Source organism: Sarcophilus harrisii, chromosome 3 (genome assembly GCF_902635505.1).
Source record: "Sarcophilus harrisii chromosome 3, mSarHar1.11, whole genome shotgun sequence".
NCBI lineage: Eukaryota > Metazoa > Chordata > Mammalia > Dasyuromorphia > Dasyuridae > Sarcophilus > Sarcophilus harrisii.
In genome coordinates, this window is record NC_045428.1 from 311,991,820 (window position 1) to 312,135,998 (window position 144,179).

The 144,179-nt window shown below is 34.2% G+C and overlaps 2 protein-coding genes across 2 annotated transcripts; one reads left to right on the plus strand and one right to left on the minus strand.

Moving 5' to 3' along the window:
- Nucleotides 1–35,207: 35,207 nt before the first annotated feature.
- Nucleotides 35,208–53,255, plus strand: MRPS22 (mitochondrial ribosomal protein S22). The gene is made up of 8 exons (XM_003763733.4): nt 35,208–35,436; nt 40,542–40,705; nt 41,898–42,062; nt 46,493–46,636; nt 47,353–47,436; nt 49,149–49,294; nt 51,770–51,878; nt 53,118–53,255. Exons 1-8 carry the CDS (start codon nt 35,208–35,210, stop codon nt 53,211–53,213), a joined length of 1,137 nt encoding a protein of 378 aa, XP_003763781.3. The 3' UTR covers nt 53,214–53,255.
- Nucleotides 53,256–54,581: 1,326 nt separating this feature from the next.
- COPB2 (COPI coat complex subunit beta 2) lies at nt 54,582–94,924 on the minus strand. Its single transcript, XM_012544623.3, has 22 exons — nt 94,801–94,924; nt 87,676–87,813; nt 82,985–83,071; nt 82,625–82,751; nt 81,627–81,775; nt 77,843–77,989; nt 76,936–77,035; nt 73,851–73,993; nt 73,216–73,415; nt 71,792–71,902; nt 70,190–70,278; nt 69,985–70,091; nt 68,820–68,963; nt 67,429–67,559; nt 67,003–67,210; nt 65,235–65,345; nt 60,970–61,184; nt 59,984–60,076; nt 59,714–59,894; nt 59,432–59,497; nt 57,853–57,948; nt 54,582–56,700 (listed from the first exon to the last, which is right to left on the minus strand). The coding sequence occupies exons 1-22, from the start codon at nt 94,801–94,803 to the stop codon at nt 56,608–56,610; spliced, it is 2,739 nt and encodes a 912-aa protein (XP_012400077.1). The 5' UTR covers nt 94,804–94,924; the 3' UTR covers nt 54,582–56,607.
- Between the last annotated feature and the right edge of the window lie 49,255 nt (nt 94,925–144,179).

Here is a 144,179-nt window from a genome sequence, read left to right on the forward strand (position 1 = left end):
GCCTTTCTGAAATCATCCTGCTGATAGTTGAAGAATCAAGTCTTAATAGTTGATCATCACACAATCTTGCTGTTACTGTGTATAATATATTACTGATTCTGCTTGTTTTACTCAGCATCAGTTCATGTAATTCTTTCCAGATTTTTCTAAAATCAGGTTGTTCATCATTTTTATAGAACAATAATATTCAATTACCTTCATATACCAGAACTTATTTAGTCATTCATTCCCCAATAGACATTTTCCAATTCTTTGTCATCATAAAAAGAGCTGGTACAAACATATTTACCCACGTGTGTTCTTTTCACTCCTTTATGATTTCGTTATACAGATTCAGGAGTGACAGTACTGGGTTAAAGAGTATGCAATTTTATAGCCCTTTGGGCATAGTTCCAAATGATTGGATCATTTTACAATTCCACCAATAATGTATTAGTGTTCCAATTTTCCCATATCCCCTCCAACATTTATCATTATTTTTTTCCTGTCATCTTAGCCAATATGAGAGGTGTGGGTAAAACTTCAGAGTTGTTTTAATTTGCATTTCTCTAAACAATGGTGATTTAGAGCATTTTTTTTTTCATATGACTATAGATGGCTTTAATTTCATCATCTGAAAATTGTCTGTTCATATCCTTTGATTATTTATCAATTGAGGAATGATTTGCATTCCTGTAAATTTGACACAGTTCTTTATATATTTTAGAAATTAGATCTTTATAAGAAACACTGAATGTAAAAAAAAAAAAAATCCCAGCTTTGTGCTTTCCTTTTTTGTGTGTAAAACCTTTTTAATTTAATGTAATGAAAGCAGGGGGCAGCTAGGGGTGCAGTGGATAGAGCACCACCCTAAAGTCAAAAGGACCTGAGTTCAAATGTGATCTCAGACACTTAACACTCCCTAACTGTGTGACTCTGGGCAAGTCACTTAACTCCAATTGCCTCAGCAAAAGAAAATGAATAAATAAATAATGTAATGAAAGTTGTCCATTTGGGATTTCATAATGTTCTCTAGTTCTTCTCTGATTATAAATTCCTCCCTTCTACAAAGATCTGAGGCAAATTTTTCCTTGCTCTCTTAATTCGCTTATGGTATCACCCTTTACACTCAAATCATGTATCCATTTTGACCTTATTTTAGTATGGGGTGTGAGATATAGGTCTATGCCAAGGTTCTGACATATTATTTTTCAGTTTTCCCAGCAATTTTTGTAAAATAGTAAGTTCTTATCCCAGAAGCTGGAGTTTGGGGGTTTATCAAATACTGGATTACTATTATCATTAATTATTGTGTCATGTGTATCTAACCTGTTCCAGTGATTCACCACTCTATTTCTTAGTCAGTACCAAATATATAGCACATCTTAATAAGATCTCAAAGGAATAAAGCTCTAATAGAATTTCATGCTGGTAGTCGAGATCCTTTGAGTTGGGAGAGCACAGGAGGCATTTAATAAATAGGTGTTTATTTGAATCACACATTGTAGGCAGGTACTAATTATTCTTACTTATCAGGACAATGAACCCTAAAAGCAGCAATGGACAGCTACTCATCTATTATCATTATTTGTTTTCTGATCAGAGATGGTAATCATTTTCCCTAAAGAAATCTTTCCCTCTACAGCATTCAAAGGTCATATCATATATTTGTTCCACTTCTCTTCTAACAAAATATTTTCTTTGCTAGGAATTTAGACATAACCCTTTTCAGTCCAAAATGTAGAGTAAGAGAAGCTGAATTGAAATCCTGCATCATGTGCAAGAGTGTGATGGAGCCAGCTCTAATTAGCTCAAAAGACCTATTTTAAAGTTTTCAGTGTGAGCATTTATACTTCACAAGTCAGAAAACAATACAAGTCAGGACTTGAATGTGTTAGGGAATAAGCAGGTTTTCACAACTGATATTTCACAGTTGACCACATCATTACCATTATGTAACTTACTAAGCTAGTCAGAAAATACAAGATCCTATACTGTTCCATATATTGGACTATAACAAACAGCATTTGGTTCAGAACAAAATGAAAATTTTAAAGGTTATCTTTCAATGACTTTACTCCTATGTACACATCAAAGTTATGCAAGATCTTTTGAAAGCTATAATAAGAGAGAATATCATTTTCAATGGCCCCCTCACTTTACATCAGCTGAATCATAAAACAGAGAGGTTTATGTTCACCAAAGGTGTTTACAACTGTCATGGAGGAGATCCAGTACATAATTTAAGTGGAAGACAGATTCTCTAGAAATGATTAGTTTATTCTCTTTGTGGATGATATTAGGAATGTTGCATTAAGCCCTAGAATACTGCAAATACTTTTAGACAAGATTCCTAACAACTCAAAAGAATTTGATATACCAATCCCCCAAAACAAACCAACTAATAAAGAATGCCTATTGTTTATATTGGTGATGTACTAGATAGAGTACTGGGTCTGGAGTCAGGAAGAGAAGTTCAAACAAGACCTTGGGGATTTAGGAGCTGTATGATCCTAGGCAAAACACTTAATCCTTGTTGCCTCAGTTTCTCCATCTATTAAAAATGAACCAGAAAGAGATGGTCAACTACTATAGTGTCTTTGCCAAGAAAACCCCAAATAAAGTCACTAAGAGTCAGACAGGACTGAAATGACTCAAAAACAAAAATTACTCAATTGTATTTTAATCTAGTTCAGGTGGAATTCAGAAGGATTGTAGAATGCATGCAGCCCACAGGGTGATGTATTTGATATCTCTAGATAAGCACTAGACTTTGAATCAGAACACCTGAATTCACTGCTTAGTAGCTGCTTAACATGGGCAAGCCATTTAACCCCGCTGAGCCTTGATTTTCCTGTATAGAAAATAGGGGTGAATTTTCTTGTGCAGCATGATGAATATGGAAATATGATTAGAAGAATTACACATGTTTAACCTATGCTCTATTGCTAGCTCTCTTGGGGTGGTGGTGGGGAGATGGAGAAAACTTTGCAATACAAGGTTTTGCAAACATGATTGCTGAAAACTATCTTTGCATGTATTTGAAAAAATAAAACACTATTAAAATGTGAGAAAATAAAATAATTTTTTCTGTGAGAATTCCTAGAAAAAAAAAGAAAAGAAAAGAAAATGGGAGTGATTATACTTATACTACCTACCTCACAGGTTTTCCATGAGAGCAGTGCTTTGAAACCCTTTAAAGTATTATACAGAATTGCATTTATTTAACTTATATCAGATTACTTGCTGTCTTGGGGAGGGGGGAGGCAAGGGAGAAAAGGAGGGAGAAAAATTTGGAACAGAAAGTGTTACAAAAATGAATGCTGAAAACTATTTTTATATGTATTTGGAAAAAATACTATTGAAATTTAAAAAAAATTTATAGAAACATGAGTTGTTATTATTAAGTGCTAGATGATGTGATTCAGATCCTAAGTGTAGCAGAAACTCAGAAGAAGGAAATTAATGAAAGGTGGACAGGAAAGTTCAACCAATCAATAAACATTACCTAGTGTGTGCCAAGCATTATGCTAAGCAATAGAAATATAAAAATAGACAAAAGACAGTTTCTACCCTCAAGGAGATTAATCTAATGGGAGAGACAACATGTAAGATGAATACATACAAAGCAAACGATATATAGTATAAAAGCAAATAACTGACAGAGGTTTTATATATATATATATACTTTTTTTTTGGTAAATTGCATTTTATTTTGTTCAATTACATGTAAAGATAAGTTTTCAACATTCATTTTTTATTAAAACTCTTTTATTTTTCAAAACATATGCATGGATACTTCTTTGACATTAATCCTTGCAAAACCCTGAATTATAATTTTTTCCCCTTTTGCCCCATCTCCTCCCCTAGATGGCAAATAGTCCAATATATGTTAAACATGTTTAAAAAATGTGTTAAATCCAATATATGCATACATATTTATGGAATTATCTTGCTGAACAGGAAAAATCAATCAAATCAGAAACAAATAAGAAAATAAAATGCAAACAAACAACAACAAAAAGAGTGAAGATGCTGTGTTGTGAATCACACACAGTTCCCACAGTCCTCTCTCTGGGTGTAGATGGTTCTCTTCATCACAAGATCATTGGAACTGGTCTGATAGAAGTTAGGTAGAGTCCTAGAATTAATAAAGGTTGGAGAAGGCTTCCAGGAGTAGAAGAGAGAGAGAATTCCAGAGGGGAAGGACAGTGAAACAAAATGACAAGAGCCAAGAGAAGGAGTGTTTTGGAACAGACAAGAAGGCAGTGTCACTGGATTGAAGAATATATGTTAAAGAAAAAAGTTTTAAGAAGATTAGACAGACAGGAGGGGACTAGGTCATAAAAGGCTTTGAATGCAAAGCATAGCATTTTGTATTTGATCTTGGAGGCAATAGGGAGTCACTGGAGTTTACTGAGAATGATAATAACATGACTGGATCTTCACTTCAGGAAAATCACTTTGATATGAAAAGTTGGTTTGAATGAAAAATGGTTTGGCAAGGAGAGAGACTTGAATTAGGCAGACCCACCAGTAGGTTATTGCAGTAATAAGGTGTGAGATGGTAAGATGCAACACCAGAATACTGGCAGCTTCTGGAAAGAGAAAAGAACATATTCAAGAGATGTTGCAGGGATAAAATCAACAGACCTTGGCAACAGATTGGATGTGGGATTTGAGATAGTAAGAGCATTTCACTAGATAATCTCTGAAGACCTTTTCAGCTTTAGATCTCATGAATCATACCTCTTCCATATTTCCTTAATGTACCACCATTCACCTGCTTCCATACTTCTTTCTTGCTAAGTGGTAGCCATTTTATTTCAGTTTCAACACCACTGGAGATATTAGTGCCATGAGATTGCCAAATGGACAGGTAACAGAAAAAGACAAAGAAATAGATAACAGGGAGCACCTTTAATATGAAAATTTTTAAAATGTTTTAAGATATAAAGAGGTGTTTCTCCACCAGGACACAATATTGGAAAACTAACCCTTACATGCTGAAACAGATTGGACAAAATGTAAGGCTCGGCTAAAATGACAAGGAAAAGAATAGGTTTCAACAATTTTCTATTTGCAGTCAACAGCACCAAAGTGAGCAGGTGTGGACAGCTTCACATTTGGAAATACTTCCCATTGAAAGATTTCTACTGGCTACTGGACTATAGAGTGGCAGGTTTTATTAGTACAGCAGAGGGAACTCTTACAAATCATGTAAATAAGACTATTTCTATATTGGATGACAAATTGGTGAGGGCATAACCAAAATCTGACCTGTCATTTTCTCCATTTCAAAAATATGACTTTAGACATATAGCTACATAAAGTCTTAAAGCACAGATGTCAAATAAAAGCCTGCAGACTTTCAGAGTATATTCCAAACCAGATTAAAATATAATTGGGAAATATTTAACAAATAACTAAAAATATAATAGAAACTAGATCATGCTAATAAAAGATTTTCTCAATTCATATGCAACCCCAACAGATCCTTAGGCATGGTTTAATGGCCCCCACTTCAATTTTAGTTTGACAGAACTGTTATAATACCCTTACAATGTATTCATTTCCAATCTCAATTTTTCTTTGTACTCTTCCCACTCATTGCCAGATATTCAAATACTATCCATCTTTCAAGATCCTATTGAAGTCTTGTATCCTCATGGAAATCTTCCATTAATTATTACAAATCACATTAAAGTCTCCTTTCTCTCAAATTCTGTGATATGTATCCATGCCATTCTGTACTTTGGCACTTAATTATATGTCAACTTGTACTTCCAGAACTTATGATGTTCTTGGAATGGAATATCCTCTGTTCTATAAAACAGAATCACTTTGTGAGATAGTGGAGGGCCTTTAAGAATTACTACAGATAAAAAATCACCACCTTTGGCCAACCTGATGAATCTCACTGATCTTAACTATGCTTGTCCTTATATTTCAGATTACAGTAGATATCATCCATCTCTGGGTCACACTCAAAACTTCTCTAGGTATAGTAGGATCTGTGAGAATTTGTGGTCTATTGGCATCTTCTTTGAGAACCAAGATCACCAATAGAAGCATCAAAGAAATCATTTAATGGAGACTGATTATCAATCTTCTATTGCTAATTAATTCAAGGGAATATATCTCATCTCTTCACTGAGGACAGAAATTGGGTTTTTCTCATTTTTGTTCATAGTATCCTTTTTACCTGAAATGTACCCCCTATCCTCCCCAAACCAAATCTGTTTATCCAATATCTACCCATTTTCTGAGACTAAGTGAAATGTCACTATAAAATCTTCCCTGATTCCCTTTGTACCACTCCCTGGGCTAGAAGTTATTCTCTTCTGGATAAAGGTAGCTCATGTTTATAAAAAGCTTTAAAGTATACAAAGCGTTTTTGTGTCTCACAGCAACTCAAAGAAAGCACAATGTGTAATTATTCTCCTTTATAGATAAAGAATCTGAGGCACAGACAGATCAATTGACTTACCAAACGTCACCATCAGGAAATGCTAGAGATAGGATTTGAACTCATCTCCTTAACTCTAAGCTCAAAATTTTAATCACTATACTATTTTTCTCTTCTTGTATTTTTGTATTCTACTATGAAATATAGTTGAGGGTTTGGACATCTCATCTCCCCTTGGAGACAATCTCCAGAGGAAGAAATAGATAAGGGAAAAAGAGAAAGAGAGAGACAGACAGACACAGAGAGATAGAGACATAGACAGAAATAGAGAGATATACAGAGAGAGAGACAGAGAGACAACAAAAGGCAGACACAAAAAGAAACAGACACACATTGAGACAGAGAGTCAGAGACAAATAGAGAGAGAGACGGAGAAAGAGACAGACAGAAACAGAAAGAGATAGAAAGAGACAGAAAGAGAGACACAAGCATAGATAAGAGATAGGGACAGAGACAGAGAAAGAGAGAACAAGTGTCTTTACAAAAGCCATATAAACAAGTAACAGAAGCAGACATCAGACTTCATAAATCAATATTAAACTATATTATTTTTTACATCAAAGTATCTAAGCAACCAACTGTCAACTGGAGTGTAAACGTATCCACTTTTCTAAAGTGACTTGGGTCAAACATTTCATATTGAAAGGGAGAATATAAAAAGAACATCTTTATCCCATGGATACTGTGGGTTTCTCTCCCCACCCTCTTACAATACAATCCTTGCACATGAAGTCCCTAAACTGTACTTGGAAGAAATCCTGTGTCTCATTAGCAGGAGACTGTCAGATGATTTCAACATTAGGAAAGATTTCACTCCAATGAGATTTGACAGGTAGTAGGCGCATGTGCTGGTGGGTGACCTAGTGTTCAGACTACATCTCCTGCTCCCCAGCCAGTCACAGGGCAGTACCCTCTAGATACTCTACAGAGCTTGATTCAGAAATACATGAAACATGAGGAAATCCCTCCTAATCAGAGCTGACTTATAGGAAAATTAAATGCAGAAGGACATGCCAACCCCATGGAAGGCTCCATCTCTGCCTTCCCTGGAGGCCCTGGCCCAGCTCCGAGCCCAGTTCAGGGTGAGGTGCTGACCTCCGCCATCTGCTGCAGAGATGTGACCTGGAGTGTGGCAGCTATAGTTAGGAGATGATATGCTTATATCAATTGTAACAGGATAAGTAATGAAAAAATAAAAGGAATGAGTAAAATCTTTTCATTTTGAATCTTCTGAACATGCCCCAAGTCTGGTAGCTGTTAATCATTTATTTTTCAAAGGTACTGAGTTCAAATTCCATTAACTTTTCCCCATCAATGAAATTACAAATTACCTAACTCCTTCTGAAGGAAAGAGAAACAAAAGTCTTACTCAAAACATTTCACATCTGAAAGTCAAAGTAGAAGAGTTCAACAGTACCACGAGGAGGTCACTGGGGTATTTTTTTTTTAAATGCACATATGATCCATGGAAAGAGATTTCAACAAATTGAACTGTATGGATACGAAGTTAAACCAGGCACATTCTCAATTTCAAGTTCACCTCCCTTTGTACAAGGAGAGCCAGAAGGCATTCTTTATTGTATCTTATTAATTTTATCTGGTGAACAGGGACTTAAAGATGAAAATGTGAACATTTCTCAACATAGTTAGGGAAGCTTTCTCGTTTGTCTCAAGAGCCCCTTTGAAGAATGCATTGATATAACATTCTCTGGAGTATTTAAAGCATATGCTCTATTGAGGCTGTCAAAATGCATCATGGAGATCATTCTAAACTAATTGGTGAGCATTCTCCCTGATTCTGATCAAAGAAGAGAACATTCAAACCGTGCTGCCTATTACAGTAGGTTGTTCCTACAACCTAAGCAGAAGGAATGTCAGACTATGTGAAGGTCAGTGCTATAGGCAGCCAAAACCCACCAACTGTTGTACAGCTGGACCAGATGATCTTCAAAGTTCTAGTCCAGTTCTAGAATTCAATGATTCTGTGGTACGTAGGGTCATAGACAGAACTGGAGTTAGAAGGGATCTTATAGATCATTTAATTCTACTCCCTCAAATAGGAAAATAGAGTCCATTTTAGTGCTCCATCAAAGATAAAGCACAAAGGAATCCATTATCTCAAAAGGATATGAGAATAAGGTGTAGTACAGCAAGTTCTCTGACTCCAAAAGGGTATGAAGTTGCTAAGTATTTACATCAACTCCATTTCTGCCTACACTAGAAACTTGTAGAACTTCTTTGTCATCCATACCTGGGACTAAAACACCAGGCGTTACTTCATGGGATCATATATTCAGAGTTGGAAGTGATCCCAAAGACCATTTAGTTCAATTCTCTCATTTTTTTAGAGGAAGACACCAAGGATTGCAGAGCTTAAATGTCTTGTCCAAAATTACCAGATAGAAATCATGGTAGGAAAGACAAATTAGACAAAAATATTATTTTCTAATGATATATGACATAAATACTGGTGTTTTTCTATCTATCTAAAGAGAGATGTGGAGCAGGAGGTAGGAGGACTGGAATGAAAGAAAAACGAATTCTCATTATCCAACTAAATGCTAGTTTAATGATTAAAATTTACTTTATTCAGGCCACAAATGCCTCACATGATCACTCAATTTAAAGAAAAAAAAAAACTTATTTGCATTCTTCTCTTGAGAAAATTCTACCTTGCCCATAATGCAGGATCCCACTCCCAGGACTCTACCTGAAAAATATTCATTGAAGTCATCAGAGGAAAAGCAGTGAAAAAAATGATAAAGAGAACTGTATGACTGCAAAAAGAATATTGTAGCAAAAGCAAAGAAAAACCATAGATTTCACTGGGAGTCATGAAACATCAGATGTCCAGAAAGAGGGTTTCCTTCACTCCCATCTCACCCTTTCGATGAACCCCTTGTCTATGGAAATTTATAGGATGATACGGACATGAGTCACAAGAAATAAGAAGTAATCTCATCCTGCCTGCCTTGCCTTCCCCCTAGCCTAAGCTTCTTGACAGCTTACAGGATACAAATGAAATGGAAGTCGATATCACCATTTCTTTCCATCAGACCTTACTACCTATCTTTCTTATAATCACTTCTAAAGATACTCCAAGCCTAAGTATCTATTCTTTCTCTATACCTTTACCCCCTCTAACTCTAGTACTATTATCTTAATTAATTAAGTAATTCAAGGACTTTTGAGCTTTACCATCTCCCCATCACTAAATCCTCAGGATTTTGGCACATTTGACCTTCAACTGAGTTTTCTTTTATTCATTGTCTCACCCAACTAGGGCACATACTCTGTGAAAGCATTATGAAATGCCTGCCTTGGGCCTACCTACTGCTTTTTGGGTGATTTGTCACCTTTAGTCTTCAGAGATCATAACATTTTATCATTAGAAACTACAGAACACTAACAGGAGAATAAATGACAATAATAATGACATGAAATTAGAGAGATCAACTTTGACTCCAAGGAAAGATATGGAAAACTCCTCCCTTGAGTCAGAACACTGTAGAGAATATCAGATTTGTTAATTTTTGCTGAATCTAATTTTTTTCCTTTTAATAGTTATTCTTAAAGTCTTTTCTAAGTACAACTCTCAGAACATGATAAGTGCTTCAAAAATGCTTTTCATTTAGTTTACTGGCAGAAAAATCCCGCATTGATAAGAACACAGATCCATATAAGTGTCTATATGTATACACGTATGCATATGTACATGTGTGTATATACCCCTATGATACTGTTTTTGTTTAGATTCAGATGTGAATTTCCTGAATGAAGACTGATTCTAAGATTACCACTATAGGGGATTAAAAAGAGTGATTCTACTAAAAGAAATAAAGAAGTTTTTTTTTACTAAAGCTTTTTATTTTCAAAACATATGTATGGATAATTTTTCAACATTGACCCTTACAAAACCTTGTATTCCAAATTTTCCCCTCCCCTAGCTGGAAAGTAGTCCAATATATCTTAAACATGGTAAAATATATGTTAAATTCAATATATGCATACATATTCACACAATTATCTTGCTGCACAAGAAAAATCATATCAAAAAGAGACAAAATGAGAAAGAAAACCAAATGCAAGCAAATAACAACCAAAAGAGTGAAAATGTTATGTTGTGATCCACACTCAGTTCCCATAGTCCTCTCTTTGGGTTTAATGGCTCTTCATCACAAGATCATGTCGTTGTTGAAAAGAGCCACATCCATCAGAAATGATCATCACATAATCTTGTTGCCATGTACAATGATCTCATTGGCTCATTTCACTTAGCATCAGCTCATGTAAGTCTCTCTAGGCCACTCCAAAATCATCCTGAAATGGAGAAATTTCAAAGAGGGGTAGATTATGAGGAAAATATATGGAGTTTCATTTTGGAAATGGGAGCTGTCATTTTTTCTGGGACAATCAAATGGAGCTTCCCAGTTATTATCCAGTGGTAATATGGGACTGAAACTCAGAAGAGAGATTCTGGTTGGATTATAGGAAGAAAGGATGGTTAACAGTGTCAAATACTAGAAGAGTGAAGAAAGATAAGGACTAAAAAGAGACAATTGGGTTTTTTTGGGAGGGGGGAGAAAATCAAGAAAATCTTCCTTTCCAGCTATGTCCAGAAAAGGTTAAGGTCCTGTTCAGCATGGACAAAATGAATTTACTTCCCTCTATTCCCCACTTTTAAGCTCTGTGACCCCTCAAAAATTAACTTGAGGTTTTGTTCTGGTTTGTTTCTTTTATCCTTTTCATTTCTAAGCAAAGGTGGTGGAATCTCCACTAGAATTGGATTTAAGCCATGGTGACCTTGGAGTCAAGATTCCAAACAACATCAATAAAAGGAAGCTTGTAGAAGCCAGTGCTTTTAGGACCCAAGCCCAGGACAGGATTTGGACTTATAATTTGGTGGGAACTGAGTAAACCTGAGAACCTGAACTCTTTTCCAAAGACCCAAGTGATATAGGACAAGATTATGCCCTTACATATTTGTGGGAGGGATGACTGTATATTTGTTCTTATTATCTCTAAAAATTAATCTGACTTAAGTATTTAAAATGGAACAGGGGTACATGGACTCCTGAAATTACAGACACACCATCAGTAGTGTCTTGAGCTAATGGCTAAGAAACTGAGTACTACTTAAACCCTCTTAAGAATACTGAAGAACCCTGAGGAAGGAGATGAAATGCCTGGCCTTCAGATGGTGGGGGCAAGGGTGGTCACTGTTACAGTAATTACAGTTTCTGTATCACTTTGTTACTTTTCAAAGCCCATTTACAACTAAATTCTCATTTGTCCCGTTCACCCATCTCGTATGACTTTGTGAAATAAGTTTGATATATTATCCCAACTTTACAGTTGAGGAAACTGAGACATAGAATTCAGTGACCCTTTCAATTTTCAATAATTAGCTTGAGAGGACGAATTAGAATTCAGTGCTCAGCACTCTCTATACCTCCCCAGCTGCTTCTATTACTGGAACAAGAACAGAGTTCCAGAATAATCTCTGGAGCATATGTTAGACCACAATAGACTTACCCTCCCTTTCAGCAAGTACCCAACTGTGGGAGACTGACACTAATATGTTTAATATATGCAGAGAAGAAACTTAAACTTCAAAGTGCCTTATTCAGAGAAAATTTTGGCTCATAATAGTATAGGTTTGGCTTTGGTTAGATTCCCCTAAGTCTTAAAGTAATGTGCTGTTGTGGGTGGTGGTGGTGGTGGGAACTATACTGGGTGGGAGTAAATAGACTATTTTACTGGAAAAAATAATGTATTCTATGGGTATGATAACTCATCCTTCTTTTCAAAGTGATTTCACAGAAAGCATCTCATTTCCTCCTCATGACAGCCCTGGGGATTGGTTTTATATTGAATGGATATTATCCAACCCATTTTACAAAGGAAGAAAGTAGACTTTGAGAAATGTATTCAAAGTGAAATAACTAGGAAGAAAAGTAGATCATAAACCAAAATAATTAGCAATTAGCAAAAGGAAAGAGATAACAAACCAAATAAACCTGCAATACTATAATTCCGATTCTGCCCAAATAAGATTCTTTTACAAATACCTACTTCTTGACTATGCCACAGTTTTTCTATATAAATACTCTTCATCTCAAAAGAGATTCTCTCTGTGACAGAGTTTCAAGCCTTCTGGATACAAATTCTTGATTAATTGGAAAACGCCAAATCAGAACCTTTCTTCTTTCAGGAGAAAGAGGGACAATTTAAGAAATCACAATTAATATTTATGTAGTGTTTTAAAGTTTGTAAAGCAATCTATGTATATCAGCTTATTTAACATTCACAATAACCCTTATGAGGTGGATAATACAGATATTATTGCCCCTGATTTACAGATGAGAAAACTAAGAGTCAGCAAGATTAAGGGACTTGCCTACAGTCACAACATTCATTAAGTAGGAATTTTTGAACCTGGGTTTTCTGGACGTATCTAGTATTTTACTCATTATGCCATGCAATTGAGGAAAAATAGAAAAAACTTTTTGAAGCTATATCTATACCATAAATCAGATATAGGAGGTATTCCCATAGAAGGGACTTTAGAGGTCATCTAACCCTCTCATTTTTAAAATGAGAAACTAAGGCCCAGTGAAGTTAAGTGTCTTGTTCAAAAAAAAATATTAAGTAGCAGTCACAATTTGAACCCAGACCAACTATATCCAACTTCTTTCTATTCTATCAGTCCTGATCTGTCTACATTTAGCTCATACCTATTCATATTAAATTTCATCGTCTTAAATTTGGTTTAACATCCCAGACTGCTGAGATGTTTTAGGATCCTGATTTCATTATCTAGTGTCTTATCCATCCTTCCCAGTTTCATGTCATCTGTGAATTTGATAAGTATGCTATCTGTGATGTCACCCAAGTCATTGATAAATATATCAAATAATTCAATCTGGACACTGAGTTCATAGTAACTGTGGATGGTAGGTGGGCCAGGTATTCCAGAATCATCATTAAAGATTGGATGTTAACTTGAAAGAAAATTGGAAAAGAAGACTCTAAGGATCTGTTCTTGCCTCTGAGCTGTTTGATATCCTTTTAGGATATATTTACAACTAGTAGAGCTTTTATGGGGACAGCTAGGTGGTACAGTGGAGAAAACACCAGATCTCAAGTCAGAAAGACCTAAATTCATGTATGACCTTAGACACTTACTAGCAAATCTTAGGCAAATCATTTAACCTTCAACTCCATTTTCCAAATGCTTCCCCAAGGTTTGCTGATGCCTGAAATTCCCTAAACTCCTAAATAGACTTTTTATTCTTCCATCAGAGATTAAAGATTAAATGAGACATCATATGTGAAAGCATTTTCCAAATATAAAAAGTAGTCATCATCTTTTTCAATATCATTATTAGAGAGAGAGAGAAAAGAAGAAAAAGAAGAAAAAAGGAGAAAGAAGAAAAAGAAAGAAGAAAGAAGGGGAAGAAGAAAGAAGGAAAAGAAGAAAGAAGAAGAAAAAGAAAAAAAAAGAAGAAAGGAAAACCAAGTTATGTGAAGGCAACCACACTGACTGCACCATTTCCTCTATTCTCCTTAGCACCTCTTTAAAGGAATTTGGCACCTAGTCTTCCAAGCAACTTAGCTCTGGAAACTTCATCTGGGTAAACATGAATAAAACGTGCTGAGGCTAATAAAGTAGTTTCGCAGAGATACTGTGAGGACTAGAAAATAAGAAACAGAAGCAATGAAATCACAAATGCCCAGGTGTTCTGTAAGGGCAAGAAGATCTGATTTTGAATTTACATTCTTTTATTTGTTATTTATGGTGCTATTGGAAAGTCACTTATTTGAAAAGCCTCTGAGCCTTGGCTTTTTTATTTGTACAATGAGGGGGCTTACACTGGATAGGAGTTTATGAACTGAGTTTATGAACTTCTTTAAAATATTTTGATAGTTATATTCCAAAATGATTGTAATTTGTAATACAACATAACTTATTTCATGCATTTAAAAACATTATTGTGAGGAGTCCAAAAGCTTCACCAGACTGCCCAAAGGGTTTATCACACTCACACAGATACACAAACACAATCTTAAGAACCCAGGATTAAATATCCTCCAAGATCTCTTTTGTTGTTGTTGAGTCATTTCAGCCATGTCCGACTCTTTGTGATCTCATTTAGAGATTTCCTGAGAAAGATACAGAAATGATTTTCCGTTTCTTTCTTCAGATCATTTTGCCAATGAGAAACTAAGGCAAACAAGGATAAATAATTTGCCTAGGGTCACACAGTTACTAAGTGTTTAAGGTCATATATGAATTTAGGATTTTTTGACTTGAGATGTAGCATTTTCTCCACTGCATCACCTACCTGCCCCTATAACAGCTCTACTAGCTTTGAAACCTATGAACTTATGAATTGTGGAGGAAATGTCAAAAATAATGAACAAGCATCACATAACAGCTCATATTTATAAAGTGCCACAACTCATTAAGATAATACATGTATTTTTATCTTTATATGATAAATGAGGAAATTGAGACTCAAGAGGTGCCTACTGACTTTGCTCAGAAAGTACCATAAGCTCAGGTCTGATTATCTTCTCATTCCTAAGTCCAACATTACTTCTCTGATGCCATGCTCACTCAGAAGGAGCTAAGCACTAAATAGTACATCTTAGTCGCAAAAAGTTCTCCTCCCTCCCATAAAAAGTTTTATGGTTTTTCATAACTGTACCCTTTCTACAAATAAAGTTATTTTGAATATATTTTGCAGCTCTTTATCACCAGTGTCTCCATTTCTACATAACAAGTGTTTTGTTATAACCACATAACCAGATGTTTGCTTGTTTGTTTTACTTTAGCAGAAGACAGGGAGGGCTTTAGTAGTGAAATAAAAAATGTTGCTGGCGGGGGACCCTCATTCTTTCTTTCGTTCTTTCCGAACTAGTTCCATATTCCCAGTCCCTCCTTCCCACAAGGTCCCAGGTTCAGATCCTGGAAAATGTCCCCTCATTGACATGCCGTAGCTATCTTTTGAAGCTCCAGAAACAGATTAAATATGAAAGGAACAGGGGACCTTGGGTTTGGCTTTTTACCCCTTTTTGCTCTGCTTCAAATGAGATGTTCATTGGCGCCCATAAGCTGGAAAAAAAAAAAGAAGAAGAAACTGGCTCTTTCAGCAGAATTGTCAGTAAAAATGACTTGGATCAGAAAAATATGAAAAAAGCATGCTTTGCACTTGTCAGTCAATGATGCTTAGAATCACTCAGAAGGAAAAGAATGTTTGAAATGCAGCAGTCTTTCTAGAAAAGGAAATGCTGAACATGTTAAAAAAAAAAACACAATCCTTGTTTCAGAAAATGCTGTGTGTATTTTTTTGGAGGATATGCATAAGTGGAAAGAAATGTAGATTTGGAGATGGAACACCAAGTTTGAAGATAGAACACTAGTGTTTCAAAGCCTACTTAGCCATTTAAGTAGCTGTGTGATCTTGGACAAGTCAATTCATGTCTTGGATTTCAGTTCTCTCTTTATGAAAGAGGAATATTGGACTGGATCAGTGGTTCTCAAAGTGTGATCTGGGGATCCCTGGTTGTTCCTGAGACACTTTCCAGGAGGTGGTGAGGTCAAAATTATTTTATAATTATACTAAGATATTTTAATTTTTAATATTATAAACATAGATATAATTCCCCCACATAAATGTTGTTGGGGTGAAATATTTTTAAGAATTTAAAAATATCCTGAGATCAAAAAGTTTGATTGGATTGGATAATTGTTAAGGTCCCTTTCACTTCTAAGGACCTATAGCTAGTTTTAGAGGAAAATTAGTGAAGGCAAAGATTTCTTCATAGAAGTCAAACAGTGCCATCTAGTGTTATAATTGATCACCGAGCTACTTTGTGGGTAAGCATTATTTTTTCCTTATATTATGGATAGATGAGGAGCAGGAAAAAGAAGTAGACAATGGCCTGTGCCACCAAGAACAGTCTTCTTACCCTCTCTTTTTCACCACCAACACTTCCTCTTTTGCTTGTTTGCTGATTGTTCTAAATGCTTTTATAGGGGTTTATTGTTATTTAGTCATTTCAGCAGTATCAGACTCTATGATCCTATTTTGAAGTTTTCTTGCAAAAGATACTGAAGTGATTTTACCATTTCTTTCTCCAGCTCATTTTATAGATGAGAAAACTGAGACAAACAGGGCAAAATGACTTGCCCAGGGCTACAGAGTTAGTAATGTCTGAGGCCAGATTTAAACTCAGGAAAACGATTTTCCTAATTTCATTTTACGTGTATGAATAAAACTTCATTTATGTTATAATATAAATTATATATACTTTATCATAAATTATATATAATAATATAATAACTGTATTCCACAATTAGAGATATAGCTTAATCTACAAATTTGCCCAAGCAGCAATTAACAGTGATAAATTTACATCTGGGTGCAAATGATTAATATTAAATTCTTTATTAGGAGTTAAGTTTTGGAGAGAAGTCATTGAACACCTAATAGGCATAATTTTTCAAAAAGAATAAACTGAAATGGCTTAAGACAAACTTATAGCATGTCATAATTATATTGAGGAAGGTCCTTAATGAAAATGTCCTCTAAATACATATTATTGTTTACTTCCTTAATTTGCATATCATGCAATATGTTATAATATTGCAAAGATAAATACTCATAAGGGTTCTTCCTGATGATTACTTTTTTCCTCTTTGAAGTCAATGCAGAGGGCCATGTTTCCAAGGATTTCACCTTACAGGCTTCTCTGATCACTTCTCTGTATACACCCAACCATTTATATTCCATTTCCTTGTCATCCATCCTTTTTTATTTACTTTTTTACTTTTCTCCTTCTGGAAGAATAAGGGATAGAAACTAGACTCATGATTTCTTGGCATAAGGAATTCCCAAACAAGGGAGTTCTCTCTATCGATGCAAGTCAACACCTCTGAAACTTGCAGTCTTAAAAGTTGTTCAGAACAGGGCTTCTTAAACTTTTTCCACTTGTGACCCTTTTTTTGCCTGAGAAATTTTTACATGACCCTAGGCATGTAGGTATATAAAATATGCAAAATCAAATCAAACATTTATTGATAATAAATCATAATTTCATGATCACCACATTCAGTTACAATATTATGTGGGGTCATGAACCACAGTTTAAAAAAACTGGAGTCTAGAGCATTTAGAGATTAAATTGTACAGGTCACACAGTCACACTGCTCACACAGAGGCAGGATTCCAGATCTCTTTTGCTCTAAGGCCTGCTCCGTATCCATTATACCATGTTGTCTCTTAATCTCCGAGCTATATGAAAAAAAGAGTTTTTGAAATATAGAGACTTAAGGAGAATAAATTAATATCTAGTGATAATAAGATATTCATCATCTTTGTCATCCTAGAAAGGATGTGGTCATGTTCCCAAGATGTTTTCAATGAGCCTAGAGATGAATTTAAATTCTAATACTTTTTATTCAATTACAAAAAATTAATTCCTCTATCCACTTATAAAGATGAATTTAAATGTCAATAACTTTAATTCAATTTTTAGAAAATCAGTTATTTTAATCACCTGTTTAATAGTCCACAGCATATTAATTTTTAAAAAATATATAACAAGATAATCCCAAGACTATTTCCTTTTAAACTCTTTTGGAAAAATGAAAGCAAGATCATAATAACATAAGTTTTTACCTTAGTATTTTTATGTAACTATAAGAAACATTAGGTAGGATTATCATCTTATTCCAAGATCATTTCTATTTTCATTCCATGGAACAAGAAAGGAAGCATGATTTAGTAGCTAAATGGCACAGTGGATAGACTGCTAGGCCTGGAGTAAGATCTGAATTCAAATGTGACTTCAAAAACTTATTAGCTTATGTGACCTTGGCAAATCATTTAACCTTGTTTGCCTCAGTTTCCTCATCTATAAAATGAGCTGGAGAAGGAAATGGCAAACACCTCCAATTTTTTTTGCCAAAAAACTTTAAATGATATCACAAAGAGTTGGGCATTGACTAAAATGACTTAACAATCTCAAAAAGATGATAATGATGTCATTTAAATTCCTATAGCGTTTGACAGTTTTTAAAGTGCTTTAATATCATTTTCTTATTTAATCCTCATGACAACATTGTGTGTTAAGTAGTCAAGATACTGTTACAGATAGAAAACCAAGAGTTTAAGTTACTTATCCAAGGTCATCTAAGTGACTAGATCTGGGAATAGAATCCTGGCAAGGAAGGAAATTCTGCTAAGTGACAGCTGGAAGTAGAATTCTAGTTTTTTACTCAGATCACAATGTTTTCTTGGCATAATCTTCAACATCTATCAGATTTCTCTGTCAGGGATTTTTTTTTTTCTAATAAAATACAACCTCCAACTACTTGACCTACTCTGTAAGAATGACTTCCTGCCATGAAGCACAATTCCAAAGCTACTTCCCAACCACCAATACTGGGCTAACAACCAGAAATCTCTCCTGTAAAAACACTATAGAACAAGTGTAATTTAAGAAAGAAAAATGGAAATGAAAAGAAAGAAGGAAAAGAAGGAAAGAAAAAGGAAAGTAAGGAAAAAAAGAAAAGAAGAAAAAAGGAAAGGGAAGGAAGGAAGGAAAGAAGGAAGGAAGAAAAGAAGGAAGGAAGGAAGGAAGGAAGGAAGGAAGGAAGGAAGGAAGGAAGGAAGGAAAGAAGGAAGGAGGAAAGGAAAGAGAAAAGAAAGGAAAGAATAATAAACACAAACAGGCAAAATGTGCCTCAGTTTCTTCATTCACAAAATGAAAGGATTGAATTAAATAATATTTAAGATCTTTTCCAGCACCAATAATCCTATGGTCCTATTATTAAAAGAAATGTATTGATTGCTTAATTGAATACAACTCAAAAATACAATACTGCTGTCCACTTGTCATAGAAACTAAATTTTATTGCTGTCTCCCTCCAGTCAAGGAAGGGGTATTAGGCAATCACTATATTTAAATAATAAATATTTATAAATAAATATTAAAAATTTTAAAGTAAATTAAATTTCAAAAAAAATGAATATTTGAATAATAAATTAAAATTATATTATTTCCACAAAGTCACAACAGATCTATTTGGTGGATCACACATTTATACAGTATGTGGGCTAAACATTATTTGGCACAATTATAACCCTAGAAAGGGCTTATATGCCTTTTAAAGGTTTCTAACATAAACACAAAATGCAGTATCACATGTATAATGCTGGATTGTGGCTCAGTTATAGCTATGGGACTGAAATATTTAAGGAAGACTTTATAAAATAAGAGGTAAGGCTGATATCTTAAAAGTCATTGCACCCTAATGCTACCACACAGTCATTACATAATGAATGTTTATTATGTTCCAATCAAGGGTAACCTCTTTTTAGGGGAGGGGTGGTGGGGGAAAATGCTATGGGTGGAATTTTTTATTTTATTTTTAAAATCTTATATATGTATGTATATATATATACACTGACACACACACACACATATATATATATATATATATATATATATATATATATATTGCCTAAATGCCTTCTTCCTCTCCACCATCTCATGTCATCCTTTATGCATAATATTTTTTAAAAGAAGAGAAAAAAATCACTAAAAGTAATCAATATATTAAAAACAAACAAAAACAAAAAACAAAAAAGCCCTGAACATACATATAATATTCCTTGATCTCCACTTCAGCAAAGAAGTGAGAGAAAGTGTCACCCCATTCCTCTTCTTTAAGGTCAAGCTTGTTCTTTGTGATTTTTTAACTTTCATTTTTGGGAGTGGCTGTTCTTTCTGTATTTTAAAATAAATTTTTATTGATATCCTTTGGTTTTACATCAACTAAATTTCTTCCAGTAGCTCTCCTCATCCCCTCCCAAAGATCCATTCCATATAACTAAGGTTATTTTTAAGGGAGGAAAAATAACAAAGAGAAAGAAAAAAGAAAAATTGGTAAAAAAAAAAATCCAATCATTATATTGAAAAAGAAGGATGAAAATATACACAAGATTTCCAATTAAGGACCTCCCACTTCTTCAAATGAGAGAGAAGGTAACTTCTCATATCTCTTCTTTGGGGTAAACTAGGTCATAATTTAAGAGCATGCAGACTTGTTACTTTTGTTGCTGTTGTTCTTTCCATCTACATTATTTTTATTGTGTATTATTTTTACTGGTTCTGCCTTCTACACTTTGTATCAATTTCCACATGTTTCTTTGTATTTATCATATTTATAATTTCTTATGCTACAGTAATATTCCATTACATTGATATCCACAATTTATATAGTCTTTACAGAAATAAATAGGCATTTACTTTGTTTCTTAGCTTTTTGCTACCACACAAAGTACTGCTATAAATATTTTATTATATGTAAAGTCTTACTTTTCATCAATATATATCCTAAACCTTGAGATTTTTGTCTACTAGTGGAATCTCTAAGTCAGAGGGTATGGATATTTTGGTCATTTTATTTTTATAATTCTAAATTCCTTTCCAAAGTGGTTATACTAATACACAACTCTACTAGCAATGAATTGATGTACCTATCCTTCTACAAATTAGCATAGAATTATTGCATATATCATCAGATATGGTAGATTTATTGTTTGGTTTTGTTGAGCTTTTTTTCTTTAATTTTATATATATATATATATATATAATCAAGTCATCTCTTGTATGTATATATATATATATATACATACAAGAGATGACTTGATGTAGAGAAGAGAGTGAGGGATATATAGATATAAATACATACATATATATCCATATGTATATGCAAATATACCTACATATATAAATAAAGGTAAATGTGGAAACAAAAGATATCAATAAACATTTCTTAAAGAAATGTAAGAAATAAAAGAAATTTAAAAGAAATGAACAGACAAAAATCCTTGTTAAGATCCAACCATTCTGAAGAACAATTTGAAACCATGCCCAAAGGTCTATAAAACTGTGTATATCCTTTGATCCAGAAGTGCCACTACTGCATCTACATCCCAAAGAAATCATAAAAGAGGGAAAAGGACCCACATGTGCAAAAAACACTTGTAGCAGCTCTTTTTGCAATGGCAAAGCCAAACACTTGGGGCATTGGCTAAATAAGTTATGGTATATCAAAGTAATGAAATATTATTGTTCTATTAAAATGATGAACAGGCTGAGTTTAGAAAGGCCTGGAAAGATTTACATGAACTGATGCTGAGTGAAACAAGCAGAACCAGGAAAACATTGTACATAACTACAGCAAATTTGTGAGATGATTAGCTATGACAGACTTGGTTTTTCTCAGCAGTTTAGTGAGCCAAGGCAATCCCAATGAATTTTGGATGGAAAAATGTCATCAGCATCCAGAGAGAGAACTATGGAGGCTAAATGTAAATCAACATATGCTGTGTTCACTTTTTTCCCCTGTTTTTTTTTTTTTTTCTCTCATTTTTTTTCCCTTCTGTTCTGATTTTTCTCTCCCAACACAATTCATAATGAAATATATTTAAAAAATAATAATGTAGATGTATGACCAAAATATTGATTTTTACATGTAATTGGGGAAAGTAATTTTTTTAAAATCCCAATTAAATGAAAGTTCCACTAAAGGGATCCCAGTTACCCATTACCATACTAATAATTCTAAAGTGTCCAGGCCTCTCAAAACTAAACCACAGTATTTAAAAAAAAAACACAGTATTTAAGCTACATGTAGGGACATCATTCATTAAAATATTCACTAATTCATTTATTCAACAGTCATTTATTAAGTACTTACTATGTACAAAGTACCTTGTTAAGAACTGGCCATCCTTAAAGCATATGTTCAGATTTTCCTAACTGTTCTATTCTCACACAACAGTAGTATGAATATCTGGCTACTAGTCACTAATCACATCTACCCTAGGAAACCTCTACTTAGTAAAGTTCTGTGTCTGAAATGAAATGATACTCAAAATGAGCAATCTGGGGACTGAGTAAAAGTCACTAAGTTGTACCACATTTTCTCATGAAAGAAATTTATGATGAGCTCATTAACCTTTATAAATATCATCTCTCTGAATGACTTCCTGCCTCCAGATCTAACTGAGAAATAACTTCTTAGTAGACCACCCAGTTCTAAGCTGATGGGAATTACTTTCAACTTAGGCCAGCATTTGCCTCAGAGGAAAAAAAATATTGTACAGTTTTCCAAAGCTAACAGATCCTTTTTCTCTGGAGCAAAGGAACCAAATGTCAATTATTTTGTAGATAGTATCACCTTTTGGATCATAGTAATAGGACATTTGGTTTTAATTAATATTTCTAAACATCCCAGCCAAAGTCCTCACAGGTCAGAGGATAATAGATTTAGAATTGGAAATGACCTCAGAAGTTATTGAGTCCAGGCTCCCTCCTTTTATAGCTGAGGAAACTGAGGTCCAGAGAAATAAAGTTACTTGCCTAAGGTCACATAAGTAAGAAAGGGCAGATCTAGGAGGCAAACTTAGCTTCTCTAACTTCAAATCTAGCATTCTTCCCACAATTCTTCATGTGTTTCATTTTATTCAGCCTACCATCATCAGAGGCAGATACTCTTATTAGCTGATAATTTCTAAAGATCAAGGTCAAGTCATTTAAATTATCTGTGCCTCTATTTCCTCATCTTTAAAATGAGCGGGTTGGAGCAGAAGAGTTCTTTGAAAGTGACTTCCAACTCTATAATCCTATAATAATTTCAAGAGTTTTTACTTTTATATAATTGAAATTAAAGCAATATTGTTATACTGTGTTAGTATCATGTTGAAAAACTGAAAAGTATTAATATTAGGCTCTGCCTCTCTGTGTCTGTCTCTATGTCTCTCTGTTTCTGTCTGTCTCTCTGACTCTGTCTCTTTGTCTCTGTCTTGCTCTCTCTCACATACACACAAACAAACACATACATACACACAAGCACACATACAAAAACACAGTCCTCTACTCTCATGATGATAAAGGTCTGGCCTATTGTTTTAAAAAGATTCTCTATTTTTCTTGCAGTAAACACATCTATAAAGGAGCTTCTCCAACCCAAAAGATTCAATGCAGCAAACATTTATTGAGAACTTCCTGGCTGACCAAATGGTGGGCAGGTCACTAGCTCTTAGATCCAGCAAAAATTATTAAAGTTTACATTAGATTGAATAGTGACTGAAAAATACAACGTGAAACTAAAGTGACATCTTCTATCTCAGAACCATACAAAAATTCACTCAGAAGGCCATGGGCAATAGGACAGAAAGCCTCTCAAGCAAAGAGAGTGCAAGTTTAGAGACAATCCCTGTATATCTTGGAGACAGCAAAAATAGAGGGCTTTTCTGAAAAAGCCCCAGGAGAGTTAGAAAGACAAAGAGTAGGAACACCGTAAGTCCCAGGAGAATAGCATCAAGCATGAAACCTCAGGGCCCAAGGCTTTAAATTCCTTAAGGCTGTTCTGAAATACCAGAGAACACTTTGTAGATATTATATTGTAGATTATATATACATATACACACATACATATATACTCAATGATGCTGATTGGGAGGAGGCCTCCAGAATATAGAGGTCAGAACAAAATATCCAGGGGACCCAAAGCAAGACCAAGCAGGGTCAACTACCTCCCAAGAAGCACTATAGGATATGGAACCAGACTTTGACCTAAAGTCCTAGTTCAGGAACAAAAGCTGAGGAAATAAGTAATAAAACAAACAAACAAACAAAATCTCAGAGAAGTATGAGAAATTATTATAAATTTAACTCTACAATAACTGCAGACACTTAAAGGACTCAAAGGAAAATTTGAACTTTTCACAAGTACTGCATGAATGCCTAGAAGAAATGAATGAAGCAAAAGATTAAAACTGAAATCAAAGATCTGGGGGGGGGGGGGAAGAATTGGAAGGATTATAAGCAATTGTGATAGGACCAATATATTTACTAGTCTTTTCCACAACAAAGAATAGGTTTGCCTTCCTCTTTTCCTTCTGTAATAAAGATTAGTTTCCCCTAAAAGCAGAAACAAAAAACAGTCCCAGGACCCAATTGGTCCTTATTTCTCAGATTCAATTTCCTAGTCACTTTAGGATATAGTTTGTCAGACCTCTTTGGAATTAATGGATTTCTGAAGAATATGTTAGTTGCTATGTCCTTACCTACATCCTGCTCTTACCAGCAAAAATATTTCCCATAATCACTTCCATTTCCAAAGTGGGAAGTAACATCCAGAAATCCTAAGCATCCCTATGTACTTGATGCATATCTTCACTGTTAGAACAAAGTAAACTTCTTTTTAGTTAGCTGTTGAATGATGTGAACATGCTTCATTTCATCCAAATATTGAGCCTCAGTTAAAAGAATGCTGGCTTTAGTGCTGCCTCCAATAGCAACTTAGACAAGAAAATAATAAATCTTAACAAAGAAATGGGATCTTTCCATACTGGAATAGGCTAAATAAATCAATAACTCCCTGAAATACCAATAAATATTAGAACAAAAATCAAAAAAATGAAAAAAAAAGAAAATGTAAAATATCTGATATCGAAAGTATTAGCTCTAGAAAATGGGTCAATTGAATCACTAGATTTCCTAAAAATTTTGATTAACCAAAAAATCTTTGGGCCTATATTTCAAGAAATCATAAATGAAATTGACCAGTTTTAGAAATATATAAACTGTTCAGATATATAAATGTATCATTAATTGTTCAGGGCAAAGTAGAGACAGAAAGAATCTACTGATCATTTATTGAAAGGAATCTGATAGAAAAGTCGTGCCATGACCAAAATCCAGAGTTCCTACATGAAAAGAGGTGGGATATTTGGGTGAGAAAGACTACAAGCATCCAGAAAGAAGCCAAGGAACTATAGTCAGAATCACATAAAACCTGACAGCTCCTACAAAAAAAATTTTTAAAAACAAACAAACAAAAGAAACCTTAGAATATGTCATTCCAAAAGGCACAAAACAAAGAACAATTTACCAAGAAAGTTGAATATAATCTTAGAGAAGAAAAAAATGGATCTTTTGTAGATTGTAGAGATTATTATAGTATTTCTGATTAAAAGACCAGGAATTTTGCAATACAAACATGAAACTCAAAAGGAACTTAGAAAGTTTCTGAAAACTTTAAATTCATTTAAGCTTCTAGAAGATGTATGATAATACAGTGTAACATTCTATTAGGATGAGAAGAAGCAAATGTCCATTCAGAACCTTGATGTTTTCAATTAGGAGAAATAAATTAGAAAAATAAATAAACAGATCCTGGGAAGTGTTTGGTTTTGTTGTGAGATTCTTAAGAAGGTAAAGAAAAAGGGAAGATAAAAGGAATGTATTAATACAGAAAGAAGGAAGAAAGGGATGGAACTTACTATCTCACAACTGGCAAACATGATAAGATGAATATACAAAAAGGAAAGGATAGGTATGGGGTATAGAAATATACTAAACTTAATAGGGAAATAAGTGATGGTAGGGGAATCATTAAGAGGAAAGAGTTTACCAAGGAAGTAATAATTTCAAAAAAAAATCTGCCTTTTCTTGAAGGAGGTCCAGGTCCAAAGGGAGGCTCTGGCCTCTCACCCACTCTAACCCCAGAACCCCTCCTACAAAAACTTCCATTGTCTGGTAAGGAAACACAGCCCCATGTGATAGAGCCCCCAGGGGATAGATGGAGATAGTGGACACGCAGATGAATACAGACCCAGGACCGGGAGCAGCCAGACACAGTTAAAATAAATTAAAAATTAATTTAATTAATTAAAAAAGAGGGGGGAAAGGAAAAAAGTGAAGGGAAAAAAAGGAAAGGACCAGAACCTAAGGGGTTTTGCCTCAGAGAATTGGGGAATAGATAAATTGTGTTTTATGAATGTAATAAAATATTATTGTACAATGAAAAATAACAAAAGAAATCATATCAAAGAATCCTAGTACAAACTGATGCAGTGAAATGAGCAGATTAAAGAAAGTAATTTATACAGGGGCAACAACAGTGAAAAACTACTTTGAAATACATGATCAGATCAAAGCAATGATCAGCTATGATTCCAGAGGGCCTATAATTTATCTCCTCTCCCATCAAAGAATTAATGATCACAAGGTACAAAGATGTTGATTTTTGAACCTGATCACTGCCAAATACACACACATGGACATATATATGCATATGTGTGCATGTATACATTTGTATGTGTGTATATACATAAACATACATATACATTCTCAAAATACTTTACCACAGGTTAGGCACAAATAATCCATGTGAACATCTGGGATAGAGTCTCTAAATGTGTACATCTCATGTTTCTTTTGTGCTATTTCAATTCTGCTGTGCTCATGGAGCATAACCTTCTCTGATGAGGGCCATGCTATGTGTTCTTGTGCCAGTGTCTCCTGTGTCACACAATCAATTTAAAAATTTCTCAAGAGAGACTTTGAGAGTGTCCTTGTAGATCAAAAGTGTAAATTAACTCTTCATATTCTTTATTTCTTGAACTATATATCCAGCAAAATATAGAGCTCTTGCAAAAACAACACATAATAATAATCTGTCTAGGCCCCAGCTTCATAAACTATGGGTTATGATCCCATATGAGTTCTAATAACATTGTGGGGAGACGTCATAAAATTATGAAAATGTTTGATTTTTATACCTATTTTATATGCCTATGTACCCAGGTCATAAAATTTCTTAGGCAAAAAGGGGTCACAAGTAGAAAAAGTTTAAGCCCTGATCTAAGTCAATCTTCAAGTAACCCCTATCTGCTAAGATACAATCTGATCCAAGAATTGAGCATATGATTCTTGAAAAGAGGACCTGTGTAGATTTATCTTTATATTCTTACTATTTAGAACAACACCTTACACAGATTAGGTAGTCATTTATGGAACACTTACTGAATTGAAATGAACTTAATTATACTAAATTGATTTGACCAAGACCTCTGAAACACTGAAAAGTTTGTCCAAAACTCACTGAACTTTTTAGAAGGAGCCATCAACTTAAAACTTCAATGCCTCTTATTTAATAAGCCATCTTTAACATGCTAGGTGACCTGGTTTCCCAGAAAGATATCATAGGGAGGAAACTAGTAAGCTAATGAATCATGTATAATAAAGGTAAAAGTAGCAGCCTAAAAGTTCAAGGAGATGAAAACTTAAAAGCAGACAGATCTTACCTAGTACAACAATGGATATTCATATGATGAACTAGTGTCATTGAGGAAAGATAAAATTATATTTATCTTACTCGGAAATTAAGGGAAGTATATGGTACATTTTAGAAGGATTTCCACTAATTATTTCCATCCAACCATAGTATTCCTTCCTTTTTCAAATTACCATTCATTTATTTGTCTGTCTTCTCATGAGATTGTCAATACAATGTAAGTATCCTGAAAAAGGAATTGTTAAATTATTTTTTTTTTTTTTGGTCTTTGTATCCCCAGCACCCAATAAAGTTTCTTTCACATATTAAGCACCTGATATGTGCTTGTTAAATTAAATAGAATTTTTTTAAAAAAAGAAATTTTTTAAAGCTTTGTAAACTTTAGTTACTTAAAAAATTAATTCAAGGGAATAGCAGATTACTCAATGATACTGAATAAATGGCAGGATGCTTTGTTTTCTAAAATTTTAAAAGCAACTCCAATCCCATTAGCTTGTCCTTTTTTCTATCTAGCCAAGAGGCCAATGATCCAGCAGCTGTTACTGCTCAAATGCCCAATGAAGCCTCTCAAAGACACAGTCTAATAAGTCTTGTTGTCAGTAGGAGTCCGCCTGTCAGTGAGGGATTACATAGGCTTGTCATCCAAATGCAGGAATAGATCCAGAGTGGTCTACAGGCAGCCAGCCAAATGTCTTTCCAATCCCCTTCACAGGGTATCTCTTTTTCTCTCTGTGTCTGTCTTTTTGTTTCTCTGTCTCTGTCTCTCTGTTTCTCTCTATCTGTCTCTGTGTGTTTCTCTGTCTCTCTACCTATCTCTCTTTCTGTCTGTGTGTGTCTCTTTGTCTCAGGGTATCTGTGTCTCTGTCACTTTGTCTCTGGGTATATGTCTGTTTCTCCCTCTCTCCCTCTTTTCCTCCTTCCTTCCTTATCTTTTTCCTTCCCCCTTCTTCCACTCTCTCCCTCACTTACTCTTTCTTCCTCTCCCTCTTTCCCTCTTTCCTTCTGTCTGTCTGTTTCTCTCTCTCTCTCTCTTTCTCTCTCTCTCTCTCTCTCTCTCTCTCTCTCTCTCTCTCTCTCTCTTTTTCTCTCTTTCTCTCTTTCTCTCTCTCCCTAATTTGGGGTCAGGCTTTTCTGTGAATGTAATAGGTATGAGAAGATGAGAGCAAGTGTGGGGAGAAGATGAGACTAAAAGACAAATTCTAAAGTAAGTCAACAAATGCTTAGTAAGGACCCACAGAGTATTCTCTCAGATTTCTGCTAGGTCCTATGAGAAATAAAAGAGAAAATAATGTTTCCTGTCCTCAGGGAGAATATGTTCATGCTCTAGGTGAGGGAAAAAAACCCCACATATATAAAAGAATTAGTGACACTAGTTGGAAGCAATCAATATCTATTGAGCATATATTATGCAGCCTATTCTGCTTTAATTGTTGTAAAGGATACAGAAAGACAAGATAGTTCTTAGCTATCTGCATATATTGAAAAGAAAAGACTAATATATGTGAATAGTAGAATTTCGGTGATATGCTATGAAGTCAAAGTGCTATAGGAGTAGGAATTGAGTGAGGTGGGGTTTGAATTGGGCCTTGAATGATGAGTTTGGTTGGACTAGTTAAGCAGATCAAAGTCTAGCATATCAAGCCTGAAGGAAGGCATAGATTTGGTTTTCATATGATGTGGCAGAGGAGGAAACTAGTCTGACTAAAGAAGATGATATAGATTGGAGCAGAGTGGGGAATAGATGAAAAAAGTCTAAAAATGGGGTGTTTTTCTTATAAAAAATTTCCAAATTGTTTTTAAAATGCTCTATTCTGGTACATAAAATCACAGAAATTTAGCAGTGGTAGGAACCTCTGGTCCAGTTACCTCAAATTTTAGATGAAGAAATTGAAGTCCATTATGATCAAGTGATTTATTTGCCCAAGATCATGGAAGTGGTTTGTGCCAAAACCAAGACTAAAACCTAGGCCCTGTAACTTCTAGGTCACTGTACTCTTTTTCACAATTCATACATCTTTTCTACCTTCACTTTCTGTGAGAATCTATGTTTTGTTATAAATCTTCCATACATGGTCTCCCAAAAGTACTGGAGACCTCCTTCAGGTTCTTTTACTATCTTGGGCATATTGATGAAGCACTCTCCTTTTACCTAGTCGTTCACATTTTTGATGATTTTTTATGCCACTTACATAAGTCATCATTGTAGCTTATATCCATCATTCACCTTTCTATTGCCCTTTGAACTTTTTAAACTAATTTTGAATTTCTAAGATTCTTGTTTCATCATTGACAAATATCATCTCTGGGTGAATTTTAAAGAGATGTACTTTTGCATAAGCAATTAGTTAGGAATCATTCAAAGTCCTGTCCAGCTGGATGTAATACAATTCTATTTCTTATGGCTCCAGTTTGCTCTCTATCTGCAATGACTATGATATTCTCTCTCCCTCCCTCTCTGTCTCTTTCTCTTTCTCTGTCTCTCTCTGTCTGTCTCTATCTCTCTGTCTGTCTCTCTATGTCTGTCTCTGTCTCTCTGTCTCTCTGTCTCTCTCTCTCTTTGTGTGTATGTGTGTGTCTCTTTGTTTCTCTCTGTGTCTCTGGGTCGGTTTCTGTGTGTGTCTCTCTGTCTCTGACTCTCTTTTTCCTTTGTATGTGTTTATGTGTATGTCTCTCTGTCTCTAAGTTATCTCTGTGTTTCTTTCTGTCTCTGTTTCTCCCCACCCCTTCCACATCTGTGAATCTGACAGACTGGTCCTCTTGTTGAGTATCACAATTTGGATATTTCTTTTTCAAAAAATCATCTTCATTTGATCGTTTAGAAAAACTCTTGCATATTTCTACAGAATTCACAAAGGAGAATTTGTAATGTTCTGGGTTTCAATGCAACTATAACAGTAATTTACAAAGCAAGAATTTAGAAGTAATCTTGTAATCAATACTAAATCTCTCAGACTTTGTGCATAATTATAAAAATAAGTTTTATGGATGCTTTATGTTTTAAAGTCCATTGCTCACTGTCCCCAATAACTTAGCACCTTAGAACTCTTAATTGTAACAAAGAAAAAAATCAGGTGACTCAAGATTGAAAATTATCGGAATGTGAACATCAAGACTAGGGAGAAATGGATTCAAGATAGGAAAAGACAGAGTACCTTGTCATGCCTGTTAATTAAAGAATTAACTATGTGGGGAGGAAAAACCATCATGGGTATGATGGACTAAGAGAATAGAGGAGTTAAGGGAATAGAAGTAACAATGAAAAAGAACAAAAAGGAGAAGCAGTAAAGAAACTAGGATAGAACTCTGTAATCAGATTGCTTAATCTAGGAGGTAGAACAGTTTTAATCGTGACAGCATAAATTTCTTTGGTCAGGTCTCATCATTCTTCCTGACTCTTCTGGGTGCCAATGACACTTGCATAGGGCACAGTTGGTAAAATATAAATGTTTCACTGTTATCAATAATGAAAATACATTACTATAAATATGCCAGCAGATATATTTATAGGTATATTCTTTGCCTTCCAGTTATAACTACAAATGTTATAGAGATGACATAGCTTAATTGGGATTCACATCAAACTCTCTGAAGACTTTTCTCATTCTTTTCCCTCTATACCACAAGAGTTATGGAATAAACCCTAATGTTTTTCTCCTTCTAATAAATGTTTTTTTTATCTCAACTTCCCCAATATAAACAGAATAAAGATTAGCAAAGTACAGGGCTAATTGCATGTCATTTGAAGTACTTTGTAAAGGTCCCTGTCTCTAAATCTCTCTCCCACTAGCCTGCCAAGATTCTGAAATTAAAGACTTTTATATAAAAATGCAACTGTCCCTACAGAAGTTATCAGCTGCTAAGCTATTTCAGTCTAGAGTATTACATATTTTCTGCTTTAACAGATTGCTGAGAACTCACCACATAAGACACACAGTGGGTCAGTTCTTAATTTGGAGAAAGTTGAAAAAGTAATCTCCAGTTAGAGCTGTGCCTTCAGAGGGAAACATCAAGAATTTAATTAAGCAACTGCTAAGCATCAGGTACTTTGTTAAATGCTGAAGGTACAAAGAAAGGGAAAACACACACACACACACACACAGATACACACACACATACATATACACACACATACACAGAATCCCTGTTCTCAAAAAGCTCATAGGCTAATGGGAGAGACAATATACAAACAACTGTGTCCTAATGAAATACATACTGGGAAAAATGGAGGTAATCTCAAAGGGCACTAAGATGAAGAAAACTGGCAACTACTTTTTGAAGAAGATGATGATGAAGTTAAGAGTTGAAGAGAGATAAGATACAGAGCTGTGGGGGAAGAGTGTTTCAAAAATGGGAATAAGATATGGGGTGACCCTTTTTATTTAATAGCATTTTATTTTTTCTAATTACATGTAAAAATAGTTTTCAGCATTAAATTTTGTAAGACTTTTAATTCCATTTTTTTCTTCTTTCCTCCCTTCTCTCTTCAAGATAGTGAACAGTTTGATATACACTCATTTTAAACATATTTTCATGTTAGTAATGATGGGAAAGAAAAATCAGAACAAAAGGGAAAAATGAGAAAGAAAAAACAACAACAAAAAGAGAATAGTATGCTTTGATTTGCGTTTAATCTCCTTAGTTCTTTCTTTGTATGTGGATGGCATTTTCCATTACAAGTCTATTGGAATTGTCTTGGATCACTGATTGTTGAGAAAAGTTAAATCTATCATAGTTGATTATCATACAGTGTTGCTGTCACTATGTACAATGTTCTCATTAGTGAATAGTATTCTATTACATTCATATACCACAACTTGTTCAGCCATTCCCCAATTGATGAATGTTCACTCAATTTCCACCACAAAAAGAGCTGGTACAAACATATTTTTTGCACATGTAGATCCTTTTCCTTTTTTTTTTTTTTTTAATGATTTCTTTGGCATACAGACCCAGTAGAGACACTACTGGATCCAAAGATATGCAGTTTGAGAGTCCTTTGGGCATGGCTCCATATTGCTCTCCAGAATGGTTGGATCAGTTCACAACTCCACCAACAAAGCATTAGTGTTCCTGCTTTTCCTATTTCCCCTCCAACATTTATCATTTTGTTTTCTTGTAATCTTAGGCAATTGGATAGGTATAAGGTTTCACAATTGTTTTAAATTACATCTCTAATCAATAGTGGTTTAGAGCATTGTTTTTATATGAGTACAAAGAGCTTTGATTTCTTCATTTGAAAATTGTTCAAATCCTTTAATTTAATAACTTGGGGAATGACTTGTGTTTTTATAAATTTGATTCAGTTCTCTATATATTTTAGAAATCAGGACTTTATGTTTGTGGCAGCAATTTTTGTAGTGGCAAAAAACTGGAAATTGAGTGGATACCCATCAGTTGGAGAATGGCTGAATAAATTATGACATATGAATGTTATGGAATATTATTGGCCTGTAGGAAATGACCAGTAGGATGAATACAGAGAGGCCTGGAGAGACTTACATGAACTGATGCTAAGTGAAATAAGCAGAACCAGGAGATCATTGCACATGGTAACAATAAGATTAGACGATGATCAATTCTGATGGAGTGGCTCTTTTAAACAATAAGATGATTCAGGCCAATTCCAATGATCTTGTGATGATGAAAGCCATCTATACCCAGAGAGAGGACTATGGAAACTGAGGGTGGATCACAACATAGCATCTTCACTCTTTTTGTTGTGGTTTGTTTGCATCTTATTTTCTTTCTCATTTTTTTCTTTTTTGATCTGATTTTCTTGTGCAGCAAGATAATTATATAAATATGTATGCCTATATTAGATTTAACATATATTTTTACCATATTTAACAGATATTGGATTACTTATCATCTAGGGGAGAGGGTATGGGGAAGGTGGGGAAAATTGGAACACAAGGTTTTTCGAGGGTCAGTGTTGAAAAGTTATCCTTGCATATGTTTTGAAAATAAAAATGTTAAAAAAAGAAATAAGATCTTCACCAGAAACACTGGCTATAATAAATTGTTTCCCAGCTTTCTGTTTCCTTTCTAATTATGATTGCATTGATTTTGTTTGTGCAAAAATTTTTCAATTTAATGTCATTAAAATTATTATTTTGCAATTCATAATGTTCTCTATATCTTGTTTGGTCATAAATTCCTTTCTTCTCCAAAAGTCTGACATGTAAACTATCCCTTGTTCTCCTAATTTGCTTAATAGTACCCTTTATATCTAAATCATGAACCCATTTTCATGATGAAGTGACTTTCTGAAAGAACAGCAAAAATCATATAGTACCTCTGTTCTAACTATGACACTTATCACACAGGACTGAACACAGCAAAACTTGTGTTACCTGAATGGTGGAGTGCAAAATACACACACACACACACACACACACACACACACACATGATTGAGTAGTTAATCTTAAATTTTCCAGTCTCAGATCTCTCCAGTCCTCTGTCATTCTCTCTGATGACCTTGATTTCTACTTTTCTGAGATTAAGACCAGAAGGTCATCCAATTTGCTGACCTGTTGGAATCTTTACAAAGTGTTAAGACATTGGAGTTGATAGAGACAATAGTTATCTGGTTTGGCATGGTTCAGTGTGATTGATTTGATCTTAGAAAGAGATATTTTGGGCCAGAACTTGAAACAAGGTACTAAGTGGAACTGATAGAACAATGCTTGTGTTCACACCTTTGGAGAGCTCATAAGTATCTAAGTACTCAATGGAGTTCACACGTTTGGGAGATTTCAGGGTTTAGAAAGAAACAACTGAATTCACACCTCCCTTAGGGCCAGAGAGCACTCTGGGAGATAACCCAGAATCCCTCTCCCTCCAGAAGGCGGAGTTAACCTTTGGGAGATCACATATATAGAGGGAACTCTTGGAGCTTGGGGACTGACTGGAGTTAGTTACTTGAGGAGTTACTAGAAACTCTGGGAGCTCTGGAGAGTTTTACTTGGAATCGGAGAGAGCTCTTGGAGCCCACAAGCCCTATCTTCCAGGCAAGAGATTCATTGCATCTTCCAACGTGGTGCTGGCTGGAGGCTGAAGAAAGCAGAGGCAGAAGCCAAGGACAAAGCTGCAAGAGCTCAAGCAGAGTTAGGTCTCAGCTAACCCGGCTGTTTTGGAAGGAGAAATAAACGTTTGCATTTTTACCAGCTGGCTGCATTTTGGAGTAATTATTGATTGTAACTGAGACTAAGGCTGCCCCCAGAAAACCTTCACACTGACCCTTTTACCTCTTCCCCTTAGCACACCCTCCAATTTGAGTTTTCTTCAGACCTATTTTGCGACGTTCTCTTTACTCAGGAATTGTTTTGTATTATAGCTACCTATCTGGGTAGCTGTTAGAATGTAAACTCCAAGATAATAGGATCCCTCGTGTCAAAGTATTTATTGAATTGAAAATCCCAATCTTTAGTCCTTCGTTTTCCCCTGATCACCAGTCCCTATTTTCCAAAAGCCTGCAGGGCATTTTCCAATACATTTTGTATAACAAATCGCACTCCTCCAGTGAACTCCAGTCCCTTTTCCCTCGGCTCTTATGCCCGCCCCTTCACTCCCGACTACATTTCCCAGCATGCCTCAAGACTTTTTTTTGCGTGACTTAGGAAGTCGAAGCCTTTCGCAGCCGGGGCAGGCAGCCGGCGGCGTGATGGCGGCGTTCCGAGTGCCGGCTTCCTTTCGGCTCTGCCGAGCGGCAGCTCGGGGCACAGGACTCGTAGGGGCCGGACCCCGGCTCCCGTTTTCGCCTTCGCCGGGGGCTTGCGGGACAGGACCGTCTTGTCGTCGGGCGGGCTCCGAGGCTAGTAAGTGTTTCCTTCCTGTCCTCGCTGCCCTGTCTGTGCTCGGCGCTGCCGCGGGAGGCTCCGCGCGCTGTGGGGAGCTCGCGCTCAGTTTCCGAGCCGGTTACGTAATGGGGGGCGGTTCCGAGATGGTTACGTAACGTGGGGCGGTTCGCTTCTCCCCGAGCCCTACTCTCCCATCTATAAGTGAGGTCGGAGCGGAGCACAAGCCCTTGGCTGCTTTTTGCACAGCCTTTGAATGATCTTTCAGAATAATGTTTTTAATCCGTAAACTACTTAGGGCGGCCAAAGAAACCAATTATATGGGATACAATGCGTCCTAAAAATCAACCAATTACGTGGGATACAATGTGTCCTAAAACTCAACCAATTATATGGGATACAATGCGTCCTAAAACTCAACCAATTATGTGGGATACAGTGCGTCCTAAAAATCAACCAATTAGATGGGATACAATGTGTCCTGAAAATCAACTAATTAGATGGGATACAATGTGTCCTAAAAATCAACCAATTATGTGGGATACAATGTGTCCTAAAAATCAACCAATTATGTGGGATACAATGAGTCCTAAAAATCAACCAATTAGATGGGATACAATGTGTCCTAAAAATCAACCAATTATGTGGGATACAATGTGTCCTAAAAATCAACCAATTATGTGGGATACAATGTGTCCTAAAAATCAACCAATTATGTGGGATACAATGTGTCCTAAAAATCAACCAATTATGTGGGGTACAATGTGTCCTAAAAATCAACCAATTATATGGGATACAATGTGTCCTAAAAAATCAACCAATTATGTGGGATACAATGTGTCCTAAAAATCAACCAATTATGTGGGATACAATGTGTCCTAAAAATCAACCAATTATGTGGGATACAATGTGTCCTAAAAATCAACCAATTATGTGGGATACAATGTGTCCTAAAAATCAACCAATTATGTGGGATACAATGTGTCCTAAAAATCAACCAATTATGTGGGATACAATGTGTCCTAAAAATCAACCAATTATGTGGGATACAATGTGTCCTAAAAATCAACCAATTATGTGGGATACAATGTGTCCTAAAAATCAACCAATTATATGGGATACAATGTGTCCTAAAAATCAACCAATTATGTGGGATACAATGTGTCCTAAAAATCAACCAATTATGTGGGATACAATGTGTCCTAAAAATCAACCAATTATGTGGGATACAATGTGTCCTAAAAATCAACCAATTATGTGGGATACAATGTGTCCTAAAAATCAACCAATTATGTGGGATACAATGTGTCCTAAAAATCAACCAATTATGTGGGATACAATGTGTCCTAAAAATCAACCAATTATGTGGGATACAATGTGTCCTAAAAATCAACCAATTATGTGGGATACAATGTGTCCTAAAAATCAACCAATTATGTGGGATACAATGTGTCCTAAAAATCAACCAATTATGTGGGATACAATGTGTCCTAAAAATCAACCAATTATGTGGGATACAATGTGTCCTAAAAATCAACCAATTATGTGGGATACAATGTGTCCTAAAAATCAACCAATTATGTGGGATACAATGTGTCCTAAAAATCAACCAATTATATGGGGTACAATGTGTCCTAAAAATCAACCAATTATATGGGATACAATGTGTCCTAAAAATCAACCAATTAGATGGGATACAATGTGTCCTAAAAATCAACCAATTATGTGGGATACAATGTGTCCTAAAAATCAACCAATTATATGGGATACAATGTGTCCTAAAAATCTTAGGGCATCGATAAGCTTCAGTTGCTTAAAGTGAATATAACAGTATCAAACTGCACTGATTTGGGTGTTGAACAGGAGAAAGAAAGGAGGGAGGGAGGGAGTTTACAGAGATCAGGTTAGAGACCCCCGGGTTCTGAGATTGCTCCTTAGTGGTCTGTTCTCCATTGAGGATCAGGAACGTTTACTAAATGTATATGCCTTGGTGTGGGAGACGAGAAAGATGAAACCAGACATAAACATTCTCTGCTGGAAGGAAAGGGGGGGAAATGTTAATGCATCCCAAGTTATGTACAGTCAGAATCAACTTCATTTTATGGTTGAGGAAATATGAACTGAGGCAGGTATAATTGTCACAGCATTGCACAAGCAGTTAAATAAGGGAGATAAGATTTGATCGTCCATCTCCAAATCTATTTTTATTAAATTTAATTTTCATTAAATCATAACATACTAATTTTAGAGTATTTCTTTTTCTCCATTCTATGAGCACATAGGATTGGTCGCTTATGAAAAGCTTTCTTTGTAGTGACCTCATGGACCTTAACACGCTAGGCCTTTCTATTTTCCACTATTTCTTGAAATCTGTCTCAGTTTCTGTTAGCTTCCATATCACTATCCATCTCATCCTCTGCCATCTCCTTTTTCTTTTGCCTTCAATCTTTCCCTACTTCAGCATTTTTTCCAATGAAACCTGCCTTCTCATTATCTGACCAAAGTATTTAAGCTCTTGCCTAATTGAGTCCATTTCTTCTCAGTATTGACTGATTTGACCTACTTGCTGTCCAAGGTACTCTTAAAAATCTTCTCCAGCACCACTTTTTTTTTTTTTATTTAATAGCCTTTTATTTACAGGTTATATGCATGGGTAACTTTACAGCATTGACAGTTGCCAAACCTCTTGTTCCAATTTTTCCCCTCTTACCCCCCACCCCCAGATGGCAGGATGACCAGTAGATGTTAAATATATTAAAATATAAATTAGATACATGATAAGTATTCATGACCAAACGAAAAGAATCAGACTCTGAAATATTGTACAATTAGCTTGTGAAGGAAATCAAAAATGCAAGTGGGCAAAAATATAGGGATTGGGAATTCAATGTAATGGTTTTTAGTCATCTCTCAGAGTTCTTTCTCTGGGCGTAGCTGGTTCAGTTCATTACTGCTCCATTGGAAATGATTTGGTTGATCTCCTTGCTGAGGATGGCTGGCCAGGTCCATCAGAACTGGTCATCATATAGTATCGTTGTTGAAGTATATAATGATCTCCTGGCCCCGCTCGTTTCACTCAGCATCAGTTCGTGTAAGTCTCTCTAGGCCTTTCTGAAATCATCCTGTTGGTCATATTCCATAATATTCATATACCACAATTTATTCAACCATTCTTCAACTGATGGGCATCCACTCAGTTTCCAGTTTCTAGCCACTACAAAGAGGTCCAGCAGCACTTTGAAAAGGCTGATTCTGGGGCAGCTAGGTGGTGCAGTGGATAAAACACCAACCCTAAAGTCAGAAGGACCTGAGTTTAAATCCGGTCTCAGACACTTAACACTTCCTAGTTGTGTGACCCTGGACAAGTCTCAACCCCAATTGCCTCAGCAAAAAGAAAAAAAAAAAAGAAAGTGTTGATTCTACACTTAGCTTAAAATATAGTCCAATTCTCACAGCCATGTGTTGCTAGTGGAAAAATCATAGCTTGAACTATGTAGACCTTTGTTGGCAAGGTGCTGTCTCTTATTATGCTGTCCAGATTTGCCATAGCTGTTCTGAATAGACTTTTAATTTCATGTCATTGCCTGCATTGATCTTTGGATCTAAGAATATAAAATTTGACACTGCTTCTGTTTTTTTTCTCCTTTAGTTTGCCAGGAAGTTGTGGGATCAGAGGCCAACATCTTATTTTTTGGGGAGAGAAATTAAGCTTCAAGCCAGCTGTTACACTCTTCTCTTTCACCTTCATTAAGAGGCTTCTCAATTTTTCACTTTGCCATCAGCTTATCTGAGTTTGTTGACATTTCTCCTGACAATCTTAATTTCAGCTTTTAATTCCTCTAGCCTAGCACTTCTTATGATGTATTCTGCATAAATTAAATAATGTGATAATATGCAGCCTTATTGTACTTCTTTTCTAATATTAAACTCATCATTTATTCCATGTTTGGTTCTGTTGCTTCTTGGACCATCTGCAGGTTCTTCAAGAAACAAGTAAGATGATCTGGTTCTACCAGCTCTTTGAGGGCTTGCCCTGTTTTGCTGCGATCCACAAAAGTTTTAGTGCAGTCAGTGATGTAGAAATTTTTGTGGAATTCCCTTGCATTTTCCATAATCCGGAAAATATTGACAATTTGGTCTTTGGTTTCTCTGCTTCTGAAAACCAGCCTGCTTTTCTGGAAATTCTAAGTTCACATCTTACTGAAGTCTAACTTGCAGAATCTTAAGCATAACTTTTCTGGTAGGTGAAATGAGTATAGATAGTTGTTTGGTAATTTGAACATTCTTTGGCATTGTCCTTTAGGAATGGGATGTAAATTGATCCAGTGGCCATTGTTGAATTTTTCAGATTTGCTGGCATATTGGGTAAAGTACATTAACAGCATCATCCTTTATGATTTTAAATAGTTCAACTGGAATTTCAACCATTTCACAGTCTTACTGTTAATAATGCTTCCTAAGATCCACTTGATTTCAGTCCGAAAAATTCTTGGCTTTAGATCAGTGACATTGTGCTAATTGGCACTGTTAAGATCTTTCTTGTATAGTTCTTTTATGTATTCTTGTCACCACTTCTTAATCTTTTTTACTTCTGTTAAGTCTCCACAATTTTTATCTTTTAGTATGCTCATTTTTGCATGGCATGTTCCCTAGAAATCTTATTTTTTTGAAGAGAATGCTTGTTTTTCGCATTTGATTATTTTCAATTTTTTTTGCACTCCTTTTTATGAAAACCTTTTAATCTCTCCTTTCTGTTCTCTGAAATTCTACATTCATTTGGGTATATCTTTCTCTTTCCTCTTTCCTCCAGCTATTTGTAAAGCCTCATCAGACAACTATTTTCCTATCCAGTGGTACATTGAAAAATATATAGGTATAGTGGCTTACCACAAAATTATAATAATCTTGTTTTCCTTTGATACAGCTAAATAATTGACCTACATGGGTTCACAAAACAACTTTGCATACCTTTAGGTAGTAGGAATATGAAGGTAGATATTTTTGTGGGCTTTTTTGTTTCTTGAACTTCATATCATTTTTCTCTTGACATGTTTTTGTTTAGATGCCACTTGTATACTTTTGTGGAATTTTGTTAGTTTGTATTTAACTGAAGTTCATTTTGATAGGCTCATGTTGCTCCAATACAAAGAAGCCAGAATTCACAGATGACGAAGTTCAAAATATACTCACTAAAATGACTGGTTTGGATTTACAGAAGGTTTTTAAAGCAGCTAAACAACCACTCAAGCCACCAACGTATAAGCTAATGACAGAAGCACAACTGGAAGAGGTAATCAGATTTAAATAAATGTTACCAGGAAATTTGAATTGAAAATAATTTGGATTGTTTGGTGCTCTAATGATATTTTTTAAAAAGATTTTTTTGATGTATTTTGATTCTGTGTCATCCAACATATGTCATTCTCCACATATCCATAGCCCTCTTTCAAGAATGATAAAGAATTTAAAAATTCAGCAAGATTAAATAGTATACCAACTAAGTCAGACATATGTAGTACTTTGTACCATTGGTATCAAGTTCAAGAAGAAAGGAATTATTCATTTAGAAAACCACAAATGAACATTTTTTATATTGTATTGTATCTTTATAAACATTTCCCAATTGCATTTTAATCTAGTTTGCACTAATGCAAAGCAGTTTAATATTTCTCTTCATTTGTCATTTCACATCTTTGTAAAGATGCCCTTTTGGACATTCCTTCTTGGGTCCATTTATTTTTGGGGGCTAGGCTTAATTATTCTAATTTCACAATGTTCATTTTTTATTATTTTGTTCTTCTTTTCATCATGGTAATTGTATATCTTTACATAGAAGAGTTCATTTTCTATAGAAGTTTTGATTTGTGAGTGGAGAGCATATAGTAAATCTTTTTTCTGAGGGGCATAGTGTAGAAAAAACTGGAAAAACTGAAAAGGAAGTGATTGAAGATACTAAAGTTGATATATTGTTGCCATGTCTGTTGGACCATATTAGTGTTCAACTAAAAAGCAGAAGTTTCTGCATTATGTCTCCTTTTCTAGAAGTCTGTCTTATTAGCCACTTCTCAAAAAACATTGGGGTATAAGATTTCTAATTAATATTTAGTCTCACCACTGAAACTTCTGATTCTAAATTACATTTAGTGATTTACTGCTTGAAACAATGCCCTAAGGGCAAATTTGGTTCTGTTGCATCTTTTTAAATTGCCTCTTTTCTTGAACATATTCCTGCTTTTTATATTTATAGTTGATACTAAAAGCATATTCACACAAAGAAATAACAAAAACCTACTTACCACAAATTCTACTTATGCACATGAAAAGAAAGTTTTGATTTGTGACAATTGCTTTTTATAGAATTTGTTGTCATTTTCAACAATTAATTTTCACTTTTGAAGTTAATAAATCAATGTTTTTGATTGATCTTTTGGGCTACTTCATTGTTCAGTTACTAATTTTTGAAAAAAAAATTTATTTTGTAGGCCACAAGAAATGCTATCGAGGCAGCTAAAGAACGGTTAAAAATGCCTCCTGTGCTGAAAGAACGACAGCCTATAAATGATGTATTAGCAGATGATAAAATCCTTGAAGGAACTGAGACTTCTAAATATGTGTTTACTGATTTAACATATAGCATTCCACATCGTGTGAGTACATCTTTTAAGGACCATTATTTAGAGATTTAAAAGGCAGTTTGGGGCTGAGATTTGAGAATCAGTGTCACTTGATCTTACTTTTTACAATATAGCGAGACCAAAATTAGTAGAAATGTGTTAGTTCACTAGTAAAAAGAGCTTATACGGCCTTTTGGTTGCTGGATAATTAGAAAAATGTAATAGATTCAGAAAGCAAAAATTGAATCCATCTTAGAGTAACCAAATGAATCTTATTATAATGACTTAGACTACCATGTATTCTCTTAACATTAAAAATCACGGCAGTCTCAAAATTGAGAAGTAAAATGTACAGAAGCTTCAAGAAAAAGATGTTTTTTGAGATTGCAACTGTAGTTAAGATTGAGGGACTCTCATTTTATAATGAAATCTAAGGAGAGTACAAATCTTTATAAATTAAGTCTAGTCCATAACTTTTCTTCATACATGATACAAAAAGCTTGGACAACTAGTGATGTTTCTAAGAAGCAATAACCCTAATAGATAAAGTTGAGACAGAAGTTTTATAAAGGAAAAAAAATGGCAAAGGAAGGAATAATTTTCATTGTTGACTCAATCAGAAATCCACCTTGGGCAGTTGAAGCTTTTCCAGAATATAGCTTTTTTTTTTTTTAATTGAAAATTTATTTATGCTTCCTAAAAGTCCTTATATGTCCTATGTATCTTAGAAATTTCATGTTCTATAGAAAAAGTCTTTTGCTACTATTGCTTCTACTAAAAATAAAATTTTCAAAGAAATAGTGATTCTCTAAGTTGAGATGTCATTTTTTTTTTAAAAAAAATTCTGTTTAGACTATAAAATAACTTTGAAAGTAGGAAAGATTAAAATTCAACCATTATATAGTGGAGTCCTTTATAATTCTCAAGTAAGGAGAACATGACTAATATCCACTGTATACATTAAATGCGCTGAATCAGGCCTGTAGAAATTAGGTTTCAGCAATGACTTGAGCATAGTATGGGCAGTAGTAGAGTATTGTATAAATGAAAACAAAGTATCCATAGCCCTTTGAATTGGGATCTAGATTCTATAACTGGGTGATTCAAGTTAAAAGTGGTATAATTTAATACTATTATCTAGTAATATGACATTCAGAAACTGATTCCTATTTTAGGTTTTAAATTGCCCAAATATTTAGGTAAAATGACTAAAATTCTTTTTTTGAGAAGCTGTGCATCTTTGGTGTACCTTTTTTCCTATTTCATGGAAATTTGCTAGGATAGCTTTTGATTGCAAGTCTTTAAAACCCTACTTAGAATTTTTTTAAACTTTTTAGAATTTAAGAATCCATACCATCCGGTGGATTACGATAGTCGTTAAACTATCTAGAAAGAGTACAAAGAAATCCCTGTCCTTCAGTGCCAGTTGGGGAGGTAAAATAATATATAAAAAGTTAAGTACAACACAGGTGATAGAAAAAGAAAGTATGGTATGTATTGCCAAATAAGTAGTATAAACAAGATACGCTTTTAATGCCAAGGAAGAAGAAATCCCTGTTGGCTAGAATGGGACAGGGTAGTTTGGAGGTGAGAGGAGATAAAATCAGAGAGACCATTTCCTCTAAAATTTATTAATGTGTGTAGCTCAGACAATATCATAAATTATAAAAGACAAAATCCTTGGAGTTATTTATTTCATTATTTCTTGAACATAATAAGTAAATGATTTATTAATGTCTCTTTGGGTGAGACTTGAGAGGTGATTATCAAGAAACTGAACAATTTAAGACTTATGTGTAAGTAAAGATATCACCCCACCATTGGTTCTCTTTGAAAATGAAATATGAACAAGAAGAACATATTAAGAAAATAGACTAATTGAAACCTATAATCTAAAATTTTACCATGGAAATCAACTCACAAGGAATGGACAGCTTCAAAGTTTACACAACCACAAAGAATTCCTGTGAGGAAGAAAATAGAGCAATAGGGATATAAAGTGAACAGATTTGAAATTCTAAACTCTATAGTCCTTCTTCCACCATGACAATACAGGCTGTTCCTTTTGTTGGGACTTCACTCCTTCACTTATGCCTCATGTTATCCCTAGCTTCCTCAGCATTTAGTCTACATGCCACCTCCTATGGGAGGCCATTCCTGTTATTAGTAATCTCTCCACAAATTCTTATGTTTAACTTGACCTGTTTATGTGTTATCTCCCCAATAGTTTTTAAATTTTTTGAGGTTAGTGATTGCTTTTTATTTTGTTTCTGTATCATGAGTACCTAGGGTGTCATTAGAATCAAAAACAGATAACTGAAGGTAAAGAGAGTGGTGAGTTCTGTAAGAATATTGTGAAGGAATACCTAAGATGGAGAAATTGGCCACAGGCCTTGGTTTCTACTAAGGAAAGCAAAAGACTTTTTATCTATGTTAGAAACAAAGTTAAAGAAAGCATATGTCTATTGTTCAGAATCTTTAAGATGATGATATGAAGAAAATAGAATTATGTTAACTATATATATATATATATATATATATATATATATATATATATATATATATATATATATATACAGATAATATAATTATTATATTAACTATTTGCTTCAGTTTACTTAGGAGAATGATTTTCAAAGAGGAAAGCATAGTAATAATTTATCAGAAGTTGAACCCAAGGATAAGTAAGGAGATGGTAAGAAAGTACCTATATACCATCAGTGAGTTGCAGTCATTAGGCAACTATATCCTAGAATATTAAAAGAACTGACAGATATTTTTACTAAGTGGGTGAGCTTTTTAAAACCTGGGAAATAGAAAAAATATTAAAAGATTGTTGTCCTGTTGTATTCATATCTTTATGATCCTATGAGCCAACTGCCCATGGGTTTGTCTTTGAAAAGGTACTGGAGTGGTTTGCCATTTTCTTCTCCAGTTTTATGAAGATAGGATTAAGTGACTTGCAGAGGGTAATACAGCCAGTAAGTGTCTCTGGTCAAATTTGAACTCTGGTCCTTCTGACTCCAGTAACAGTGTTCTATCAATTATACCTCCCATGTCAGCCCTCCCATCCCCCATATTAAAAAGACTAAAGAAAGATACATTTGACTTGATGGCCAAGGCATTGTTGGTGATCTTTTGGAAAGTAACAACATCTGTATCACAAGAATTGGTATTGCTAGATTATCTTCATTTCCTTTTTTTTTTTTTTTTTTGGCAAGGTTCCTAGATTGATAGTAAACAGAAATATTGCAACATAATATACTTAGATTTCTGCAGAGAAATGTAATCCTTTGTAGCAAATGTTGGGTAACTCTTACAATTAGAAGATTGTTTACTGAATACCAAATACTAGGGATACAAAGGCTAAAGTCAAATAGTGTTTGGTCTCAAAGGGCTAAAATTCTAGGTGTATTCAGAACTAATTGAATGAATGCAAAGAATAGCTAATGCATTTTGTAGGGAGTTATAGAGTGAAATATCCCTGGCATTTGTTCTTGGCCTTTTGCTTTTCCATTATTAGTGATTGAAGGCATAATTGAAATGCTTATCAAATTTGAAGGTGGCATGTCATTGAGGAAGACTGATAACAAATGACAATTCAGGATACAAATAAGATCTTTATGGGCTAGAAAAATAGGCTAATTAAATGAAATTTGAAAGGAGGACCAGTATTGCATTGCATCTGGAGCCTATAGTACATGAAGTTCAGTTGAAGGATGTTAGCATGATGAAGAGAAGATTTAGGAAAATGTGATAACTGTCTTCAAATATAGGATGCTATAATATATATTCTTATTAAGATATGGATTGAGGAAGGTGATTTCTTGAGGCTCTTTTCTAGTTCATGATGTGACTCAATGAGAAAGAAAAATATGGAAACTAAATTTAATATTAAAAACATTCAAGTAAATATTAAATTGTATTCTGGTTGTATCATTGGGGCTTTATGGCAGTAATCTCAAACTTAAAGTGGATCCCTGAATGTCTTATTGATTTAGAAAACTACAAATTAACATTATCTCTCTTGTATTATATTTTTATTTACTTTGTTAAACATTTCCCAATCATTTTTTAATCTGGTTTCAGCTTCACTCAGGAATTTTGTTACCCGAGTTTGATACCTCTGTTTCACATTACCGTTATTTTTTAAGTTAAACCAATTTATTTGAGCACGTATCATACAAAGTAGGATAAATAAATATTTTATTTATTACAGTTACATTTGGAACATTACTTATAAGTTATATAAAATACAAATGCTAATTGAGGAAGAAAAATAAAATCTTGCTAAGTCTTTGTCGTTTTAAAAATAACTACATTGCTTTTTAAAATAATTATACTGATTGATCTTTTACAAAAGATGTTGTTGACTGCAAATTAGCTTAATAAAGAAATTTAATGAGAAATTGAAACCAAAAATAAATCCCTAAATCTCACCTTTGATTTGTTTTCAATTATAGGAGCGTTTCATTGTTGTTAGGGAACCAAGTGGTGTTCTACGCAAAGCTTCCTGGGAAGAACGAGACAGAATGATACAAATCTTTTTTCCAAAAGAAGGTCGTAAGATTTTTCCACCACTAATGTTCCAGGAAGAAAATCTCCAGGTAAACTGATCTCTATCTCTCTGTCTGTAGCTAGTCTCTCCATCAGCATCTGTAGATCTATGTTGTTATGTAGATCGGCAACATGAGAAACTGCAGCAAATGTGGATTATTGCTCAACTGTATGTATTCTTTTTATATAAACATTGTAGTTAGTTGATAATCATTGCAGTTATAGTCTTTATCACAGTTTTTTAAGACTTTATCAAATTTGAAAAATAGCCATCAATATTATCAATATTCACATAATCTCAGATCATTCACATAGCTTTAGGATTAGTATCCCAAAAATTTAAAAATGGGTAATTTGCATTCCTTACCCCTAGCCATTGTTGTAAGGAAATTATCTTAGTTTTAGAGAGCAATACATTTTTTTTTTGTCCAACCTATGATTGAATACTCGTGATTTCCTACTATAGTAGGAAACTCATAGTGTGAACATTTCCCACTATTGCAGATTAATAACTCATTCATAATATATTGTTTTAGGGAATTGCCTGGGACACTGATGGACAAAATTATTTCTCTGTTGTGTGTCAGTGACAGTCTTGAATCCTTGTGTAAGACTAACCCTTTATTCATGGTATCACACTGCCTTTTGAATTCTTAATATTATTTTAGTATGTATATATTTGGATGCAAATACAAGTCATTGTTAGAGCAGTTCTTGATCAGCTCTGTTCCTCTCTTAATATAACTGTTCTGTTGCATCATTCTAGACTTTGTTCAATCAGGATCGTCATGAAGATGTGCTCAATCTCTGTGTTGCACAGTTTGAGCCAGATTCAGCTGATTATATTAAAGTGAGTATGTTCAATAGTTTCAGAAATGACATGGAATCTGCTTAAAATATATGTAAACATCTGAATTCCAGCAAACAGTGCTTGGTTATAAATTTCAGCAATAAAGAAATCGTCAGTGATTTAGAGCTGGGACAAAGTTGTGATTCTTACATTTACATATAAAAATTCAAAAATATATGACATTTGTCTTTTGACTTCATAATGTTTGGCTTGGATATTTTACAATTTAGGCAACCTTGGCAGCCATTTACTCTAACTGTCCCCCACATGATCTCCACACAGCATATCCAGCAAGTGTATGCCCCCCAAAGAGGAGAACCAACCAGCTCTTGAGGCAGCCCATTTCACTTGGAAGAACTCAAGTGTTAGAAAGCTTTTTCTGATCTCAAACCTGGAAAGGGGCCAAGCAGAGCATCTTTGATGATTATTTCACAAAATAGTCCTTTGGATATTTGAATACTATCATGTTTCCCTCCTAAGTTCGTCTCTTCTCAAGTTTCATTATTCCTAGTTGAAGGTAACATGATATAAGGAAAACATACACTGACTCTGTGATCAGAAGACCTGGGTTCAAATGGTACTTTTGTAGCTTATTATGTGTCACCTTGGGCAAGTCCCTTATTCTATCTGGGGTTCAGCATCATTTGTAAAATGAGTTTAGGTGAGATGATTTCTGGGATCCCTTCAGCCCTACATCTATGATTCAGTTATCCTGTCACCTTATTGTCATTTGACATGGACTCAAGATCTTTTGATATCTTGGTTGCCTTCTAGATATTTCCTACCTTATTAGGGTCCTTCCTAAACTTTGCCACTTAGAATGGAACAGAGTGCTTTACAAATAAGACCTAGCCAGGGCACCACTGTTGTAAATTTTCCAGTTCTGATTTTGCTGTCCATTGTGTTAGCTATAGCAACCCTGTCATCTGTTCTTTTTGATTACTGTCTCTTTGTCTAGATGATAAGCAACCATCTCTTTAATTTTATTGTTTAGACAGTGGTTTTTTTTTTTTTAGAGTTTTTTAAAATATTAATATTTTTTTTTAAAGTTAAAGCTTTTTATTTCCCTTTGTGATTTAAGTTCTTAATTCTTAAGTGTTTCTCATCCCTTCTGGGCTGACCTGCTATAGAATTTTAGTCCAAAAGTGTTTCTGACTCCAGAGTGCCATCTTTTGTAGTTGTTTTTTCTTTTTGTTTTGTTTTGTTTTTGAGAAATAATTGGGGTTAAGTGATTTACCCAGGGTTACATAGCTACTAAGTATTAAATGTCTGAAGTCAGATTTGAACTCAGGTCCTCCTGAATTCAGAGCCAGTGGTCTATCCACTGCTATTAGCTGCCCCTATCTCTTCATTTTTTGAAGAGTGAAATTATAATTATAGGAAGCCAAAAAATTATTAGTTATTTAATTTTTGTCAGAAAGCTTTAGCCGATGTCAGGTAATTGAAGTCAGTTCCCAAGCACAACTTAGAGGTCAGTTAACTTGTCTATAGTTAAATGGCTAATTCTTGCAGATGCAGATTCTCATTCCAGGTGTCAGGACTGATACTAGTTTTCTGTCTCCAGTTTTCTGCTTCCTCATTTACAAAATGAGGATATTAATACTTGCATTATGAACCTCAGAGGAAAGTGCTTTGTTAATTAGTGAAGCATTGCATAAATATGAGCTTTTGTCATTATTAACATTATAAATATATTGTTTTATTATGAGTAGGTTCATCACCAGACATATGAAAACATAGAAAAGCACAGTAAATATGACGTTTTGCGTTCAACAAGACACTTTGGTGGAATGGTGTGGTATCTGGTAAATAAGAAGAATATTGATGGTTTGCTGATTGACCAGATTCAGAAAGATTTGTAAGTAAGCTCTTTTGTAAGCAAAATTGCTTAATTTCTTTTGTAAGACTTTTTCTATAGAGACATTAAAGTGAATCTTTTAAGTAGGAGGTTGTTTCCTTTCACAGGTGATTGGATTTTCTGTTTTGTTTGTTAATATGTTTATAACACTCAGAGCTAATCAAATACAAGGGACACACAATAGTATGAACATTCTTAACTTCAAACCAGTAGGTATGCTTATGGAATATTTGAACAAAGTTTAATATAAAAGATTGTGATAGCTTTTATTTCACTATTTTTTAGTTTCCTGATAGGTTCTTTGTTGAAGATCTTCAGTAAGGGCAATTATCTCCTTTTGGAGGTAGTTTCTCCCACTTTAATATAGTTCTTAAGAAAAATTTGTTATCGCATGAAGCATATCTGAGCTTTATCTTAGGCAATATGGTTGCTGGTGCTCTTTACTACAAAAACAAAGGCATATCAGATTTATTTTTGCTTTGTATAATTTAGAATGCTTAATTTCCCTCCAGATATAGTGATTTTTCAATGGAACTATTTTTAGATTCTTTGGGAAAAATCAATGAATATAAGTTCTCCTAATTTTAAACTTGAACTAGATAATAATATGGCCCTTATATTTCAGTAGCCTTTGTATGGGAACATACATTAGTCTGAAAGAGAGAAGAACTATTTCTTTTCTTTTTTTTTTTTGCTGAGGCAATTGGGGTTAAGCCCAGGGTCACATAGCTAGTGTCTGAAATCAAATTCAAACTCAGGTCCTCCTGACTTCAGGGCTTGTGCTGTATCCACTGTGCCACCCAGCTGCCCTGAAGAACTATTTCTTGACATGTCATTTGGTTTTTCTCAGAATCACCAAAATATTATAGCAGGGGAAAAAAAAATTAGAAATTTTCTTTAAAACTCTAGTTAAACAAGTTAGCAACTTCAAAGTTTTTTCATCTTTCTAGAAACTTTCTGTAGGGCAGGAAAGTTTACAATAGCCATATAATAAGTAGCCTGGTCTTATCTTAGGGGTTGGGACACTCATTTTGAAGAGCAGGAATGATATGAGTTATTACTGCTCCTAGATAGTGTGATTAGGTATAGTGGAAACCAGAGAATTTAAAATGTTGGGGAAAATTTTTGTTTACTTTTCTAAAAAAAAAAAAAAATCACTGTGTCCTTGAGTTTGCCTTGCATTAATATAAGGTTTGTGCTGTAAAGAACAGTAGCTTCTGTGCCGAGACCTATGCCCTACATTTGGATTCCACTAACTAGGGCTATAATCACCAGCATTGTTTCTTGGTGCCTTGGTTTCCTCATCTCACAGAATTAGAAAGTCAAGAGGTGAAAGGAATCATAAAGATCATCTGATCCAATTGATTGGTCCAACTCCCTTATTTTAGAGATGAGGAAATTGAGATCCTAGAAATCATTGACAGAGCTGAGGCTGAGACCTAGGCTTTTAAAAGCCCATTGCCTTTTCCATATAGAAATGCAGTGTATTTGGCAGGGGAAAAAAAAGAAAAAGAATTTAAATAGTTCAGATAATTCATGAACCATTTCATTCAATGAGTAAATGCCATTGAGTAATCAGTTAATAGAAACCTTTATCTGCTCCACTTCCCCCATAAGGATGTTGTGGGTGGGGTAGGGAGGTGGTGGGAGGAGAGAGAATCCTGACTATCACCTTGTTTGTCATCAGTCCAGCTCCCCTTCACCCTGGTGACTAACCCAGACCTTCCAACTTGCCCTTGTCTCAAGGGTACAGATTTGTTTGCCAACTTAATTTCTTGCACTTGGTACACAATTTTTAAGAGATTTTAAAGAGAAGATAATTTTTGATTAATGAACATTTGGCTTCTGTAATGACTTTAGAACTTAACCCCCTACACTGGATGCCAGTATACCAAACCACATTTTTTGCCAAACAAGATACAAGCTATTTACAAATCAAAAGCTAGGAGGAACCTGGGGAGACCATCTAGTTCGACCTTTATTTTACAGGTGAAGAAACTGAAGCCTAGAGAAATTTACTGACTTGCCCAAGGACACAAGTACTATTAGAGGCAGTTCCAAGCCATGTACATGGGCAATGAAGAGTTCACCTCTAAGACTTTGTCCATTTTGTTACCAAAGTAAAAGCAGATATGGTTGTTGTGGAAAGGTACCTGTGTTTATATTTACCTAAGAAATTAAGGGACAAGTGATATTCAGGAGCATTTACCTCCTTCCCCTCTAATATTTCTCTTCCTCTCCACCTTCCTGCCCAACTGCTAATCTCTTATGAAGTGTGTTCCTACCATCTAATGCTGGTGCTTGGTTGTCTATTTAAATAAAAACAGTATTTTAATAGGAAAACATAAAGCATGAAGTAATATTTTTTATTATTATGAATGACTAGGTGAATGTTAAATGCTGATTTGTAGAATATCCAGCTTGCATAAAAATTGTGAGAGTTGATTAAAATGTAAAACTTTAAAAAATTTTCAGAATGGATGATGCAACAAATTTGGTCATTCTGTATCACATGCTCCATCCAAATGGACACTCAGCCAAGCAAGCTAAAGAACAAGGGGCTGAGGGATTAGACTTAATTAAGGTAAGTTATATTATTTCTTGTCTTCAGCATGTTGATTATTAATCAACATTTTCAAATAGCTTGAGTATTTGAGAGACCACATTTTAAAATCACTTTAGAAAGAGGGTGGATTTTTGTTAATTTGTTGCTAAGACTTGATATTCAAAGGTACTGGTTAGTATTTAAGTGGAGAAACATCAATATCAGTTTTCATACCCTTCTTAGGGTATGATGCATGTGTGTATTCTTCAACCCAGTGGCTGAAGTTTGCTAAGCTGGAAACAAATACTTGAGTAGTACTTCTTCACTATTGTCATTGAGCAATAATCTGGGGTCATTAGGAGACTTCATGTATGGTTGGAGGAACAATGTGAAAGGAAGGAGAGAAGGAGGAGGCCTTGTGTACTAAGCATTTTCTAATTGTGCTTATACCATAATTCAACTCTGTTTGAATGCGTATTTCTTCAGGTAAAAATAGACATGAGCATTGAGAAAGAATTTTTGTATCACTCTCATGGTAGTTGTACAATTTAATAAGATGGATCCTGTTATCTGAGATAGATTAAGGGAAGAAAAATGACCACAGTGATCCTTGGTAGAAGGACAGTGTAATCTGATATAGTGGAAATAATAGATTTAAGTGCAGAAGAACCAAGTTTAATTTCTGACTTTAACAGCAGTAACTTTGGGCAAATCACTTTTAACTATCTGGGACTCAGTTGTCTCATCTGCACAATGAAAGTAATGAGATTTATACTGTTACCTTGCAGGGTAGTATGTATTTTTAGCAGTCCATTGTAACAAATTTGGTTTTTCTACTCTCCCCCTTAAAAAAGCAACAAGAGGAAATCAAAATGAATTATAGCTTCTTTTACAACTTATCTTTTGATGTGAAAGGTTAGTCCTCTATCAAATCATGATTAATAAAGTGGTGTTACTTAACATCTTCCAAATTCTTGGAGTCCATAGTTTAGAGTTTTTAATTCAGTCTGAAGGCAATGGCTTGTTGCAATGTTTGCTTTTTCTTTTCCTCTTTCATTTATGAAGACCCATCACTAGAATTTAGAACAAGTATTCCTTAATAATTTGCCTGTGGGGCTGGGAGCAGGTAACTTGCTCTGTCAGACTTAAAATAGTATACTGAGCCTTGTTCATAGAATTCTTCAAACATTCTAGAAGCCAGATAATGTGGAGAAAAAGCACGTTCTAAAATCCAAAAATAGATATCATTTTCTAACTTTTGTTTCTCCTCCCAAACAGGTCTTTGCCAAAACAGAAGCACAACAGGGAGGATACATAGAGTTGACTTTACAGGCTTACCAAGAAGCATTAAGTAGTCATTCTGCAGCTTCCTGAAGAAAGTACTTAAATAAATTTTCTTTTTATTAAGTATTGTCATGATTTGTCTTGGTTTCACATTGAAAAGAATGTTATAAAAAAGTCAAGGTTAATTGTATCAAGGTAATTCTTACTAAAAAAGTTGCAGGTATTTTCTATCAAGTTAAAAAGGAAAAGAAAATCTTACATAATCTTTTTTATGTCCTACCAGGAGAAAACTGATACTTGTATTTCAGCAGTCAAAAAATAACAAGGATAAAAAGATATATAATCAACAAAATATTGTTGATTATATAGTGATTTACAATCACTATAAAGAAAGGAGTTCATGTCAGTAGAAAAGTGATAATTCAGACAAAGGCCAGGGTAGAGGGAGTAGTAGGGTGTTTTGAATAACTCATACCTGGATCTAAAAAACCAGCAGGGTCAGGGCAAGATACAAGGATAGGTTATTAACTAATCACTCCTCTCCTCAAACCCTCAAATCCTGGTCGAGTGTCTAAGGCTTTATTAAATTCTTAAACTGAAATTACTGTTTTATAATTGGAAGATATGAGTTCTATTCTAATCCAACATTTTTTCTGTTCCATTAGTCAAGTTACGGTACACCTGTTGTTTACTAGCCATGTGATATTCAAGGGCAAAAAGTCCCTGCCGTCAAGTTTATGTAACCTTTGGGTTTGGTGTATGTATTACCAGGATATACAAGATAGATACAGGGTGATTTGGGGAGTTTAGGACTAGCAATTGAAGGAAATCAGGAAATGCTACATGTAAAAGGTGGTGGTGCATAAGCTGAACTTTAAAGAAAACTTAGGATCCTAAAAGGTGAAGAATAAGTCCGTGACAGAGATGAAAAACAAAGTGCTGAGGATGTCCCAATAAGACCAATTTGGCTGGAATGAAGTTTTCATGAAGGGATGTAAAGGTGTAATTATGGGAAGGCAGGTAGTTCTCAAGAACTATATTAAAGTGGGAGAAACTACCTCCAAAAGGAGAGCACAAGGAAGACCACATCACAAACTGTATTAAGTAACAAAAGATATTTGATAATTTGAAACTAGGGAAGGTACTTGTTTCAGGTCACACAGGACATAAAATAAAAGAGCCCCCCCAGGTTGACTAAAGTCCTATAACTCTCTTCATGTCATCCCAGGGTCAGCCCCGCAATAGTTTGCTTCCAGAAGGTTCCCTCTTAGGTCTGTATCAGATTCCAATTTGACAATGCATTATCTCACTTTTACAATACCTGTTGACTGGTTGCCATAATATTCATCTTAAAATGAACCCTTTGAAGTCTTTCTTATTTTCAGGATAAAAACAACTTTTCAGTTTTTTTTCTGGTGGCAAAAGTTACTATTGTATAATAAAAAGAAATTAAAAAAATTTTTTTTTGAATTAAGACTTTTTTTAATCCCTGGAAACATCCAGCCTCCCAAAGCTCTATAGTTCTAACTGATGCTTCCTTCCCATGGAAGGACTTATTATTAGCTTTATGTTGTTTCAAGTCCACAAATCAAGCCACAAATTAAAGCAAAACAGCTTGCAGCAAGCTAATTAGTGGTAGAATTAGAGCCAGAATTCAAAGCTTTTAACTCTCAATCCATCATACTCATGTATTTCTCCTGTTAAGTCAACACCTTGGGGTAGATGGGGGAAAGGGGTTTTATGGAAACCCATTTGCAGTCCTGTCCCCACCCTCCATACAAACATTCCCCACATTTATGTATATTTAAGTCTGTAAGTACTAAAGTCTTTCCCATTGAGCTTCACTGAGCCAGTATCACTGAAGAATCCCAATGAAATTCTCATAGAATATGCTCCGGGGTAAAGAAGGGAGTGAAGAAAGTATGTGCTCAGTCACTCTTTGTGAATTTGGACCACTGGACTATTCTTCCTTATGTATCTCCAAAAACTAATCACAAAACTAAAAGTTCTTAACTTTCTTCTTAAGGAATCTTCTTGACTTAGAAAATACAGATGTAAAAGGGACTTAAGGTTCTTGGAAGATAGATTCCATGTAGCTATAGAATTAATGGGGAGTGGGAATGCTTCTCATTTCTGATTTTTCCAACACTACTCCATTCTTGCTTAGGAGTAGCTTAAAGACATGTTAATTATTTAATCCCTAGGATGACAACAAGATTTCCTGGTTCCCAGAGAAACAATAAGGGTTTCCTCTTTAACTCTTTCATTTCATTCGTCAGAACCAGAACTTGCATAAAAGGCTACATGTCAGTGACCACCTATATGTATAGGATTTTCCTGCCCCATAACTCCTAATTTGTTTCATGGTGTCTGAATGTTTTTAATTAGTTTAACTTTAGGCATTAATCCTTGTTAAAAGGCAAATCAAAGGTGATATAATACTACATTTATCTAGCTTTGGGTTAGTCTTAAAGTCCTATATAAATGTATGTCTTTTACAACAAAATTAAAGTTCTTTTAAAGAGCAGAATATAACAAAGGAAAAGAATAAATTTCATTTAGAATCAAGCAATTTATAAATAGAAGGGTTTTTAGAAATCTTATACAATTCCCTCCTTTTACAGAACAAACACAAACTGGCATAAATTGCCTGTTCTCCCAGAGCCACTTCGTGGTAGAACTGTCACTAGAATTCATGTTAGCAATCTTCTAAGCAGCTATGCTAATCTCAAAACACTTTTTTATATTGTGAACTCAGACTTACAGCAACTTTAGAGATTATCCTGACCAATCCATTTTATGAGTTAGTAAACTGAAATCCAATACAGATTCTTAGGGAAAGGGTAAAAGTCAAATGAATGTAGATTTAGTGGCTACGGGGAAATATTCATATAGTTCAATGGGGGGAAGGGAGTTAGAGGATGAGAGTGTAATTTAAATGCATATGGAACTCAATTATGCAGACAAACTAAGAATAAATATGATATACCTAAATGATAATGTAAATGTGTACTTCTGGCATAGTAACAGAAGGCATCACCTCCTACATAATTCATTTTAAATTTTACATTAAATCAAATAGAAAAAATTTAGTCAATCTATGGAAGAACAGATCAAACGTACTCAACTGCTCTGTCACTTTTCATGTGGTTTTTATAAAAAGCTATGTAACCACAGTGTTAATTTAAACCACCAGTTCATGTTACACATAAAAAAATTTTTTGGAAGTACCTCTAATAGTTGAAGAGATTTTATATGGCCTAATAACAATATGAAAAATTAGAGCCATGGTTCATTTTCTAGTTAACAAAATTAACCAAGAACACATAATGATTTAATATTATATACTTCTGCTCCAAAGGATCCAAAGCAGATTTTAAGTATAAAATTAACCTGGTTTTTTATCGTTCAAAATAATGTGGTCCAGATTAAAAGTGAAAATTATACATATTTATGATTTGTTTGGTCAGTGAAATGAAAATGTTCAGTCATCCAAAATATCTTCATCCAGATTGATATCTGTGGTGTCAATATCCTCTAGATCCAAGTTATCCAAATCATCCAATTCAAGTAGACTCTGAGGAAAAAAAACAAAATTAAATAATTTTTTCAAATGCACATCCACCAAGTCAAAGTTTTTGGTCAATAAACTATTAATTTGTAGAGACTCGGTTACATAAGATTTCAGACAATCTAAGTCAACAACAGATTAATAGAAATCTCTAGAATCTCACTGACAAATGGTCAGTTAGTGTCTGGAGGCATGCAGTCATCACAACCTCCTGAGGCAACCCTTTTCCTCCTTGGATAGCTCTAATTGTTATCAAGTTCTTCCTTTTAGGCCACAGAGCTAAAAGAGTCCTTAGCTATATCTAAGCCATCACACTCATTTTACTCTGAGGTAACTAAAGCCTAGAAAAGTTGAGATTCATTCAAAGAATTTTTGTCCCTGGGACAAGGGAAGGTGGAATAGGAAGAGGCTAAGGTAGTAAGGATGGGAAGAGAAAAGACAAAGATAAGCATTGGGAAGTTCCCACTATAAACTGCTGAAGGAAGATGGAAGGCCTGGATTAGGAAGGAAATCTGGAGATATTGCTGTGAGCCTTCTAAAATATCCCACCCTGAAATAAAGCCCCAGTGGCCCTATTCTATTTACACTGATCTAAGATTACAAGGGTTCTAATTACAATCTTGTAATTATAAATCTAACACTCAATCAGTTAGATTATACTGCTTTTTTTTTTTTTTTAATCAAAACAAAATCAGCCACTTTGCAGTCTCTATACTTCAGCAGCAAGTGGTAGAATGGAACAAAAGACTAGGCCTGGAGTCTGGAAGTCCAGCCTTAAACACTTACTAGATGTGTGATCCTAGGCAAGTCACTTCACCTAATTGCCTCAGTTTCTTCATCTGCAAAATAAAGATCAGTAGCACCTATCTTCCAGGATTATTGTTAGGATCAGATGAAATAACTGTAAAACGCTAAAGTCAACTGCTAGCTGCATATCTCAACAATCGACTGTTCTGGCAAATAGGAACTTCATGCAGCTTCTTCCTTTTCTATAGCTCTGTAATGAATACACTGCTGCTGTTCTGGGCAGTCTAAGCTCTTATGACAGGACCACTTAACTAGGTGAGGCTTCATGTACCTAGAAAGGGCTGCAGGTTTGTTCAGAATAGACTCACTCTCAGGGCTGGGAGATTTAGGGTAGATGTAATTATAGCATACCTTCTCTTCTTTTATAGCTATAGCTGGTTCTGAACTTGCTGAAGATGCATTCACTATAACTGGAGCAGGAGAAGTTGGTTCCTCTTCATCAAATTCCTTAAAGCAAAATAAGATATATATGCTAAGAAAATTTTAACTATTTATATAGCACATTAAGCTTTGCAAAGACTAACTTTATGAAGTTAGTATAGAAAAGAAAAATGAATCTGGAATAAGAAAGTGAAAGAATTATTTTTCTCCTCCATACCAATTCTTCCAAATTTCTTTCTCTTTTGAGAAAACCAGTATCTTTCCAGTCATACAAGTATGAAACCTTACCTTGACTCCCCATTCTTTATGTATAGTTGTTGCCAACTTGTTTTTTCCTTCTTTTCTAACTCCAGAACATTTCTCAAATTTATTCTCCTTCCTCTACTCACGTGGCCACCAACCCAGTTCAGATCCTCTTCCTCTCTCACTTAAACTATTCACTTCCTAATTGGTGTCCCTTGCTTCTGTCAAAATAATTTTTCTAAGGTTAAAATCTGGCTTCCTCTGCTCAGAAAACTTCAGTTGTTCCCAAATTTCAGAATAAAACTTTTCAGCCTAGCATTTAAAGTTCTCTACAAGTTTGACTCCCATCTAACTTTTAAGACATTTTATATCACTCCCTTTAGCACTATGATCCAACCAAATTAGATTATTCTTCAGACCTGGCATGCTATATCTCCAATGTATTCACAAAGGCTGTCATGAAATACACTCTACTCACCTTACCTCCACTTTAATAAATCTTTGTTTCTTTTTCATATGCTTCCTCCTATAAAAAGCCTCATTTTCTTATCTGTTTAATTAGAGGAATTCTCTTCTTCCTAAAATTGTCTGTATTTCTCTCCTCTCCTTCTTTCAAGATAGAATTGTTTTATTTTTGATCTTTTAAGCCCCAAGATTTATGTTTGTTGAATAAAATTTAGAAACTGCAATTAAAAATTTTTTTTAAGTTTACTGACATCTTTTGGTTTTGTATCACCTTCATTTCCTATATCTTTTCTCCGTCCCAAAGACTGAGCAATCCCTTATAACAAAGATTAAAAAACAAAGAAAAAAGTGATATCCTATGCAATGTGAAACCAAACACAAAATTTTATAAAAAGTGGGGAAAATGTCCCATTAATAACTCATCTTGAACTAGAAGCAAAATATATATAACTGAAGAAAAAGTAAACAAACTGGTAGGTGGATGTAATAGATCACAATACCATAAAAAAGAATATTTAAAAAAAAATAAAAGCATGGAAAGACATAGGAATTGATGTAGAATGAAGTTGGAAAACAATATATTACAATAATATACTTGGGAAAACAACCAACAAAAAGCCAAAATTGAATATTTTATAATTATAATGACCAAACCTGGCCCTGAAGAGATAAAAAAATAAATCTCCTTTCTTCCTTGCCTCCCCCACCAAAACCCAGAGATAATATATGGAATACTGAATATATCATCAAAAACAAATAATATTCTTTAATTTTTTATACATAGTTTATGATATTAAAAATAACGTACAATGCTTTGTTCACTTCAAAATACACCACTCACCTGGGTCATAATTCCTGTTGGTTGAAAGCCTTTAGCTTCTTCCATCACATTTCTTTCTTCATTTGGCTATAAACAGAATATAAGAATAAGTATGAAATATTCAGTAATCAAAGAACTTTAAATTACAATTCCAAAAAGAAAAATATGAATCATATCACATTGGCATTCACATTTAAAAAATCCCATTTCCAAGAAATGTTTAATAAAAACCTGTCATAATTACAGAGTATAAACTTGGAATCTTACTAAATAAAACCATAAAATTATTTTTTAAACACTCACAGTGACAAGTGGATATTCTTTGGCAGGTCGCAGAGCTGTATGGGTCTCCTTCACATACTCTTCAACAATAAAAGCTTCTTTCAATCCAGGGAAAAGATTTTCATACTCTGTAGGATCAGCAAGGGATTCAGCTGCTTTCTGATTGACTTTTGAAAGATTCTCTCTCCACAGTTTGACCACCCTGTAATAAGAGGAATCAAAAACAAACTTAACAGTTTTCTTCTCTATTATCCCTTGAAACATTCCTTCCCTTCTCAAGTTAAAAGGTACCTTGAAACCTGGCTAGGTAAATATGTCCGAGCTAGGAAAGCAGCTTCAGGCAAACGTCCAGTTCGTATCAAGAGTTCCAGACAAGATTCAAGCCTAAACAAAAGGAAATCTGATTTAATGGTAGCAAGAATTAAACACGGCAATACCAATAGTTAACACAATATAAAAAAGTAGATTTGGAATTTCAATTAATTATTTGCTCACACTAACAAATGAACCAGTAACTTAATGAGGTGTTAGACCAATGTTGGACCCTTAAAATAATATGGACAAAATCTATCATGAGGTTATTTTCAAATTAAATAGCAAAACAACTCAAAACTTGTCTAGGCAACTCAACCAAAGTAACTGCCCAGGGTCACCCAATTATTATGTATCCAAAGATGGATATGAACTCAAATGTTCCAGATTACAGGCCTAGTAGTCTAACTACTGCATAACCAAATGCTTCAAGTGGCTTTAACTACTAGAGCTACTGAGTACTAAATTTTAAAAATTCTTCCTTTAAAGCAAGGGTTCTTAATTTTTTTTTTATATGTTCCATGGATACTCTGGCAGTCTAGTGAAACATGGCCTGCTTCTCATCCTTTTAAAAGCATAAAATAAAACACATAGGACTATAATGGAAACCAATCATATTGAAATGAAATTAACAAAAATTAATAAAAATAACATAAGAGCCTAGACTGTCCAGAACAGTAGCAGTGGTATGTTTAAAAAAACAACTTAAGGTCAAGAACCTCTGCTCCAAAGTCTTTATGAATACATTGTAGCTCATTAATTCACTTCAAATATATATACATCATACAGGCTGACTAAAGATACCCACCTCCTAAAGAGGGCTCTGTCCCTCCCACTTCAGTCTTTACCCCTTGAATTCCTAATTTTCACTCCCGTCATCCTTCTCAGGAAAAAACATACAGAAAATAGATTTGCATTTAACTGTTTTTAATCAATGTGACTTTGTTTTTGTGTACAATACTTACTTTCCCTGTAGAAAGTAGCTCATAAATGCCACATTGTTTTTGCCATCTCTCTCAGCACCCTCTGCTAGTTTATTCACCATGCTAGCATTTCCTGAAGCGGTGGCCAAAAGCAACAAACCCCCATAATCTTGTGCATGGTGCAGACACTCCTGGGCTAAACCAAATTGGCATTTACTAATAGCAAGTTCAGCAAGTTGTTTCCACTTCTGTTCTGACTGCAAGGAAAAGACATTGCCTTTAGAAAAAAAAATCTAACTTGCCATCATAAACACTTAACCCATTAAATCTGTTATGGGAATGAAGATGAATTTGTATATTTTCTGAATTGTTTATTAAGCCATTTACATTTATGTGAAGAATACTTAAGCTAAATTGATAATAAATAAAAATCTTTTGATTCATATACATAAAATTCATTCAAATATGTAAAACAAATTTATTGTTATATGAATAAAAAACAGCCTATTTTTATTTGCAATTATTCAGCAAAAAAGAAAAAAGAATTCAACAGAATTTTCTAAGTAATTAGAAGGCAAAGAATTTAAATGCTCAATTTAATATTATTTTTTAACTGAACTGTTTATTACAGTCTTAAATATTTACCTGCATTAAGAGGTTTCCATCATTATTTTAATCACAAAGTATCACAGGAATCAAATCCAATTTTGTATGGGAGGATATCAATGAAAATCTAAAACTTTATATCACATCTGAAACATATACTTACCCATTAACCAAATAATTTAACCAAATTTAGAAACATTCAACAACACTCAAGTCAGATACAAAGTTACATAAAAGTAACTAAGTTATCCTTCCAAATATCAGGAACTAGTATTATTTCAATGTAATATCTTTTTCTAACTTTGGAGCAGAAATGCCGAATGGTCAAAAATAACTTACATTTACACAAAAATAACTTATATTTACACAGAACTCTGAAGATTGATGAAGTGTTCACTTATCTTACAGAGTTGTGAGTAATCTAATTATTTTCACTTTAAGAAGGGAGGAGAACTGAACAATTCCCATTTTGCAGAGGAGAAAACTGAAGCTCAGAATGGTTAAATTATTTGCTCAGTAGAAATTATAGCTGGAACTCAAAACTCAGATCTCCTGACCATAAGATAAGTGTTGTTTCCACTTCATCTTCCCTTCCAAAAAACATTAACCCAGACACAGAAAAAATTTCTTGATTTAAAAACCAAAAAGACAACCTCCTCTTTCTCCCCCCCAAAACTCAAACATTCTACCACTGTTCCTATATGGCAATGAGACAGAGAATACATCAGTCTCTGAAGAATTAAAACCGATGAGGAGTAAAAGATGTCAAGAAATTACATGACAGAAATGACGGACTGGTCACATGGCAAGAGCTGACATACAGATAACCAGCCTAGTGTTACAATGGTAATCCAGAAGAAAGCAAAGGGGGTTTCTAGCCAAAATGGCTATCTGAATGAAAGCAGGCAACACAAACCAACAGAATGACTCCAGGGAAAAATGAAAAAAATTATATTTGCCTGAATAACACTTTAAAAAATCCAATGATAAACTATAGAACCTTAGAACCTTATTCCATCCAAGGACTGCACAAAAAAATCAGCCTTTAACCACAGACAATAAGTGGCCCTGTCAGTAAAGCCTACTGCCTTATGGCAAATAAACTAATAGCCTTCCAACATGACTAGTGACAGACCAGGAGATATATATATATATATATATATATATATATATATATTATATATAGCCTGTAAGGATTTGTATCTGGAGACAATGGGAGCAAAGAGCTAAAGGGTTCAGAAACCCACAGCTGAGATTCCAGAAGGGACCTGGAACTACACTTATTAATGTCTTTCCAGCAATACCTAGACAGGACACTATGGTCCCAAGGGCACTGCAGACCATCACTGTAGTCCTGTAATGCCAATGAGGGCCTTAAAGATTTAGCACACTGAATTTCAAAGATGGAAGAGCCTAACTCCAACAAATGTAGGTCAGGACAAGAAACAAAACCAATGGGACCGACCGACCTCTCCACCAAAAGGCACAGCAGGAGGCAGAGCTTGTCCTTCTCACAATGAATGACCCAATTTGGGAACTAAGACTGGAGGAACTGAGTAAACCAAAAATAATCAATACAATAAAATATGATCATAAATTACAAAGATATTCCAATCCAGAAAAGATTAGCTCTATATAAATTGTAAGCAGAGAATGAAAGGAAATGATTTTTTACATATAGACACGAATATCTAGAAGTAAAGAAATAAAATTTAAAAATGAAATAAAAATTCTGGAGGAAAGCAGTGGAAGAGAATATACAACTTAAAATAAAATGTAGTAAACCTTACCTAGTACCTAGATTGCATAAATAAAGCACCAGACCTGGAATCAGAAAAATGTGGATTCAACTATGACTTTAGACACTAGCTTGATGATCCTGGGCATGTCACTTAACCTCTCTGCCTGTCTCAAGCTTCCTCATATATAAAATGAATATGGTAACAGCACTTATCTCCCAGGATAGTTGTGATGATAAAATGGGATTAATTTCTCTAAAGCATTCTGAAGGCTTTAAAATTCTATATAAATGCTAGCTATTATTATTTCTCAAATAGTGGAATCCCTAAGAACTAGAATAGACCAAACAGAAATCAATAATTTTATGGTAAGAAGTATTAGAACAAAATCAAGCAATTGAAATAAAAATGTAAGCTATTATCAAAAACTGATCTGGACAACAGATCAAGGAAAGATAATTTAAGAATTGTCGGACTTCACCAAAAATCAATATTTTAAAAACAAAATTATAAACACTATATTTCAAGTAACCATAAATGAAAAGTGCTTAGATATAGTAGGTCAAAGAGTAGAAGGAATCCATCAATCACCTCAGAGATGAATACCACCAGAAAATATCCCAGGAATGTCATCTGACAAAAGCCAGATCTTTGAAATCAAAGGAAAAAATCCTGCAAATAGTCTGAAAGGAGTTTAAGTTTCAAGGAACCATGGTCAGGCTCAAATAAGGCCTGACAGTCTCTTCTAAAAACCAAAGATCTTGAAATAGAATATTCCAAAAGGCAAAAGATACAGGCTAATAAGCCAAAATAATTTACACTGCAAAGCTGATTATGAGTCTACTGGAGAAAAGAAAAACTCTGAAATGAAATCACAACAGTCAAGAGAAACCTAAAAAGGTGAATGTATATAGAAACTTAAGATGATACAATGCTAACATTCTAATATCTGAACTAATGAAAAAAGAGTTGAACAAACACAGTTATACACAAAAAGTTTAGTGTAGAAATGCATTAAACAACAGGGGAACAAGAATGAATAGGGAGAAATGGAATTAACGGAGACAAAACAAATTTCCTGACCTGATGGGAGATTAAAAGGGGCAGTTAGAACTACTAAGTAAATATGTACCAATCAGCTAGGGATTGGCTAAACAAATTGAATACGTATATGAATAGAATATAAATATAATGTGTCAGTATATGAATGTACTAGACTATTATTCCTTATGAGAAATGACCAAAAAAAGTTTTTTCAGAGAATCCTGGGAAGTATGACCTGATTCGAAATGGAATGAACAGAACTTGCAGAGTAAGTTATACAAGGACAATAACAATAAAGAAAAAACTCTGAAAGACTTAAGAATTTTGATCAGTATAGTGATCAATCATGTCTCCAGAGAACCTATGATACACATGTCATCCATCTCCTCAAAGAAAGGTAAAAGAGCAGAAAAAGACATACATTCCTGGTTATGCCCATTATACATATTTGTTTTTCAACTATGTTTATTTGTTACAAAGTTCTCCTCAACCCTGCCTCTATTTTCATTAAGATGGAGGTGGGATTAAGAACAGTGATACTAAAAAGAGAGCCACTGAAACATTTTTAAAATTATTCAGAAAAAAAAAAAAAGAGAAAGAAAGGCCTCTAGCACATTAGATGGACCATTTAGATTTTTGGTAGAATTTGGGTTATCACATAGGCAAGGCAGCAATCTTTATCATTGGAAGCAACTTCCAAATCAATAGGATCACAGCTTTATTAAAATATTTGGGTAAATTTTTGTTTATAAATGAGAATGCCTTAACAAACAGCAATGCACCTTCTTTTATAGAAATATGCATAAACCTATGTATATTTTTATAAAATGTTCAATTTTTGAAATGGAAATTACCATCAAAAACTATGTCAGTCTAATTTACAAAACAGAATGTAAAGCAAGAACAATTTGTATTCACCTCTGCTTCCACTGCCAACTGGTATGCAATTTTTAACTCTCCAAGCTGAAGAGCCAATTCAAATCGATGTTCAGGATCTGTGGATACTGCAAGAGCTTGCTGCTTGAAGCCCTGAACCAATGAAAGACCAAAAAAATTTTTGTAAAATATATCATTAATTTTTCCTAAAAATCCATAAACCTTAATCCTTCTAAAGACTGGATATTCTAGGAAATATAAATATCAAATCATTTTTTTGTGATAGTAGGTATTGAGGAGCATAGCCACTTTTTTTTTTTTTTTTTTTTTTACACAAATATAACACAAAATAGCAATCATCAAAATAAGGTATCATGGAAGAGTAGAATAATTTTAATAATAAGTCAAAATATAGAAATGGGTATTTTTTTAAAAAGCAAATAAAATTAACATAAAAAATGGCAAAGGTGGCACAGTATTGGAAAGGAAATCTAGACTAGTATTTTGCAAAATCTTTAAACTTAAAAAAACAACACTTCTTCTCTGCAGCTTCCTTCTTCCTAATTCCTGCATCCAACCTTTTGAATTATGCAGGTGGAGGATGTAGAGAGTATATTGGTACACATGGAGAATTTAAACATCTTAGGTGTCTATACTCTAGGCTGGACTGGGAAACACTTTAGCCAGCCAGTCAAACCCCCTTGTTTTGTACTCAATGAAATAGAGTTCTAGAAAAATTAAGTGATTAACTCAAGAACACAAAGCATCAGTGGCAGAGAAAGAAAAAACAAAAACAAAAACAAAGAAAATATGTGCAATTTCCTTTCAATTATCTGCAGTAAATTTTTAATTTCCTTACAACAATCATGGAATAATACCAACTCTGTTGCAATCTCCTGTTGACATTGACATTTCAATTTATAGCAAGTAGTCTGAAGGGTAGAGTTAATAGTAAAGTCTCCTCCTTCTATACTAGCTTCAGCTAACAGAAAAAAACTGGAAAAAAAATTTACTAGTTTCCACAGTCCACAAAACAAATATTTCTTTTCTTAAGTGTTTAGCATTGTGCTGTTTCACTAAGAAGGCTCCAAGATAGCTTATAGTAAGGCCAACTTTGCTCAGGTTGGTGTCTGATGGTATCCTAAGGATAAGCAGTTGTCTGGGTAGTCACAAAGGGGAACTTGAAATTTTCAGTATTGTTTCATTGTTTGGGATACATTATGAACTGAAAGGAAAAACACACTTGTATTCAAATTTAAGTACAAAAACATACTTAAAAGCTAAATAGAAATGAAATTGATGCTTTGGAATAGAATTTTTTTGATGAATTATCTGAGTCACTGCTTTCTTCTAATGGCACTGACTATGTAAGACATCCTAGAGGGTAAAACAGAAATCAATATTTATAAATTAGACACATTAAAAAAGGAAAACATAAGGGAGAGAAAAATCACAATAACAGAAAAGAAAAGATTATAATGTAAGATAAAGGGATGAATGAAAGATTCTGCCATTTTAATTAGAAGGCAAAGACAAAAAAGAAAAATTACCACTGCTACTGTTACCGAATGCTTTGGTTCAAGGACTACAGAAAAAATTTCCATTTTTAGAATAATTCAAATATATTTAGAAAAAAATGAAAAAAAAATTTGCATAGCCATGAATTCAACATTTTAAAAGTACTTAAATGCAAAACGATGGAGTAGATTACAAAACCAAAATCAAAACTGTCCTTGCCTACAAGTAGCTCATGTTCTACTATATTGATATCAGCATCCTTGTAGGTCATAAATAAATAAGATATCCTTGCCTGTTTTTCCAGGAAGTGGGCAACTCTGGTCCTCTGTTCTTTTGGAATGGTGGGAAGGACTTTGTCAGCCATGCTAAAGTCTCTTCTCATTACAGCCGTCTGGTATTCTAACACTGACACCAACAAGGAGTAACTAACAATGTTCAACTCCTTATCACCCAGATAAAGTCTGTTGTCCTTAGGAATATAACCAAGCAGGTACATCGTCCTAAAACAAAAATGGTTATCAATTATTTCATGTAATTAATCAAAGTCAGTTAAGACAGTAGTCAAATCACAAAATCTTTAAAAAGCTATGGCCCTCTTAATGTGTAAAAATCAAGAAAGAATTAATAGATGGCAAAGATTACATTTAAAAACCAAGCTTTAAAAACAGATTCAGACTGCTTTAGACACAAAGGCAAATAGAAACCCTAGAACAGTTACCTGTCCAAGTGAGCAATGGTGACTATTTCTCCTCCAACGTAATAGTTTAATCGGTTTACAGAACTTGTGTAAATAAAGCAATCGCCTACCCATAGCCCTGTTTTAACAATCTCTTGAATCTCACCGAGAACCTGAAGAAGAAAAAATAAATCAAATCACCACACCAAACACTAACAAAAAAAAGACACCTCAATACAATCAAAGTCAAGTTTATCATAAGCATATATAATAATGAGATGAAAATTAAATACTTCAGGAAATCAATATTTCAAATGCCATGGTATTCCCACTTTCTATTTCTTATTCCTTCATTTTCAATAACAATTTGTTCTAGTATGATTTTTAAGACTGTCTGGAGAAGGTTATGATTTAAATGAACAATTAATAAGAAATAAGGTTAGTTCTTCTATGAAAAGGTTATTAAAAAGCCTACTGTCTTTCCAAACAACAGTCTTCAATACTTCACTTAGCCCTCTTTACTTTTTTAATGAAAGGTTGGTAGGTCAAAGAGGGATTACATTTGTATAATTTGACTCCAATGGACAGAAACAAGTAGAACAAAATCAAATTTAGGCTTGATGTAAAGAAAAAGCCTCCTGGCAATTAGACCTGCCAAAAATTGCTGTCCCCTAGAAGAAGTGAGTTCTCACAGCAAAGGCTAGATAACCATTTATAGTCTAGAAAAGATTCATGTTGAGCAACAATTTAGTTCAGATGGCCTTTTGAGGCCCTCTCTGATCCTAAAACTCTGTGATTCAAGTATGTGAATGAAGTCACATACAAGAGGGATTAAACTTGTTTACTTGCTCTAGAAAGTAGAATAACAAGCAGAATATAGCAGCTATAGAAGAGTACAGAAATGATTAGCTTGACATTATTTAAAAAAAAAACAATTTATAAAAATTAGAACTGTACAAAAAATGGAAAGATCTGTCTTAAAAAACAGTGCCTCCCTAATATTGAAGTTCTCCAACCAAAGACTAGATGAGTATTTGTCAAGAATGATGTAGAAGGGATTTTTGCTCAAGTGAGGATTGGGTAAGAAGATTTTTTAGGTTCATTATAATCTTGAATCTATAATTGTTTTGCCTAAATAATTTTATATTTATTCAAGTTATACAGCAATATGTTCTTTTAAAATCAAGATTATTTCAAGTTATCTAATTGCAAAATCTAAGAATGAGTACAAAAATTCTAATCTCAAAACCTCCTGAGTCACTTTTTAGACATAGGTACTTACCTAATCCTTAAATCAAGAGTTTAGTTTACAAAGTTTATGCTAAAACTACTATAAGCACCTAAGACTGACTGTATTATAAGAATAAACATTTTTAAAATGTAACTGTATTCCTATTATTAGTTTCATCCCAATATTAACTGTAATTACCTACCTCAAAGGCATCTTCAATGCCATCTTCTGTAACACCTTCATGTGTTTCCTGTGCAGCTAAAACTTTTTCAGACAGATACTTAAGGATAAAAAATGATTCCTCAGTGGCAATGCAGACCAGTTCACCAGAGTCAGACCAAAAGATCTACAAAATAAAAAAGTTATGGAATTGTATACAAAAGCAACTGACTATACATATTAGTTAAAAAAAAAAAAAAAAACACCCTCACACTTTTTAAGATGCTGAGATTATAAATCCATTCTATTAATATTTTAAAAGCATGAGTATTTGGGGGATTAATGGTAGCAGAAGTAAAATAGTGTTTAGTCTAGGGAAAAAAAAATTAAGAGAAATAATAGCTACCTCTAAATGTAAGTCTTATGACAAAATAGGAAATATGTTTATTTTTGTATTACTTGAAAAATCAAAACTTAAGATTAATAGATACTAAAGTTCAAGGGGGCAGACTATTTCTTGATATGTCTTTTTTTTTTTTTTTTTTTTTTTTAGCAATTACAGTCGCCCAACAAAACAGCACAATTCAATGACTAGGGATTTCTGCAAGAATGCAAGTAGAGACTAAATGAATATGGATTTTGAAATGCACTGGGGAGTGGAATCACTGACGTTAAACTCAAATAGAACACAAACAGGAATCACTAATCTAAACATAAGGATCCCTGTATGTAGCATAATGACAGTTTTAAAATGTAATATCTATGCCTTACTGTATTATTATTTATCTTATTAAATATTTCCCAATTATTTTCTGGTTTGTCCTCTAGAAGTTCTGTGAATCTGTGGACTACATGTTTGATAGCTGTGGACTAGAAAACTTTCCTTCCATCTCTAAATTCTATAATTCTGTGATATCTGTGAGTATGTGACTTATTTAAAAAGAAATTCATAAAAATAAATACTGAAGACATTTCACAATGTGGATAACACCTTGCATTTTGTCATTTTATAATTTTTACAATTCTATCAAAATCCATTTTATTTTATCAACATTGTGAATATTTACTGAATCCCAGCTTACACAGCACTGTGCTATCCCCAATGGGAGAGAGACACATACATATGAAGGCATTTCTAATGTTCAAAAGGCTAATATAGTTGCTAGAGATAAAATGTTTCAAAAAGTAGCATCTGAAGTAAAACTTACATGTTTGGGCTGAATTTCAATTCTGCGTATCAGTTCGGTGTTTTCCCAGTCATAGAATGCTAAGCCATTTACAGATCTGACTCCCAATAAGAAACCTCCATAGATACCTACAAAGAACAAAATAATTATAATTAAAAAAAAAATTTAATAGGTAAATTTTCCAGAAAAATAAAAGATATATCTATAGTACACAAACAATACTTACCTTCAGCTCCAAAATCAGGTTTAAATGATTTCTTTTCTTTAAAGTTCTTAAATATCTTTACCACACTATTGCTTTCTCTTATTGCATATCTGGAAGGGGAAATAAAAAAAATAACTTAAATGTTCGGAGCTTTAAATATCAGAAGTATTTCTAAACCACATGTATTTTGTTTGCTAGAAAGAAGTCAGCTATTTATATACTTTGATAACTAGCTATACAGTAAGATGAGAATGGGTGTTATAAAACAAACAAATTATAAATTAAGATTTAGTTTTGGAGACATTTTGATCAATCTATCTGCAACCTGCTTAGCAAAATGTGCAACACAAAATAGGAGTTATACAAATGCTCACTCTGTTTTTGTTCCTTCTCCCTTTTATTCCCCCCACCTTAAGAAGCGGAACAGCTACCCTTTGACCCAGCAGTGCCATTACTGGGTCTGTATCATAAGGAAATCATAAAGGGTAGAAAAGGAGCCACATGTGCAAAAAAATGTTTATAGCGGCTTTTTTTGTGATAGTAAAGAACTGGAAAAGAAGTTGCTATCTATCCATCAATTGGGGAATAGCTGAATAAGTTGTGGTATATGAAGATAATGGAACGTTATTCTACAAAAGATGATGAACAAGCTGATTTTATAAAAGCCTGGAAAGATTTACATGAACTGATACTGAGTGAAACAAATAGGACCAGGAATACATTATTGATGCCTTACATAACTACATACACAACACACAGCATACAAACATGCAGGCACACATATAAACACATATAATACACTTTTTTGATCAAAGAATTTATTACTATGTCACTGAATTCTTGGACTGTGGAAACTTAATTTCTAGCCTTCCTAACAAAAGGAGCAAGAATGTGTGATGATCAAATATGAAAGACTTGGTTCTTCTCAGTAGTTCAGCAATTCAAAGCAATCCCAATAGACTTTGGACAGAAAATGCCATCTGCCTCCAGAAAAAGAACTAAGGAAACAATGTAAATCAACACATGCTATGTTCATTTTTTTTGTTTGTTTGTTTGTTTTTGTTTTTAATCTCTCTCATGGTTTTGCCCTTTTTCTCCCCCAACATAATTCATAAAGCAAGATGTGTTAAAATAAACAAACAAATTAATTCATTAAAAAAAAAAAAAAGTGGAACAGCTCATGAAAAAGGGAACTGTCAAGAAGAACACTCCTGAAACTAGAACTAAGCCAAGACAACATCAAAGAAATATTCAAAGACTTCAGTTCCTATTTTAGTTTCCATCAAAGAAGTAAAATAACTCTGGTAAAGCAAACAAACAAAAAACCCCAACATTATTAGGATGGCTAGAAATTAAATAGACAGTTTCCACAACCCAAGGATTCACTGACAGTAGTAAGTTCTTTGACCTAAAAAGTGTGGTATATGTATGTATTTTTGTGCCTGTATGTTGTTTGTGTGGTTGTAAGGCTTCAATAAGATAACTTCATGAAAAATTATGCAGGTCATGAGAGTGGCCTCATATAACTCTTTAGTGTAACAACCAGAACAGAAATGTGGGAATTAAACAATCAGAACAGAAATGTGGGAAGCAACTAGCCAGTGTTATAATACCAGAACTTACTCTGAAGAATCATGAGCCCAGGCAAACTCCTGGGCTGAACCAAAGCTCTTATTTCTCAGCGCCATTGCTGTATAGATGATATATTCACCATCACCACACACCACAACAAATCTAGGAATTAAAGAAGTCAGTGAGGATAATGCTCAGGTGTTATAACTCTGTAAAAAAGAAATATGCTCAAATCTACTCCTTTAACATTTAAAAGCTCCTCGCAATCTGGTTCCCTCTAGCTTTTTCAGTGTTCTTATTCCCTGGTATTCCTTCAGCAATGCAGCTATGCTGGCCTGCCAGTGGGCTGTTCCTCACCCATCATACTGCACTGTCATCCCTGCTTCTCTACACTGGTGGCTTATAATGCCTGGAGCTCTTCACCTCCATCTTTTAAAATGGCTCCTGCTGCAGGGTGCTTGTCTTTGTCTCCCTCCAATGCTAAGTCTTTCTCTCTAAGATTATCTTTTATTAGATAGTTACTTAGAGTGCACTTGTTTAATGTGTTGTTCCCTCACTCCTAACCTCCTTAGAATGTAAGCAATATGAGGGCAGAAGATTTTTTGCCTTTCTTTTAATTGAGTTAACAGTACAGTGCCGGGTACATTTTAAGCACTTAATAAATGCTTAATGATTGAATGACTTTGGTCTTCAGTTACAATTCAGTTTTATTTTTTGTCATTTTGCTAGTGAATACTAACAAACCCAAGTTTACAGGTAGGCAGCTGATGGCTATAAAATTTTATTATAATAACTCTGTTCTTTCCACCCAGGAAGAAAGAAATAGATCAAATGGAACAAAATAATTATCAATTAAATTAAACCAATATTTATTAAATATATGCAGGATGTTCAGAGTTATATTTGGTCTGGGAAACTTCTAAATTTTGCATGACTAAGAAATCAGCATTTTTTAAATTATATTTGCAAATACAAATTTTTTAAGACATTCAAAATATGGCATATTCTATCAGATTCTCAAGAAATGAGAAAACACTCTAAGAAATGACTTCAAGTTGAAAATCCCATTACTAAAAGATCATATTATAAAAATCAAATATGTATCATAGCACATGCTATAATGAAGTACTCAAAAATATTTAAATATAAATGTATACTTCAGATTGCAAAATGAAGTAGTACTGTAAATTACAGTAAGAAAAAAAATGAGAAGTTAAAATCCCAAGCTCAAAGCAGGTGAACAGTTACAAAATACTTCCTTAAGATACATGTTCTTAAGTCTAAACTTGCTTTTCTTGCAATGATAAGGATTGTGTCATACAAAGATAAAGTAGGAGGAATAAACATTGCCTTGAAGGAGATGAAAGGACAGTGAGGATTATATACAAACGATGGAAAATAATATTAGATTCAATATATACATGCAAAATCATATTGTATAATTTTATACAAATTTGGAGAAAAGACTGTTTTACCGTCCATTAGGATTATGCTGAATAGTCTGAGGATATATTTCACAGCTTCCCATGTCTTTTACTGCAAGGGGCAATCTTTCTCCATCTTTTATTTCAGTATCTCCCATTGCTTTTAGATTGGCCTGTTGGACTTCAGAGTGTTTTGCCCAAATAATCTTTCCATTGGCATCCATGGACATAGCAGGTTCCTCTCGGCCAAGCTAGAAGAAGAATAAATTAATCTTAGCAGCAAAAGGTGAAGAGAAAAAAAAAAAAAACCACCACCAAAAACATTCATTTCTTTTCTCATTTAACAGAGTGCTTCATTTCCCTTCCTCCACATTAAAATTTTAATGTTTCTATAGAAGTAATTCTATTTAAACAAAGTTAGTTTAATATATTTAACATGTATTAGTCATCCTGCCATTTAGGGGAGGGGGTGGGGGGAAGGAAGGAAAAATTGGAACAAAAGGTCTGGCAATTGTCAATGCTGTAAAATTACCCATGCATATAACCATATAACTTGTAAATAAAAAGCTATTAAAAAAATTAAAAAAAAAAAGTTTAACAAGTTGAAAAACTATTAAAAAAAATAAAAAGGACAACTGCTTTTCCTTAAGTTTAGTGACTTATATGGAATAATTACAGAAGAATACCTTAACGATGATACTGCCTTCATCATATCCCAAAGCAACATTATTGGATCCCCTAAGACTGGCCACACACCACACCCTCTCCATTCCATAGTTTAATGTACTTTCCAAACGGTAGGTGCTTGAATGCCAAATACGAACTGTTCCTGTAAACAAATGAGGTAATTAATTTTGGCTTAAATGTTTGATAAAAAACTTTCATATATAGGTCAGTAGCATCAAAAAAAAAAATCTTTCACCCCATATAAGAATTATTTCCTAGCATTTTAATAACTGGACTTTTAGGATATATTTTACAAATTGTTTTAAAAATATAGGCAATGGGGCAGGTAGATGGCACAGTGGTTAGAGTACCACTTCTGGAGTCAGGAGGACCTGAATTCAAATCTGGTATCAGATACTTTAACATTTATTACTTGTGTGACCTTGGGCAAGTCACTTAAGCCCAACTGCTTCTAAATAAATAAATATGGAGGCAAATAAAAGAAAATCATACAAGAAATTTTTACATAAAATTAGAAAATGATTGAGGCCAATATAACTATCAGTGTGAGAAAGTTTCCAAAGGCAACTCAAACAGTCAGTTTTCTCACTCTCTCTTAGCAGTTTGCTGATATCCTTTTTTTTTTCTTGAAATTCTCTTTTCTGGCCTATTGTAATCTCATAGTTCTCCTTCAATATCACTAACCATTCCTGTCTTCACTGTTGAAATTCCTTTACTTCTCACATCCTATTTAATGCTAGAATTTTCAAAGATTTAGTAAATTTGGCTTTCTTCTTTCTACATTTTCACTTGATAATCTCATCCACTCCTATATCTTCAATTACTAACATTGTGTGGACAACTCCAAATCTACATTTCCAGTTTCAATTTCTTTCCTGAGCTCCAGGTCAACACTTCTAAGTCTCTGCTAACCTTTACCTAGATGTCTCATTGGCACATTGAATTTTTTTATTCAAAATTCATCCAGATAATTATGAGAAAGACAAAAATTTCCTTAAACATGGTAAGTGATCCTCACTTTATACTCTTTACTTTGAATTTGAAGCCAAAAGAATAATTTATACCTGATATTCCATGCAGCTTAGGCAAACCGATATTCCAAAAAGCTAGAAGCTAAATAGTCTATTTAGCTAAGGTAAAGATAATTAAGAAAAGTGAGATTGGGCTAACTTCAGAATAAAGTTCTTGAGCACAAAATGTATTTATTAAATTAATGAAAAATGTTTAACAGCCAAGTTTAAATCAAAAGGAAAGGGAACATATTCAAAGAAGAGACAGAAACTAATGATAATACTATACCTGCAGGGAACAAGTTTATATAAAACAAAAAGTATAAAATTTTCTTAGAGGTTTTAAAAAACAGACTTCCCTAAGTATCCTTTTAGTATGTTAAAAATCCAAAACCTAAAACAAAAGAAGCCTTCTCCCACTACTTTCTGTGTTGGTTAAATCACATCTGGAGTTATATACAGTTCTTGACACTGAATTTTAAGACCTAGGTAAGCAGAAGAACATCCTGTAGGGCATAGGATGATGATGAGTAGAGTGCAAATCATCACATATGAGGAATAAGCTCAAAGAACAGGGAATGTTTAGTCTGGGTAAAGTGGAGGAGAGAACATAATTGCTGTATTCAAATATTTAAAGAGTTGTCATAAAGACATAATTTGCTTTACCCCAAATGGCAGATCAATGGGTAGAAAGTATAGGAAAGCAAACTTCAGTTCAATATATGGGAAAATGGCTCTGATTACAGCTGACCAAAAGCAGAATGAGCTGACTTAGCAAGAGAATAAATTCTCATCACTGAAGGTCTTCATAAAGAGATTAGCTATATATTGGTTTGAAGATCTGTGTTTCAAGTGAACTCTACTGACCCCTAAAATTCCTTTTATTTCTATGATTCTATTATTCCTCCTTTACTCCCCTCTCTCATCCTACATATTCAGTAATTCATCAAATCCTATTTTCTTGTATATGCCCTTTTCTTCATTATACAATGTTCCACCTCAGTTCAAGTTCTAATTACTTCTAACTTAAACTAATACAAGAGCTCAACTAGTTTCCTTACACCAATTCTCTCTTCTCCTAATTCACCTTAGAGCTATCAAATTCATCTTCCTATAGTTCTGAAAGTATCACATACAATCTTCATGAAAATCACAATGGTTCCTCAATTACTACCTCTCTAAATAAAGTCCAAACTCCTTTTCCAGGCAATTAAGGTCCACTATGATCTGGTTCCAAACTATCTCTTTCCTTCCTTCCATGTAATCTTTTCTCAGTCTAAGTGTACTTGCTGTTGTTCAAAATAACCCGAAGTCCCCTAACTCAATGGTACCTGCTCACACCTTTGCCTTCCTCCTAAAGGATTTCAATTCCTACTCACTCTTCAAGGTTCAGTTCAAATGCTTTCTCTTCTAATGAAATCTGCTACCCTCAATTTCAGAAGCAATCTTTCCTTTCTCTTATGTTTATACCTCCCTTACTGTATTTCCAGATTATATCTTGCATAACATTTATGTTTGACTATTTTATCTCCCCATCATTGTGTACTGGGTGTCATGTGATAAATGTGTGAATGGGAAAAAAAATTACCAATCAGGGAACAGCAATGATAGAGAACTGATAAGCAAATTATGTGTTCATGGATATCCACAGAAAATCAAGAAAACTAGAATATAGATCTACATTTGATGAAATAAAAGAATTTATTGAAATATCAGAAAGCAGGCAACATGAGAATAGAGATTTTTTTTTTTAATTCTTCATGTTACCCACAGTGCCTAGTACACAAGAGACATTTAATAAATATGCATAGAGTAAATAAATGAGATTAGGCCTCATCAATACCAGCATCCTATTTCTACTTACAATTGAATCCAAATGTATCAAAATTATAATTTAACTATAATCTAATTAAGAACTGTATAATTCAATGTGATTAAATTTTAGAAGCACATTAAGTGCTTCCTCTATGCAAAATACTGAAGCAATAATAAAATATCAAGATATCAACCACAATGCAGAAACATTTTCCTCTTATACATCCATTTAATAATTTTAAAAATAGGAAAAACTTACCATCTTCTGAACCTGTGATGATGATTGGCAACTCAGGATGAAAACTGGCACAAGACACATTTTGAGCATGCCCTTCTAGTGTTTGTACACATGTTTTATTCTGTAATGTTATGAATAGAAAGAAAACTGATTTGTCTGTAGAAAAACGTGATATAAAATCTTTTAAAACAAAATCTAACTATAGCATATCCGAATGCAAAAAGAAATAATATCTATTTAAAGAGGAGAAAAAAAAAGATTCTTGTTCCCAGCTGAATATCATTGGGCTACATTCCAATAATAATAACCTTTTTCTTTGTACATTAACATACTTTAGTGGTCTCTTAAAAATAGCATTATGTCATTTTTAATATGTAGGCTTACGGACTTATATAAATAAGTTTAAATATAAGTCCAAATATTAAGTATGTTCACAACTTGTAATCTTAAGGACACATATTAATCACTTCTGAATATCTGTCAACATGATAGTTAGAAAATGGATGTGTGATTAAGAAAATCACAGAAGCAGAAGAGAAAAGGAAATAATGTCCACAATTCAATGATTAGTGAAGTGACATGCATAAAGAAAGCATACTATCTCTGCCCACACAACAAAAGCATTCTTCTGTTTTGTTAATTCTTGTCTTGAAGAGCCCACAAGGTCAATGAAGGTGAAAAAAAAGTGTTAATCTTTTTGTTCCTCTGATTCAATGAAAATATAAAAATATATTTACCTCTTACATTTAAAAACATTTTTTGTTTTTGTCTTATTCTGTCTTGATTTTTCTAAGAGTACTTTACATACAAACTCAAAGTTATATTAAATGAGAAACTGAACAGGTCAAAGTTTCAGTAAAATATTTAAGTAAAAAATGAAAAGAAACTAATTAAATATGAAGCACTTTAAGTAATGAAAAAATTATACCTGGTAGTCCCATATTTTAACAAGGCGGTCATCTGCTCCTGAAATGAGGTATGGTTTGTCACCTCCACTATAGTAATCAATGCAGTTCACGCCTTTCTCATGTCCCTCCAAAGTAAAGTTAGGTGAGGAAGATCCAAGCTGCCATACCTTCAAAGAAAAAAAAAAATGTTTGCTTTTACTTTTCAGAATCTAGTGTTACTTATACTAAAGGATTGTAAAAGAATTGTTCTCCTAAGATTATAACAATAATAAACAAAACAAAAATTATATTATTTTATCAACAAATGCAGAAACAGCTTTTGATAAAGTAAAATATTAATTTCTATTAAAAAATACCACTTGAAAATATAGATATAAATGAATTTTTCTTTAAATTGATAAAAAGCATTTACTTAAAACCATCAGCAAGCATTATTTGTAACAGGGAGAAGCCAGAAGCCTTCCTGGTAAGATCAGACGATGCCTCTACAAGAAAAAAGGATGCCTACTATCACTAATATTATTCAAGATTTCAAGACTGTATTGGAAATTCTAGCAACAGCAATAAGAGAAAAAAAAAGAAATAGAAGGAATAAGATTAGAAAATAAGGTAATAAAACTCTCTCTTTTTGCAGATTATGTGAAATAGTTGAAAAATCCCAAAGTCTCAACTAAATACTTAGTTGAAACAATAATTTTAGCCAAGTAGCAGGACATAAAAGCAAAACCATATATATCATCAATATTCCTAGATATCACAAATGAAACTCTACAAGAAGAGAAAGTAAAAGATACCACATTTAAAACAACTCTCAACAGTATAAAATAGTTGGGAGTATATCTGCCAAAACAAACTCACATGAACAAAATTATTAAAAAAACAAAACAAAACATTTTATACAAATAGTATCAGATTTAAGTAATTAGAGAAATACTGTTTGTGGGTAGGCAGGGTCAAATTAGTAAATAAGTTTTATCTGAACTAATTTAAATATTCAATAACATCCCAATTAAAATTATCAAAAAAGTAATTTACCAAATATAAAAAAGTAACAAAAAAGATTTATTTGGAAGAACAAAAGAGGTCAATTATATCAAAGAAACTAATAAGGAAAAAATAAAAGAGAAGATTTAACAGCACCAGATCTTAAACTGTTTTATAAGGCAATAATCAGAACTATTTGCAACTGGCTAAAACAAAATAGATAAGGAATTTACATAAGCAAATGACTATAGTAACTTTGTGTTTTACAAGTATAAAAACTTATGTTTTGGGAATAATAATTCATTATTTGATAAAAAAAAAAACCATCTGGAAGGAAATTGGAAAACAATTTAGCAGAAATTGGGCAAAGACTAAAATCTTACACTATTTACCAAGATAAAGTAAAAATGTATATATGAAGAAGATATAAAGTGAAGTATTACAAGAAACTATGAAGAAAATGAAAAATTAACTATCAGACTTGTAGATACATGAATAATTTAATGAATGAAGAGAGACAGAGTAGTGTGAGGTGTTAAATTGAATAATTTTGGTTGCATTAAATTAAAAAGTTTTTATACAAATAAGACATATGTAGCCAAGACCAGAAGAAAAGCAGAAAATGGGGAGAGGGAAGAGAAATATTAAAAACAACTTCTCAGATAAAGGTTTTATATCTTAAACATATAAAGAAACTTTGTCAAATCCTTAAGAATATGAGTCATTCCCCAATGACAAATAGTCAAAAAGGATAGGAAAGGTAGTTTTCCAATGAAAAAATCAAAACAGGTCATATGAAGGAATGCAAATTAAAATAACTATCATATTGGCTAAAATGATTGAATGGAAAACGATAAATGTTGAAGGAGATGTGGAAAAATTGGAGCACTAATTCTCTGTGATCAAACTGTGAATTGATCCAACTATTTTGGAGAGCAACTGGAATTATGCCCAGAGAGTTATTAAACTATCTATACCTTTTGAGCTAGCAATAGCACTAGTAGGTCTGTTTCCAGGGAAAAAGAACAAGAACCTGTATGTTCTACAATATGTCTTTTTATGCTGGTAAAGAATGGAAATTAAGAAGATGTCCATCAATTAGGGAATGGCTGAATAAGCTATGGTATATGATTGTGATGAAATAATACTCTGTTTTAAGAGAATAAAAAGCCCAATGACTTTAGGAAAACATGGATAGACTTGAACAAAATAATAAAAAAGCTTAAGTAAAGAGAATATTGTATACAGTAATAGCAATATTGTTTTAAGATTGATCAACTAAGTGATTTTATATTATATAATTAGCATATCACAGTAATAATAAAATACTCATTTAAATTATTAGTGTAAGATAATAATAGTATAACAATAGTAACAGTCATATTATAAACACCCAAAATAATCATGAAGGAACAATAAAGGAAGACACAATCTGAATGTAGAGAAAGAATTGATAAACAAAATAATATTTAAAATTATTTACACATATAAGTATCTAATAGTCATGGGGGTGGAAGAAGAAAAGGAAAGTTATATGATACTTTTATTATATATTTAAAAGGAACAGCAAGTTATACATAATAGATTTGCATTTTCATGTGCAATCATCTTTTTTTCTATTTCACATTATGGAAATGCTTGTTTTATTTCTTAAGTTCAGGATAAAATAAAATATTTAGGAATAGATAGAGACAAGCATTTGGGTGGCGGCAGGGAGGGAGGTGATGTTTAACATTAGATTGCTTGCTACAAAAACAATGGAATTAAATTGAGCTCAGGAAAGATAATCATTTGCTCCTTTGCATATAACCTGCACATTATATTGACAAATGTAGTTGTGCTAGATGTTTAAATGAAAGGTAAGTAAGTTATCCAAGTTATTCAACATTCCTAAAGTCACAGCTGTAAGAACTAACACTAAATGAATTTAGGTAGTTACATTTAAAGAAAAGAAAAGGGAACTGAGGAAGCAAATATTAACAAAAGAGAAGAGGAAGTATTCAATCAAGTTTATACCAGAATAGAGAGATATAAATAAATCATTCATTCAGTAGATAATTGCAGAGGGCCCATAGAGGATACAAAAATATATCAACAACTTAAAATTTGTGGCCTTAGTGAATATAGTTTCTAGTAAGTCAGAATTATAAAGTCCAGAAATGAAATTTGAATATTTCATTCTTTACTACAAAGCAGGAAAAATAGAAAGAGGGTGGAAGAGAAGAAAATCAGAATGTTAGAACCTAATATTAAAATCCTCTTACTTTACAAATAATAAAACTCATTCAGTAAAGTTAAGTCACTTGACCAGTTACATGGTTACTGAACAGCTGAGATTGAACTTGATCCTATGTCTAAATGCTCTAAATCCCATATTCTTTCTACTATATTAGAGAACTTGAATGGAAGAGAGGATAAAACCCTGAGATGGGTCCTAATCATAGAAGTGGGGAATTATTCTAGGAAAGCTAAACTTTCAGTTGTGATCATTTTTTTAAGCCAAAAAGCTAGCTGACCTAGCTATAGCACTAGTAGGTCTGTTTCCAGGGAAAAAGAACAAGAACATGTATGTTCTAAAATATTTATAGTATGTCTTTTTATGCTGGTAAAGAATGGAAATTAAGAAGATGTCCATCACTTAGGGAATGACTGAATAAGTTGTGGTATATGATTGTGATTTAAAATAAAAGGATACATTTGACTTCAAAATTAGTTTTTGAGAAGAACTTTTGAAATGCTAATTAATTTAGCCTCCATGGAGACAGTGAAGCATCTAAAAGTCATTAACAAACACAATTAACACAAATATGTCTACTGTACCTTGATGGTTCTATCCAAAGAGGCACTGGCAAACTGATTATTATCCTTAGGATTTATGACAATCTGCATGACATAGTGAGTATGTCCTTCAAACACCTGTGAGCAAGACCATTTTTTATCCCAATCCCACAGTTTAATGAGCATGTCATCTAATTTAAAAAAAAAAAAGAAAAATATTTCAAATTACTAGATGGTTTACATTGTAGTCACTGTCCTTACAAAAGTCTTTTAAAAGTTTACTACTGAATGATTCTAAAATGGTAGAAAAAATGCAAACTACAGAAGAAAAATAAAAAAAAAAAAAAACTAGTTCTTTAAAGTACATATGTAAATTATATATAATAATATAAGCAAGTATAAGATTTTTCTGAGAAAATTTAAAGAAATAATCATTTGAAAGAAGTAATAATAACTAAGAGAAATAAATATGATTACAGGCTAAAGTTCAATATAATTGACTAGAGGATATCATTAGCTCTGCAGGAATCTGAAATGGCTCTTATGATGAAAAAGATATTGATATTAAAATACGAAAGAAGTAATCATTAATGCCCTTATCTTAATCTTAATTGTTAAATGTTTTAAATGTCTATAACCAGTCTTATGATATTTATTTTACATTTGGCTCCAAAAGACTTGCTGTTTTGTGCATAATGTTAATAAGCAAAGATAATCTAACTACAAAAGTAAAATTGATTGGGAAGGGGAAATCTGCCAAGACTTCACTAATCGGTATGTAAATGAGTTTTCTATTTGGCGGACATCTGAGCAACCAGACCTTCGGGTCTTACTGTTTCAACTATTACTTTTCAAATCCTAAACACAACTGATATTTCATGAAAAACACAAAAGCAGTCAGCAGATTTAAACACTCCATATGCTAGTGGATGTTAGAAATTTCCATTAGAATAGCAGTAGAAGAACAAGGTTTCTTAGTGAATGGACAACGAACAACCTAGAGAATTTTGGATGATAAAATGGGACATTATATGTCTTACCACTGCTGGTTAGAATGAAAGGCTGAGTTGGATGGACAGCAATACAACGAATATAGTCTGAGTGTGCTTCAAACATATGAACTCTCTCCAAGGTGTTATAATTGAAGACTCTAATTTGCATATCATCCTAGAGATAGAAGAAACAAAAAAATTCTAAATAAGTACTGATATCATATTTATTAAGTAAATTGAACAAAAGCCTTATTATGGGTACAAGTTACAAAGTTGAAATTTTTAAAAAATTTAACTAATTTTAAAAAAGAGAGGAAAAAAATTCTAAAAATTATTTACATATTTGTCAACAAATTTAGAAAATGATAAAAGGAAAGGAAAGTACTTTCAAAAACTTGGACTACTTACTGCTCCAGTTACCACCCAATTCTTTCTTGCAACAAACTTTGCTGCTCGAACAGGAAGATCACATACTTCAAATGTCTTTACCAGAGTCTTAAAAATAAAAAGAAATACAATGAAGTTGTGATAAATTGAAAAGTAACCTCTGCTAGTTTAGAAACAATGAACACTGTTAATTCCATATTACAATAGAACAAAAATGACAAAAGTACAAAATATGCAGGATATATACATTAAATAACATTCTAATTTTATCAATTATCTTCGATTCCTATGTTTGTCAAGTGCATCGTATCTGATATGATTTGGATCAGTGGTATTAAATTTAAATAGAAACGATCCCTGCAGGCAGTATTAAGAATCCAGAAATTAACATTATCTGCGTTTTATTGTTAATATTTAACATGTAATTGGGGGGAGGGGAGGAAAACATAATTAAAGTTTATTAATAACTAAAAATACCCTCAGAGAACCTAAATTTTCAGTTATGATATATTAGGTCTCAATTATATTTTAACCTGATTGGGCCTCACAGGAGTGTCTTTTTTTCTATTTTCTTCCTTCCAGCTACACTCCTCTCCTGCCAATTTGACACCTCTGATTTAGACCTACATGAATAGAACAATAATCTATATAAATTTAATTTTATAATAAGAAATGGTTAGTAATGAAAAATGAGGCATCATAGAAGTTAATTGCAATATCATATTAAATATTCTTTATTCTTCAATACTCACTACTAATACATAAAGTAATACAAGTGATGAATTTTGCCCTTTAATTTTAGCAATAAATTAAAGAAAGCATTAAATTTGATACCATTTACTATAAACCACCAAACCAAAAAATATAGTAATGTCCTAATCTATAAAGATGTGTTCCTTGTACTAGATGACATTTAGGGAAAATTTTAGGTATTTTAAACATTTAAATATTATTTTAACTGATTAAAATGAGCTAGCATTTAATGAAGCAAACAGTTTTCATATTTGCTAACAAAGACAATTTGCTTAAAACTACAAAATTTGTTTTCATAGGAGTATCTCTTGCCTCCTTTTAAAAATATGTCTGGAAAAAGAGGGAAATGCAAATTAAAGATTTCAATATATCTAACAGGTAGTTCTTCAAGAATATATGTATATAAATCCTTTAAAGTTTGGCCAGAAAAAACTAAGATCTGATTGCCAAATTCCTTATTCCCACAATTCTTTCTAGATAAAAGATTCCTATAAAAGGAAAGTGTTGAGAATAGTAATGATCTAATATCTGAAGGAGTTCCCAAACATAAATAAAAAAAACTTTCAACTATTTTAATATATCATGATCTGTCCTAATGTGGTTTCTCTGTTGCCATATATAACAAATAGTATTAAAGCAACAGGGCACCTAGGTGGTGTAGAAGATAGAGCAGAGGGTCTGGAGTCAGAAAGATATGAATTCAAAGGTAGCCTCAAACATTTACTAGCTAAGTGACCTCCACTGAGTCATTGAACCCTATCTGCTTCGACTTCATCTGTAAAATGAGGTGGAGAAAGAAATGGCAAACCCTTCCAGTATATTTGTCAAATAAACTCCAAATGCAGTTACAAAGAGTCAAAAACAACTGAAACAACTGAACAACAAATTAAAACATATTTAATTTCTATTTTGTAGAAATAGTTAGAATTTAAGTAACTTCATCCCTAAGAATTCTTCCTCTTCAAAGTTTTTGAGTAAATATTTTCACAAATAAGATTATTCCTGAACAATATTGTTTTATCAATGGAATATATAGAATATGAAGATATGGATGAAATAATTAAGTATTTAGGTTAAAATGCGCATGGGTATCTTTCCAAAGTACTCTCTGATTGATATAGATCTAAAATTAAAAAACAAACAAAAACACATTTTTTGGTTGTACTTTTTAAATCCATTTTAATAAAAGAAGCATCAACAGATAATTTGCTTTTAACAAAATACATTTCCTTTGGGTCCTTCTTCAAGCAACAGGACAGGAATAACTGAATTTAATGAGTTTGCTATAAGAGATGTGTCAAATTCGCTTATAAAACTCCTCAAATCAGATCAAAATGTAATTAGGAAATGTTTTAGAAAGAAACAAAATTACAATACAACATAATGTTAAGTTGTGGTTTTCCAAATCAGTAAATAGTCAGCAAGGGTCCAGTTCTATCTGAATTTGACACTACTTCTCCACAATACCAAATTCTATCTTAGTAAACCTATTTTTCAGTTCTGCCAGGAGTGTCACACTATATGTATATATGACAACATATATTTAATGAAAAATGACATACAACTCTTAAGTTCATGAGCTACCATTGCTGAACTATGACAATTCAAAAAGCAACTCATTTCCCTTAACAACTTACCAACATCTTGGAGCACTCTTTACCAAAAATCAGTTATAGAATTAAAAAAATTTTAATTTTATAATTGATTGAATATTTGATTGAATTGATTGAATAATTATATAATTGAATAATTATTCAAATAACATATGAAAAATAACCTATGAACACATTACTCCATTAAAAATAATTACAGCAGAATATAAGAGTACTGGTCCTTTCAGATGCCACTACTTTAGAAAAAGTAAAATATTTTTTTAAGTAGCCTTACTTACACCAGCAAAAAAGATTTTTTAAAAGTTTACTTTTCCTAAGCCAAAATAATAAGAACTATTATGTAATTATCCTTTGTATTATTAAACTTCCATATTAAGAAATATTGGATTCATTGTGTCAATATGGGTATTATTTCAAAATCACTAAAACTAGACTTGTATGTAGCTAACAAACTAGAAATTTAAGACATGATTTTGAAAGGAATAGGTGTAACAATGATAAATGTGTTTTCCTCAGTTTTACTCTGAAACACTTTCCCTACAAATACTAAAAAAATCAAACTGTTCTCTCTCAAATCTTCTTTTGCCAAACAGCAATAGAAATTTGCTCAAGGGAAAAGCAAACACAATTTCTAAAAAAAAAAAAAAAAAAAATGCAAAAACAATTTTTGCAAAGAATAGATTAACTATGCTGAATGGCAGATACTACAGAGCAAATATAAACAAGTTTAGACTTACTGTCTCTACTAAGATGATTCTCTAAAAGATTATCATATAAAGATATGGACAGGGAAGAGAATCTTCAATAGCTTTTACAATCACAGTATTTTCAGTGAATGAAATAGCAGAGCAAAAGGAAAGTCAAAACAGCAGCTTTATGAGACATCAAAAGTGACACAAAAAAATGCAAAAAAGCCTACTGGTAAGGACAATGGAGTAGGAAATTCATTAAGAGTTGAAAAAAATTTAATCAAGCAACACAGACCAATTAAAGAGATAATGAATGGGGGGCAGCTAGGTGGTGCAGTGGATAGAGCACCAGCCCTGAAGTCAAGAAGACCTCAGTTCAAATCTGGCCTCAGACACTTAACACTTACTTCCTAGCTGTGTGACGCTGGGCAAGTCAGTTAACCCCAACTGCCTCAGCAAAAAGAGAAAAAAAGAGAGAGAGAGAGAGAGAGAGAGAGAGAGAGAGAGATTGATTGAATGCCTAAATGGTTCTCTGAATGATATTGAAAGGACACCCCTACCCTCAAGGAAATTACGAAACAGAAAAGCAGGCAAAACATATAAATGATAAGAGCAACAATATAATATATAATATAATTAAATTCGAAATTGTTAGGTAAACATATGAGTTTAACAAAAATTAAACAGTTTATACATTATACTAAAAGCATTGGAATCAAATGAGTATAAGAGCAACATTATCTACCCCATTAGGAAAATTACTCTGGGAACTGTATGGAAGGCCTGGTAAGGAAAATAATTAACATAACAGACAGAGCTAGGACAAAACTTCTAAAATCTAAAATCATTGTTTTACACATGAGGAAACTGAGATCTCAAAAGATTATGTGATTTGACCATGGTCAACAACTAATAAGTATCTAAAATAGATTTAGAACTCAAGTTTTCTTGACTCAAAATCCAGTGTTCATTGTACCAATTAGATTGGAAGTGAGGGGACTAATTAGGAGACAATTTTTCTCCTCACAGAAGAGACACAACAATAGCTTAAACTTAGATGAAGGGTCTTATAAGTGGAGAAGAGGAGATCAATTCAAGAGATTCTTTGGTGGATGGAACTAAGACTTAGCAAATGATTGGATATGTGGGATAAAAGAAAGTAAGGAGTTACAAACTTAGGTGGCGAAAGATGGTAGTTAGGGAAATTTATGAAAATAGGTAAATTCAGAATTAGGGTGAGTATGGTGAAGAATTCAATTTTGGACAGGTAGAATTTGAGGTTCTTTAGGGAAATATAGTTTGAAATACCCAGGTAGTTGCCATTGGCACTCAAGAATGACTAAGGTTAGATATAGCAATAAGCACAGGCATATAATCTACTAAACTGATAACCATGTGTATATGATCAAGAATTGGCTGTACTTGTTCCACATCCTATATGTTTGGTTACAGGACCCAAAGATATTACATAATAACTAAGTCAGTAAAACTAATTTTTAAGATTGTTGGAAATTTTTCTTAAATAACATATGTATATTTAACAACTTTGACAATTCATTGTGAGACATTAACTATATATATATATTTCACTTTTACACTGAATTCACACTAATACAGTACTTTATTTCTACTTAGTACACTAAAAATATATCCTTACCTGTGTTTCATGATTCCAAACACAGACACTGCCATTGTAAAGACTAGCCAACATCCATGGCTCTGTAGGATGCAAATCAACACTCTTGACTCGATCAGATCGAGCAGTGAGCTTCCTCTTGATATCAAGTCTAAGAGGCTAAGGAAAAATTAAAAACATTAAATTAAGTGAATAAAGTGCAACCATTTTTTCAAGAAGTTGTCCATCTTATATAAAAATTCTAGTATAATCTAGCTAGTATAAGACTAATTTTTTCCTTCACCATACCAAAATTCAGAAAAATTTTCATGTTTAATCTTGATATTTTCTGTCTTACCACAGAAAGTAAAAATATATGAAAATATTCACATGGTCAAATCTTAAGCCTAACCATTTACCCAGTAATCCTCCTTCTCTCTTGTAATTTTATGCTTCTAAAATTTGTGTCTTCACAAAACAACAACAAAAAAAATCTGTTATTTAAATAGTACAAATAATATTAAATTCCAAATGAGTTCTTTTGATTATGAAAAGTCCAAATAATACAATTGCTTTAGTAAAAACAATTAAACAATTTAAAGTGAAATTGATTTTTAAGAGACAAATGTAATAACATGAGGTTATATGAAACCATTCGGGTTTTGGTACTTTTGATTCTTTTTAATCTAGAACTTATAACATATGCCTCTCAAAATAAGGTTTGAACATGGACTAAAAATTTATTTGAAATTTTGTTCATATCTAACTTTCCCACTGTCTAATGCTGATGACATACAAGATTTATGGTATTTTAGTTCTGGACAACAACCTAAAAGAAAATATCTAAACCCAACGGAGCCAAGATGGTGAAGAGCACACACACTGCATTCTAAACTTCCTTTAACCCTCACTTACTCATTACCAAATTCAGCCTCTGAAATAGTGCTTGATGGGAGAATCCACGAGTATTGGGAATGCAACAAATTACCAGCAGAAGAAGATCACCAGAAAAGGTCTGTCTTGATTGGGCGGGGGGAGGCCATTGCAGGCAGGGAGGCAGAACACAGAGGCCAGCTCTGACTGAGAGGACCCCCGCAGGGTAGAGAATTTACAGGGAGGACTCTACCATCACAGGTTGGCTACTCTGCTTCAGTTGCAAAGCAATAGATCAGCAGAGAAGTTACACAAAAGCCAAAGGTAGAGTGTACCCCAAAAAGGCCAGAGTTTCATAGGACTTGGCCATACCCACCCACCACCGGGAGTGATTCAGCATGTACCACAGCGCAGCTGTGCAGAAGTGGGCTCTTCCCAGGCAGTGGTACTTCCGGAGCACAGTCACTATTTACAGCCTGTTCACAGAACAGCTACTATTCATTTGTCCCTGTTCTGTAGAGGAAGCTAGTAACCTCCTTGCCCTGAAGGCAGACCCTGAGGGCCTTTTAAAAAATGTGTAAAAAAGCAAAGTGAGTTCTAACTATAGATAGCTTTTATACAGAAAGAGAGCAGATTTCCAACCCTGAGGAGACTAACAGCAGTCTCCAGATAAAACCCCACAGGGGGATGTAACCTGGTCCCCATCACACAAGAAATTATTAAAGAACTTAAAAGAGAGCTAAAAGAAAAACTGGGAAAGGAAAGAGAAGCTCTTCAAGAGAGATTGGAAAAGGCATATAACTCACTAAAAGAAAAATTTGATAAAGTGGAAAAAGAAAACAACTTCCTGAAATGTGAATTGGAAAAGGTAAAAAAACTCTCAGGAAAACAGAATTTGTGAATTGGAAAAGATAAAAAATTCCCAGGAAAGTAGGATTTGTGAATTGGAAAAAGAAAATAACTCATCTGAACAAATAGAAATGAATGACTCAAGACATCAAGAATCAGTCAAGCAAAAGCAAAAACATGAAAAAATAGAAAAAAATGTTAAATATCTACTTGGAAAAACAACACACTGGAAAATAGATCTAGGAGAGATAATATGAGAATTATTGGACTTCCTAAAATTTATGACAAAAAAAGAGCCTAACCACTATTTTACAGGAAATCATCAAAGAGAACTGCCCAGATGTAATAGAATCAGAAGGAAAAATAGGCATTGAAAGAACTTATTGAACACCTTCTAAGAGACCCCAAAATAAAAACTCCAAGGAATATTGTGGCTAAATTTCAGAACTATCAGACTAAGGAAAAAATATTACAAGCACCCCGAAAAAAACAATTCAAATACTGAGGAGCCACAATAAGGATCACTCAGGATCTAGCAGCTTCCACATTAAAGGATCAAAGGGCCTGGAATCTGATATTCTGAAAGGCAAAAGAATTTTCGTAATAAGGGGAAATTTTAGAGGCTTACTTGAATAAAATAGAGAAAAAGAAAATCAATGAATTGGGCTTGCAAATTAAAAAGTTAGAAAAAGATCAAATTAAAAGCCCCCAATCAAATATTAAACTTGAAATTCTAAAATTAAAAAGAGAAATTAATAAAACTGAAAGTAAAAAAAAAAACTATTGAATTAATAAGTAAAACTAAGAGTTGGTTTTATGAAAAAATCAACATAATTGATAAACCTCTGGTAAATTTAATTAGAAAAAAGAAAGAGGAAAATCAAATTGTTAGTCTTAAAAATAAAAAGGGAGAACTTTCCACCAATGAAGAGGAAATTAGAGCAATAATTAGGAGTTACTTTGCCCAACTTTATGCCATTAAATTTGATAACCTATGTGAAATGGATGACTACCTTCAAAAAAATGTAGTCAGCGCAGATTAACAGAGGAGTAAGTAAATTGATTAAATAGTCTCATTTAAAAAAAAGAAATAGAACAAGTTACTACTGGGCTTATATCCCAAAGAGAAATTAAAGAAGAGAAAGGGACCCATATGTGCAAAAATGTTTGTGGCAGCCCTTTTCATAATGGCTAGAAACTGGAAATTGAAGGGATGCCCACAAACTGGAGAATGGCTGAATAAATTGTGGTATATGAATGCTATGGAATATTATTGTTCTATAAGAAATGACCAGCAGGATGAATACAGAGAGGCTTCGAGAGACATACGTGAACTGATGCTAAGTGAAATGAGCAGAAACAGGAGATCATTATACACTTCAACAACAATACTACATGATGATCAATTCTGATGGACATGGCTCTCTTCAACAATGAGACGAACCAAATCAGTTCCAATTGATCTGTAATGAACAGAACCAGCTACACCCAGAGAAAGAACAATGGGAAATGAGTAAGGACCACAACATAACATTTCCACTCTTTCTGTTACCGTGTGATTGCATTTTTGTTTTTTTTTTCCTCAGGTTATTTTTACCTTCTTTCTAAATCCAATCCTTCCTGTGCAACAAGATAACTGTATAAATATTTATACATATATTGTATTTAACATATATTTTAACATATTTAACATTTATTGGTCTACCTGCCATCTAGGGGAGTGGGTGAGGGGAAGGAGGGGAAAAGTTGGAACAGAAGGTTTTGCAAGGGTCAATGCTGAAAAATTACCCATGCATATATCTTGTAAATAAAAAGCTATTTAAAAAAAAAAAAAAGTCTAAGTGCAAAGGATTCCACTTGTACAGAAATCCATTTGTCAGAAATTAATTTTATTATATCTTTAATAACTATGGAAGTCTTCATAGAGAAACCTTTTTACATCTTTTTCAATTTTTTAAATTAGGTTCTTACTATATGCAATGGGCTAAGCACTGGAGGAGTTACCATAAGTAATATACAGTTCCTGGGTTACAATACATACAGAAATAACTTTAATATAAAATAAAACGTAACTGAATAAAGATGTAAACAAAGCCTTATAAGAAGTATAAGGAGGAAAAGTTCATTATAGACTGCAAAGACCAAAGAAGGCCTCATGACAGAAGGATTATTTTGGCTGGTCTTTCTAGAACAACCATCAAAAGAAAAAAATCTTCAGGAATAAAGAACCAGTGACAAACAGCTTTTGAAAAAAAAAAAAAAAGAAAGAAAACTTCAGGAATAAAGAACATGAACAAAATTATGGGGACAAGAAAATGAAGTATGTATAACCAGAAGAGGTAAACAACCCAATTCAGCTAGATCAGAGATAATTTAGCAGGAGGAGCAGTAAGACATGAGTTGCCTTCTTCAACTTTCCAAACATCTGCTGGCATGATCTTTCTGCCAAAAATGCCAAGCAGATAATTCTTGATTTGCTTTAATAAATACATTATTCAGGAGGGGAATAAAAACAAGAGCAACTACTATTCTGAAGCTGATTCTGGATAGAAAAGGAAAAACTAGATGCTGAAATACATGTAACGAAAACCTCGGGAAAAGGAAATGATCACTGAGAATGAAAGACGCACGGCACAGTGGACTGAGTTCTAGACTTAAAAGCAGAAGACATGGGTTCAGTTCCCACTTCTGATCTTTACCAACTGGGTGATCCTATACAAATTGTTTAAAGGCCATATCCTCATTTTCTTCATCTATAAAATAGAAATAGTAACTCTAGTATTTACCTAATGAGGTTGTAATGATGATTAAATGAGATTATGCAAAACAATTTTGCTGTAAACCTTAGAAATGCTTTAACTTTTTATTATTTATCCCTATAAAATTTCAGCTAATTTCATTTTGTTTAATATTCTAATTTGGTTTAAGAATCCTCTGGATCCCAATTCTGTCCTCTAATATGGATTAACTATACCTTCTATCTTCCTGTCAACTACAAATATGGGATGACATCTTTCCCTTTATCCAAGTTATTAATAAAATATTTAAAATATCATCTGGCCAAGTTCAAAATCTTGGGGGTCTTACTACAGACCTCTATATTAATCATTAATGACTACTGTTTGGATTTAGGCATTCAACAATTCTATTGAGCTATCTCCTATTTAATAACAACAAAAAATCTTCTCACTGTCAAACTCCTCAAAAGAAGTGTTACCTCTGACTCTACTTCCCCACCATTCATTAACTTTATACTCACTCCCTTGTAGTCTGGCCACAGATCTCATCATTTAACCCAAACTACTCTTCTGAATGTCATAAAAGACCAATGAATTGCCAATGGCCTCTCCCTAGTTATCAACCTCCTTGATCTCTGCGGTATCTGATACTACTGATTATGCATTTTATCTTGGAACTTTCTCCATCATAAGCATTAGTGATACTTGGCATTCACTAATTTCTCCTTCATTCAATAAATGTTTATTAGGCATCAAATATTTTCAAGACATCAAAGGGAGATACAACGATCACTTAAGACAAAGTCAATATCCTCAGAGTTTATAGTCTAGTAAGTAAATAAAATACACAAACTGTTACAAAGTGGTCTATATAAAATAACATATTATGGGAGGTCCTGAAGGAAAGACATTTTCAACGGGGATCAGAGAAAGCTTCAGAGAAAGCAGAATCAAACTACATTTTCATAACCAATAGACAACATTTGTGTTATGGATAGATGCTACATTTTAAGTGGGAAATTGACAAGCTTAACTGTATTTAAAGGAGGGTGAAAAGGATGGTATGACTCATAACCATGACATAACATGACATTGATAAATTACTAAAAAAACTGTTCTAGAGAAGATTTAGCAGAAATTTGTTTCAAATATTTAAAATGCCATCATACAATGAAGTTTATGTGATTTTAAAGTAAAACAAAGACCAGGGGGTGAAATTATAAAGAATGAGACTAATATTATGAAAAAGTTCCTAAGAATTAGATTTATCTTAAAGTGAAGTAGTTTCCTTAAGTACTAAATGCTGTTCTTAAGGGCTTAGATACAGATTGAATGATGAGTTGTCACACTAAAAGATTCAGGTTCTTCTTATATTTCTTCCAACGCTAAGATGTTGCTATTGAATGTATAACTCCAGACAAATCTTTTAATCTTTTCTGACCCATATTTCCTCATGTGGAAGATTAAATTTTTCCTAAGATTCTTTCATGACCAAATTATTCTATGAGTCTATGCATTTTATGCTTTATGAAGTGAATAAGGGAAGAAAATAAATAATTATACATGGCATAAACATTACATTTTAAGAGGCAAGAAATTTTTCCTTTTATGGAAACCCTGAGTGTAATAACACAGTTGCCACCAGATATTTGTAAAAATATTTCTGAGGAGAAATGACACTCAAATGATATTAAAGTGGCAATTTTTGCTTTTGGAAATATAAGGAATGAATAAAAGTTTTTATATACCCAACTTTTTTTTATAGATTTAAAACACTTCACAAATGTATACTTGAACATCTTCAGATTATAAAACTATAGTTTAAAAGATTTGGAGATATAATTTTATTATAGTTTGTGTTTTACATACATAAAAATGTTTTAATGTCCTTGACTTAAATTTAAACCTTTTAAGTGCTGTATATACAATCAAGTACCTATTTTTGGTAGTATATTCTGTACTCGTGTCCAGCTTTGTATTATAGTGACTAAAAGTAACTTAAAAAATAATCTAAATGAGCACTTTTAAGGTGCTTTCATGCTGTTAATGGTTATGACTGTCTGTCACTTTCATCTTCTTCTAGGAAATGACCCGTTTCAATGACCAACATACACTTTGGAAAAGGGCATTATGCTTTATATGGCCTTAAGTCAGTACAATCCTTGTTTTCCTCTGGTTGTCATCTCCAGTAAACCCAGCAGCAGACTGACAGTTATTCAGGGCTTTAAAGATTTCAAAACGCATTGTTCACTTTACCTCTTTAGGTCCTCGGAACAACCCCCTCGAGATGAAGACTACGGATATTATCATATCTACTTCACAGATACGTAAACTGAGGCTCTGAGAGGTCAATTTGCCCACGAGAGAAAGCAGCCGACACCTCATTTCTCCCACTTGCAGCCCAACCTCCGCCCCTAAACCGCTCGCCGTCCGTCCCCTGCCCCATCCCTCCTTCGGGTATCGGCTGTTCCACAGCTCCTGGATCCCGTAACTCCTGCACACAACCAGGTGCAGCTAGGGCAGGACCCCAGGGCGCTCTCGGAGGACCCAAGGCCTGTCTCTTCCCCTCCCCCTCTCCCGACAAGGGAGGCCCACAGGAGCTCCCCGGAGCAGCCCCGCCTACGGCAACCCCTGTGGGGTCAGCACCAACGCGCGCCGCGCTTTCATCTACTTATTAAATTTTAATCCTGCAAGGCCAAGGTCTCACCATGGCTCATCAGCGGTGCCGGACTCCCTCGCTCGATGCCGGGTGCCGGGGCCCGCTGGCTCGGGGTCGACGCTGGCACTGGCAGAACACTGACCAACTGACTGACGTGGAGCTTCCGGGAGGCCGGCTCTCGCGAGTTCTGGCGCCTTTGCACGGAAACGCCAGGACTAACCTCGCGAGAGTTTTCACCGTTCTCCGGCTCAGAGTTCCCATTTCTCCCACCCATCACGTACCTCACTTCCGTTCGTTACCTTGGTAACCCTGAGGCGCTAAGTGAGCCGGGTACCTCTGCCGTGAAATCTTTCGGGTCTCTTTTCTGCCCCCGGAATCCAGAGGCCCGGCTCACCTGCTTGACTGCCGGAGGAGCTGCGGTGAAGGTGGAGCTTGGGAGGAGCGACGCTTAAAATTAGCAATCTCCGCAGTGCCCCAGGCGAGGCGATCCTACCCCTCCAGAACTCCGGAGCCAGAGGGGAGGAAGAAAACTTTCCCAGGCCGTCGGTTACCTTTCCCTTTCCTTCTTTCTTTGGTCCCCGAGGAAACGAGGCAACCGGGCCCAAGCGAGGGAGTGGGGGTGGGAAGAAGGGGGTGTCTCTGTGGAAACCCGGAGATCCATACCCAGCCCCCTTTTCCTCACAGCATTTAGGAATATTAGAGATCACTGCCCTCCCTCGCCCAATTCCTACCTTTTTACTGATGGGGAAAAAAAAAATCAGTGACTCGAAAGGGCAAATTGCCTTTGCCCCGAGTCACCCAATCATTGCCTTTGGAACCAGGCGGGTGGTGCTAGTGAAGCGAGGCGGCTGGGTTTGAATCCTGCTTCTGATTCTTTGGGATCTCTAACTTCTCTGGTTCTTCTTGTATGTACGAACTGAACTCAGTGTTTCAGGGGAGGGGAAAAATGTGTCCCCAAGCATTGGGGGGAAAAATGTGTTCCCAAGCATTGGGGGGGGAAAAATGAACATTGTTTTTATTGCTGTATCTGACAGATACAGTAATAAAATCAATGTTCATTTCATTCAATGTTCTCTCTCTCTCTCTCTCTCTCTCTCTTTGTGTGTATATATATATATATATATATATTTCACAGATACAGTAATAAAAACAATGTTCATTTCATTCAATGTTCTATATATATCTTTGTATATATATATATATATATATATATTTCACAGATACAGTAATAAAAACAATGTTCATTTCATTCAATGTTCTATATATATCTTTGTATATATATATATATATATATATATTTCACAGATACAGTAATAAAAACAATGTTCATTTCATTCAATGTTCTATATATATCTTTGTATATATATATATATATATATATATTTCACAGATACAGTAATAAAAACAATGTTCATTTCATTCAATGTTCTATATATATCTTTGTGTATATATATATATATATATATTTCACAGATACAGTAATAAAAACAATGTTCATTTCATTCAATGTTCTATATATATCTTTGTGTATATATATATATATATATATATTTCACAGATACAGTAATAAAAACAATGTTCATTTCTCAATGTTCTATATATATCTTTGTATATATATATATATATATATATATTTCACAGATACAGTAATAAAAACAATGTTCATTTCATTCAATGTTCTATATATCTTTGTATATATATATATTTCACAGATACAGTAATAAAAACAATGTTCATTTCATTCAATGTTCTATATATCTTTGTATATATATATATATATATTTCACAGATATAGTAATAAAAACAATATCCATTTCATTCAATGTTTTATATATATATATACATATATATATATGTATATATATATATATATATCTTTGTAAAAAACAAACAAACAAATCTATATTAAGTACTTAAATGGAAGTGGTGGCAAATAGGAGAAAGTTGCCAGTGGAGCTTTGGGTCAATGAAGTTAAGAAAAAAGCAATCTCAGCTTTCACGTGTACCTAAGAAAGGAGAAAAACCAAGCAAGAGGAGAAGTAATTGGCCTACCCCAGAAAGAATGAGGCCAGAGCAACTTGTTTAGTGTGAAGTGGTAAGATTAGGCTTGGGAAGTTTTTGCATCTAGAGTTTTATAACTGAGCAATTATTATAAATCCAGAACTCCATGAAACCACATCTTTTCTATTCCTGGTCTCAGTTTCTGATTCTAAAAGATAGGGAGTGAAGTAAATTCTTTATTAACTCTGACATTAAATTATTCTATGAAAGGTTATTGAGTTTGGGGAAGAAAAATGTATGTGTGATGGCTTGATAAATATTTTTCTCCAATTACATGTAAAAATTTTTCAAAATTTTGAGTTCCACATTCTCTTCTGCCTCTCCTTCTTCTGTGAGATAGTAAGCTATTTAATGTAAGTTATATATGTGCAATCATGTTATGAAACACAGCATGATGAAAATAAAATGAAAAATAGTATGTTTTTTTTTTCAAATAGTGTGCTTTCATCTGCATTAAGGCATCATAATTTCTTTTTCTGGAAGTGGATAGTATTTTTCATCAGGAATTCTTTGGAACTGTCTTGGTTCATTGTGTTGCCAAGAATAGCTAACTCATTTACGTTTGATCATTTTATAATAATATTATTATTGTGTACAAGGTACTGATTTTGCTCACTTTGTATCATTCATGTAGATCTTTATAGGTTTTTCTGAAATTATCCTGCTTGTCATTTCTTATATCACAATAGTATTCCATTACAATCATATACCACATTCCCCAATTGATAGATATACCCTCAATTTCTAATACTTTGTTACTAAAAATATTTTTGTACAAATAATTACTTCCCTCACTTTTTTTTTTTAATTTCTGGGATACAGACCTAGTAGATACTGTGGAACAAAAGGAAGCATGGTTTTATGGTCCTTTGGAACTAGTTCCAAATTGTTCTCCAGAACAGTTGGAACCGTTCACAACCTCACTCACTGGGCAGAAGTGTCCCAGTTTTCCCACATCCTCTCCATCATTTTTTTTTTCTGTCATTAACTAGTTTGATAGGTATGAGGTGGTACTTCAAATTTGTTTTAATTTGCATCATCTAACCAATAGTGATTCAGAGCATTTTAAAATGTAACTATAAATAGTTTTTATTTCTTCTACTATGTATATCCTTTGACCATTTATCAATTGGAGTAGGACTGATATTCTATATATGGCATTCAATATCAATTTTACTCAGTACTCTCTATATTTGAGAAATGAGACTTTTTTCAGAGACACTTTCTGTAAAAAAAAATAATTCCCCCAGATTTTTACTTTCCTTCTAATGGTTTAATTGGTTTTGTTTGGGCAAAACATTTTTAATTTCATATATTCAGAATTATTCATTTTATATCTTTTTCCATGGTTATTTCAAAATTCAGTCTCTTGAAGGGCATTACTGATAATGAAATTGCTCTGTATCTCTTATTTGATCATAAATTTTTCCCTTCTCCATAGATCAAACAGGAAAACTACTCCTTGTTCTCCTAATTTATTTATGGTCTTATCCTTTATGTCTAAATCATGTAACCACTTTGACTTGGTCTTGGTATATGGTATGACTTGTTCTATATTTACTGTTGATACTGTTAATGGTTTTTCCCAGCAATTTTTGTGAAATAGAAATTTCTTGTCCCAAAAGCTTGGGACAGTAGATTACTACACGCATTTACTACTGTGTACTGTGTACCCAATCTATTCTAATGAAGGAAACAGATTAAGATTGGAAATTTGAGCTTTCATAGGGAACAACTTCTTGAACAATTTGCAATTGAATAACTATCAGAAGAAAAGCAAAGAATTTTCATCTCTGGATATCTTTGGAAAGATTCTTCCCATCTTTGGGGACAAAGGATGAACAACTACAGCTACAATCTTTGGAAAGAAAATAATTTATGATTTTTAGACATATAATATGGTGTAACTAAAAAAGTACCTGGTCAGGAACCTGGGTTATGGGTTAGTTGTGCATGTGAACCTCAAGATTTTCATTTGTAAAATGTAAATAGAATCATGCATACAAGGTTGTAGGGATCAAAAGAAATAAGCTAACATGCATTAGGTAAATATAAGATATTATTTCATTGAAGACCAGATTGGTGAATTAACTAATATCTTTTAATCTTTTTTGGCTCTATAAATCCTATACAGAAACCTGAGCAATGATCTAAATACTACTGGTAGGTTTATTATCCCACTGATGCTTCTGCCTGACTTTGTAAAGGGTATTTTCTCTGATCATCATAAATATAACTCATATTTTAACTAAATATTATCTAGTCTATAGCAAATAAGAGTTTTATATTGCACTCTATATTGAATAAAATAAAAAAAATTCTTGTCTCTTTACTCTGGTTGAAATGAACATTTTGGCAAGACAGAATGCACATACCCCGTAGATAGAGGTCTGCCCATAAATAGAGCATTTATTATATGTTAAATATGTGCCAGATACTGTGCTAAGTGTTATATTAATAAAAGCAAGACAGTTGTCCTGAAGGAGTTTATATTTCTAATAAGGTAAGACAATACATAAAGAGAAGATAGAAAGGGGTGGTATCCTGACATATTATAGAAATGGCTAGGAAGTGAGATGGAAGTCTGGCTCAAGGCAGAAGCTCAATTAGAGCTGGGGTGTTTCTAAGACTAGAATCCAAAATTCTAATGGGAAAGTAGAGATAATGATCCAAGCAGAAATAGCATGGCATGATATACATATATATTGCAGAGATATACATATTTGGGCGAAACAGCTCTATGTTTAGTACTGGTAGTTTTCCACCTACTTCCTATGATATTTAAAAAATTTGAAAGTGTAATTTCTGAATAATAATTCATTTTATTAATAATCCTGGCATTTTAATAAAATAAGTCAGTGGCACTCAGGAATGCCAAAGACCCTCACACAGGTATGCTCATTCAGGACTTATATGGCCTTGGAAAAGTGGAAGTTCCAGAGGGTGGCAATCAGCTCTGATCAGTTAGCTGTAATCAGTAATGAGAGAGAATGAATATTAACAATTATGAGCTGGGGCTTCCCTAAAGAACTTTGATTATATCATTAACTACCCCAAACCTTGGACAATTTATGGAAAGGATTTATCCTCACCCAATATGTGTAGAGAACAATGGACTTTCCTACCTTAGATTAAATTCCTTATAAGGTTAAGTAGGATCTCATTGAGGTTAAGAAAAGTTGATTCAATTTCGTTATCAGTAATGTCCTTCAAGAGACTGAATTTTGAAATAACTATGGAAAAAGAAGGAACTCTTTATCTCCCTCAATCATTGGTTACTAATCATTTTTCTCATCCCAACCCTCTAGTAATTTCTCCTACTTTTCCTTTTGCCATCAGTAAGCTAGTTAACTCATGTTATATGCCTCTGAAACCTAAACAGTATACCAGCACCGTACCAGCCTCCTGGTACTTCCATTTGAACTGTCTTAGGAATATTCTGAAGATCACCTAGCAGGATAAGATGCCAGACACTGAGGTCGTTTCTCAAACCAAACTGCCAAGCATTCAAACTCTATTGCAGAGAGCACAAGTCTGTTGGGCTGGCCACATTGTTCAAAAGCCAAATGTACGCATGCCAAAAAGACTATTTTATGGAGAACTCAAACAAGGTAAGCTCTCACAAGGTGGTCAGAAAAAGCAATACAAGGACACTTTCAAAGTCTCATAATTTTAAAATTGTATGATATAGGAGACACACAAGATTGCTCATCATGGTGTGCCCTCATCAGAGGTGCTGTGCTCTATGAGCAAAGCAGAAGCAAATTAGCTCAGAAGAATATAAGATGTGCAAAGTTAGAGAATCTACCCCAAATGTTCATAGTTAAGAAAAAACCCCAAATGTTCTGACCTGTGGCAGAGCATTCCGAGCTATATGGATCTTATCAGCCACAGTCAGACACTAGATTCTAAAAGTGACATTTTGGTTGCCTTCAAGAATAAAAGACAACCACCAACAAATATTAGCTATTAAAGGTAACAATATGTCAACATGCTTATTATTTTGATTTTCCACAGAGTTCAGTGCAATTAGAGAATTAAAAACATGCTTAAACATAACAATTTAGCCACACAATGGCTGAAGATAATAGATTTCAATTTGGACTGCATACTTCATGTAAACATGTTTGTCCTGAGTGGATAATTTTGATTATATTAAGTTTTTGTACAAACAAAACCAATGCAGAAAAGAATAGAATGGAAGCAGAAAACTGGAAAAAAAATTACATCCAAGGGTTTTGATAAAGATCTCATTACTTAAAATATATAGAGAATTGACTCAAATTTATAAGAATACAAGCCATTCTCCAATTGATAATTGATCAAAGAATATTAACAATTTTCAGATGAAATTAAAACCATTTCCAGTCATTTGAAAAAAATGCTCTAAATCACTATTGATCAGAGAAATGTAAATTAAGACAACTCTGATACCAGTACATACTTGTCAGATTGGCTAAGATGACAGGAAAATGTTATGATAAATGTTGGAAGGAATGTGGGAAAATTGTGACACTAATATATTGTTGGTGGGTTTGTGAACTGATTCAGCCTTTCTGAAGAGCAATTTGAAGCTATGTCCAAAAGTTTATCAAGCTGTGCATATCCTTTGATCCAATAGTGTGGCTACTGGGCTTGTATCCCAAAAGGATACAAGGAAAGGAAAATGGACCTGTATATGCAAAAATGTAGCAATCCTTTTTGTAGTGGCAAGGAACTGGAAACTCAGTGGAGAATGGCTGAATAATTTATGTTATATGAATGTTATAGAATGTTATTGCTCTATAAGAAACAATCAAAAGCCTGATTTCCGAAAGACCTGGAGAGACTTACATGAACTGATGCTAAATGAAGTGAGCAGAACCAGGAGATCATTGTACATAGCAACAAGATTATAAAAGGATGTGGCTCTTTTATACAATGAGATGATTCAGGCCAGTTCCAATGTTCTTGTGATGAAGAGAGCCATCTACATTCAGAGGACTGTGGGAACTGAATGTGGATCACACATAGTATTTTCACCGTTTTTTTAAGTGTATGCTTGCTTTTATTTTTCCTTTTTGATCTGATTTTTCTTGTGCCACATGATAATTGGAAATATGTACAGAAGAATGACATGTTTAATTTATATTAAATTGCTGTCTAGAAGAGAGAATTAAGGAAGGGAGAGAAAAAAAATTGAAACAAAGTTTTGTAAGGGATATATTTTTAAAAGCTATTATTTAAAAAAATAAAATAGAATAAAAACATAATTGTAAAAAAAAATCATTTGTCCCCAAGTCCTCATGCTAAAATACTGATATCCTAAATTCCTCCCCTGTTAAATTGTTACGGTTCCAAAGCCTTAAACTTCAGCACAAAGTGGCTAAAAGAAGTGATAATTAAACAATAAAACACCCAGTCACAACTTGCATCATGAGGTCAATTCTGGTTATTTTGTCAGTGTCATAGTGAATTCTGTGGTTGTAAGAGATATAGTAAGATGGATTGCATTTTATTGATCACATACATTGTATTAAGCTCTAAAATTGTTGTTTTAGACTTATTTCAGTGGCTTAAAGTATTTTTTATGTTGTTTGGAATTGGAGGGGGGTGGTATGGCATTTAGATTCCTGATTAGATTGGAAGATAGGAAAAAAAGGAATGTCTCATTATTATAACCTCACTCCATCTTATTCTAGGGAATATCTTAAGCAAGATGAAGTTTAAGCTGCAAATGAAAGGAATGAGATATATTGAAGCATAGAAATCGATGGCTTTGGAAACATGGCAAGAGGTTTCTGTGAATTTAAAGTTGAATATTTTCTCCTTTTTACACAATGTACTCAATATCCAGCTAAATAGAAAAACTTGCCCTGCGAAACTATGCCTGTGCTTTCCTACTACCCCTCCCTCTAAAGCCCAAAGCAGAGGATCATCAGATAATACGTGTAGAACTGGAAGGGAGTTTAAAAGTCATCTAATCCAATCTTCCCATTTCACAGATGAGAAGTCTAAGGCTCAGAGAAGGTAAAATGACTTATTGAGGGTCACACAATTAGATGACTTGCTGAATGTCACACAGTGACTAGCAACTAGCAAGTGGCAGAAGAAGGTTCTGAAACCAAATCTTTCTGGTTCCAAGTCCAACATTCTATAACATTTACACTACTTGCACTTAACATGTAACTTTGTCCTATAGCTATCTTCTTACTAGACTAAAATCTTTGAACATAGGAACTATATCTTATTTGAAATTTGTATCTTCCTGAATATCTGTTAGGCCTTTAAATTGTTGTTACTGCACATTTTCATGAACAGGGCAATCAGTATCCTATTGTGCACAACTCTCCATACTTAGTCATAGCAATGTTTTAGAAACTCTATAGGGAAACGCTGTACCAGAAATATCATTGAGACCTTATGATTGTGACCCAAGTCCCACCAGCCAAGTGAGGAATTGCAAGAAAATGTTTATCCTAATTAAAGAGAAGCAAACCTTTTCCACATTTATGCTTCATGAATATGCTATCTTGGTCACTCATACCTCATATTTTTCTGATAGCCAACTTCAATCAATCAATTAAGCACCTCCTACTTCTTAGGCCCTAAGCTTTGAGATTCAGTGACTCAAAGCAAGATCAACTCTAATATAAGAGGAGGGAAGATGAAGGCTCAAATATGAACTAGATGTTTTATGCATGGTAAATGGAGAAAAAAATGCCTTTTGAATGAACACACACACACACAGACCAACATATACAGAGACACACAGAGTCCTTCAATGAAAGTATTGACTAAATGTCAAGTCATCAACTTTAATTTCAAAGAGCAAGATATTAAAAAGTAGTGAGTAAGCAATTTAATCAATTGAAAATGCTTATTTTTTATTTAAGAATTATGTTCTTGTAAATGACAATAGTGCATATAAATAAATGAATAATAATGACAAATAGCCTGACTATCTGAGTATAGCAGTTACCTTTAAAATAATTGAAGGATTTTCTTCTTAATGTAAAAGTGAAATATCTGGAGTGACAAGGCAATGCACAGCATAATTTCCATCAAATTGCCTTATTCCACTTCCTTCTAAAGAATTTGTCAGCTCAAGTTGATCTAAGTACATTACCCAATCTGAATCCAAATGTTCAAGTTCTAAGGTTTAAAAATAAAGTCTTAGGATTCTGAGCTACAATCTTTACAATTAAGATTGCCTAAATATAATTACCCAAATCATACTGACTTGTACTATTCTAATTTTATTTGGTGATGTCAAAGTAGTTTTACACTGTATCTATAGCTTCTGTTATATATAAATGTTTTGTTTCTAATACTGACATTTATACAGATTTTTTAGGTTTAAAAAGTATTTTCCTCACAACTTTGGAATATAGAAACTATAAATATTACCTTCATTTTACAAAGGAGAAAATAGAGGTTCAGAGAAATGACCTTGTTCATAGTTTGCTTTGGATAATTCAAAAAAGGGGTTTACAGTATACTCAATATATTACATTGATTCTACCACTTTTGCCCTTACAGCATTGATTAGAAAAACAAGGGATGTCACACAGTCATTTCCTGCTGTACATATGCATTGGCTGTGGCTGACACCCAGAATTCACTGACTTGACTTCACATGCTTAACATTGTCCTAATAATGATATTCCAAAACTATGGCATAAACCATGTTAACAAATATGTAAAACACAGTGTTTGAAATGGATGAATGGGTATTGATCACACTGTTAGGGAAACTAAATGAATTGCACAACAGCTTTTGAAGTTGACTTCATCTTTAGATATAGGTAGATTGGATTCTGGGACAACTATACAGAAATTCCTGCTGAAAATCATCTGAGAAACAATCAGCTTAGACATAAAAACACCCCACCTAAGAATGTCATGTGAGTGTTATGTTGTGTGGCTAGATTTATAAGGCCACATATAGTGTGTCACAAAAGTTTTACTGAAAGTTTAAAACTGCACACATGAATACATCCAGCCATTCTGGAGAGCAATTTGGAACTATGCTCAAAAAGTTATCAAACTGTGCATACCCTTTGATTCAGCAGTGTTATTACTGGGCTTATATCCCAAAGAGATTTTAAAGAAGGGAAAGGGACCCGTATGTGCAAGAATGTTTGTGGCAGCCCTGTTTGTAGTGGCCAGAAACTGGAAACTGAGTAGATGCCCATCAATTGGAGAATGGCTAAATAAATTGTGGTATATGAATATTATGGAATATTATTGTTCTGTAAGAAATGACCAGCAGGATGATTTCAGAAAGATCTGGAGAGACTTACACGAACTGATACTGAGTGAAATGAGTAGGACCAGGAGATCATTATATACTTCAACAGCAATACTATATGATGATCGATTCTGATGGACGTGGCCATCTTCAACAATGAGATGAACCAAATCAGTTCCAATAGAGCAGTAATGAACTAAACCAGCTACACCCAACAAAAGAACTCTGGTTGATGACTATGAACCACTATATAGAATTCCCAATACCTCTATTTTTGTCTGCCTGCATTTTTGATTTCCTTCACAGGTTAATTTTACACTATTTCAAAGTCCGACTCTTTTTGTACAGAAAAATAACTGTTTGGGCATGTATACATATATTGTATTTAACTTATACTTTAACATGTTTAACATGCATTGGTCAACCTACCGTCTGGGGCAGGGAAGGAAGGGAAAAGTTGGAACAAAAGGTTTTGCAATTGTCAATGCTGAAAAATTACCCATGCATATATCTTGTAAGTAAAAAGCTATAAAATAAATAAATAAAACTGCACACACACACACACACACACACACAGAGAGAGAGAGAGAGAGAGAGAGAGAGAGAGAGAGAGAGAGAGAATAAAAAAAGGCAGGAGCATAATCAGACTTCATTTGAGGTTAAAAAATGGTAATTATGATCTCACAAAACAAAAGCAAAAATAGATTAAATTAAAGAGAGATAAGCAATAAAACTATATTTTGCTAAATATTACCATAGATGATGAGGTAATATCAATACTAAATATATATATACCATATGGCACAATATTCAAACTCTTAAAGGAAAAAGTTAAATGTGTTACAAGAGGAAATAAACAGTAAAACTATGACTGGGGGTTTTCCTTTATTTATTTGTTTGTTTACTTGTTTGTTATTTGCAAAGCATATGCATGAGTAATTTTTCCAACATTGACCCTTGTAAAACCTTTTGTTCCAAATTTTCTCCTCCTTCCCCCCACCCCACCCCCAGCTGGCAGGTAGTCCAATAAATGTAAAATCCAATACATACACACACACACACACACACACACACACACACACACAATTATACAGTTATCTTGTTGCACAAGAAAAATCAAATCAAGAAGAAAGGAAAAGAAAAACTAAGAAAACAAAATGCAAGTAAATAACAGAGAGAGTGAGAATGCTATGTGTGTTCCACATTCTGTTCCCAGGGTTCTCTCTCTGGGTGTAGATGGCTCTCTTCATCACTTTACAAGTGGAACTCGTTTGAATAATCTCAATATTGAAGAGAGTCACATCCATCAAAATTGATTTTTATATGGTCTTCTTGTTACCATGTATAATGATCTCCTGGTTCTACTCATTTCACTTAGGATCAATTCATTTAAGTCTCTCCAAGCCTCTTTGAAATCATCCTGCTGGTCACTTCTTACAGAACAATAGTATTCCATAGCATTCATATACCATAATTTATTCAGCCATTCTCCAATTAATGGGCATCCACTCAGTTTCCAATTTCTAGCCATTACAAAAAGGGCTGCTACAAACATTCTTGCATATGTGGGTCCCTTTCCCTCTTTTAAGATCTCTTTGGGATATAAGCTCAGTAGAAATACTGCTGGATCAAAGTGTATGCACAGTTTGGTAACTTTTTGAGCATAGTTCCAAATTGCTCTCCAGAATGTTTGGATCTGTTCACAGTTCCATCAACAATTTATCAGTTTCCCAGTTTTCCCACATCCCCTCCAACATTTGTCATTATCTTTTCCTGTCATCTTAGCCAATCTGACAGATGTGTAATGGTATTTCAGAGTGATTTGGAGCACTTTTTCATGTGACTACATATAGCTTCAATTTCTTCATCTGAAAATTGTCTGTTCATATCCTTTGACCATTTATCAATTGGAGAATGGCTTGAGCTGTTATAAATTTGAGTCAATTCTCCATATATTTTAGAAATGAGACCTTTATCAGATTCTTTGGATGTAAAAGTGTTTTCCCTACAACTGAGGGTTTTCAACTTCCCCCTCTCAGAACCAAGAAATGAATAGAATTTTAGAAAAGTGAGATGTAATAAATCTCAGGAGAAAATTAAATGGAATAAAAAGGAATATACCTTTTTTTCATAAAAAATCAAATGCAGAAAAACAGAAATATTAAATGCATCTTTTTACTATGATATGATTTAAATTATATTTGATAAAGGATTATAAGAACATAGATTAAACATTAGCTGGAAACTAATTATCAAGAATAAATGAGTTAAAAAAAAACAAATGATAGAAACAATCAACAATTTCATTAAAGAGAATAACAAAATAAACGTAACAAAATTTATGGGATAAAACTAAAGCTGTACTTAGGGGAATTTTTTTTTTAATCTCCAAATGCTTGTAGCAATAAAATAAAAACCAGATCAATAAATTGGATGTGCAATTTTAAAAAACAAACTAAAAAGAGGACAAATTTAAAATTTTCAATAAACAAGTTTCAAATCCTGAAGATCAAAGGAGAAATGAATAAAATTGTAAGTAAGAAAATTACTGAACATATAAATAAAACTAGAGGCTAGTTTTATGAAAAAAGCAATAAAATAGATCAACCATTAGCTAATTTGATTTTAAAAAAAAACCCAGTATCAAAAAGTAAAAGAGCAAATCTACCACCAAAGAAGATGAAATTAAAAAAATTATTAGGAGCTATTTTGTCCAAATATATGCCAATAAATCTGGATAATCTAAGTGAAATTGATATTTATAAATATATAAATTGCCCAGCTTAACAGAAAAGGAAATGGAATCTTTAAATAATATTATCTTAGAAAAAAATATATTAAATAAGCCTTTAATGAGCTCCCTACAAAAAAAATTCCCAGAAAAGATGGATTAACAAATGAATTCTATCAAACATTTAAAGAAAAATTTAATATTATAGAAACTATTTGGAAAAAATAGAAAAAGAGTCCTAACAAATTCCTTTTGTAACACAAATATGATGGTGATACCTAAACAAAAAAAAGTGAAAATGGAGAAAGAAAATTATAGGCTAATTTTCCTAATGAATATTGGTGCAAAAATTTTAAAACACTAGCAAGAAGATTACAACAATATATTACAAAGATTATACACTATGAATAGGTGGGATTTATACCAGGAATACAAGATTGGTTCAATATTAGGGAAACTGTCAGAATAATTAACCATATCAGTAACAAAATCAGGGAATATCTTAAGAGCCACAGAAAAAAACTTCTGGCAAAGTAAAGTACCCTTTCATATTAAAAACAGCCACAACAAACTAGAGAGCAGAGGAATAAATAGAACTTTCCTTAGAATGGTGCTGTAGATAGAGTGCCAAATCTAGAGTAAGGAAAATAGTTTCCAGAGACCAAATTTGACTTCAAATATTTACTGGCTATGTGACCCTGGGCAAGTCATTTAATTCTGTTTGCCTTAGTTCCTTATCTGTATAATGGGCTAGAAAAGGAAATGACAAAACATATAGTGTCTGAAGTGGAAAGACACCTCTGAGACCGTGGGAAACATTATCTTTGAAATTCTGTCTGCAGTCAGAACTATGTTGCTAGTTTTTCATGCCTTAATGCAGATAGTATTTACACCTCTAGATGTGCTGCCTTAAAAAAACCTTACCCACTACTTAAGTTCTTGACAACTTGATAAACATAAAGAAATTAAAAAAAAAAAAAAGATAAACATAAAGAAATAGTGTCTTACCGCTTGTCTCGGAATGGAATTCTTTTTTTTTTTTTAATTTAATAGCCTTTTATTTACAGGTTATATGCATGGGTAACTTTACAGCATTAACAATTGCCAAACCTCTTGTTCCAATTTTTCCCCTCTTACCCCCCCACCCCCTCCCCCAGATGGCAGGATGACCAGTAAATATATTAAAATATAAATTAGATACACAATAAGTATACATGACCAAAACGTTATTTTGCTGTACAAAAAGAATCAGACTCTGAAATATTGTACAATTAGCTTGTGAAGGAAATCAAAAATGCAGGTGGGCATAAATATAGGGATTGGAATTCAATGTAATGGTTTTTAGTCATCTCCCAGAGTTCTTTCTCTGGGCGTAGCTGGTTCAGTTCATTACTGCTCCATTGGAAATGATTTGGTTGATCTCGTTGCTGAGGATGGCCAGGTCCATCAGAACTGGTCATCATATAGTATTGTTGAAGTATATAATGATCTCCTGGTCCTGCTCATTTCACTCAGCATCAGTTTGTATAAGTCTCTCCAGGCCTTTCTGAAATCATCCTGTTGGTCATTTCTTACAGAACAGTAATATTCCATAATATTCATATACCACAATTTATTCAGCCATTCTCCAACTGATGGACATCCATTCAGTTTCCAGTTTTTAGCCACTACAAAAAGGGCTGCCACAAACATTCGTGCACATACAGGTCCCTTTCCCTTCTTTATAATCTCTTTGGGATATAAGCCCAGTTGTAACACTACTGGATCAAAGGGTATGCACAGTTTGATAACTTTTTGAGCATAGTTCCAAACTACTCTCCAAAATGGTTGGATTCGTTCACAACTCCACCAACAATGCATCAATGTCCCAGTTTTCCCACATCCCCTCCAACAATCATCATTATTTTTTCCTGTCATCTTAGCCAATCTGACAGGTGTGTAGTGGTATCTTGGGAATGGAATTCTTAAATGTGATAAACTTTACCTCCTGTCTGGGAAACGAATTCTATTATCATAAAGAACGCTCCAAAGAACCCCTTTGTTGATTTTTCTATAAATATGTCTCTGAAACTGCTTGGCACTGATCCTCGGTCCTAACTGGCCTCAGTCTTGGCCAGTGATCAATAAACACTCTTAAACTGTCATTATTTTGGCTGTCCTGTATTTTCTCTCATCAGAGCACTGCATTTGGAGGCTCCCCAGTGAGATATCCTTTGGCTCTGTTCAACAGCCAGTCCCTTTCCCTGGGGGGTAACAGGGGTTACCGTCTCTTGGGGGTGGCCACCAAGATAATGTTCCTCAGCCTGGGACCTGGTAACCCACTTCTGCGGACGGGAGAGCGAGATATAAATTTAAATCAATTGGCTTCCAGCGTTCTGGGAATCGGTTCAATTTCGGGTGAGTACTCTGGGAAAGTAGGTGGCTCAGCTGGATGCAGCAACTCCTTACTGGCCTCCAAAGGTGCTGTGGGAGTGCCCTGACTGGATTTTCTGCTTCTTGTGTTTTGGAATTGTATGTCTGCTGTCTTTTTGTGTTTCTGTCCTTTGTGCTCCGGAATTGGTTGTCTACTGTCGGTTTGTGTTTAGATGTATGTGTGTCTATTGAAATAGGAAATTCCGAGTCAAAGGCTCTTTAAGAGGAAGGGCCCCTGAAGCACTTTTTGAAAAACTTTAAAGAATTTCAAAAAAAATGCTACTGATTATAGTTATAAAATTACCAAAGGGAGACTAATTGAGAATTGTCAGTCTAAATGGCCTAATCTGGAAACTGGTTGGCCACCAGAGGGAACCTTTAATCCCCAACTAATTGAAAAAGAGAAACAGAAAGTCTTTAGTGATCCTGGAAGGACAGATCAGATCCCATTTATTCTTGTCTGGTCAGATGGAGTCCCTGTGAAAACTTTGGTTGGTAATACTTCCTCAAAGGTTCCCACAAAAACTCCTGAGACTCCCCTCACCTGCATCCTCCTCTTGTATCCATCCTAACCCCGATGCCCATCCCTCGAAAGCTTCAAAATCGGAGGAGGCAGCCTTCTCCCTTGAGGATATAGAAAGTCGCTGTATGTACCATGGTCAGCCTCCCCGGCCTGTGGAAGATTTCCTAGAGCAGCTGCAGGCCCCATCCTCTTATCGCCTTCCCCTCTACACATTCTGCTGTTCCTGACAATGGTGTCCAGGTCCGGTGTCCAGGTCCAGAGTCCGGCCCACACCAGAGGAGGTACCACCTATGGACCCCCCCTAACTCTAGTACCCCCACTCCCCTATTCCCTTTGTGGGAAGTTGTGCCCACCAAGGACAATCGATCGCAATCGCCTCTTCATGGTTTATATCCCTTTTGCCACTAGCAATCTTTATAATTGGAGACAACAAAAGCTGTCTTTCTCTGAGAAACCCCAGGGACTTATCGGCCTCCTAGAAACTATCTTCTTCATACATCAACCCACCTGGGATGATTGCCAACCACTCCTTCAGGTTCTTTTTACAAGCGAAGAAAGGGAGTGCATTGTTAGGGAAATGAAAAAAAGAGTCCTGGGCCCTGATGGCCACCCAATGCATGATCCCTTATGATTGGCCCGCTGGGTCCCTGATACACATCTTGACTGGGATCATAACTTAGACTACGGTAGGGAGGCCCTAGATTTGGTACCACCAGTTGCTTTTGGAGAGGCTTAGAGGGGCTGCAAAGAAAGCTACGAATTTATTTAAGGTCAGTGAGGTAAAGCAAAGGAAGGCTGAAGCTCCAGTTGCTTTTCTGGAAAGACTTTTGGAAGCTTACCATAGCTATATGCCTATTGATCTGGAGGATCCAAATAATCTCAGGGCTATCATTGTTGATTTTGTCAATCAATCAGTGCTGGACATTAGAAAAAAATTACAGAAATTATAGGGTTTTGAGGGGAAGAATCTCTCGGAATTAATCGAAGTGGCATAGAAGGTTTTTAATAATTGGGAGGACCCCCCCCCCAGGACCAACAGAATTAGATAATGGCCAAGGCAGTTACAGCAGCCCTAGAAGAGACTGGGGGGGGAGCTGGCAGAAAAAAGGGAGAACCAGATGTCAAATCGATCAGGGGCCCCGAAGGGGGGCCTTCCGTCAATGGGATGTGATCAATATGCATACTGCAGAAAATATGGACACTGGAAGAGTGGCCAGAGAGGGGAGGAGGGGAACTAGTTCTAGCCTCTGCTCAACCCGAATAGGGGTGCCCGGGCTCCCATGTCAGTTGGCAGATCCCTTGGAGCTGAGGCTCACTTTGAATGTGTGGGTCATCCTATCCACTTTTTAGTGGATACAAGAGCTATGCAATCTGTTCTCCAAGCCCTTATGGGACTCCTCTCAAAAGACACTATCTACATACAGGGAGCTACTGGAAAAGTGAAGAGAGTCCCTTAAACAACCTCATGGTCAGTCAACTTGGGCCAAAGGATGGTTAGTCATTCTTTCCTTGTAATGCTGGACTGTCCCTACCCCTTCCTTGGGAGGGATCTTTTACACAAACTGTAGACAACTATTTCCTTTAAAGACTCACATGATCCCCATGTTTCCTTTGCTCCACAACTGCTCATTTCCTGCCCCTCTCAGAGGAATTCAGGCTCATGGGCCTGGCAACTCAGTCTCAGGCTGCCATGAGTACACTTCTGCCTACTTTAAAATTCCTGATTCCCAGCATCTGGGGCTTGCCATTCATCATCCTCCCAGTGTAGTCCAACTTAAAGCAATTGCTGTTTAACCCTCAGTAATTCTTGTTAGGGATTAAGCCTCACACTGATAGACTTTTAAAAGCAGGGATACTTTGCCCCTGCCAGGGAGTGTGGAATACTCCACTGTTGCTGGTCAAGAAACCTGGGTCAGGGGACTTCCATCCTGTTCAGGGCCTCAGGAAAGTGAATAGTTGTCAAGACCATACACCCGACTGTACCTAACCCTTATACTCTTTTGTCCTCCCTGAGCCCTACTCTAACCTGGTACTTGGTGTCGGGCCTTAAAGATGCGTTCTTTTCAATCCCTTTGGCACCTGTTAGCCAGCCTGTTTTACTTTCACTTGGGAGGATCCCCCACCTGGAACTCTCAGCAATTCACCTGGACCAGGCTCCCCTAGGGGGTTAAGAATTCCTCCACACTCTTTGGAGACGTTCTGGAGTGTGACTTGCAAGACTTTAGAGTTGCCAATCTGTTCTGTTACAGTATGTTGATGACCTACTGCTGGCAGCCCCAGATAAAGATCAGTGTTTCCAATTCACAGTGTCCCTCCTTAAACTATTGGCTGAAAAGGGATATCGGAATCACATACCTAGGTTTTGTTCTCAAAGAAGGGCTTAGCTTTTTGTTGCCTTCCTGTATTTCTGGCATTCTACATACCTGTACCCCCTCTACCAAAGGTCAGTTGCGGGAATTTCTGGGAACAGAAGGCTCTAGGTTTTCAGCTTGGTGAGACACCCACTCCTGCAGCTGGACTTAATTCTGTTTACAGATGGAAGAAGCATGGTCATTGATGGGCAGTGCAGGGTGGTGCAGCACGGGTCTCTCTGTCTGCCACTCTGTGGACAGAAACCCTCCTGCCCGGCACCTCAGCACAGCAAGCAAGCCCATTGCCCTGACCAAAGACCTGCAGCTGGCAGAAGGCAAGAGAGTAAACATTTATACTGACAGCCATTATGCCCTTGCTACCACCCATGTACACGGGCACATTTACCAACAGCGTGGTCTGATCCCTGCCGAAGGTAAAGAAGTTAGGAACAAGGAGTGCATCGAGGCACTCCTAGACGCTGTCTGGTGTCCCAGCAAGGTGGCCATCACCCAGATTCCAGTCCATAGGATTGGACAATGACCCAGTGACTCGTGGAAATGCTGCTGTCAATGAGGCCGCCAAATCTGCAGCCAGACAATCAGTTGAGCTCGCAGTGACTGCCATGGACAGCCTACTGCCACCCCGACCCTTGCCCAGACCTCAGGACTCCCTGGCCCAGCTGGCGTCTAAGGCTGGCACTCTCCAAAAGGGTATGTGACAATTCCAAAAGCCTTAAGCTATCCTTTTATTTCAAAAATGCACTCTCAGACCCACTTAGGGGGGACTCGCTTATATGATCCACTTTCCAGTTTCTTTTTCTTGCCTGGAATGGAATCTCTCACTGAGACTGCTGCCCGCCTGTGCCATGGTGAACGCTGCCCATCCCCACGCTGTGCCTTCCCTGTGCCCCCAAGGACTCACACCCAGTGAACACTGGGAAATCAACTTCACACACATGGAAGTTTAGGTTCAAGGACATCATTTTCTTTTGCTTTTTCTTGACACCCTCTCAGACTGGCCCTAAGCCTTTCCTGTAAAATCCGAATCTGCTTTGGTCGGAGCCAAGAAACTTGTGACTGAAATCACCCCCACCCTGGTTTGGCCTCCCTCTCTCCCTTGGGTCTGACAATGGCCCGACACTTGTTTCCAGTGTTCAGTCCCTGGCACAGGCCCTCGGGTTCAAGTGGTGCCTTCACTGTGCCTATGGACCATAGAGTTCCAGTCAGGTAAAAGGAAAGAACAGGACATTTAAGGAGCAAGTTTCTAAGCTCTGGTTGGGAACTGGCCAGACCTGGGTAGGACTCCTTCCCTTTGCCCTCCTTAGGGCCAGGTGTGCTCCAAATCCTTCCATTCTCTCCCTCTCACCCTTTGAGATCCTATTCGGTGCTCTACCCCTCATCCTTCCCCACATGGGGCAGGAAGGTTCTTATGATGTTACTAATGATTCCCTTTTCAAGCCCCTACAGGCTCTCTAGGACACCTGGGCAGCGGTCAGAGCTCTATATCGAGCCTCTGCCCAGCCTCCCCCGCCCCAGTCCTCTAACTGGTGATTGGATCCTGACCAGGACATTTCCTCCTGATTCTGCATTGGAACCCCACTGGACCGGCCCCCACTAGGTCATCCTCTCCAATCCCTCAGCAGTGAAGGTGGCCCCACCCTAAGACTTGTAGTCATCGTTCACATGTGAGGCCTTGTCCTGCTCCTGAGGTACCTGCAGGACCCAACTCAGGAAGATGGTGTTTTCATGTCTTATGCTCTTTTATGGCCTGATCTTCTCTCTGCTTCCTTTGCCCTGTTGGGGAAACCTAGCTGATATTTTCCCCATAGATATGTGTGAAACCTAATGAGAACTACTGGGGGGAGGTGGAGGCCCAAAATGAGACTTAGGGGCAGCCATGGTTCTATCTGGACCTATGCCAGCTCTTGGGAAGCTCTTGGAATTCTCCCCCCCTCCAACATTATTTTACAACACTCATTTTTTTTTTTTATTTAATAGCCTTTTATTTACAGGATATATGCATGGGTAACTTTACAGCATTAACAATTGCCAAACCTCTTGTTCCAATTTTTCACCTCTTACTCCCCCACCCCCTCCCCTAGATGGCAGGATGACCAGTAGATGTTAAATATATTAAAATATAAATTATATACACAATAAGTATACATGACCAAAATGTTATTTTGCTGATTTTACAACACTCATTAAAAAATGGTCCCTCCAAATAAAGGGAAGGGAGGGTGGGAACACAGCCCTCCCTCATACAAATGTGGGTCCTTGAGCATGAAGAAAGGGTTGGGGAAAACCCAGTACTGCATGTGCCTGAGTGTCGGGTCGGGCCAGTACCCCTGCGGATCATGGGGCTCTGAGACCATGGCAGAGTGGCTCTCTGAGGGAGGCCAGGACCCTACATTAAGGTGCATAGGTTAACACCACCATAACAATGTTGGAAGGAAGGCACCTGTGATCCCATTGCAGTCACAACGAAAGAATGGCACAATGAGGCCTGGGGATTGGGAAGAAACTGGGGTACCAGATTTATGTGGCAGGAAGAGATTTGGGAGCCCTGTTCACAATCCAAAGGACCCTCCTGAGGGAAAACATACCCATAGGCCCTAATGTAGTTATTGATCCCCCTCTTTACCCTGAGACCAGCCACAACTACTTCTCATCTGGAGGGGGAAACCACAACAGTTGTCCCCACGTCCCCTCAGCCTCCACTCCCCAGAGGACCACTGTCTCCCTGTAAGACCTTTATGTCAGTGCTTGATGGAGTATACCTGGCTGATAAACCTGACCAGCCCCACCCTCACCACAAGCTGCTGGCTCCACCTGGACCTGCTCCCCCCACTTTGTGGGCATAAGTGCCCTCTGGGGGACAGAGGCCTATTCCATCCTGGCTCTCTCACTCTCTGCTGACAACCTGCCCCCAGAGTGCACCTCCCATATTTCCAGATTAACTTGGGAGGGATGGAGGGTGGGGCACAGTGTGTCAAATTGGAGGACTATGATCTGGAGCGCTCCCCGTACAGAAAGCACTATGTAGTGCTGTGTAGTGCCCCACAAGGATACCATTAACTCACAAATATGGCCCCCGTAGGGTCCTATTTTGCATGTACTATGGGACTGACTCCTTGTATCAGTGAATTCACTTTAGCCTTGGAAGAATCCCCGGAGCTTTGCTTACTTGTGTACGGGCTCCCTCGGGTTTATCTGTACTCTGAGGAAGAAGCCGAAGAACATTTGGGTCTGTTAGACAGGGTAAGGAGGGCTGCTCCTATTGTCTTCCCTCTTCTAGTGGGACTAGGAATAGTAGGCTCCATGGCTGTTGGGACCACTGCCCTGTTCCATGGTAGATCTAGCTGCCTCCGATACATAATAGTAGTAGTAGTAATTTAGTGTTTGACAGAGCCAAGATCCAAGATTTTGGAATAAGAGATCAAAATTCGACAAATATTGCTGAGAAAAAACCTAGGAAGCAGTTTGGCAGAAACTAGGTATCGTCCAAGATTTCACAATGTAAAATGAGATGAGTTCAAAATAGGTATATGATTTAGACATAAAAGGTGATATCTTAAGCAAATTAGGAGAGCATGGAATATTTTATTTGTCAGATTTATGGAATTTATGACTAAAGAAGAATTATGACTAAAGAAGACTAAAGAGAAGAATTTATGACTAAACAAGAGAAAGATAGCATTATGGGATATAAAATAAATCATTTTGATAAAATCAAATTAAAAAGGGATAGCACAAACAAAATCAATGCATTGAAGGTTAGAAGGTAAGCAAGAAAAATGGGGTGGGTAAAAGGAAAGGAGGACAAGTAGGGGATTGTGGGGAGTTTTTTCTGATGAAGGTCTCATTTCTCAAATAATATATGAAACTGAATCAAATTCTTAAGAAGACAAGTCATTCCTCAATTGATAAATGGTCAAAGATATGAACAGGCAGTTTCTGGAGAAGGAAATCAAACCTGTCTATAGTGATAGGAAAAACTGCTCTAAATCATATTAGAGAAATTAAACTTAAAACATATCTGAGTTATCATCCCAAACCTATCAGATGAATCAATATGACAGAAAAGGAAAATGATAAATGTCAGAGGGATTGTGAGAAAATTGGGATACTACTGTATTGTGAGTGGAGTTGTGAATGCATTCAACAATTCTGGAAAGCAAATTGGAACAATGCCCAAAAAATAAATATAAAATTGTGCAAACCTTTTGATTCAGTAATACCACTAAAGGTCTGTATTCCAAAACAACAACAAAAAATGAATCTATCTGTACAAAAATATTTATGTCAGCTCTTTTTGTAGTACTTAATAATTGAAAATTGAGGGGATGCTCATTAGTTGGGGGATGACTGAAGAAATTAGTATGTAATTATATTGAAATATTACTGTGCTATAAGAAATGACAAGCAGGATGATTTTAGAAAAACCTGGGAAGATTTACATGAACTGATGCTGAATGAAGAACCAGGAGAACATTGTTACAGCAGTATTATATGATGAAGAACTATGAATGACATGGCTTTTCTCAACAATTCAATCATCCAAGACAATCCCCAAGGAGTCATAAGGAAAGATGTGATTACCTCCAGAGAAAGAACTTTTTTTTACTGTTCACTGCACGTTCTCTCTCTCTCTCTCTCTCTCTCTCTCTCTCTCTCTCTCTTTCTCTCTCTCTTTCTCTTTCTTTCTCTTTTACTCTCTTTCTCTCTCTCTGTTCAATATTCTTTCACCAAATAACTAATATGGAAATGTTTTACATAACTGCACAATATAACCTATGTCACATTGCTTACTGTCTCAAGGAGAGGGGAGGGGAGAAAGAGATAGAATTTGGAACTCAAATTTAAAAAAAAATGTAAGAAATAGTTTTAGATGTAATTGGGGATAAAATAAAATATTTAAAAAATTGTTTACATGTAATTTAGAAAAATAGCATAAAATTAAATGTAATTTTTTAAAATTGTAGTTGTATTCCTATTGCCATGTGAATTGGATATATTTATATACAGGGTGCCTCAGAAATCTTAGTGTGGTTTTATGTTTTACCACACTAAGATTTTTGGGTTATAGTGTATAGATAAAAATAGAATGTTATCTCATAAATATACATTTCATGCACCCCACACACTCACTGAAGTATTAATAAGAATTCTCCATTAATTATATATTTAACTGGATCTGCTCTTGTGGATATAATCTCCAATGGAGCAAGTAGCAACCTATCCATATTTTCTCAATATGAGTGATTCCTTCAATCTTCCAATGAAAATCTACCTAAATCTTTGAAGACTTTATTCTGGATATTTTAATATTCCACTGGTTCCATTATAACACTCAAGCTATTCATCTGCTATCTTTTGCTCTCACTGCTTGACTAATGCCATCACACTTTTCTGCTCATAGTTTTCTAAATTATTAGTTTCATGACATTTCTTTCATGTTATTGTGGCAATCCATTGCATCTTATTTATAGCCAACATGTATCTTTCATTACTCTTTTGGTCACTTGCAGTTCTGATTCTTTAGAATTTGTTGTCTTCAACAACTTGTGATCATGTAATAACACCAAAAGAAGATTGATGCAAAAAAGATTGTATTGGGAAACATTTGAAATAGTTGAAAGATGCAAATTATCAAATGTAATTCATCTTTTCCTCTTTTTCATTTCCAGGCCCATCTCATTGTCCATTCATTGTTTTTAACCAGTATTATATATGGTTTGTTAGATTGATGTCTGTCACATGTTCATGGATTACATTGAGGATGTCCCACAGTATTCTGAAGCTTGAAGTAATCAGCCCAATATTATCCATAAACAGGAGCATGTGAATGACTTTACTTTCTATAGGGAATACCACATCCATTTAGACTCTGATAGACATCTTATATAACATTAGTAAATACCTTTGGTGAACATATTTCTATTTCATTTATTATTTATTTTATTTAAAGAAGCAGACTAAGACAGAAAAGGAATAAAAAACAAAATGAAATAATAAAATATAAACATTGTTATATGCCCAGCAGAACATCAGGGAGGATTCGAAATATATAATGACAAATGCCAGTTCAAGTAAGCATTTGAAATATTATATTACTAGAAGAAATTATATTCAGAAGTATCCATCTTTACTTCTTTGTAAATTGTTTTTTGTTCTCTACTGCATACCTTTTTTTACTTTATTTTTCCCGCTTTTCATGCTCTGCCCAAGTAGGCTATAGTTAAGAAAGGATATATTTATATAAACATGCCCCCACACATACACACAAACACACATATCTTTCCTATCCCAGCTGACCCTTTGCTTGAATTCTGCTCCTAACTTACCTTGTTATTATTTAACCTTCCTCACACCCATGTATCCCTCCCTTGTTCTCTTCCTTCATCCTTTGCTTCCCTGTCTTCCCATCCCTCCCCACTTTTTTGTTTATAGATTTTTAGAGGGTGCTATAACCTTCACAATTAATATGAAATGTCTAATTAACCTATTCCCAATGTGAGTAGGTTTTCAGAACTGTGAGCCCTTCTCCCCTCTCTAATGCTTCTGTCTATTCTTCCTTTCACCTCATTTGTATGACATAATTACTATTTTTTACCTTAACTCTGCCCCAGTCTTTCTTTTGAGCTGCCCTATTATTGACATCAATCTAGAACATATGCTATGCATTTCCCATGTAAAAAAATTATTTGTCCATGTTGAGTTCCTTGAAACTGATCTTTAATATTGGCTTTTATATGTTATATTTTCTATTAAATTCGGGTTTGGTTGATAGAAAATCCTGAAAATCTGCAAGTTCATTGAATGTTCATTTTTTTCTCATTCAATGCTATAGATAATTTTGCTGGATATGATATTTTTGGTCACAGGTCTAGTTCTTTTGATTCCAGAATGTGCGTTTTTTTATTGTGGGTGTTCACAAATCTTGTACAATTCTAATTGTAGCTCCAGTGGATTTGAATTTTTTTCTTGTTTATTGCAAAATTTTCTCTTTGATCTGGGGCTTTTGAAATTTGGCAATATCTTTTATTCTTTATATTTTTAGTCAACTGTTCCTATTCGCTTTTCTTCAAGGAGACTTTCAATATATGTGTAGATTATTCTCACATAGTTTTTACAGGACTAAGAAAATCAGTTTATGTATTGATGGTCATTGATATTTTTTCAATTATGCTTTTCTAATAGTAATTCCAACCATAATTTATTATTATTATTATTATTATTATTTTGGTGAGGCAACTGGGATTAAATCACTTACCCAGGGTCACACAGCTAATAAATGTAAAATATCTGAGGTCAAATTTGAACTCAGGTGGTCCTGACTCCAGGGCAACATCTAGCTGCTTCTCTAATCACAGTTTAAAAAATATTTAGCATCTCTGCTTTTAGATATGCTGACAATTGTTTAATTTATTCTTATTATTAATGATGCCATATTGCTTTGAATTTTGTAAAGCATTTTATAAATATCCCATTTTATCCTCACAACATGGGAGATAGCAGCTATATTTTAGAAATGGGGAAAAAACAGACAGCAACTAAATAACTTGCTCTCTATCACATAACTAGATAGTATCTGAGAAAGGATTTGAACTCTTCTTCCTGACTTGAAAAAAAGTTCCATCACTCTATACACTGTACCATTGAGCTGCCTAATTTCAAAATTGCACTGGACACATTCTTCCAATATGATTTAAGTTTCTTGAGTAAATAGGTGAAAAAGCATTATAGAGTGTAGGACTTGGGGGCAGGAAGAACAAATCCCCCCTTTTATAGTAATTGTAGTTTGTAGTTGTGTTACCTAGGCCAAGTAACATAAATTCTATCAGTTTCAGTATTCTATAGTGAAAAATGGAAATTATAATAGCATCTATCTTACCTAGTTATTAAGGATCAAATGAATTAATAGATGTCAAACACTTTGCAAACTTTAAAGAAAAATATAAATATTAGCTATTACTATTATTGTATTTTTAGCTCTAACACCTAATAATATCTGATATATAGAAGCCACTTAACATATTCTTGTTGACTGGGTTATTACTCCAGCATTGATTTACTATATGTGTACAAAGCCTGGTCCACTTGCTATAATAGTCATGGTTTCCTTTGGTGTTCTTTCTACTTTCTCATATATAGTACATCACATACTAGAAAATTCATTTCCAAATATGGTAGCTCCACAGTCATAACAGCCATCTGTTATAGAAAAGACAGTATCTGTTTATTTTTTGTCTGCTTATTGTCCTTTAAGTTTCACATAAAAATATTTTTAGGATGTCTAGATGTCTAGCTGAGATAGTTCTCATGTCATACTTTTTATAGGCATGTATTCGTCTATGCTGCTCTATATTGTGAAATTATACTGCTCATGATCATCTATTAACCTCTTCTATAACATAATTCAAGTGAATTTATCTTCTAAAGCAGTATTGTTTTTTGCTTCTATTTCTCTCTGCTTGGCAAGGAGATCAAATTTGTGCTGGCTTTTACAATCCTCTTGTAGTAATGATTGTCTTATATTATTATAACTCTATTATTGTAGATTAAAATAGTTCATTTCAATGTCTTTTTCTTTATCCACTTCTCAAATTTTAGACTTAATAGATCACCTGAATAGAACAAGTGGAGGCTATTGTAATTGTATATTGGTTCTCTTAATTTGATGTTAATTTAAAATTTTGCACTTAACAAATTGATGATCTAACCACACAGACAGCTAACATAGGAATGATTTCCCACATTGATAAACATTTTTTCCTGCCCATTAAAGTTTGTCAAATTTGTTTTCTTTGCAATATTATTTAGTATTCGTCATGTTCATGGCCTTAAAAATTCTATGATATTCTCATGAATGACCACTTTCAACCTTCTTAATTTCAGGTATCAAGTATATATAAATGACTCAAAACAGCAAAGATATTACAAAAGAATGGGCTTACTTAACTTGTAAATTAGCAATTGTAAAATGTAGAATAAAGGTACAGTGATATCTCTGGTTCTGATTCAGTTAAAGCCTTAAGAACTTCCCGTGTCTTCCTTTTTTTGAAGAAGAAGACAATATTCAAGGTGGAAAATGCAGCCAACAAAGAATGGAGAATACTCTAGTTTTGAAAAGGCAGAAATCTCCTTGGGAGTGGGGAGATTTATGAGGTTAGAGGACCTTATAACCATGGAAAAGGCCTCTGTTATTCTTGAAACAAAGAAACCTTTTTGTTCTAGCTGACTATATGTCAGGGTTATGTCCGTCAGTGTCTTCCTATCTTCCTATGGCTTAAAATCCTAGGGACTTCCTTCTTAAAATTCTATTACTACTACACCCGGGGAACTTAGCTCATGAAACTTGTTTATTCTCTTAAGATTTATCCCTTTCTTTCAGTATGCATACATTTAGCCATAGCCAATCATTTTATATTCATGACTTCTGAGAAATCTACAAACCTTTAATCTCTTTCATTTCTTAATCACTTTTTATTTCTCCTTCCCTCACTTTGTCTATCTTTAAGTGAAAGTCACCAACTACGTGTGTGTATTTGTTGATTTGGTTGGGAAAATCAAGTAATTCATTGAATTTCTTCATAATCTGTAAAACATTGAAATGATGTTTCTTGTTGCCTTTGAGCATATGATGAAAACATAAAACACTCAAAGAAGAATTTTTGAGTTTTCTGTCCATTTAATTGCAGATTTCTTATATTTCCGGTTTCATTTATTAAGAAAGTTAGTATTGATGTATTTCAGTGCCTCAGGTAGTATGTCAATTCTTTGGTTATTAGACAAGGATATTTTAAATATATAATTCTAACAGTTAATGTTTACAGATACTATTAAAAAGCTGCAATTTTTAATACCCTCTGCTCTCTTTTCAGATATGCTGATATCATTTAAGAAGTAGAAGTTAGCTATAGAATTTCCAGTTTGTTTATTACTAACATATACTTATTGTCTAATAGCCAGCTTATCATTGATATGTCTTTTTGTATAATCAGAAACAATCTGTCACTGGGTCTCTTATCAGAACTTGCTCTTGGTAGTAATTTGGTAGAAGTTTGTTTGTTTCTCATTGGTGTAATTTTTGAGACCTTAGAGACACCTTTCTACCATAAAGGGGCATAAAGTAGGACTTTTGTTCTCTCTATCAATAATTATGTTAGGAATATCAATTGCATTTTCATTTCAACAAGGGATACTTTAAACCTGAGAGGTTTTCCAGGACTGAAGAAATGTCATATTTATGAGTATAATTTCAAGTGCTGAGTTTTGTTTTTTTTAAACAAGAAGATCTTTATATCATTCATCAAGTAACAGTCAGTTACTCTAATCTAATCCTACTGTCTTCTGTCTTTTTATGGGTAATCCATAATCTATAATTTAGCAAGATAGCCAGAGGCAATAAATAACAGAACCAATATTTAAATCTAGGTCCTCTGACTACAAATTCAATTCTCTTTCCACTACAGTTATCCCTTCTATATCCTAGCTTTCCTCATCTAAGTCTCTAAATATCACCAGTTGGCATAAGAAATTAAAAGGGAATTTTTGGGGAGTTTTGTCACCACACAAAGGTCAGCAGATGACACAGAACAATACTTATACCAAATTTTACAATAAGGTACTGTAAACATCCCATTAAAAAAGACAAAAATGCAGACTTCTTTTCAAGTACAAAGGGAGGGCCAAAAGATTTTACATGGACTTTTGAGATACTCCTAACCCTCATTGTGTATAAGGGATATGTGTCCATATTGATGCCTTCCTGTCACTTTGGCTTATAATCATCTTGCCCTCTTCATAGATCCTATTTAAAATGCCTGTATAAAGATTTTATTACATGGTTTTAGTGTCATAGTTTGGGAATACAGAATAAGATCACCTATGGCTCTTTGATCACAATGATATATAACAGAGAAATAGGACTGGCCGAAGGTAAAGCCATGGATCAAACAGAAGTTTGTCTTAGTTACTCCTAGCATTCTTGTTCTGGACTTTTTTTCTCTTTTGATAAGTCACTATACCAGTTTTCATGGGGTCTTCTATTCTCCCTTGTCAAACTCTGCTGTTCAGACCTTTTATTCACACTAACATAGAAATGAGAAATGATAGGTTAAAGTGTTACCTTTTTCAGAGGTATTGGCCTTTTAACAGAAATCAAAGCTTCAAGGTAAAGGAACAAGGAAAGTATTTTAGGGATCAGCCCAGAAATTTGGGAAGATTTTATTAGGTACAGAATGACCTTGAAATCAAAACTCAGTAGGCAGTCATCTAATTCTATCTATTTGTAAAGTTAGACACTAGAGAAGACTCATAGTTTTGCTTAAATATTTTTATGAAGACGAAATTTGTGACTTCATCAATGTGGGTAATCCCTCTGCCCAAACAGACTGAAAATTCTCCATACCTTTTCATTCTATGTAAGCAAGTGTTTTATTTATCCAGTCTCTTTTAAAATGTTTTTATTGATATCTTATGTTTCTATATAAAATTTATTTCCCAATATATTCTTCCCTGTTTCCAAACCCAGGAAAGCATCCTTTTAAAATAAAAAAATTAAAAAGTAGAAATATGTTCAATCATTTTAAACACATTTCCATATTAGAACAAATGTGGAAATATGTTTAAAATGATTGTACATATATAATTTATATCAAATTGCTTGCAGTCTTGGAGAAGGAGAAATAAGAGAGGGAGGGAGAACAAATTGGAACTTGAAATCTTGCAAAAATGAATATTGAAAACTTTACATTTAATTGGAAAAAATAAAATGCTATTAGCTGAAAAAACATTAAAAATAGGAATATTGATATTTTAAAATAAAAAAAAAAGAAATGGTAACAGGTTTAATGATCTTGATACTTTTTTCAGAATCATAGAGTTAAAGTTATATTAGAATATATCTTATTGTCTTGGGTCCATCTACCCTAATTGTGTCGGATAAGAAAACTAAGATTCAGAGAAATAAAAAGACTTACCCAAAGTCATAGAGGAGAATTGAGCTAGAATGATTATTTTTGCTGTAAGTGTGATTTTTTAATACTCTGGCTTTTTTGTGCTTTTGTTATCCCAAATTAAACATTAACAAATATTTTTTAAAGTAAGAAATAAAGTTATAAAAGCAAAATTAAAAAACATATCAATGAAATCTGATGATATTTCTCCCTTTCCTTCCCCTTTTCTTCCAATAAAAGTAGACAGATGAACTCTCATATCATTCTTCAGGTTGAGGTTTGCTCATCATAATTGCACATTGTTCATTTTGACATTTTGGTGTATTCTTTAAAATTATATTAGTTTTTGTTTGGTATTTCCCAAGTTTTTATTACTTTCCTTTCATAAATTCTTACCAGTATTTTTATGCTTCTCTATTTTTACAGTTTTTTGTGGAGTAGTAATATTTTATTACATTCACCACAATTTGTACATTCTCAAAATGATGGGTATTTACTTTGTTTCTAGGTTTTTGCTTTTGTTTTTGTTTTTGCTACTATAAGAAGTATGCTATAAATATTTTGGTACATATTAAAGAACTTCCAATGTTTGACTCCTTGAGATAAAAGCTTAAGAGTGAGATCGCCAGGAAAAATATATTTTAGTAACTTTGTTAGGATAGTTTTAAATTGCTCGATTTGGTTATTGTCAATTCAACAAATTTAGTAGATGCCTAAGTTCAAGATACTGAGCTAAGTGCTGAAAATATCTAGATGCAAAAATGAAAGAACCTAGTCCTGATCCTAAAATAGTCACAGTTTCCTATTGGGTAAAGCATACAAATTATTATAATACAAGGCAAAATTTATGAATTGCTAAAGTTGAGGACAGAGAGGTCACATTCAGTGGGGATGAAGAAGGATGATTTCATGCATTCATGAAATCTCTACTTACCATTTATCAGATGCTGTGCTAAGCACAGTACAGACACAAAGACAAAGACAGAGCAATTCCTGCTCTCAAGGAACTTAAATTCTAATTGGGAAAACACATTCTACATGAGTATTATGAAACATATACAAAGAAGACACAATGTATCCAAGGCAGCACTAATACCAGCCTTCTCAATTCAAGTTCAAAACTGAGACAAAAGAAGGTATTCTTTAAGCACTGAACAATTTAAAGGAGGATTCCTTTGCCCTAACAGAAGGACATATGAGGACACAGTAGCATTTAGTTTCTCTGGATGCAGTCCCCCTTGTCTCCATATGCAAAGTTTTTATGTTACCAATCAGAATATGGGGATGAATATGATGACTTCTATGGTTTTCAGAGATCTATCAATTCTGAAATGCCTATACTGTCCATGACTGACACTTTTTATTCTTTTGGGTGACCAGGATTATGCATCAAGTGGGAACAATAAGATTTTGGGGGGATACCTTGTCTTCTTTTAAGGAAAAGAGAAGAATAGTGGGGTATAGAGATATAAAGTGACTTGCCTATAGTCATACTGCTAATCATGGTCTCCATCTGTTGTCAGTTCTTTTTTGAAATACATTTTTATTTCATTATTTCTCAATTACACGTAAATTTTTAAACATTTATTTGAAAAAATTTGAATTACAAATTTTCTCTCTTCTTATCATCTCTCCTTGTTTTGAGAAAGCAATCATTTTGATATCAATTATACCTTGAAGTCATGCAAAACATATCTCCATATTATCATGTTGTAAATGAAAGGAGATTTTGAAAAAAAAACCAAAGTTTTTTAAAAGTATGTTTCAATCTTCATTCAAAAGTCATCAGTCCACTCTCTGAAGGGAGATATCATTTTTCATCATGGTTTCTTTGAAATTGTCTTTGAATGATCATCTTGATCAGATAGCTAAATCTTTGATGGTTGATCATCCTTACAATATTGTTACTATGTATAATGTTCTCCTTATTCTGCTTATTTCACTTTGTATGAGATCACATAAATCTTCCCAGATATTTCTGGTAACAACCTGCTAGTCATTTCTTATAGTGCAATAGTATTCCATTACAATCATGTATCATAGCTTGTTCAGCCATTCCCCAATTGATGGGTATCTCCTTTATTTACAATTCTTTGGCATCACAAAATTATCTGCTATAAATATGTGTGTGTATGTCTTTTTCCTTTTTCTTTGTTCTCTTTGGAGCACCTAGTAGTGCTAGATCAAAGGGTATGCACAGCTTTATAGCCTTTTGTAACTAGTTCCAAATTGTTCTCCAGAATTCTTAGATCAGTTCACAGTTCCACTAATAGTGCATTAGTGTCCCAATTTTTCCACATCCCCTCAAGCACTTGTTATTTTTTTTTTTTTGTCATATTAGCTAATCTGAGAGGCATAAGATGGTACCTCAGAATTGTTTTAATTTGCATTTTTCTAATCAATAGTGACTTACAGCACTTTTTCATGTGACTATTGATAGCTTTGTTTCTTCTTCTGAAAGAACAAAAGATCAAGAATATTAAGGGAACCAATGAAAAAAAAAATGTGAAGGAAAGTGACCATGAAGTACCAGATTTCAAAGTATATTAAAAAATGGTAATCTGATATTGACTCCTTTATTCCCTCACTTCTTTTCTCCTTCCTTCCTTCTCCCTCCCTCCCTCCCACCCTGCCTTCCTTCCTGTCTTCCTTCCTTTCTTCCTATCTTCTTCCTTCCTTCTCTCCCTCTTTCCTTTTTAATTTCATGTAATCAAAATTATGCACATATCAAATTTACATTTTACGTCAATGATCCAACATTTTGTTTGGTCATAAATTCTTACTTTATGCTTCCTTAATATATATATATATATATATATATATATATATATCACTCTTTATGTCTAAATTCTTTATCTATTTTGACCTTATCTTGGAACATGATATGAATTTCTATGCTATTCTATTCTATGCTGAATTTCTCCAAAACTGCTTTTAGTTTTCTCAGGGATTTTGTAAAATGGTAATCTTAACTTCCAAAGCTTGGATCTTTGGATCTATCAAAGACAAGATGACTACAATGATTTATTATTATGTATTGTCTACCCATTTGACTGACTTGGTACTGAGGTTTGTTGGTATTATATAGAAATGCTGATTATTTAAATGGGCTTGTTTTATATCCTGCAACTTAGCTGAAGTTGTTGTTTCAACTAGTTTTTAAGTTGATTCTTAGTATCATTTTCAAAAAGTAAGTTTCGTTTCCTCACTGCCTATTTTCATTCCAACAAATTTTGTTGTTGTTGTTTGCTTTGTTACTAGAGCTAGCATGTCTAATAAATATTGAATTACAGTGATGATAATGGAAATCCTTCCTTTAACCCTAATGTTATTGCTAAAATTTCAAGTTTTTCTCCATCACAGATATTGCTTGCTTTTGGTTTTGATAGACAATACTTGCCATTTTAAGGAAGATCCCATTTATTTCTATGACGTCTAGTGTTTTTAACTAGAATGGGTATTGTATTTTGTAAAAAGTTTTTTCTGCATCTGTTGATACAATCATATGATTTTTGTTGTTTTTGTTACTGATATAGTCAATTATGCTTATTGTTTTCCTAATATTTAACCAATTGCTATATCTTTGTGATATAGAGCTATAATCTTTTTGTTAGTTTTTATTTTAATTCTTGTATTGATATTCATTAAGGAAATTGTTATATGCTTTTTTCTTTGTTTTTGCTTGCCTTGATTTAAGTATCAAAACTATAAATGTGTCCAAAAAAAGGAATTTGGTAGAACTCCTTTATCTGTTTTTTCAAATAAGTTATATAGTATTGAAATTTTTTTAAATTTAATTAAAATTTTTATTTTTGTATTGCTTCTTAAATGTTTGATAGAATTCACTTGTAAATCCATGTGGTCCTGCAGAGTCCTTCATAGACAAGCTTGTTCCAATTAATGTTTGGCCTATGGTTCCATGACCCTTTATTGAATTTTTGTAAAGATTGAATTATACAGGTGAAACAAAGGTATATTCCTTTCTATTTCAATTGAGTTTTTTTCCAGAGGTCTATCATATCTAACTTTTCTAAGATTCTTTTCATCCCTAGCATCCTTGACTTCTTTCCTATTTATTTTATGGCTAGATTTATCTAGTTCTAAGAGGGGAAAATTGAGTCCCCATTAGTATAGTTTTCCTGTCTACTTCTTCTTGTATTTAATTTAACTTTTCCTTTAGGAATTTGGAAGCTGTGCTCTTTGGTGCATATATATTTAGCATTGATTTTACTTCCTTATCTGTTTCTTTTTTTTAGCAAGATCTAGTTTTCCTGCTTATCTTTTTTAATTTGGTCTGGTTTTGCTTTTGCTTTACGTCATATCATGATTGCTATTCCTTATGTTCCATCCCCTTATTTTAATGCTGTGTCTCTAAGTTTCAAGTGTGTTTCTTGTAAACAACATATTGTTGAATTCTGTTTTCTAATCCACTCTGCCACCCACTTCCATTTTATGAATGAATTTATCCCATTCACATTCATAGTTATGATTACTAATATGTATTTCCTTTCATCCTGTTGTCTATTTTTTTTTTTGTATTTCTCCTGTCTGTTTTCCTTCTACCTTCTTGTATCTGCTCTCCCTTTTATCACCCCCTTTTTCCTTATCCCTTTCCCCTCTTTCTTTTATTACCAATTGTGTGTATGTATTTATTATACATATATGTCAATAAGTATATATAAATAATTATATATTAGCATATCATGTTATATTATATACATATATATGCATACACATATTTCCATCTCTGAACCAATTTAGATATGAGTGAGATTCAAGTGTTGCCCACTCCCCTCTCCACCATTCTCTACTTTACTATATTTTTTTTTCCTTATACACACCTCTTTTATGTAAGGTAATTTTTCCTATTCTTTTTCTTCCTTCCCCCTTCTCTCAAGTTTCTTGCCCATACATTTTTTTATATCATTCCAACATAATCAACTCAGTCCTTCATCCTGTTTCTTTGTATAATTCTTCAGTGTCCTAAAAATGATAAAGTTCTTAGAAGAATTTCCCATATAGAAATGTAAAAAGTTTAACTTTTATTGAGTCCCTTATGATTTCTCTTTCATGTTTACTTTTTTTATAGCTTTCTTGAATTTATATTTGAATCAAAATTTCTATTCAGATTTGAGATTTCATCAAGAATGCTTCAAAGTCCTCTATTTTATTAAATATTCTTTTTTTTAATCACAAAGCTGGTTGTTTTCTAAAATGTCACATTCCAAGCCATCTACTCTTTAATATGGTAGTTGCTAAATCTTGCATTATCTTGACTGTGGCTCCATGGCATTTCAATAGTTTCTACTTAGTTGCTTGAAGTATTTTTTCTTTGATGTGGTAGCACTGGAATTTGACTAAAATATCCTGGGAATTTTCATCTTCCAATATGTCTCAGGTGGTGATCTTTAAATTCTTTCAATTTGAATTTTACCCTCTCATTCTAGAATATCAGGACAGTTTCCCTAGATAATTTCTTGAAATATGTTGTCTCTTTCTTTGGTTTTAAGATAGTAAAATAATTCTTAAATTCTATATTTAATCTATTTTCCAGGTCAAATGTTTTACCAATGACATTCTTCACATTTTCTTCAATTTTTTTCCATTCTTTTGATTTTGTTTTGTTGTTTCCTGATGTCCCATAGAGTCATTAGCTTCCATTCATCAAATTCTGCTTTTTAAGGAGTTATTTTCATCAGCAAAGTTTTGTACTTCTTTTTCTATTAGACTAGTTCTGCTTTTAAGGTATTATTTTCTTCAGTATTTTTTATGCCTCTTTGACCAAACTATTATTTGTTATTTTATATTTTTTCTCTTTTGCTTTCATTTCTTTACCTATTTTTTCTTATACTATTACTATTCTTATTTGATTTTGAAAGAAATTTTTTAGCTCTTCTAGGAATTCTTATTGAGCTTGTGTCCAATTCACATTTTTCCTCTTTGTGACTTTTCTTGTTGTTGTTTTGTCTCTCCCCATCCCCACTCTACCCGGCTGGTCAGCTCTTGATTTTGAGCTTTATGTTAAAGTTGAACTTTGTTCCCAGTATGAAGTGGAGGGTAGAGTTGTCGAAGGACACAATCCCAAGCTTCAGGCTTTTTTTGCATTGATATTTTCAGAGCTAATTCTGGGAATTTTGAAGTTTTTAGTATTTCCTAGGTAGTATGATCTGTGAAGTGTGATCATTGCTCTCTTAGTTTATACCCAGGAAGAGTCCCTGGTGCTTTTGAATTGCAGTCAAGATTGTTCCTTAGGACCCCTGCTAACTTGGCACTAGAAGTAATACTGCTCCTCAGGGGTCTCACTCCCTCTTGATCCATCATTGAATTGTGACTCAGAAGTGAGTATAGGCAATAGAGGTGTCAAATAGCATCTGGTTTTGTATCCTGTGCTAGCACACAATCCCCTGTAATCTCTTTTTGACCATGTCAAATCCTCTTATTCCTTGAGTGGCTCATCTCTACCTCTACATCACAGATCTCTCTTTATGACCTATAAGATATCTTGGGTTGGAAGAATGTCTCATATTGACTTATTGTTGGCTCTGCTACTCCAGAAATGTAGTTGAGGTATTATTTTAAAGTTTGGAAGAATTTTGAGACAGCTCATCTGAAGATTTCCTCTACTCTGACATCTTGGCTCTACCCTTGGAAGTACTGTTGGCTTTTACTAAAAGATTGATCCATTTCTTAGATACTAAAATAAAAGCACTGAATGGATTTGAGTTAACTTTCTTCACTTCTCTGGGACTATGACTCTTCATATGGAAAACGAGAAGGTTAAACTAGAAAGCCTCTAATTATCATTTCACTTCTCACATTGATTTATGATTCTTTATAGGAAAAGTTCTTCCCCTAATATGCACATCAATGATATGTGATATTAGAATAATTCCATTTTGAGAAAGGCTTTAAAAAATTAACATCTGGACCTAGCTCTTCTCAGCAATGCAATGATCCAAGACAATTTCAAGTGATTTGTGATGGAAAATGCTGACTACATCCAGAGAAACAACTATGGAATCTGAATGCAAATTTTTGTTTTTTTCTTTCTCATGGTTTTTCCCTTTTGTTCTTACCTTTCTTTCACAATATAACTGAAAATATGTTTAACATGAATATACAGGTATAATTTATATCAGATTCCTTTACTGTCTTGGGGAGGAGAAAGAAAAATTTGGAGCTCAAAATCTTACAATGATGAATGTTGAAAACTATCTTTATATGTAATTGGAAAAAATAAAATATGATAGAAATAAAGTTAAAAAATAAAAAAGTGACTATCTGAAGGAACAGAGTAGAAGATTAAGTTGTCAATCAAAGCTACAACAGAAAGCATCAGGGGGTCAGAAGCTGAAACCACTAATGGCAATGTAAAGGGAAAAGATGAGAGAGATCCATGCCTGATAGATGGTTGATGCAAACTATACATGTCAGATACACAAGTTCAAGAGATCTTCTTCCCATGTGAAGCAAGTGAGCTCACAAGATGAGACCTTAGAAGAAATGCTACCCCTTATTTTACAAAGGAGAAAACTCAAGCCCATAAAAGAGAAATAACTTGCTGAATATTTCTCAGGTCTTAAATTTTAGAATCTAAGATTCTAGATTCCTAGAATTCAGATTCCTCATTTTAAATTGAATATATCCTGTCATGTACTTTATATACAATACACCATGGCAGAAGGTATGTCATGAGTTAGGCCACCTAGTGAGACAGGGAGCAGACAATAGTTAACTTGGGTTGTAGTTCAAGAAAAACTGTAAGATTGAATGAAGACATTAAGTTGTTTTTGTTCAGCTATTTTTTAGCCATATCCAATAGTTCATGATCCCATTTGGGATTTTCTTAGAAAAAACAATGGAGTGCTTTTTCATTTCTTTTTCCAGCTCATTTTATAGATGAGGAAACTGAGGCAAGTATGGTTAAGTGATTTGCCTGGAGTCATATAGACATATAATGTCTAGCCAGATTTAAATTCAGAAAGATGAGTCTATATGATTCAAGACCTGGTCCTACACTGTGTCATCTAACTGCCTGAGCTTACTTAAGAGCACAGAATAAATAGACATTTTAAAAACTACAGCCTTAAGCACTAAACAATTAAAAAACCCAAAAGAATTTGTGTTTCATCTGCATGAGTAACTTCTAATATCTTATTTCAGTCTGATTTATAGTTATTTCCTTCCTTGTCTTTCTTAAACATTTCCTACTTTATCTCTTCCTAACACCTATTAAATTATAAGGTCTTTGAGGACAAATATCGTGTCATTTGTATCTATTCCAAGTACCATCAGCATGTTGCCTTGCACATAGTAGGTGTTGAATAAATGTTTATTGAATTGAACAGTTGAACTACTACAAAACATATTCAGAAAAATTCATTTTAAAGACAATTGCCCAACCCAAACATTTTCCCATCATCTCTTTCCTTTCACTCTTTGTAAACAAAGCAGTACAATTATTGGGAAGGTTATAGTTTATTTGGAAAATAGATACCCTGAGGTATTTAGAGCATACCTACATAGATATAGCATCAATTGCCTAGAGAGCTTAGGTAATTTCAGGCTTCCAGTCTTTCAGACTGTTGTGAATTGTCTAGTGTGGCTATTGGCTCCTAGATCACCTCATCTAACCCTAAGTATATCTGTAAAGCTTTCTGCAGGAATGGTAAAGATATACTCACCTAATTAAAATAGATTTCAATCTGTTTTCATTATGTCAGGGAGAAAACAAGAAGTCAAGTATTCACCATTCTTGAACATTAGTTTGAGTCATTTGAAAGGTATTTCATTACTCATTATTTTCCTTTCTTATTCTAGATTCTACAGCTGAATCACAATCTGATTTATATGTCCCCAAAGCCATTTTTTATTTTTAAAAAAGAATAACCATTCAAAAATCTCAGATATTTTCATTATTCACTGTCATGAAGTTATTACACTGTAAGGAATGTCATTTGGACCTCAACTCAGTATATGTATTATATAATTATGGGAGAAATTAATAGGATTTAGCTAGAATTTCAATAATTACTAAGGTCAGGGCAGAACTACAGGTATACCTTGAATTATGTAGTATCAGTTTTACTGGAAGACATACATGCAAATAAATTTATTTCTAATTGAATCATTTAAATTCTCTACTGAAGTTCAGAATTAAATCTGTTTGCAAAAATATTTTGTAATTTGTGCTTTTGTAAAAGAAAAATACTTTTTGTAATACAAAAGATCAGCCTAAAATTTGTCTGGTTTATACATTCAGATTTCATCTTACAGAGGAGAATGCATTTAGTAATAATTCAATTAACACTATATTTACATAATGTGATTTTACTTGTACTCTATGGTTCTTTTGCACCAAAAAGTGCTCTCCACTGGCCTCAACATTAGGACCTACATTTCCCACTATTATTGTCATTCTTATGGTTTAGGATGATGTATCTCTAGGAAGTCCTGGGAATCTAGCAAAATATTATTTACTTTAACTCAGATAATTTAACAACAATCATTTAAGTGGCTACAGAGTTCCAAGCATTATGGTAAGCAATGAATGGGAATACAGCAACAAGGAATGAATTCCTCACAAACCTTACTGGGTCTTTTTATTGGGGATGAATGGAGATTAAGATTGACCCATCAAAAGCCCTTAAAGTGTACATTTTCAGCTTGGCTGCAGCACAGAAAGTGAATATAGAGAATTTAGGAAACCCCAATTCTTAACCTAGCTCTCTTTACTCTTGAATCTGTAAGTTTAGTTCTATTCAATATTTAAATACCTTCTGAATTCAGAGCACTGTGCTAAATTCTGAAAGATACACACTTTGGATTAAGACCAAATGTTTGACTTCATGGAGTTTACAATCTAATATAGAGATGTGAAACATTCTGAGGTAGCAGGGACTAGTGGATGTTGGAATTTCATTCCCTTCCCTGTCCTAATTACACGAGGAATGAATTGATCCAAAGGGTATGTTTTGTGCATCATGGGCCCTTCTAAAATGTGGGTAAAAATATATGCAGGATCAAGCTACCTTTGGATCAGCATTTATTCAAAACCATAGTCCATGAGATACCATATGATGCTTTTAATTTCTTTCAATAGTATTTTATTTTCCAAATACATGTAAAGATAGTTTTCAAATTTTGTTTTTGTAAGACTTTGTTCCAAAATTTTCTCATTCCCTCTCTTATCTCCCCTCTTCCCAAGACAGCAAGTAATCTGATAATTCTTGATTTTTTTTCTTACCAAGGCAAATATGAAAGATATGTTAACTCAAAGATATTTAGTTAAACAGAGTATCGTAGTAAAACAAATAAAGAAAATCCTTTCATAGAATAGAGGCATTCTTTCTTTCATATATAGTAATTCATGGTCCTAGGGCTATATTGCTGTTAGAATTAATTTTATCTATTGATCTCCTGTTCTGACATCACTTGCTGTTTGTTAGTTTTTTTTTTTTTAAACTGTACTATGGGCCACTGATGTCATTGATTGGGTTGCTTTTTCTACTAAGCAGCAATGTATCTGCTGGTTCTTGGTTTAGCTACTATTGATATTCTCTGCTGTTGATATTGTTACTTTACTGAATTGTTAAAGTTAGTTAAGTTTGACACTGAATTAAAGCTCTCTTCTCTGGAGAAGATCCTTTTGTGAATCTATAGCTGAGTGCTATTTCAACTTTTTGTGTGTATGTGTGTGTGTGACTCAGTATCTTATCAGGTATTGCTTTATTTTTATTTTATTTTATTTCATTTTTTTGATCAACTCCACACCACATATGGAACCATAAGTTCTGAAGAGCAAATGGTGAAGTTTTGAATGTTGTAGATAAGTTCACTTATCTTAGCAGTATACTTTCCAGGGATATCCACACACATTGCCAGACCTAGCTCAGTGTTTGGGAGACTTCAAAGGAGTGTAGGAGAAGAGAGGTATCAGATTGGCTATCAAACTGAAGGTCTACAGAGCTGTTGTACACTAACAAGTAATTGAAAAAGTACATTTTCCAGACTGTTCAATAACACAAAAAAACAATTGGGGATACCAATATAATACATTGTAATCCATTATTGCCTATAAAGAAACTTATGGGAATACCAAATGAAGAAGGACCCAAGAATGCAGAAGCACTTAGAAATCAAATCAAGCAAAGGCGGGAGGTCCAATGTGCAGTTATCATGGACCAGAATTATGATAAATGTGAGACTGAACCTGTATACACTAATAGAGACAATGGAAAGTCAGGGAGAGGTGCTATACCTTGAACCCTGCTATATTCCTATAGAAAGTTCCATGTGTGGTACCATGGATACTAGATAGTCATTATATTGCTCAGGTTTCCATAAAGCCAGAATTTAGACCTCTGTTCTTTACCACTTGAAGGGAAAGTAAAATGACTTTTAAAAATCTCACCAGCTTCCCTTCTTGGCACTACATAACACTCAATCCACTAATTATTCATATATAAGTATGGTATGCCTCTTTAGCCTTCTAATTTTTGGTATTATCTCTCCCATGCAAGATGAGGACAAAACTTGAACAGTTCTTTTTTTTTTTTAATTAAAACTTTTTATTTTCAAAACATATGCATGGATTATTTTTCAACATTAATTAATTAGTTCCAATTCCCGCCCTTTCCTCACCCCTTTCCCTGCACAGTTCTTTTCTCCCAAGATAAACCTTGTACTACTACCACTCCTTTTCTTTCTCTTTTCAAAATTTTCTTATCTATCTTATTATCTTTACCCTCTGACAGATACGCCCTTTAGGTGAGCACCAATTTTTCTCCTACTCTTTCACTGAAATAGGTGGATCTCACCATATGTTATATAGTTTACATACAAATACATGATAAATAAATGTATGAGCATATCTATCATACAAAACTGATATATCAAAACCTCATAGAAATTTAAAGATTAAGATTTGCCTCTTGAGATAAATTTCCATGTGATTACCATTATATGTCACAAAACTAGAAACAGGAGATTTTTTGCTGCTTTATCTTCCCTGTCACTAATTTGTTATATAAATATAAATGAGTCACTTGATCTTTCTGGGCCCCAGTTGCCTTATTTGTAAAATTAAGGATTTGGACTAAATGATCTTTAAAAGTTTTTTCAACTTTGATATTGTATGATTCCATGATTTTAGTTTGGCCCAGAGGGGATGAGACAGGTGAGCTTTAATGAAAATGATGAAGAAAATAAAAAGTGGCTGGCAGGCCTGGATAAATGCCAAAATAAGGCATAAGACTTTGACCTTGAAGGGATTACATGAGGTTCCTGAGCACCTGAATTCTAGGAAGGGAGGACTCTTACAGTGTTGCTGTGGCTTGGCTCTCAACTTAAAAATGATGTGATCTATGGCACAGAATGTTATTGAAAAGACTATCTACTATCAAGCCACTGTCAAGTTAAAAGAAAACTGCATGTGCTATGAATTGAGGGCTACAAAACAGAACTGCTTCAGCTTTTCATTTATAAGTCAAAATTTCCTATAGCTAATAGGCACACTTGGATTGATTGACTAAATATTTTCAGAGACTCACAGAAAGGATGCAGAATGAGCAAGAGAAATATTTCAGCACAGAGGCTGAGCCTGGAAAGAACCATTGTACAGAGATAGCCTGAAAAAGGCAGGGACCCTGGGGGAAGTATTACAAATAGGAACCAGACTTGCCTTGAATCCACAGATCTTTAAAAGTTTGTTCCTTCAATTAGATCAGAGCTTTTCAGAGCTTGCCTGCTTATTCTCTTCTCTCCCTTTTCCTCTTCCTTTTCACACCTTCAGGATTTACCTAGTTTATTGACTATCATGATTCAAAGCTGATGACCTAAATTTTGTATCTGTGCTGCTATTCTCTGGAACTGCCTTGAAAAAAGAACCAAAAAAAAAACCTAAATCTGCAACTGACTTGAATTTTATTGGCCAGCCTAGAGCATTTCCAACCCACAATAGTTTGAGGCAATCAATTCATCATCAATAGACAAGATAAATAACATTTATAGTACTCCATGCTTTATTATAAATTTCTTTATATATGTTTTAATTTCATTTAATTCTCACAACAACCCAATGTTATTATCCCTATCTTACAGTTGAGGAAATTGAAGTTCAAAGAGATTAAGTGAACTTGCCCATGGTGACACAGCTAATGAAGCTATGAAGCAAAATTTGAACTCAGATCTAAGATTCTTAATTCCAAATCCAGTGTTCTAATAATTATTTCCTTTTGCCCTTCAAACAAAGGCTCATCACTCTGTCATCTCATCAATTGATTAATAAATTCCCCTAATAATTCTCCTACATAAGAATGGGCATTCTTCCCAGTAGAACCATTTGGAAGTGGTTTGGCCAGAAAATGGAAGACCTGTCTCTTTCACTGCCTGCCTCTTTTGGGTTATAAATATAATTAAAACAGAAACAGAGGGAAAAAGACAATTTGGAACAAATATAAGGATACATTTGTCTTTGGGTAGAAATAGCTTCAAGTTTACATATCTCTACTCCATGAAACCTTCCCTGATTAGCCTCTGAAAGTGATCTTTGCCTCCTTTGAACTGCCCTAATGCTCATGATGTGAACCACTCACCTGCAGTTGTTTACTGTTTCATATTTCTTATTACATTTCATGTATGTATGTCTTGTCTTCCCAGTTCTACCTTATAAACCCAGGTTCTATATCTTGTAATTCTTTGTATCCCTAAGAATTCCTAGAACAATGTCCTAGACTTAATATAACCTCAACAAGTGTTTTGATTGATAGTTATACTAGAAAACAATATAGTCTTTGGGTGTTTTGCATATTTGGTGTTTGACAGCAACACTAAGGGTTTTGCCCCCTTATTCTCCAATACATTCATTAACTAAATTGTCTTCTAAGAGACTCATGGACTCACTGCATTTTATGGCTAGCAGGGATATAATTATGATGACTGAAAGAAGAGCCATAATTTCAAAATTCATCCAGTCCCGCAAGTTATCTTTGTTTCTGGAACCGTAGTGTTTTTTATATGAGCATGTATATGTATGTATTTCTGCAGAGATATCTATGATTTCATCAGTGTGAGAGAACTCCTAGCATGGCAACTCCCTCCATCAAGACAGAATCAGCGATTCATTTTTTACTTACTATTGTAAAGTTGCTAGGGATACTGACAGGTAAAGTCATTTGCCTGTGGCTACCCAGACGGTAAGGATCAGAGAGCAAAGTTCAGTCCAGGGTTTCCTGATTTTCAAACTGGTTCTCTATTTGTTACTGTTTTTTTCATTCCTGTTCATCTATCTATCTATCTATCTATCTACCTATATCACAGCAAGTATTTTTCAGAAGCAGGATTTCAACACAAACTCTAAGTATGCTGTCTATAGATGTCCTTTTACTATAAAGGAAGGAAGGAAAAGAATAAAAGAAAAGGAGAGAAGGAAGGAAGGAAGGAAGGAAGGGAAATAAGGAAAGTTGATTAAATCATCAAACTATTCATGATCCTTGGTTCTATTGATTTTGTATTTGAATGTTCATTTTATCTAAACACAGGTCAGCCTATCCAGATGGAATGTCCATAAAAACTGAAACCCCAATGTGAAAATTTTCCTTAAGGTCAGAGTAATTTACAATCTGTCCAGAGAAGCTTTTAGAATGGAGAATGTGACTGTAATCTTCAATGCAATCTCATCACACATGCCTCCTATTAGACATTGATTTTGGCACTGTTCCTTCAGGTATAAAGTGACTGTGTCAGCAATTGTCATTTCTTTTTTTCAGATAAGTTCCCCCTCTGTCATCACCTCCCTAGACCCTCAAAGTGGTAATGCCTGTTTAAAACTGCTTTAGAAAAGGTTAAATATAGTGATCATCTCAGTCTGTAGTGCCTTAGCTGGCTGGTATTTCCACTTCATATTGTTATTCAGACAATTAGTCATCATGGAGAATTACAAGTTCTTTTTTCAATACTATCTCAACAGCAGCAGCTGAAGCCTTCTATATGACAGTGAAATGATGACCACATGCAACTGATAATTCTCAAGAAAAATATAGCCAAACAAGTCACTTTTCCTTCATTATTATTGGAGGCTGCTACCTCTCTTCAGCAGTGCCTTACAGAATTTCTATTATATGATCATAAGCAGAGAACATCTTAATCACTCCAAGCCAGAACCATATAGCAAGGTTGGAGTTTAACCCTTTAAAAGCACAGAGAATCAATTTTCCCACTTCAATCAGCAAGGATTTTCAGTTGAATGAAGTACAAAATTATAAAGCCTCTGACACATACAACATTTTTAGGGTTTGCAAAGTCCCTTACACAAACAATTGAAATGCTGGATAATCCTGCAGGTTATCTGAAGTCTAGATATATAAAAAATAATTTCCCAAAGTTATCCCAGAATTACTTTCAGAATCAAGACATAAACCCACATGTTTTGACTCCTAATCCTGGACTTCTAATACTACTCTCTTTGAGGAATAAAACTTAGTGCAATAATTCAAGAATTTCTGATTTCTTCTCATTTGGTTATTATGATCTTTGGCACATATGGCAACTCTTATGTCTCAGTAGACAACCTTGCCGAGTTACAATGGTTGAAAAAATGTGTAGTTGTTATTTTCCCTACTAATCACAGGAAAGATCAAAAGTGGGGAACATCCAGGCCACAGGAAGACTCATGAAATTATTTGTCAAAGGCAACCACAAACAATGTAAGCTAAAAGTCTGATACAACAACGTCCCACTGCTTGAGTACTAAGTTGATAATTTTCTATGACCTATGAATGTTGTTATAAATATCCAAATGGTCCTTGGTAGAAAAAAGTTCCCTAGCCCTACCTTAGAAGTGATCCTTCATGAAATCCTAGAATTTGAGTGAGAAGCTTCTTAAGGCCATCAATCCAACTGACATCTGATCAAGAATCCCCTCTACACCATCCTCAATATATAGTTCTTGGTCTCTTGCCTTTGCTTAAAGACTTTCAGTAAAGAGGAACTAGCTTACAAGTTCAAGTCAAATAAATTCAAGTCAACTTAGATCAGCTTGAATCGTAAGGAGCAAATTCCTTTCATCAAACCTAGATCTACTGTCTTCAACTTCCATCCATTACTTCTATTTGTTCTCCTTTATACCAAACAAGTCATGCAATCACCCTTAGAACACTTGAATACAGTTCTCATGCCCTGATAAATCGTTTCTTCAGATAACTCTAGTATGATGTGGTTTTAAGTCCTCTCACTGTTCTAATTATCATGCTCTAAATGCACTTTAGTTTGTGAAAGTTCTCCATAAAATGTTCCCCCTAGAATAGACACAGTATTTAAGAGATGATCTGACTTAAAGAGAGTAAAATGCAACTTCTCGCATTACGCACTTTATGTTTTCACTGATGCAGTACAAGATAAAAGCTTTCTTTTTCTGGGTGTCATACAGAATAGGGATTGATTTTTCTTTATCCCTAATGGAAGACAACACTGAGGGAATGTATACTTTCCTACTGTCTTTCCTCATCCATCTCTTTTTTTCAATGAGGTAGGAAGTAGTATCAAGTAACTTGAATATTCTCACCCGATTGCAGAGCACCAATGAACAAGGATGGGAGAAATAAAGGAGGAGGGATCTGCCAAATCTCTGGCCTTATGGAAATTGAAAGATATAATCCCAGGGTTCTGAGAGACATACCCAAGTTAATTCTAGTAATGAAGATCTTAGAGGAGCAAGATTAATCTCTTATCATTAAATTGTCATATGACATACAAAATTAAAAGGAACTGTAATATGTAGTAAGAGTTTAATGTGTAAAAATGAAAATACTTTGATATTTTTTGAATTATAACAAAGTCTGTATTTATAGAAATTCTGAACTACTTCTCTTCCCACAAGACTCATAGTAGAGAATTGTTTACCTAGGAAATAGAATGATTGATCCCAACTGTTAGGAGCTACATAGGACTATGAGAAAATCAATGTGTTATAGAGGTATTTGGTCCATTTTTATTTTAAGACAGTTTATTACTTGAGTAAAGCTTGCTATTTCTCTTGTAAACTATTTATTATACTTCCAATTCTTTCCTCCAGAGCTTTAATTTCATTTTTTATTCATCAAAAATTGTTAAACACTATACTAGATTCTATACCAGGTACTTTACTAGGTGCTGAGGATACAAATACAAGGAATAAACAATCCCTACTTAGGATTTTTTTTTTCTCTTCGAAGATCTACTTATATTTATAAAGTTATTTTCTTTTTCTGGGACTCTCTCAGTCCAAAGCCTTTATTTGTATGATATTTTATTCTGTTTATTCATATCTTTAGTCTCATTGTCTTGTCAGGGGACTTTGCTTGGGTCAGCATTAGTTCTTGTATCCTAGAAGATATAGATAAGTTCTACTTGATTTTCACTCTGGATTCTAATATTTTGTAGGAATTATCGGACCTTGTTTCTTGCTGCCATTTGGGCCCAGACTACTTGAATGCTAAGTTGGGCAAAGGTTGCCTGGGTGGTAGATGAGGTGCAGATTAGAGGTCTTTATCCATCTGGAGTTCCAAGACTGTTCTCAGGCTGGGCACTGCTCACTGTTTTTATGATTGAACTCTAGAGTTGCCATGAGTGTGGGACTGAAATGCCTCTCTCTATACCTTTTACCTGCCCTGGCTTATCTCCATTTAGGGCTTCCAAAGGATTCTGGTAGTCTTTTTGCATAGTTCTTGACTGGATAGAGAAGGAAGAAAGGAAGGAAGGAAGAAAGGAAGGAAGGAAGGAAGGAAGGAAGGAAGGAAGGAAGGAAGGAAGGAAGGAAGGAAGGAAGGAAGGAAAGAAGGAAGAAAGAAAGAAAGAAAGAAAAAAAGAAAGAAAGAAAGAAAGAAAGAAAGAAAGAAAGAAAGAAAGAAAGAAAGAAAGAAAAAAGAAAGAAAGAAAGAAGGGAGGGAGGGAGGAAGAAAAGAAAAAAGAGAAAGAAGCAAAAAAAGAAAGAAAAAGGAAAATTTAAAGCTTCATTATGACAAATAAGCTCCTTTTAATACTTTTTCATCTCCACCTAAAACCTACATGAATCAATTGATAATAAATAAGATAACTATATCAATCTATGCTTGAATTTGATTTGTTGAAACTCTACATTATATATTAAATGCAAATTTCATTTTACCCCATAGATAGACTTCTGAACAGTGGTATGTAAATCAAGTCATATTTACAATCCATTAAGATCACTTTTTGCTGGAATCTTGCAGGGAAACACTTTTGTAAACTGGAAAATTCTTTCACAATATAATTGTTGCTTTCTAGTTAAAAAATTCTGTAATAGAATACTTTTGGAAAGTAAGAAATATACTTATCATTAATCAGCTTAATTCTCCAACACAGTGTCAGAATTTGGAAATCCTTCCAAGGATTTATATATTGAATAGAAATGTGCTTATCATTATAAAGCAGTCATAAAAGAAGAGGCCTTGTTTTGCACCTAAATGAGTTAGGAGAGAATTAGAGTGAAGGAGTACACTTTATTATTACAACCCAATTCTTCAACAATCTTCCTTACTTGTATTGATCTGTGATCTTATTAATAAAAGTATCCCTTTTTATGATGAAGATCGCAACCTATTTATAACTTCTTATTCATCTCTTTCTTTAAATCCTCCATTAGGCAGGACTTTACAGGTATTTTTCTAGTTCTTCTAATGTTTAGGGCTACCAGTGCAAAACCAGGGAAACCTCACTCTCACTGTACATGATTGGATCACATTAGGATTATAGGATGACTGGATTTAGAGTTGGATGAGATCTCAGAAATTAACTAGTCATCCAATGGAGCAGTAATGAACTGAACCAGCTATGCCCAGAAAAAGAACTCTGGGAGATGACTAAAAACTATTACATTAAATTCCCAATCCCTATATTTATGCACACCTGCATTTTTGATTTCCTTCACAAGCTAATGGTACAATATTTCAGAGTCTGATTCTTTTTGTACAGCAAAATAACGTTTTGGTCATGTATACTTATTGCGTATCTAATTTATATTTTAATATATTTAACATCTACTGGTCATCCTGCCATCTGGGGGAGGGGGTGGGGGGTAAGAGGTGAAAAATTGGAACAAGAGGTTTGGCAATTGTTAATGCTGTAAAGTTACCCATGCATATATCCTGTAAATAAA

Bases quoted from the DNA above. Each gene is read 5' to 3' on its own strand.
- MRPS22 (XM_003763733.4), top strand. From the start codon at position 35,208: ATGCCTCAAGACTTTTTTTTGCGTGACTTAGGAAGTCGAAGCCTTTCG. The intron at 42,063-46,492 runs GTGAGTACATCT...TTTCAATTATAG, and splicing joins CATATAGCATTCCACATCGT to GAGCGTTTCATTGTTGTTAG. The intron at 49,295-51,769 runs GTAAGTAAGCTC...AAAAATTTTCAG, and splicing joins GACCAGATTCAGAAAGATTT to AATGGATGATGCAACAAATT.
- COPB2 (XM_012544623.3), bottom strand. The intron at 61,185-65,234 runs GTGAATACAAAT...TTTTCCTTGCAG, and splicing joins AGTTGGCAGTGGAAGCAGAG to TCAGAACAGAAGTGGAAACA. The intron at 57,949-59,431 runs GTGAGTGGTGTA...TTTTGCTTTAAG, and splicing joins CAACAGGAATTATGACCCAG to GAATTTGATGAAGAGGAACC.